The sequence below is a fragment of the Gopherus evgoodei genome, chromosome 10, assembly GCF_007399415.2.
Source record: "Gopherus evgoodei ecotype Sinaloan lineage chromosome 10, rGopEvg1_v1.p, whole genome shotgun sequence".
Taxonomy (NCBI): Eukaryota; Metazoa; Chordata; order Testudines; family Testudinidae; genus Gopherus; species Gopherus evgoodei.
The window spans coordinates 84,582,626-84,726,117 of record NC_044331.1 but is presented as its reverse complement, the minus strand read 5'-3'; the positions used below and the strand labels follow the sequence as shown (position 1 = coordinate 84,726,117).

General features: G+C 49.2%; 2 protein-coding genes and 1 pseudogene across 7 annotated transcripts; 2 read left to right on the top strand and 1 right to left on the bottom strand.

Annotated features, from left to right (window-relative positions):
• Positions 1 to 25,232: 25,232 nt before the first annotated feature.
• Positions 25,233 to 92,556, bottom strand: USP31 (ubiquitin specific peptidase 31). Of its 6 annotated transcripts, none has more exons than XM_030576921.1 (17): positions 91,984 to 92,556; positions 65,665 to 65,802; positions 63,489 to 63,577; positions 62,157 to 62,249; positions 60,521 to 60,656; positions 59,721 to 59,865; positions 51,510 to 51,690; positions 50,331 to 50,442; positions 48,259 to 48,353; positions 45,889 to 45,966; positions 45,251 to 45,380; positions 43,054 to 43,173; positions 42,331 to 42,556; positions 41,048 to 41,206; positions 38,937 to 39,089; positions 36,468 to 38,038; positions 25,233 to 26,988 (listed from the first exon to the last, which is right to left on the bottom strand). In XM_030576921.1, exons 1-16 carry the CDS (start codon positions 92,554 to 92,556, stop codon positions 36,483 to 36,485), a joined length of 3,984 nt encoding a protein of 1,327 aa, XP_030432781.1. In that variant the 3' UTR covers positions 25,233 to 26,988; positions 36,468 to 36,482. The 6 variants fall into 6 exon arrangements, with proteins under 6 accessions (XP_030432781.1, XP_030432782.1, XP_030432780.1 ...); XM_030576922.1 differs by lacking the exon at positions 25,233 to 26,988 and adding an exon at positions 27,716 to 27,733; XM_030576923.1 differs by lacking the exon at positions 25,233 to 26,988 and adding an exon at positions 31,930 to 31,947.
• Positions 53,265 to 53,408, top strand: LOC115659286 (annotated as a pseudogene).
• An 11,482-nt stretch (positions 92,557 to 104,038) lies between the features above and the next one.
• Positions 104,039 to 121,389, top strand: SCNN1G (sodium channel epithelial 1 gamma subunit). Its single transcript, XM_030577843.1, has 13 exons — positions 104,039 to 104,127; positions 107,662 to 107,986; positions 109,105 to 109,402; positions 110,174 to 110,367; positions 111,283 to 111,386; positions 111,871 to 112,034; positions 115,153 to 115,251; positions 116,256 to 116,373; positions 117,499 to 117,577; positions 117,668 to 117,725; positions 118,366 to 118,427; positions 118,627 to 118,702; positions 119,200 to 121,389. The coding sequence occupies exons 1-13, from the start codon at positions 104,097 to 104,099 to the stop codon at positions 119,575 to 119,577; spliced, it is 1,986 nt and encodes a 661-aa protein (XP_030433703.1). The 5' UTR covers positions 104,039 to 104,096; the 3' UTR covers positions 119,578 to 121,389.
• The last annotated feature ends 22,103 nt before the right edge of the window (positions 121,390 to 143,492 follow it).

Sequence of the window (143,492 nt, the reverse complement as noted above, 5' to 3'; positions counted from 1 at the left end):
CCCACCCCTCGGCCTAGCTTGGACACGGGCTGCACAGTGCTCTCTGGGCGTGAGCTGACTTGCTAAGGCAGAAGATGCAGTGCCCGGGACACCAGAGGATGGAGGACTGCTATCACTACCCTGGGTCCAGCCCTGAGGGGGTCACGCACTGCCTTGGAGCCGGCGCCACACCCATCTGGGTGCTCCCCCACGCCAGCCCTTGGCACGGCTGCCCACAGCCCCCTCAGAGCCCGGGTCTCAGCTTCGCCCCCTTCGCTGCCCACAGGCAGCTCTGCCCCTGCCACCCTAGGGAACCCCCTGGGAGGGACTCGGGGGAGAAAACGGCCATGGGCTCTTGCTGGCAAAGTCCCCTTGTTCTTTCCTTGGGGAGGGGAACTGTCCCCCCATCCCTCCCCCCGTGGACCAGCTCCCTGCGCCTGTTCCTGATCCCCACATATCCCAAGGACTAAGGACGCCGGAGGCAAGCCAGGTCCACCTGCATAGGAACTCCGTGTCTCCAGCATCAGAAGACCCGGGGCAGGGGTCCCCGTGCCCCATCTGCACCAGCACGTCCCCTGGGCCCCACAGCTGAGGAGCAGGAATGAGAAAGGCCCCACAACTGTAGGAAGTGAGAACTGCAAATATCTGACGCCATCCGGTGGAAACGGCCAGTAACAGGCCAGCTCCTGCTGGCTGCAGCACTGCAGAGAGCATGTGACGCTCCAGCCGGGAACCGAAGAAGGGATCTATCCCCACTGCCATGAAGGGGATGCTGCCCCCACTGCAGTGACCCTTGGCAGCTACATGGCTTGGCTACAGTGCGTGCAGGCCATGCCTCAGACGCCGAACTTTGCACAGCCTGCCCCAGCAGTGCAGACCTCTGCCTTGGCGTTACAGCCCGTGCCCAGAGTCATGTCCTTGGTACCTTACGCTCACGCTCAGGCCTTTAGACACCAGAGGGCAGGATCACTAGAAACACTTCAGCAGCTCCACCTGCATCCAGCAAAGGGCACCTGTACGTGCAGACACAGGACCACAGTGCAAGGTGCATGCCTATTGCAATGGTCTAGTGTGTGCGAGCATCTCCCGTCTAGCGCCTGGTCCCAGTGACTGTCCATCCTCCACCTCGCTGCTAGAGGACCACTCTTATCACTCGGCTGGTAAAGGCTTATGCTTTATGTGAGCAAGGTCCCAGGTTCAGTTCTGCCCAGTGACCTTCCCATTGGCCGCCATGGCTGCAGTAACCAGGCTCCTCGGAGACATGGATGAATTTATTCTCACAGCTCCCCTGGGAGGCAGAGAGGTTATCATCAGTGAGGCACTAAGTAACATGGCCAAGGTCACACCATAGGCGGTGGCAGAGCTAGGAATTAAACGCAGCTCATTCAGTTCCCGGGTGATGTCTTACCCACAAGGTCATCCTTCTGCTCCAGTCTTGAGAACTGTGCACCTGCGCCTATAATTCTTCACCCTCTGATGGGAGAGTAGCTGCCCTCTCAGTCACTGAGCTGAGCCAGGGGCTACCAGACTTCTCAGCCTCTCCCCAGTCGCAGTCCAGCTGGCTTATACAGCAGCCCAGCTCCCTCGCCAGCCAATTCCCATTCAGATAACACATCAGTGCTCCTCACAGGCGGCTAATGACTGAACCAAGACTCAACTCATCCCACTGAAAAATCTTCAACCATTTCCCCAGCAATGGAAAGTCACTTCATGCCCCTTCTCTCCCGGGGTCAGGTCCTGCTCTCACTTACACTGGTAAATCCCGGGCACCCCCAGTGAAAGTCAGTAGAGTGACTCCGGATTAACAGAGTAGAATTTGACCAGAAGGCCCCAGAAGGACCCAGCAAAACTAGACAAACTTGCCCCAGGGAGGCAGAATGAAATCCAGTGCTGACAAGCACAAGGTGAAGCACACTGGAAGGAACCATCTGAACCACTCAGATGCTGATGGATTCTAAATTAAACAGTCCCCTCAGACAAAGACCTCAGAATCTGTGTGGGCAGCTCGATGAAAACAGCTCCCTGTGCAGGAGTACTCTGAGAAGCAAAGGTGCATGGGGAAAAAAGGATAGAATGATACTAAAAATATGATCATGCCATTACTAAAATCAAAGGGGCATGCTGCCCTGGAGTTCCAGGCCCAGTCCTCATCACCCCATCTCAAAAAGGACATAGCAGAGAAGGAAGAGGTGCTAAGAGGAAAGCAGCCATATAAAAAGAGACTGGGACTGTCGCCTTTAGAGACGGAGGTCAACACAATAATGCATGATCCAGAGAGGGTAAATCGGACACTGCTATTTACCTCTAACAACACACGAACAAGGGACCACCTACTGGACCTGATTTACACCAGCTGGGGTCTGCTTCCCATTCCCCTCTGAATGCGTCTGTGTACACAGATCGCAGCTCCAAGTCCCTGGTATACACCTCTCTCGCCCTCTTATCCAGGGGGAAATCTCCCCAACGATCCCTGAGAAAGAGCTGAAGTTAGTTTGATGGCAAATAATCCTGAAGTGAGGTTAAAAGAATGGCTGATTTGCAGTGACTTTTATAAAGCTATATTAATGTCTTATCATACTAATAACTAATTAGAGCCGTACTGTAAATAGAACATAATTCTAAAGCATCTGATGGGAACCAGTGTTTCTCCTAGTAATTTGTGGCTGATTATCAAGCAGAACCCAATGCAGCATGTTGGGGACAAACCATCTTAAAATCCCTCCTCAAAACTCCCGTTTGCTGTGGTGCCTACAAAAAATTTGACAACAGTTAGGCTGTGAGATCAGCCTGCGAAGGCGACCAATGCTGCCTCTTTGTTTCCTCACACTCCACCGTCTGTCTGTATCCATCTGTTGTGCCTGGTCTTAAATTTACATTGTAAGCTCCTAGCGGTTGGGACCCTCTGTTTTCTCTGTATGTGTACAGCACCTGACACAATGGGCTCCTAGATGCTATGCTAATCAGCAATAATATTAATACTGCCAAAAATCAGTCCGTAGATGGGTTTTTCCCGACCACAGAAAGAAATTTTAGTTGCTGACAGCCATGGTACAATTTCAGACCCACCAAGCTCAAGAGCTGACAAAGCATCACAGTGATTGGTCCTCACATGGGAACATTCAAACAGGAACAGAGTCTTGCCAAGCTCCCTTGCTAATCTTCGGACCCTTAGCTCCTGATCACTCTGGGAGCGACGACTACCCCCCCACTCCCTGGGAAAGGAAGATTAGATCTGCAGTAAGAAAACCTCACTCCCACCAGAGTGAGGGGACCAGCTTGGCAGCAGGAAGGTTGCCTCGCCCAGGACTGGGCATTTCGGCAGGACTCTCGTCTAACCCTGCTCACATGCACGTGCCCCCATTCATCCACCAACTCCCTTTCATAGAATAAAGGACCCAGGCTGAGGGTGGAGCTTTCGTGGGTGAAGCGCTACATTTAATATCACTAACAAGTCTGGTCCCCCACAATATCCACTCTGCAGCCTGGCAGTAACATTGTATTGGAATCCCGGGAATCTTCAGCCATACCGGGGACCATGCAGCTGCCTGGCAGGTCCAGTCTAGCTGGATGCAGCCTGGAGCCAGCAAGAGAGCAAGTGCATCCTAATTACACACAAGAGGCGATTACATAATAAAAACATGGCTCTGCACAATGACTGCATTCATCCTCCATAAATGTGTGTCTAGTACAGAACGGTGAATGGCTTATTACCCTCCACTGGAATGGCTAATGCATTACCAGCCCGGTACCCTCCCTTGGATACTGGCCAATGAACAAAGCAAGAGCTAACACAGGCATTGGTTCAAAATGCAAAAGGGAGTTCCCAGCCAAAGCAGCTGTACTGGGTCTTCTTACATCCCCACCGCCCTGTTCCAGTCCCCCGGTTTGAAGAGAGAAGGGTCTGGCCAGCTCTACAGAAAGTTTAGCTTCAAGCTAAAGCCTGACCCTGCTCTCCAGGATCCGTCTGACCTGGATTGGGTGACCGGTGAGTGATGGCTTTGTGAGTGGAATTATAGACAAACCAACGAGCGTCTCTCTCCCAAACTACTCGGAGCATAACCAACGCTGGAGACGATCAGATCAGATGTCAAGGCCTAGAAACCAGCTCAGCCCTGGCCTCCTAACTCACCTCTAGAGACGCCTGCACGTGGAGTCGCCGGAGAAGCAAGCTGTCACAGCACAAAACCCAAACAGAAGAGAATATTTACCAGAGTCATTAATAGGAGAGAACGCAAAGGCAGGTTCTCTCCTGGATTAGGGCAGAAGCAGTTGACCTCTCCTGTTAAACAAAAGATAAGTTGTACTTTACTTTCCATTTCCTGTTAGCAATATGTCATCTGCAGCTGCCTTTCATGGTACCAGTTTTAATATCTAATCCATACCCTTGAAGTGGAGTGTATCATCTGCTCATTACCAATGATAAATCATTTGCAAAATATTAAAATGCTTAAAGACTGTCATCTGGTCTTCATGAATTGCTTTGCAATCCATACGCTTCTGCCTGTTAAAGGAGAAAATGTATTAATCACAGAGCCAGGCAGTGCTATCAAATTCTGCTTTATTTACTGTCTGGAGTACAAAGCTATCAGAGGTTCACAGCAGTTGAGAAGGAACCACCTCCATGCCCTACCATTACCAGCCTTCCTAGATAAATCTGACCTCAGCTATGGAAACTCATTAAGGTCATTAGGAAACGTGCCAGTTCTCCAGGGAGCCAGCTTCTTAGATTAAAAAAGAGAGAGCGAGAAAGAGGGAGTGCTGCTAACTATGCAGTTTATTCACATCTACACAAGTGCACAACCTCAGGAAGAGTATAATCTAATATATTCTCCGTCAATTTAAACTCATTTCAATAAAAAAAGAATTAGATGGCAGCAAATGGCAGCCAGAGCAGATGTTACAGTATTTGTGATACCCAGAAGAACAAGCTGATAGAAATGTACTGCGCAGAGGGTCCTGTTCACCTTAGAATGGCGGCAGGGAGGAAGTCAGTGCAAGAAGACAGGAATAAATCACTCAGGACAGAGACACAAGGGAAGCAGGAGGGAGTGGGGCACCAGCAGCCCAGGATCCAGCTGTCAGTCCTGGAATAAACAACAACGCAGCAGCAGGTAGGAATCCAACAACTTTCCCCTCTGAAACAACCCCTTCCACTCCTGCTTTCAAATTGCTCTGCCCGCCTGCCACCCTCTAGAGGGCCTTCATTGTTCAGAGCTGAGCCGTTCGGGATGGAGCTTAGGCCCAGAGAGATGGCTCATTTGCATTCTCGTCATGCTATGAGGCCCTGACTGAGATCAGACCCCCATTGTGTTGGGTGCTGCACAAACACATAGCGCGAGACAGTCCCTGGTCCAAAGTGCTCACAGGCTTAATAGACACGCGTGGGAAGGAAAACTGGAGCTTGGAGTGATGAAGAGACTTGCCCAAGGTCACCCAGCAGGTCAGTGGCAGAGTTGGGAAAAGAACCCAGGTCTCCCATGTGGAAAATCAGATGACAGTTCCTGTGGCAAACCACTGTTTCACCCTCTGGCCACTGAGTTAGGCACATTTCCTCATACATTATTGTCTGCTTTGCTGCCCTACAGTCACAGCGTGGGGAGGAAGCCAGGCCAAGCTGGTGCATGGTTACGGCAACTCTGGACGAAGCAGAGAGTAGCCTACTGAGCCTGGTCCAGGATCTGCCAGCAAGCGGGCAAGGATGCAGGTGAGTGATGGACTCCAGAATTTCCCTAATATGCTAGACTCTCTCCCATCCACCCTGCGCTGTAAGAACAGTGTTCAGTTCCCCGGTGCTGCTGATCATCTGGGCGTGGGAAAGGGCCGGTAGCGCTCTTGTCCAGAGCACATGCACGGCTGTAGCAAAAGGGTGTCAAGAAATCAGCCATGGGGTCACAACCCCGTCCGCAGGAGCAGGATTCCTCCCTGGAACATAAGCAGGCATTGGAGTTGGTGCTGCATGTTGTTCCCTGTCAGTCAACCGGAGATGTAAGGTTGGGGTCATCTGTCCGAGCTCTCTAGGCAGCCTTACCAGTCACTGCATCTCCTCACAGGTCTGGAGCAGCTATGTGCTGGCACACACGGGCCTGGAACTAGTGTATAATTCAAGCAGCCACCAAGAATACAAGAGGAGGAATTCAGCTGAGCGTGGTGGCCCCAGGCTGCAAGCACGGTTGGCTGGAGCCAATTCCAAGGCCAATGCAGAAGTATGAAGGACTGGAGGGTCTGCTACCCAGGAGGTTCCCCTCGTTTGTGCATTGAGGCAGTACAGAAAGATTCATTTTCAGGTGTCCCAGGGAGGCTGGCATGTCATGCTCCAATCACGTTCTGCTCCCAAGAACGTGACATTTGGTTGGAATGGCCGTAACTGGCTTGTACAGGGATCGAGGTGGGTTGACAGGTGTGATGCAGTAGGGACTGTCTGTGTGGGGAGTGGGAGAGCAGGGGAGGACTTTAGGGGATGGACGATACCAGAGCCTGTAACCTGAGCTAGGTAAGGGAGGGGAAAGGTCAACACCTTTGCCCGGGAAGGGGACAAAGGAAGGGAGCGGCAGGAGGGAAGCAGTTTGAGTTTGGGCTTGGGGCTGTGTGGGCGGAACTCAGGGTATCCTAGCTAGGATCCAAGCACCCTGAAAGCCCAGAAGGACTCGGTGGAGGGGTCCTGACTGTGCCTGCAAGCTCTGCTGTAACCTGTGTTCCTGTTGTCCAATAAACCTTCTGTTTTACTGGCTGGCTGAGAGTCACTGTGGGTCCCAGGAAGGGGGGTGCAGGGCCGGACTCCCCACACTCCGTGACAACAGGCAAGAAGGTTTTCCTCGATGGAAAGTCATTACCACTGTCCTGGTCTCACTGAGACTCACACTTCGGAACTGGAAATAAGTGGTCAAAAGATCTGTCTTGGCTGAGATTCCCTTCGGTACAGCTGTACTTCTCAGCCTGGATTTCAGGAAGCTCATGTGTGCGGGTGTATTGAACAAGAGGGGAGGCAAAGCACACCCTTGGGGAAAGCCATTGTGGAGCGGTTTAAGGCAATTGATTTTTCTCCCCTGCTTCTAGGCTGAATCTTCAGTTACTAACCAGACCTTGGCTGACCCGCACCATCGGCCTACGGGGAAGAGCAGTCAGTCCAATGTCCCATGCAGTGCCGTAGGCTGCCGACTGATCAATAAGGACTAGGCCAACTTCCTTTCCTGACTCCAATGTTTTGTATGCCTTGAGTCAGATCCAGCACCTGGTATTGGGTGTATAGTCCCCTCCTCAATGCAGCCTGAATGCAAGGCAGACGAGGATCTACTGCATTAATCCATGCCAACATTAGTCTCTCCTGCTATTTCCTTGACAGGTGGGAAAGGAAGAGGAATGGTTATTTCTATTTTTAAATACTCGCGGGGTACTTGCAGGAGATAGGGCCAATGTAAACAGACAGGACAATGGCAGAACATACAGGATTAATTCAGTAACATCTCCACCTGCCTGATCTTTCCCCAACTTCTCCACCCACTGAAACCCAAACGTGGGACTGATACCCAAAGATGCCAGGAAGTCTAAAGTTGCCTTGCATCAGCACATTGAGCAGGAAACATTTGTCGTAGCCTCAGTGTCCTGACTCGGCATTTCTGAAGTCAATAATTTACACGAATGAAAGCAAGAGATCAGCCGACTGGGTGCGGACAGAGGGGAATCGGGACATGAAACAAGAGACAAGTGAAAGGTTTGAAGATGTTTTCAAAGCAAACAGCAAAGTAAAATCCCACAGCTCACAGCAAGAGGGTGAAGGGATTTGTATCGAATGCTGCTGGCTAGAATTTCAAAGAGCCTTTGGTCCAACCCGCATTCCAGGCACTTCCCTGGGCCCTTTGGTCAATGGAAGAGTAGCTTGAAAGATGAAGAATGAAACACTTGGTCGGCTTCATGGAAACCCACCTTGGAGCAGCTGTTGTGATGCGTCCATGAGAGAGACGCATGGAACAGCTTCATACCAGCTGCACCAGCCTCTCCATTACCAGGATATTCGGAGGCTCCAGCAATCTCCTGCCACCTGCAACTAGCTCCACGCCGGCCTCCCCCGGAGCGCTGGGCTCTCGCAAACATAATGGCTGGAAATGATGGTGGCTCCCTCCGAGTCAGTGGTCACGGGCTGCCACATGGGCAGGGAAACAGCAGAATGGGCTCTGCCGCCCTGCGGTGCTCAATGGCTAGGTCTGTTTCACCTTCCCTTCTAGCGGCTTAATGCAGAGCTCCTACCCCAGGTGGCTCCAAACCCCCTTCTCCTCCCACCCCAAAAGAGACGCGCGCCAGTGGGAGCCGAGCCGAGGATCTACTCTTGTTTCTGTTGTGGGGATTGGGGCCCCACTGAGCCGGGTGCAGCAAGGACAGAGCTAAAGCCTGTCCCAGCCCCAGAGAGCTTGGGCTGGATGCAATGAGAGAGTGCCCCAAACCCCAGGGGTGGAAGAGCTGGGGTCAGGGAGTGAGGGGAGCAGCCATGAACCCCCATAGGGACACAGACTGGCTGCGTTTAAGATCCAGCACATTGTACAGGACCTAATTTCTTTCTCAAATGAAAACCAGCCCCTAACTGAGCAGCACAAGCCAATCACCACGGAGCACCCAACTCGTTGCAATCCTCCCCTTTGCTGAGACGCCTGCAGGGTGGGGGGCGACCTTACAGATAAACCCAGGCAAGAGAGGGAGCGGGAAGGGAGCACCAGGATGTCTGTGGCAGGAGCAGCGAAACTGATATCATCCAGGGTAAGGGAAACACCAGCTCCTCTGAATGCAGCCCCCGCCGGAGCTCCTGTACGGTCCAGAAGCCTAGGGAAGCCAGGAGTGCCTGAAAGCTGGGTCCATGATCTTTACCAACAAAGGCCAACATACAGTGGGGAGAGGGGAATAGGCCCACCCAGCTCCCAGCGCCAGCCTCACGGGCAGGGAGAGAGCTTGTCTCCCTTAGTAACGGGCTCCCTGGAGCTACCGACCCACTGACCTACCCAGCGACACGCCTGCAGAGCAGCTCCCCGGGGGCAGGGGCATCTGACCTCCTACCTGGCTGCTGAAGTCGAGGGGCAGGGAATGAGCAGGGTGGGGGGAATCGAAATGCCCCTTGCCCCTCCCCATGCCCAAGAGTACCTGGCCTGGGATGCCTGTGAACGCACAAATAATTACATTGTTCTAAATATTCTAGAAGCCCAAGAACTGCAACGCATTAAAAAATGATGAGGTCCCTGCTTTCCAAGCAGCAGCAACTATCTATTTGTGTTGGCATGCTGGGAGAGGTATTTAAAATTGGGTGTCAGCTGGGGCCGACAGCTGTATTTGTCGTGGGGCTGATGAATAGTTTAAGAAATATTCAATACATTTAGGAAGGATTAATTCATCATGGCTTGGTTCAGGCTGAGTGGAAACATACAGCCATCCGTATTCCATGTGTTTATTAAGAAATTCACGTCATTATGTTAGACACAAGGTTCCTTATTATTTTTCCACTGGATGAACCTGCTGTGAAAAGGAGACCACGCAGTGACGTGATAAATGGCTCCGGCAGCCAACAGTGTGTTAGTTATTCCTGATTTAAACGTCTTCGGGGGGGTGCAGGGGGGAACACACACTAGTTTCAAAGTAATTAGCATTTGCAGCTCCCAGCTGGGGTGGGATTGGGACTTGCCTTCAGTTACCAAATAACTGATAATTTTCACATGATTTGCTGTCATGGCAATTACCAGAAGTTCCCCTTGGGCCCCAGCAGGTCCCAGTGACCGACTGTCCCCGGATCAGGCCTCCATGACAGGAGTTTTTAGACCAAATGGCAGCTGGGTCAAAGCAAAGACCAGAGTGGCCAGCTGGGGACTCTGTGCGCCAGTGAGCAGGAAAGGAGGTCATGGCTATTGAATGTGTTTGCATGTCCCTTGTTATTGCCCCAAATACTTGGCTCCATAGAAATAAATCCTGCTGTCTGCTGAGTTCCTACATGAAAAATGAATGTTGGTGTGTCAAAGACCAAGCAGTCAGAGGCAGCGAACAGAGAGGAAGCAACATGGCACATGTTCTGCTCCACAAGGCGAGTCAGGGCGTAGTGCTCCCTCCCTACCTGTGCAATTTACCAGGCCAAAAGATCGGCACTAAGAGTGGCTCAACAAGCACGAACTCGCTCTGAACGACTAGTCCCTCTAGGGTCATTGCAACAAATGAGTAAATTGTGTTCGCCAGGAGCATTCAACCCCAGCTTCGCTATTTCCTGTCGGCGGCACATCTGGTTTATAGTCTCAGAAAGGCCACCCAGGGACCAGGGCTCCCACTACACACAGCAGCAATCGCTGGAGAACCACCATGCTGCCAAAGCTGGTGAATGAGTGCAGAGGGGAAGGCACCATGGCTCTCGCAGTCCCTGCTGGGCTCCATGCTGCTACTTGTTGGACACCATTAAGGACGTGATCCCGATAGATAAGAGACCCCGCCTCCTTCCCAGGCCTCCCCAGTAGAAAGCACTGAATAGGGAGGAGGGCAGCAGGACCTGAGCTTTGGGGAAAGGGAAGCCGGAGCCACAACATCTGCTTCCAGGGGCTGGCAGGAACTTCGAACTCCAGAGGACATGAGACCATTTCACTGACCATCTCTCCCACCCCACTACCCTGTTGGACATGCACAAACACACCACCATGTACCATCATTTTACATTCAAATACCCCATTAGCATATCCTCCTATTTCCCCCAGAGCACTTGCTGCCCTGGAAAAGGTCCCTGCTCCAGCTGCTGCACAGCCTATCTGCCCCACAACCAAAGCCATGTGTCAGTCGGGACCTAATACCATTTCCCACTAGCACAGCCAGCGGTTGCTTCCTGAAAACCACGCTAGGACCTCAGTTCCTCTAGGCAGAGAGGAGCTAGTTCTCAGGCAGAAATCCTTGTCTGCACCAGCAGCAGAACCCCACTAGGCCCTTTGAGTGGAGGGCATGTCTACACCACCATCAGGAGGAGCGCTTGCAGCCTGGTTAGACAAAGTTAGCTTGGAGCTAGCTAGTGGGGGTATCAACAGCAGTGATGATGTGACTGTGCACAGGCTGTACGAGCCCCAGTAAGGCCAACCCCAAACGTTCAAAAACGATGAATCCGGCTCACCAAAAATCATGAGATTGGCTTTAAAGTCAGGAGATTATGTAAAAATACTAGAATTAGGGGTCTCTATTTCCCTTCTACCTTTTGAGCCTTTGGAGTGCATTGGGGTCACATTTTGAAGCTTCCTCCACAGGCACGAGGGCTAGAAACTCATTTTTTCTTTAAGAATGAAGGCTGAAATCATCACAACCACCTGACTCCAGGAGCTGGGGCTTTAAGAAAACAATCATGAGACTTACGATATCATGGAAGTTGGCAACACCGAAGCCCACCCAGAACCCTGGAGATATATTCATTGCGAGCCTGTGCCAGGATCCACACTGCCACGGCAGAGGGTGGCTCCCTCCAGTGAGCCCTGAAATCAGAGTATATAAGAGTGAGGTCACCACATGGGACCCCAGAGTTGACTGCACCCACAAAGAAGCTGCTGAATCCTCACAGCAAAAGATGCCCAGACTCGCCGTGTGGAAAGGACTCACCCCCATGCCAAGACTAACAGGATAAGAAGTGGTGGGTTTCATTGCAAAGCTTATAGTAAAGAAAAGAAGGAGAAATATAAAACCAACATTTGAAATAAGTGAAATTTGATCCATTGTTTCCGACATTCTAAACTCAGTTCTTTTGGACCCACTAGCAGGGACGAGACTCTCAAACGTGCCTTAATGAAACATTCGACATCACTCCTAGGAGAAATAGTTGGGAGGTGACGCGTGTGTTAGGACTGAAGAACTGATGATCATGAGCGAGCATCATGAGAAATCTTGGTGATCTGCGTCGATCCTGGCGTAATGGCCGAGCCTTGACCCTAGTCTTTGACAACTGCCTGCAAGACAGTACCTACCTAGAACCTTGGTGGTGTCTACACTTGGCTGATGAGCTGTATTGCATATTGAGGTGGCTCTGGGTGAATTAATAAATCACTGATTGGTTAAAATAACCACATGCCCTGATCTGATAAATACTGCTCAAGTTAAAAGTTGACCTGCAAAGAACCTAGCATTAAATTAGTAAGCTAATGCTCGCTGGACTCAATACAAGGGGGCCACTCTGTTGGATTTCGTTCTCACCTTGGCTGTAAAATGCCGACTGGGAAATATAGTTTGTTTAATCAATCTTCAAAGTCTAACTGGAACCTCAGCAGATTCACATTTCGCACTCTTTCGCACTGACACCCCTCCCTGAGAGAGCTCCAGGACTTTGCTGTCACTCAGGCTAAACAGCCCACACGTGGCGACCTTTGGGGCACGCTGCAAGGGAACCTGTTCCGCAGGGGTACTTGGTCCTGAACGGGCAGCGAGGGGGTCCTGGCTGGGATCTCGTCAGAGATAATTGGTTTTGCTGCTGGGGTTTTATTGTTTCATTAATGATATGCTTGGGGACCTACCCTGTTCCCAAAATACAATGCACCCTCCACCCCACCCCCCACTGACAGACCTTCCCCATCCAGCAGGCACCGGCATGGGGAAGACGAGCACTCGCTTTCAACAGGGCCAATAGCGCCTCCTGCTCCTGGACGAAGTGCGCGGGGCTGGCTGTAGTGGTGTCACAACAACGGCCTTGTTCACATGAGGTCTGGAGAGGAACTGACTCTGCCCTAATTTACAAGGAAAGGCACCTGTTTTCCTTGGGTTCTGTCCTATCCTCCCCCATCCCTCTTTACTCCTCCCGCCTTGGGCCAGCACCCTCTCCTTCCCCTGCTTGTTCCTAGCTCTCTGTCTCTGCTGCCCCATCAGAGTTCACCACATCCCCCCAGCCAGGTCACAGCGCAGACTCTGCTCCCCACTGAGGAGGATGGCAGACAACATCTACTAGGGATCAATCTATTGAAAATCAGCAGGCCTGGATAAACTTGCACCCAAATAAGTTGCCTGAGAAGATCTTTGGCCCAGAGGTTAATTTTTAATAAATCTGGAATAACAGGGAATTCCAGAGTACTGGAAGAGGGCTAATGTAATGACAATGTTCGAAAAGAGCAAACAGGATGTCCCGGGTAACTACAGTCCAGTTAACCTGAACATCAATCCCAGGAAAAATTATGGAAAAGCTGATTCAGGATCAAAGGATAGGAATAGAGTGCCCATCAACATGGTTATACAAAAAACAGGTCTTCACACAAACCTGATTTCATTTTTTGATGACATTACATTTGGTTGATAAAAGTAACTCTGTAGATTAACACATTCTTGTAAGGTGTGTCACTTAGTACCACATAACATTCTAATTAAAAAAACAGCACTATACAATTTGAACAAACACACATTACATAGATTATAAACAGACTGGCAAATCCCAGGAAAGAGTTTTCAGTAGAAAATCACCATCTACGGGGTGTTTCTAGTGGGGTTCGGCAAGGATCAGTACCAGGTCTGACACACACACACACACACACATTCTCATCAATTACCAGGAAGGAAACATTCAATCACTGCTAATAAAATTTGTGAATGACTCAAAAATTGGCAGAATGACAAATGATGCTGAGGACAGGGCAGGCCAAACAATGGGGATTGTTTGGTAAATCAGGCCCATTCAAATCAAATACATTTTAAATACAGCAAAATACAAAGTTACACATGCAAGTACCAATAATTCTAGCCAAACCTACAGAATGGGGAACAGTACCCTGGAAAGCACAACTCTGACAAGGATTGAGGTGTCACACTGAACAAGCAACTCAGTGTAAGTTCCCAGCACGATGCTATGGCCAAAGGACTAACGTGATCCCTCCATGTATAAAACAGAAGAGCAGTGGGCACGAGTAGGGAGTTGATTCTACCTCTGGATCGGACATTGGTGAGACAGATGCTGATGAGTGGGTGCCATTCTAGTGAGCACATTTTAACAGGGTGTTGAAAAATTGGAGGCGGGGTAGAAAAGAGCAACAAAGTGATTCAAGGGCTGGAGAAAACGCCTGAGAGACTCAGGGCCAGTCTCCACGACCGCTCACCTCGATGTAACGTACATTATGCAGGGGGGTGAAAAACTCCCCTCCTCCCCCGAGCGATGCAAGTTACATCAGTCTAAGCGTTGTCCACACCAGTCCTATGTCAGCAGGAGACGCTTTCCTGCCAACACAGCTGCCGCCTATCGCGGAGGTGTCAGGAGCGGCGCCAGAGTTTCTGGTGCCCTAGGCAGAATTCGGGGGGCTGCATTTTGTGCGCTCCCCCCGGGGCGCGCAGGAGCTTCCGGTTCCACTCCCATCGTGCCACCAAAGAAGGACCCTCTGCCAAAATGCCGCAGGCAACAGCGGCAGTCATTGAGCTGCTCGATTGCCTGCCGCTGTTTTCTGCGGCACATCGGCAGAAGGTCCTTCTTCGGCGGTGCAAAGAGAGTGGAACCAGAAACTCCCATGCGCCCCGTGGTTAGCACACAAAATGCCACCCCCTGAATCCTGGCGTCTTAGGCAACCGCCTAGGATCGCCTAATGGAAGTGCCGGCCCTGGGAGGTGTGGAGTAATTCTGCCGATGGAAGAGCGCTCTCCTGTCAGCACAGAGCGCCTTCAGCAGACACTACAGCCCTGTGGCTGTGCCGATGGAGCACAGTTGGGTAGAGAGCTCCATCTGCTTAGTGCATCAAACGGACGATCTAGAGGTGACTTGATCACAGGGTACAGACACCTCCGTGGGGAGAAAACACCAGGACTAAACGGCCATCATCTAGCAGAGAAAGGCATAACAAGAGCCAATGACGGGAAGATTAAGTCAGTTCAATTTAAAACTAGAAATAAGGGATTTTGGTTTTGTTTTTGAACAGCCAAGGTGGTTAACCATTGGAGCCAACTCCCCAGGCAAGTGGTGGATTCTTCATCTCTTGACATCTTTCTGGAAGATGCTTTAGTCAAACAAGTGACTGGGCGCAGTATAGAGTAACCGGGTGAGACATAGTGGTCTGTGATATACAGGATGCCAGAGCAGATGATCTAATGGCCCCCTTGGGCCTTCAAATTTGTGAATCTGTTAATCAAAGTCTTGCTCTTCTGCTGTCTCACCTCCTTGATTAGGGAGCCAGTCGCAAATTTAAGGCACAACTGGTGACCTAGCCATAATTCCAACTGAAGCTACTTCTAAAAATACCGAGGCAGTCGCTGACTTAGCCTGAGCTCTCTGCTCACAGACACAAGGGAGCAGGAGAAAAGTGCCCCAGTGACAAGGGGCAAAGGATGCGGAGGTGCCAATCAGTGTCGGCGCTGAAGAGAGTGGGATGCAGAAACAGAGTATTTCCCCCCTGACCTGAGGGGCTGGGCTTTGGGAGCCATCAGCTCCTCCACTTCTGTTATCCAAGGAAAACAAGCCTGTCAAATGAACCCCCCTGGCTCTACTAGATGATCGCTGATCACATCTTCAGGGGACATAAAAATCCACAGTTTCCTTACTGGGGTGAAAAACTCCTTCTGGACCACATTTGGGGTCAGCCTACACTGTCCACGTAAGCAAGAACAGCCATCATAAGCCTCTAACAATCCCATCATCCAGCCTATCCCCAGGACCCCAGCAGAAGTCTGTTCACTCTGAAATCCCAGTAACACACTCAATCCAGGGAGAGAAAGTTCAAAGCTCTCGTTGTCTCTCGGCAGCTAGCCCTCCTTCAAGCAGACGATTGACAGAGCTGGTCTGTTAGACCAGCAGCAGTTCATATCTCAAGCCCCCGAGCTAGACTGGACGTCCTACTGCTTGACTATTAGCCAAGACACAGCTCGTGTCTCTAATGAGCCATTGCTGAAGGAGGGATATGATAGAGATCTATAAAATCATGACTGGTGTGGAGAAGGTGCATTAGGAAGTGACATTCACCCCTTCACATAACACAAGAACCAGGGGTTACCCAATGAAATTAATAGGCAGCAGGTTTAAAACAAACACAGGAAGTATTTCTTCACACAGCGCACAACCCATGGAACTCATCGCTGGAGGATGTTGTGAAGGCCAAACTGGGCTCAAAAAAAGAATGAGATAAATTCATGGAGGATAGGACCATCAAGAGCTATTTGCCAACCCCATGTTCTGGGTGTCCCTAAACCTCTGACTGCCAGAAGATGGGACAGATGACAGGGGATGGATCACTTGATAATGACCCTGTTCATTCCCTCTGAAGCATCTGGCATCGGCCACTACCAGAAGGGAGGATAGTGGGCTAGACCATTGGTCTGACCTTGTCTGGCTGTTCTGGTGTAGCAGAGAGTCCTGGTGGTGTGAGGGAAGCTCTGTCATCTTCTCACCCCACTGTCCTTGCTCCCAAGCAGAGGAGATTGGAGGGAATGTCTCTGAGGACAGAGTGGAAACTCAACAGCCCACGCCATTGAATCAGCCATGGAGCAGTGGATGCTAAGCCTGGCCCTGGAGAGGCCTTTCCTCATCTCCGAGTTCAGCTTCTGAGTACACATGTTCCAGAGACAGACAGAAGGGGGAAGCAATGAATCCCATAGTGAAAGGCATGGGGTGGAGCCCTACAACCTCCTCTGCAGTTCAATGAATAAAACCAACCACCAGCTTCCTTCCAGCACAGGTGCAGAGCGAGGCCTTTTTAACCCTAAATTAGAGATTTCTCCAATGCACAGATGGAGGCGATAGCATGGCAAATCTCTGTAAGAATGTACTTGTGCTCCAAACCTCAGCAACCCTAGAGGAATGCTGCTCTTCTCAGCATAGAGCTCAGCCACATTCAAATGTTAATAGAAGAGGATCCTATCTCCTGACTATGATCTGTCTCCTTTCTGTACCTAATAATAAAGCTGCACACAAATGTCTCTCTGCCGGGAGGAGACAATGATTTTATCAGGGACATGATCATACAGGCCATACTGAGGCCCCAGTTAACTGACAAGAGAAGACGTGAGCATCCTGAGCCAGTGGAGGGGCCAATAGCTCTCGCTGGTTTCCACTTGCCCCTGTAGCTTCAATTAGGTACCTAGATATTTATGCAATACTCTGACAATTGAAAGACTCGGTGTTACAATAAAAATCCCTATGTGCAAAATGCCCAGCGGCACGGGTGTGCCTTAACTGCTAAATCCATCCCATAACCAGGCCAGGCTGCCTCTAGGAGGCTGCTGGCCACGGTTTTTATTACAAGCTGTGCTTTTGCTGCAAGAGGTACTAGCTTTATGTTACCATAAATTGTCAACAGTTGGTCAGATCCCCACAGAGAACGGATCGATACCCAGCAGAGGGGAGAAGTGCTGAGACAGGGAAAGCAAAGCTCTAATTAGAACCAAATTTAAGAGTCCAGGGCTACCGCTGACAGTGCCTAATAGGTTCTAATTTATTAACGTCCCCTAAGATTAGGCTTTTGTTCTGGCTCTCGCAGTGAGGCCGCTGGGTGTTCATAAAGAATCAGAAAACCTCGTACCTAACTCCAGGGAATGGGCGACTCTTGTGCATCCATTGCCTGCTGCTTGTCTCCTACAATCAGTGTAACTAATGACGCTCCCTCCCAGAGTGGAAACACCATCGCTCGTGCTCTGCACAGCGCAGACTTGGTCTGCAGGCAGCAGTGCCCTCCGCAGAGCAGAGCCCGTCTCCCACACGTCTTTCTCTCGCTGACCTCTGTCAGTGGCCCGGGTATTCTCTGCTGGTACGGTGCCTATTAAATAGGGCTCCCTTCCTGACTGGGATCTCTCAGCCCCTACTTAAACATCATTAACAATCCTGGTACCCAGGGGAAGGCAGCTTCTTCCACTCCAAAGGCCCTTCTGTGGCATTCAAGTGAGGCTGGAAGCCAGGGTACGAGTCTCCAGAAAGTGGCGCTTTGCCAGGGCTCGGTTTGCTCACGCTACAGATCAGCCTGGACAGCACGATTTGGAGCATTGCTTTTATGCCTCCAAAGCAGAGGCAGCCACATCGACAGCTGAGCTCTGAACCCCACCCAAAGCCAGCCCCCCACAGAGCTGGTCTGCGCACACAGGAGAGAAACCCCAACAGAGTCACCACCGCCTAGGCTGGCACGGGACGGGGAAGGGCAGTTTGATTCACAGGGACACTTTATAGCCCCACCAGCCAGCACAAGACTCTGCTCAGCCACCTTTCCCGAGAGGGGCAGAGCACACTTGCTGCTCACCGGAGATATTGCAAACAGCCCACGGGCCATGCTAGCCATGGAACTCCAGGCAGCACCCTAGGGTGGCTGACTCTGCTTAAGGCCCCGGGGGTGCCAGGCCAAGCCCTGTGCATCACGTCCAAAGCCACTCCTCAGACTGGCCCAGCCAGCCCTGTCATGGAGGAGGAAACTGCCACATCTGTCACTGCTGCTTGGGTTGGTTTGGCCTGTCTAGGCCAAGGCTGGCACTGGTGCAGCTACCCCACTGGGGTCTCAGGCAGCAGCCAGTGCACACGTGCGGATGTGCCACACTCGTGATTCAGCACATCCGGGGGTGGTTACGCTCTGAGGCAGGGAAGCTGCCCACTGGCTTTGGGAGCAGCACTAGTTGCAAAGGGGCTACAACAGGAAATACATGGCAGGCACGGGAGTCTAAAGCCAACCAGCACCTCGTACCACAGCCCAGAGAGCTTGCAGGCTGGTTCAGATCATTAGCATTTGGGAGCAGGAACCGAGTCTGTGTTCTGTGTTCATGCAGCACCTCGTGCACTGCTGGGGTGGTCCACGACGGGGCTCCTCGGCATTCCCACCATACAAAACATGCTGGAGATTCTCTCGCACTAGGGAAAGGAAATGGAGGACTTGCCCTGGATTCTGCAGGCCAGGCGGGCAGCAGGAAGCCAACTGAGGCAAAGCAAAGCACGGTCGGGATGTTGAGAATCGCCTTCTCCTGACACAGAGTGTCTGGCCTAAGCAAACCCCTCAGCTCAGCCCCCACCTCATCATTAGAAATCTTAGCCTTGTTTCACAATAATCTAATCCTGGTTTAGCCCTGCAATAATCCTGACCAAGCAGTCGAACAACAGCTGGGCTCGCAGGCTCTGCTCTGGTACTTAACCTAATCTGTTGACCTAGATTTAACCACGCACGTTCTAAGCCACTGTCCGCTCATTTCAAAGACTACAAAGCACCTTGTGCAGGACCCTTCATAAAGCTAAGGAGCAATACAAGCTAATCACAGCAAGATCAACGTTCTCAAGTGTTTTCCAATTGCCTGGTCAATACCCTTCCAGCTCTATTGGGGGGGGTCTCGACTGAATAAGTGGCTGTAAAAACCTGACAGGATTGGAAAAATATTGGCCAATAAGGCTTAATATATTTTTATTGTGTATAATTCCATAAATCCTAAGGCTATATTAATATATCTTTAATATAATCCATAAATAAATGATGGGTCTATGATTTAATTTGACATCTGTCATACCCATTTCCATACAAGATATGAAGCAATTATGCTCTTTAAAATGTAATAAAAATATGGATTTCATCTGTATCTGTGACCGTACAGTGAAGTGTAGAGGCCAAAGCTGGGGGTAGCCAAGCAACAGAGAAGGAGAAATGCAAGGTATTCTGGGACGACGAAGGGTAACTGAAAACTAGCTGCTAACAGTGATTTGTACAGCACTATTGGCATGCAGGGTGTCACGGAGTCCCCAGGCGATGCTCTGGAACTGCTCCCCACCAAGCCAGGCAGGACTTTGGGGAGCCTCCTCTCCCTCGGAGCAGACTGTCTCCAGGGCAAGAAGCTCACACGGCTTCACCTCCTGGGTCTCTCCTTAGAGCATTCGGCATCCTCTGCCCCTCCGTGCGCTTCCCACAGCGAGCCTGCCCCAGTGGGGTCCTGGGGAAGCCACTGGGTCCTGCACCCCCACTTCGCAGTCAGATGCGACTCTCAGCCAGCCAGTAAAACAGAGGTTTATTTAGACAACAGGAACACAGTCCAAAACAGGTCTTGCCGGTACAGACAACAGGACCTCCTTTAGTTAGGTCGATCTGGAGCCCCCCAGGAGGCCTCAGCCCCGTTGGGAAGCCCAAGCCCCTTCGAAGCTCTCCTCTCCATTTCCCAGTCAGCTCCAAACAAACTCCCTCCAGCCTCTCACTCAGCCTCCTCCTGGCTCCTCCCCCAACTTTTGTCCTTTTTCCAGTTTCCCCCGGCAGAGGTGTTACCTGGCCTTCAACCCCCCTCCTGGGTTCTCAGGTTACATGCTCAGGCAGCCTCCCTTCCCCAGTGCAGGCACTCCCAGCACAACCCCCCTGCAACCTTCCCAGGCCAATACTCCCCACTCAGCATTCACATAACACAGCAAGAACATTCCCACTTCATCACACAGGGGCCTTCACAGTCAACAATTGCTTGGCTGCTGCTCCAGGGTCAACACACTCAGTGAGAGAAGACAAAAGGGGAGAAGGGCCTGCGGTGGTGGCAGGAGAGCAGGGCTTGGAAATAGAGGGAATTTTCCAACGACGTGGGTTTTTTTCCTATCAGAAAATGCCTATTTGTTGCCACCAAAACTCTTGGCGGAAGCGTGTCAGTTTCAAGGAAACTTTCATCTTCTGGAAGGTTTTTCAAGAGCAGGATGGAATTTCTGATTCAAACAAGAGGGATCCCCCAGACTCGTTCATACATAGCCCAGTGCTCAGGGCACACACGTGGGGTAGGGGAGACCCAGGGTCGAGTCCCTCATCTGACCAATTTGGCACACATCACAAGGGATGAGATGGGGTGGGGAAGTGTCTGAACATTTGGGCTATTGGCTAGTCTGAGTGCCCCTCCCTTTGTGAAAAACATCACAAGGGCAATGAAAACAAATTCTGAAACATCAACGTTTTTTCTTCATGGCCCAGGCAGCAATCCTCATCCTCAGCAAGTCAGTTCCTGGCTTCATCAACAGTTCCCCGCAGGACCCTCGTTTAGTTTCCCTGGACGCCAGCTCCTGCTCTGTACCCTGGGGACAACAGCCCTGCCATAAGGCTGTTAGAGGGGCGCTGGCAGGGACAGGAGCTGCAAGGGAGAGGTTTAGTGCCTGCATTGCACAGAAGAGGCCTTGCTGCTGGAACACTCAGCTACAGCCCAGCCCCACACCACGTCCCCATGGGCCAGGGTCTGAGTGACAGCTGATCCTCACAGCCACCAGGGCTGCTGTGGGGCCAGTGAGGGGCAGCCAGAGGTGCCTCCTGCCCCTTCCCTCCATTTCCCCGCCAGGAGGCAGCAGCTCCTTGATTGGGGTAGGGGCGCAAGGTGCTGATGAGCTGCAGGGGGTGCTGGCTGAAAGGGAGAGGCCAGTGGTGAGGCCCCATCTCTGCCCCCCACCTCCGCATCCCTCCTGCCCAGCAGCCGCAGCACCGTGGGCTCAGGGCGTAACCTTGTTCATTCAGGCCCCTCCCATACCCAGCTCCTAGAGCTCAGGGCGTAACCTGGCTCATTCAAGTACCTGTCCTTACCCATTTCCCCAGGCTTGGGGCATAATCTTCTGTGGGTTTGTGGGGCCTTTTACCAGTGAAAGAGCCTTACACAGTAATATTCTTAACCTCTGTTTATTAACAATCACCCAAACCAGACTGCACACGCTGAGCATTCAATGCTCACCACTCCCAGGAATCAGACAAACTCTTCCTGGTGGCCTGGCAGGATCAGGTTGTCAGGGGCTGCTCACTCTGCCGGCATATTGTGCAGAAGTTGGTCTTACAGCCTGACATTTCGTTGTCTGGATAGAATTTAGAGGGAATGCGAGGATGTGACTTTCCTAACATGGCTGCTGAAAAAGATCTTGGGCCTTACAGTCCCTCTGCCCCGTTCAGAAACTTTGCTTGGCTCGCAGGAAGTGTCAGCCACCGGACGGCGCTGCTCGCTCGCTGAGTCCCTAAGCATTTGATGGACACTGGACTCTAGTGACCGAGTGTCATTGCTCTAACAGCCTATGACAAAGCTGCCGAGCCAGAGTCTCAGATCCCAGATCAACAACTCTGGGTCAGCTTCCGAGCACCCCTCCCAGGGCCAGCTCCTTAGCAGTGCCAAGGCGGGAGGCATCACTTCTCCTTCCTTTCCCAGCATCCCCGGTATTTCTTAGCTTTCCAGCGAGGACGCTAGCCCTGCTCTGGTCATGCTCAGTCTAGAGCCTGGGCAGGCCTGCTCCTGCTGTGGAAAGTTGTGGGGCATTTAAAGCATCACCATCACTCGCCTAGCGACCTGGAGTCTCACTCAGCTGGGTCCCGTTCAGGTCCTGTTGCCCCCCAGAAGCTATTTGCCAACATGCCCACTGCACAGAGCCATGGCACACAATTCTGAACGGCTCAGAGAGCTTTGCCTTGCATCCCTCCACCCCCACCGCCCTGCAGAGAGAGGGTGCGTCCCTTGGAAACAAAACACAGGTCCAAGGGGTGGGGGGCACGCAGGCAATCTGGTCTATGGCAGCCAGCAGCTGCCTCCCCGTGCTCTCCATCTATGTATACAGTAGGCACCGCCCACTAATCTGTTGCCACAGCAGCATTCAATCCACCCCTCCATTTAATCAATACAGAGCAGCCTGGTCCTGGGGGGCTGCAAGCCCCTATTTAAGGCTCCTCAGAGCAGGCTGCTTTGAGAGAGGCAGAGACTTTCCTTATGGAGGCTACAGACTCCAAGGAAGACGCTGTCGCTGGTACCAATGCGCGGGCCCAATTAAGTTCTTGCATTATTCAGAACACGAGCTAGTAGCTTCAGAGCCAACTGTCAGGACGTCAAAGCGTGACAGGTCACCTGGCCCATCCGGACTCCAAGACTCTGTGCAGGGGAACTTCCAGAGGCAGGAACACACAGGATTGGTCTAGGGCCTATCAGCTATTGTCCCGCCTGCAAGGGAGAGGCACAGGACAGGAGCCAGCCCCCCAGTTGAGCCTGGGCTCACAGCTCATTCACACTAGTCTGGGGCAGCTCCTGCGGAGCGCTGGGCACTAAGCAAAGGGGAGCAGAGCCCATTAGTCCAGAGCCATGACCGACCTGTTAGTATGTGCTGCTGCCGCAGATGCAGCTAGGAGAGGGAGCCCAAGTTAACTAACAAACCCAGAGCTGTGCTGACACGGGCAAAGCAGAGTCCCAGAGCCAGGTGCTCAGTCAGCCACGACACATGGTTTCCTGCTCCCTGAGGAGCCCAGGAGCCAGAGCCCCCCCTTTGCCTAAGGGAAAAGGCAAGCCCAGGAGGGGAAGGAGCACCATGCCCCAGTGCAGCTAGGAGACAATTGCAGCAGCTGGGAAAGAACAGAGCACAGGGGCCCCCACCTCTGCCAGCCCCAAGCAGCCCTGTGATCTGGATGCTTCCAGATAATCACCACAATCCCATCTGAAGTCTCACCCCCATGGCTGAAGAAGCGATAGAGCGAGACTCCACTAGGGACCTGCAGCATCGGTCAGTTCATTAGCTTCTCCAGGCTCCTGTCCGCTTCCAGCTCTTCACACCAGCAGTAAATGAGATGATTAGAAGCATGGCTGGTTCCTCAGCTTGGCTAAAAGCAATGCTGTGATGCTGGCAGACCAGGTGCCAGCTCCAGCCATGGCCTCTAGGCCTCACTGGACACAGACGTGGATTGTATCACCAGCCAACAATTCCAGATAGCTGGAAACCAGTCTGGCTCACCTGTGCACTAGCACTGTTCAAACCCACGTGAAGTTGAATGTGTTCAGACTAGGGCTGTTGATTAATTGCAGTTAACTCACACAGTTAACTCAAAATTAATCGTGATTAATCGCAGTTTCAATCACACTGTTAAATAGAATACCAGTTGAAATTTATTAAATATTTTGGATGGTTTTCTGTTTTCATATATTGTATTCTGTGGTGTAATTGAAATCAAAGTGTATATTTTTACTACAAACATTTGCACTGTAAAAATGATGAAGAAATAGTATTTCTCAATTTACCTCATACAAGTAGTGTAGTGCAATCTTTGTCGTGAAAGTGCAATTTACAAATGTAGATTTTTTTTTGTTACATATGCATAAATGCAGAGGACATGCTTCCATGCTGATGACGCGCATTAAAAAAAGTGTTAAATTTGTGACTGAACTCCTCAGGGTGGGGGAGTGGAGAGTATGTCTCCTGCTCTGTTTTACTCCCATTTTGCCTTATATTTCATGTTATAGCAGTCTCAGATGATGACCCAGCACATGTTGTTCATTTTAAGAACATTTTCACTACAGATTTCACAAAACACAAAGAAGGTACCAATGTGAGATTTTTAAGGATAGCAACAGCACTCGCTCCAAGGGTTAAAAATCTGAAGTGCCTTCCAAAATCTGAGAGGGACAAGGTGTGGAGCATGCTTTCAGAAGTCTTAAAAGAGCAACACTCCAATGAAGAAACTACAGAACCCAAACTAAAAAAAGAAAAATCAACCTTCTGCTGGTGACATGACTCAGTTGCTGAAAATGAACATGCATCAGCCCGCACTGCTTTGAATCATATTTGACCAGAACCCATCATCAGCGTAGTTGCATGCCCTCTGGAATGGTGGCCAAAACATGAAGGGACATATGAATCTTTAGCAGGTCTGGTATGTAAATATCTTGTGACACCGGCTACAACAGTGCCATGCGAACACCTCTTCTCACTTTCAGGTGACATTGTAAACAAGAAGTGGGCAGCATTATCTTCTGAAGATGTGAACTTGTTTGTCTGAGCGATTGGCTGAACAAGAAGTAGGACTGAGTGGACTTACAGGCGCTAAAATTTTTACAGCGTTTTATTTTTGAATGCAGGTTTTTTGTACTTAATTCCACATTTTTAGTTCAACTTTCATAATAAAAATTGCACTACAGTGTTTGTATCAGGTGAACTGAAAAATACTATTTCTTTGGGTTTTTTACAGTGCAAATACTTAATATTAATTTTTGATTTTAAGTGAGCACTGTACATTTTGTATTGTGTAGTAATTGAAATCAATATTTGAAAAATGTAGAAAACATCAAAAACTATTTAAATAAATGGTATTCTATTATTAATTGCGTGATAATTTTTAATCGCTTGACAGCCCTAGTTTAGACTACATGAAATGCTTGTGGGATGCTGCATGTATTGATCTCGCTTATAATATCTGCAGCCCATGGTCTAAAGTTACATTGAGTGTTTGCATTGTAAACCTCTATCCCTGTGTAGCTCATCAAACAGGAAAGCAGCATGAATTATTGTGAAGTGCTGGTCCTGCACACAAGGGCCTACTGAAACCAAACGAGCCATTATGAAACAAAGGCCAAAGACTGTTGATTGTCCCCCCCCACACACACACACACGCACGCGCGCGCACACACACACACGCACACACACACACACACCATGAAGAGGAAACAGGCACTGACACTTGTCCCATCAGTCTGAACTCCAGAGGAAGGGAATAAAAATCCCTGACTAGAATAAACATGACTACGGTGCCATTTGGAATTTGGAGAGAGTGATATTTATAATCTTAAGCAAGGGACAGCAGTCTGCTTGGCACGATTTAGCCCTAAAAGGACAGACATCTTCATATTAGAGCAGCTTCTCTTATCTTGTGAAACCCAAGACTAACTCAGCTGTGTGTATACGTATGTTTACCTGCTTTAACCTTCTAAGTAACATTTCTTTTCCTTAGTTAATAAATCTTTAATTAGTTTACTTCGGGTCTGGCTACAAGTGTTGACTCTGGTGAGAGATCTGAGGTGTAATTGATTTGGGGCAAGTAACTGGTCCTTTGGGACTGGGAGTAGCCTACATATAATATCAGAACAATATTCCAAGGGACCATCTACCACAAAGACAGGCTCACCTGGCTGGCAAGACAGACTGGAGAGCCCAAGGGGACTGTCTGACTCCATGGCAAGGCCATTCTAGTGCTTGAGGAATTCACACTTGTTACTTGGTTGTGAAAGCTAAGCGTAGAACACAACCAGTTTGGGGTTTGTGCCCTGAGGTTGGCACTCTTGGCCGTGAGCCTCTCCTGACAGCATAGCAAATGCATGTTGAATTTGTTATGAAGTTTCCAGAGGCCTCCAAGACACTGGAAGCTGGGGGACACACAGACAAACCCCCTAGTAAATGGCTGAGTCTTGTTCCCCTTAATGGCTGGCCTCACATGTGCCAAGAGTCAGAGGTGCTGGCATTCATTTCAGAACTATGCCATTCACACTGCACTCACGGGCACAAACTGCACCTATTTGTACAGGTACACGGGCCCAGAGGCAGGAAAAGGCCTCAACAAGGGAAGGAATATTAAGCTTAGCAGCCTCCAGAAGCAGGCTTAGCTCTGTTTCCTATCGCAGCTGCGGGGGAGCTGGAGTCCCCGCGACAGATCTGGAGAGGAGTCCACTTTTAACCACCAGCAGGTGTCTAGCTCCTTGCTCTGCTGCACAAGGAGTTTCCATAGGAAGGGAAGGGAGGCGGCAGTGGTTCCACTTGCTCTTCCAAGCCGTGTTCCCAGAGACAGGGCATCCCTCCCAACGCATGCAGAAGCCAGGATAAACTCCCAGAGCAGAACGTGAACAGCTGTTCCTTGGCCAAAATATAAATTTCTTGCTCACACCCTTTTTCCTGCCAAAGAATGGCCACTTAACCAGGTGACTATCCCTCTGATGTTGACGACACCTGGCTCCAATGTTGGCTAGCCTTTTGTCTCTGGGGAACTTGTTTGAAGTGGTTTCCACAGACTTGGAACATGTCTTATAGAGTAGAGTCTTATAATTTTACATACAATGTTGCCACACATTTTAGCAGAACAATAATGTTCAGTGGAATATGGGTTGTGAATGATACCTCACAAGGCATTGTTTGTACAAAATCCATTGTAGTTTTGTAGAAAGGGTGAACTGGAGATTTCTCCAATCCCTTCTCCTCCAGCCCCCAAACCAGGCTGGAGCCCTCCCATCCAGCACGTTCACCAGCACAGTCTGGACCAAGCCAAGCAATGGAGCTGGAGAACTACTGTACATCCCTATTCTGACAGCACAGAATAACTCAGCAACTCATCCACATTCCAGGAGCGCTCACGTGTTCTCGTCGCTGACAGGGAACCGTCACTGCATAACCTACCAAATGAAAAACAATATTTAATTAGGACAGAGCTAGACAAGCATACAATTAAATGTTCTATTACTATCGGTCTTACAGTTTAAGCCTTGGTTCAATGAGGGGCCATTAAAAAAGGTTAATATCGAAATGTACATAGCTAAGTTGCATGTTGCACTTCAATAACTGCTCCAGCACAGGAGATCTGAGGAGAGTTCTGCCGAAACCCGTATGAAAAGAAAAGGCAAACAGGAGCAAGATGCAGGAGTCAGACAAGACCTGAATGGGAAGCCTCCCAGCTCCCTCCAGTGAGAACCACAGAGGAGACGAGAGCAGCAGCTGCTGCAGGACTTCACAGTTCCTCCTGGAGAGGCAGAAGCAAATGGCTGCAGGAGAACTGAACTAGCTGCTTTTGCTAAGCAGAGGCCTAAGCCTTCCCATCGCACTAGGGAGCTTGACAGCGAGGCTGCTTGAGAGGAGCCTGCACTCTGCATAAAGGGATTGTCCCCAGACACCAGCCTGGGGGGGATGGCAGACACATGAAGGGCTGAAGGAATCCTCCCAAGGGAGCCAAACACAGGAATCTGAGAGCGATTCAGACTGCCAGCCTGCTCCCCTCAGATCACCACTTACCAAGGTAAAGGGGCTCCTGCCTGCTTGGGGTCTCCCCTCCTCAGGGCATCACGAGGGGATTCCAGTCCAACACAGCAGCCACCATCGGCAGCACAAGAACATCCAACATTCCAAGTGTCTGAGAGAGGAGACCTGAAAAAAAACAGTGGGATGGGGCAGACCTTCTCCTTAACCTTCGCAAACAGGAACCATGTCTGGTCTTACCTGCTTCTGCTACAGAACTAAAGTGGAAGGCTTCCCAGCCCTTTGAGGAAGAGTTGTGGCGTTGTCTTTTACTGAGAGTGTGCTCCACCCCATTGTCTGTCAGGAGATGGAATTAAATAGGTGTAAAGAATGTTCTAGATCACTCTTGTCCCCTGCAGCAACGGAACCATTTGTTTTCCCAGGTTGTCTCCCTTGCCCTGCAAGGGTAAATGGACATTGAAGACAACGCACTGGATCTTTCTACCGTTGCTGAAGGGCACGTGGCAAAGCAATTCAGGGCCAGGGAGCGGCCTGGGTTACCTGAAGTTCTCAGCACTGCCTTACCAACCTACTGTGCCACCCTGGGCCCAGGCTGAGCTGAGCTGAGCTGGACTAGGGTGGATTTCTGGGAGGGACTAGTTGAAGCCCTGGTTTAGCTGCTGACACTTTTCAAAGCTGAGTAGGAAGGGACCCCGAGGAGAGGGGTCTCGGGCAGGAGGCACTGGAGTCAGGTAGGATTTGTTGTGCATCCACCAAGGGGCTCTGAGCAAACACCAGAATCAGACATTTTCTCCCTTGAGGTCTGCACTGCACCTTGGAGAGCCAATTCCATGAAAATGCCACCTCAGTGGTATATAAACCCACCGAGCCCAAGGTGTCACGGAGTCACCAGGCGATGCTCTGGAACAGCTCCCCACCAAGCCAGTCAGGACTTTGGGGAGCCTCCTCTCCCTTGGAGCAGACTTGTTCAGGGCAAGAAGCTCACACGTCTTCACCTCCTGGGTCTCTTCTTGGAGCATTCAGCATCCTCTGCCCCTCCGTGCGCTTCCCACAGCGAGCCCGCCTCAGTGGGGTCCTGGGGAAGCCACCGGGTCCTGCACCTCCACTTCGCAGTCAGACGTGACTCTCAGCCAGCCAGTAGAACAGAGGTTTATTCGATGACAGGAACAGGGTCTAAAACAGAGCTTGTAGATACAGCGAACCGGACCCCTCGGCTGGGTCCATTCTGGGGGCAGTGAGCCAGACCCCCACGTCTGCACTTCACTCCTCGACCCCAGCCAGCTCCAGACTAACACCCCCCCCAGCCCCTCCTCTCTGCTCAGCCCCTTTCCCGGGCCAGGAGGTCACCTGATCCCTTTGTCTCCAACACCTTCAGTTGGCACCTTTGCAGGGGAGGGGCCCAGGCCATCAGTTGCTAGGAGACAGAGTGTCAGGCATTTAGGTGCACTGTCCCTTTGCTCTGCCAGATACTTAAGAACTGCCATGGGGACACTGAGGCACCAGAGAAAACATTAAGAACTTTCCCAGTTCGTCACACAAGGCATCGAAACATTTCACTCCTCGATGAGTCTGCAGGCTTGAGGAGCCACAGATGAATTTCTGAAACTTGCCTCCCCATCAAGGATAACACAGGATGGTTGTGCCACCTAGTGGCCACGAAGGAGATTCTACGCTACCCACCAGCAAGATAGAAAACATGCAGTTTGACTGCTGTAAAATCTTGTCTAACTGTAAGAAGTGCCTTTGGATCTGGCTCATCTCTTGTCATTTGCTCACAGGGACAAGAGACAAACCCCCTCAGTCACTAAACTGAGATGTCAGGTGTAAAGGCTTTGTACACCACCTGTATGCGAGACACTGCGGTCCATGCATATAGTCATCCTACTCTAGAGGCCCTTCCAGAAAGAGCTCACAAGTCCAGGCAGTAAGTAGCATGCAAACATAGGAGGGAGAAGGAATGCCCGGTGAAGCCAGGGGGCTGATTGGAGGTGAGCGGCCACAGCATGACAATGCCACCTTTATGTGCATCCCTGGGCCTGGCCTGAAGGAGAGACGTGGTGTCAGACCAGGTTCGGGAAAGGGCATGGGGGTGCGTGCAGGCAGGGAGGCCAACCCAGAAATGGCAGAGATACCCCAAAGGGAGAAGCTAGTCTGTGGCCAAGGTGGAGCGAAGTGGAGAAAGGGCAAAATGGAAAGTAGTGCCGAGATGAAGAAGGGGCAGATTTATGGGGTGAATCCGAACCACGTGCCTTGGGTAGCAGGCACCAACCCTTCACCCTGAAGAAAGCTCATGCAGCCAAGATGCATGGTAATAAATTTATTGTTTTTCCCGCTTTTTCCACTTAATTCTAATTCCTTGTATTCAAAGCTCTTCTTTCTGAAAGAAAATGATCTTTTAACATAAAAATATAAATTCTGCATATTAAAAGTGCAAATACCTTGAATAATAAAACATACAAATAAATAATAAAAAGGGATCACAGTCTCATGCACTTGTCCTCAAATAATGTAAAAGTTTTTATGGTACAATGTTCAACCCCAAGTAAAGAGCCTGCTTTCCAGATTACTGTACAGTTCAAAAACATTACAATACAGAAGAGTATCAAAGGTGGGGCGATCCCCACTGCCCAGTATCAGTGTACAGTGATATGACATGCTGCTTTTAGAACTGTAGATATTCCAGTGTAAAATCTGAAATTTGGTGACCAGAAGAGAAGCTGCATTTGTAATGGGACTTAAAATTCAATTTTAACCAATGGTGAGGCACAGTTGGTGAGCAAACCTGTATACTCTCAAGGCCACAAGGAAGCATTCTAGCCATGTGCAGCCTGTATCCCCTGGTGTTCAATGCTCCCAAGGCTGTATAGCACCTAGAAACATTTCCATATTGCATTGCACAATTGCTGCATCCTAACACAAGCTTTCCTGAAAAGTGTTTGTGCTGCAGGGCCTGAGTGGAATAGAATGTGTGTTTGCACCAAATTTTAATCTGTGCCATTTAAACACTATTTACAGGTATACTGAATGTTAGTGGCTTTTTAAAAAAACCAATTAAGCTTTGAAAAACCTGAAAGGTACTGTAGGAATTTTACTTTTATTCTGCAAAATAAAGCTCCCAATGGTAGCAAATGCTTTGTGGTGCTTTTATTAAGAAAACCATGTAGTACTTTCATCTCACCACAGATTAAAACTAAATTTCAGTTGCCTCCACAGATAACATGAGATACTGCCAAATTATTTCGGATTAGTAGGCAAATGACAGCAAAGATAAAGAGGATTGCAGTAAAATGATTTGGAATGTCATTTCAAAACAAACGTTCTTTATAACTGCATCCAACTGAGAAACAAGGGTCCTGGAACAGATGCCACAAAGAAGTAGGGGTGATAAGTATGTCCTAGATGTGATCAGCGACTGACTAGATTGTTGGCTATGGAAAAGATGCCTGTATGAGAGGGAATCTCTCCTATCAGGGTCACATTCCGTTTTCCAGAAAAATTGTAAACATGTTTCATTGTAGCTCTTTAATTTTCCGTAATCAAATGCCCAATCCCTGAAGAAGTCTTGAAACCCATCTTTGAATTAAGAGGGCACAGTCCCTTAGACTAGCTGTTCTCAATCTCCTCAGGCAACTGCACCAAGCTAAGACCTCAGCCAAGCCCAGGATGCTCCCATTAGGCCGTGCACACTTCCCCACCATGGAGTCTGCACTCGCACAAGACTGAGGCTTGGAGAAAGCCAAGCTCCAGGTGGTCATAGCATGGGGTACGCAGTGGATTGTAGACAGCCAGTGAACAGCAGGGCCTAGGACAAAAGCTCATCATCCAGGGAGGAACCTCAGGTCCCAGTCACAAAAGCCTGCTGTGCCAACGTAGGCAACATGCCAATGGCTGGTAACCATTCCCTTAGACAGCACTGAAATTCTACAAAAGCTCTTTTAGATTGTCAACACTGCTACAGGTGACCTCCTTGCAGGGGCAGCTCTAGGCATTTTGTTGCCCCAAGCACAGCAGGCAGGCTACCTTCGGTGGCACGCCTGCGGGAGGTCCGCCAAAGCCGCGGGACCAGCGGACCCTCCGCAGGCACACCGTCAAAGGCAGCCTGCCTGCCGCCCTCACGACGCCAGCAGAGCACCCCCTGCGGCTTGCTGCCCCAAGCACACGCTTGGCGTGCTGGGGCCTGGAGCCGCCCCTGCCTCATCTCTCAACATGATGTACAGAATGTGTCATTAAAACCATATAGAAAGTGGCAGGCTACATACAGAACATAAGTCAGGCTATTCCAGTTTTAAAAAAATAGAAAAAACCAGTTTGTTCTCATTTCAACACTTCAGATTCCTTTCTGACTTTACTCCACACTGCGGTCTTGTCAGTAATCCAACATTCTGCAAAGGAAAGAGAATCAAAGATGTGCAAATAAAGCAAGAAATAAGACACATGCTCTTCTCTGGTGCTTGATACTTTCTGTGCTGAGTTGCAGCCGTATTGGGAAATAAAATTACAGATTCAAAAACAGAGCTCCAGAGTCTATCTAGTAGCTTCTGATACTGACAGTGCAATCTATAGTTTATATTAATGCTTGCACAGTTAAGTGCATGCAGTCAGGCTACAGCAAGAATTGCCATGCAAACACTGTCTTCGTTTCTTAGAAAAAATGGTTAAATGCTTAAATGTCTGTTGTGACAAGGAGACAGCTCTGCGTGTAGAGACCGGAGAACCTGCAGCGGGCTAAATGCACTGTAACGGAGCTGTTAATTTTCTATCTAAAGCATGTGGTTTTGAGTTGGCCATACAGATGGCCTAAGTCTGAAAGGGTTAAAAGTCTGCACATCCATCCAAAGTGAGAGACACCTATCACACTTACAAAGAATTGGAGGCACCAGTATGTTTATCAAATGCAAGTAATACAAAATACAAAGTGCCTCTATAAACACGTTTAATTGAAAATGAACTTCTAGTTCACATACTACTAAATCCTTCCCAAAAAACCTTGCCCAGAAGGGTGAAAATAATTTCTTCAAATGGCTCTAGCAAGAGTCTAGCTATGGAATGAAGGCTCCGCTCTTCTGCAATCAGAATTAGAAGCAAGTAACTAGAGACATTTTAAATTGCCACACTTTAAGAAATGAATTAATTCACACCAGGCCCATCCACAGATGGTTATAACCATCTATTAAGCCCTTCAGATGACTCACTCTTTCCCTTATCCTCCGAGGATTGTGTGGCTCTGCTGGAATTTCAAAGACAGGGCTAGCACTGGAATTCCCTACTCAAAGGACTCTTACATCTAGTACTGGAACTTTCTCTGGTCTTGCAGGATCTCACCTGTGAGCTAAACAAGCTGGAGACCAGACTTGGCCCCACTACACTGGCAATTCAACAGAAGCCCAAAGGCTGAGCCTGACTAATAAAATGGAGCAGGATTACAGCCAATTGTCTTTAATTCAGAGCTGCAGACATGAAGCCTACAGGACCCAGCATACAAACCCATGAGATCTGAATGGCATCCTGGGTTTTGCCGTTCCCCCAGGTTGCATCTCCTCCACATCAAGTATCAGCTGCTCTGGGAGCCAAAGCTAAATTAAGTTACTGTAAACCAGGTACAGGTAACTGCTTCAGGGCAGTCCAAGACCTTTATGGACTAAGACATAAATCCCTGCCAGACCTGGCTTTTAGGACTTCCAAAACTCACAGCTAAAGGGACCCTGTCCTGGGGTTACCCCTAATTTAGGGTCCAACTGTTGTGATGAACAGCACACACCAACTGCTTCCCCTTCCTCTCATCTTGTAGACAGGAGAGAAAGCGGATTGACTTTTCTAGAGTCACCACCAGGTCAAGCATCACATATCCCCGGAATTTCACATTCTATTGATATCAATAGAACCCAAAGGCAGAGGATGCAGAGAAAAGCAGCAAAGAATCATGACACTTTCCAGATAGTTTTGTGTTTGTGTTTCATCTGCCCATAAAGACACAGCTCCAGTTCTAGTTACTGTTAAGAGTCACAGCCATCATATTTTATTCACTTTGTTGTGCACTTTATGAGACCACCAACAGAAATCCACTGCCCTATATAAACTGAAGTGATTTGCTGTATGGCTGAGCCTGCCTACTCAAAAATATATCTGAAGTGCAGGCAGTCTGCCACAGGAGAACAGCGCGTCACTCACTATAAGGAGAGATTTCGTTATTATACTCTTCCCCAAGACGAAAATTAATGGGAAGAGGGTGATATTCTAAAAACTTTAGATGGGCGGGACTGACCAGACGCAAGGGTCTTGTGTATCATAGTTCCCGTTTTCAAAGGCGCTGCTATCAGCTCGCACTGGACAGTTTGCAGAAGGAGAGAGATGATTTTGGAGCTAGTAGGAATTCCCAAGGAGGGATTATCAGCAGCCTCAGCAGAAAGTTTGGGGTTACCTACCAGAACGGGGCAGTTTGGCTGTTTTTGATCTTAACTATTAGACTATTTGGCAACAATAAACTTCTTGCTCCCATTTTGGTACTGCAGCCTATGTCTACATAGCAAGCTCACCACATGGTACAAGCACACGGAATTAGCATTGGTCTACAACACAATCTCAAAGTCATTGCTGCATATTTGCTTCAATAAGGCAGTGAACACAAGTAGTAAAGCTACCACTTGGAAACCCTGAACCAACTTTCAGCTGTATGTAATACAGGAATTGCTCAATGAACGAGTGCACAAGAGGGGGAAGCTATTTCATAGGATCACTTTGCACAATGACACACTTTCTAATGAGGTGGCAAACTAGGCCCAGTCTATAGTGAGAGGTCAGACCATGTTAGCACTGTTGCAACGAAGGAGATGTCTTGAGAGCACAAACCATGTTGACAAAGCCTTAAACTAATGCTTCAATATCAGAAGTTTTAGGTAGAAATTTACGACTAGAGGAATATGCCCAGTAACTCCTGCCTGTTCAGGAAACAAGAAACAAAACAATCCAGCTTCACAAATTAAGATCAATTTTCTATGCCTCTTGTCCCCTTTTTGTTACACTAAGTGTGATATAGGAACAGGAATGACTGGAGAAAATGGCCATGTTTGGCTTTTGAAACATAATCCATGAAATGGAAGGTCAGGCAGAGTACAGAGAAGTGTTACAGGCTACTAGCACTGCTTCTGGGATGAAGAATTCTTGTCCTGCAGAGGGTATGGTCTGGACTGGATCGTGCGGGTTCATATTCACAGGTTACACAGAGCTTTGCGGTATGCACAATCACGTCTGAGGCCATATATGCAACTCTTGTGTACTACCAATTGAAGGTGCCCTGAAAGTAACTCTCTCAACAACTGGTTGCAGATGAGCTAAGTGTAAGCGACCAAGGAGCAGCCACAATCAGCGACCTGTGAGCAACTTTCCCAACAGGTTCAAGAGAGGAGATTGAACCGGATATTTAACAGTAACTATTTGTTCCGTTCCAGGGTCATTTGTTACTGTAATACTGAGCAGGAAAGGTTAATAAATAGGTCTGTCCACACACTAAGCTCACATGTGACAGGCAAAGAATGAATGTACATAATAATGTAAACTGGAGATCATTTGTGCACACAGTACAACTGAGCTGTCATACACCATTTATCACAAAACATGATTCCATACATGAAGGACGCAGTTTGTTGTTTTCTCAAAATGAGAATGCAATCAATCAGCAGCAGCTCATGAAATAAAAACAGACAATGCCATGTGTGTATCAAAGGACTTGAGGGAAGAGAAGCCACCTTTCAGAGAGGCATTGTGTGCAAAGGCGTTCCCGATGTAGTGTTTTAACCCTGACAGAATTCCTCATCTGATCAGAAACCAGACGCGTCTTGTAAGACACTGTTGCAGCTGGACCTGTCAGCAAGCATTAGACATGTAGAATGAAGAGAAGAATGTTGGTCAAAATACAACCCCACAGAGGTGCATTGAAACACTCAGAAAATGCAAAAAGGGAGCACAGATCATGTGGCACATCTATTCATATCTCCTGCAGATAGAGAGATGCCAATTAAGCATCTGAGCATGTGTGTTAGAAAATGCTTTTCAGGGGTTTAACGATAAGGGTCCTACCAGCTTCACTATTATTCAAGACTAAGAATTCCAGCTGTCTTTCTAGGCATTGTAATAATCTTTCATCTTGGACATTTCATAGCTAGTGGCTAGCAACCGACTAGTCATTTTCTCTGTTGCGTAGCGTAACACCTCAAAGGAAGAAGGAAGCTGGAGCAGACAGAGTCTCCAGATATGGCAACAAAATGCAAGTTATATTTTATAAAAATAATTAAGCCTGTTGGAATGAAAATATGAAAACTGTTCTGCACACACATGGAGGTATCTTTTGGACCTGTCCAGTCACTAATGCTAGCCCTCCTATACTGGCTGAGTATATACCTGAGAAACAACATTAGTGTTGAGATATTGTCCTTTAAAAAGCTTGAAAAATGGTGGGCTGGGGAGAACACAAAGAAGCGGCAGTCTCTCTTTTTCACAGGTCCCTTAGCATCTTCTGCAGCCAAGAACCAGGCCACCCATAACCACAGATGGCGCCTGCTTAGACAATCCAATGGAATATTAGTTCACAGTTCTAGAAAGCACGCTAATTACAGTATAACTGGGTCACAGGTTTCAAACCTGCTGTCTGAAGAAAGTTGTTGCATTTTTCTATAAAGAGACTTCTGTGTAAGTGCTATGGGACAGCTGCGTTCGTTCATGTTTTACGACTCCAGCTGGACTTCACTTGGTATCAGTGCTGGCCAGCTGTGGCTATTTGGTTTGATGGCAGAATCAAAAGGCGCTTTACCAATTTGCAGTTAAGTTCTCCTCAAACACACATTAGGCACATGAACAAAAAAACAAGAACTCAGAATAAATTAGCTCTCAGCAGAAGAAAGAAAAACACCTGGATTGCAGCATCTCAGTGAGGTTTCGGAGAAGGCCGTGCAGACATGTGCATGCTGGAAGGTAACTTTTTCAGTGACTTGTCAGCAGACTGTTTGTCACTGGAAGGAGACTGCGCTCCGGGGTCTAGCTGGGAAGACTTGGATTTGCGGCTGGACAGCAGAGAATGTTTGCTGGGCATGGCATCTTTCAGGGCAAGCTTCTCTTTCACAGCAATGCTGGGGTTTGTGAGAGAGGCTGGTGGGAGGCTGCTCTTCTCTGACTTGTCTTCTGCCACAATTTTACTGCCTGGCTTGGAGAAGCCACCTGCAGTCTTTTTTGACAGCATTGTCGTCTTTCCAAGATCAGCCGACCGTCGGGTCTCCTTCTGCCTCAGGGCTGATTTGAAGAAAGACAGCCCTTTATCTTCCGACTTGCTGTCCCTCTTTAAACCCGAACGCATGCTGATGCTTGGGGACCTCAGGCTGGCCATTGAGGAGCTCCGCACATGCTTGCTGTCCATTGCTCTGCTCTCACTTCTAGGCTGACTTATCCGAGGAGAGCTAGTTCTTGAGCTGGAAGTGACACTGGTCTTATCCGATCCAAGGCTTACCTTGGAGCCCTCCCTGCTGAGGCTTCGGTCTGAAGTCCTGCTCTTCCCAGCAGAGGGCCCCCGTGTCACTGACCCCGAAGTGGTTTTCTTGGCACCTGTGGAGGATAGGGAAGAAACTGACTTGTGTTTCTGTTGAGTCGACGACACAGACTGGCTTTCCTGGAGTTTGGTGCCAGATTCCTTTCTAGCCTGGCCAGAAGCAGGAGATGCATGTCTCCCACTGGCCCTGGAAGAATCTGTCTTGCTTCTAGAACGGGAAACCTTCTGAGAGATCTTTAAGGGAGGGGCAGAGGCAGGAGAAGGGTGAGAAATTGGGGATTCTTGGCTAGACAAGACTGTCCTTCCTTTCCTCAAATTTTTATCTGGTTCAGAAATGCCTTTGGAGCTGGGAGCCTTCTTGGGGATGCCATCTGCCTTCTCGGAGAGCAGCCCTGTCCCACTGGGGGCTTTCACCTCTTTGACTGGAGAGCTCTCCACAGAGTCACTCTGATCCACAAAAGCAATGTGATTGTTGTTATCAAAAGGGTCCAGAGCCAGATGGCTCCTGTCTGCTTGCACCAAGCTTTTCCCATATGGGTCCATGAAAGCAGAATTTGATTTCCTTGCAGCAGATTCCTCTCTGAACACCCCTTCCATGACAGCGAGAGGGGCTCTGCCCACTGTCCTGTGTTCTCGCCTGCTGCTGCTGTCACTTGGCTCTGGGTAACTACTGGAGAGGTTCCTTAAGCTGCCGAAGCAGGAGGTGGACACTTTATCATCAGCAGCCTCCCCGATCTTCTCCAGCGTCGAGGCAGAAGCACGCACAGGAGAGTCTCCAGAGAAGCGTGAAGGAGAGTTGGAGCGTATCTGCAGCTTCGCAGACAGCGCCCAGGATGGCCGAACCCCATTTTCATTTACTGCCAGAGGGCTGGTGACAGAGGATCTAGAAGACAAACTCTGACGCTGGACGCTTCTTACAAAGGGTCGAGTCGAGAACCCCCCTGCAGGGAAAGAGAGGAACACTTAGTTTTATTTTGTTTTTTAACTCAAAGCTAAGCCAAGAGCAGATGGAGAAAGCCTGGCAAAGCGGAGTGCAGCCAGCAGCTCTTGGGTTATTTGTAAAGGTGACTCTGCTAGTGTTCTCTTTGCTGGGGAAACGAGAAGATCATGTCTCATGTGTGCTTTGAGCATGGCAACAGTACACCAGCAGTTCTCAAACTGTGGGTCATGACACTATTTTAATGGGGTTGCTAGAGCTGGCTTAGACATGCTGGGGCCCAGGGCCAAAGGCCAAACCTGAGGGCTCTACCCTAGGCAGTGAGGCTCAGGTTACAAGCCTCTGCCTGGGGATGACGCCCTTGGTCTTTGGCTTTGGCCCCACCAGGATAGCAGAGTTCGAGTGGGTTCAGGCTTCACTCCCCTTTCTGGGGGCATGTAGTAATTTGTCGTCATCAGAAGGGGGCTGCGGTGCAATGAAGTTTGAGGACTGCTGCTCTACACTAAACGTACGTGGAGTGTCAGCCTGATATTGCTCCCTGCAAATATGAAAAAACTTAACGCTCAAAAAAAACCAAAACTTTTCTAGAGGGGCTGGGCATAAGCTGTGGTTTCCACTTCTCCAAGGCCCTCTGTGTTGGTTCCCACCTTCCCAAAAAGGGCAGCCCATCAGTGCCACTCAGTCTCCTGGCACTCCTTGATCATTGTTGCTCCTAGAGGTTGGGTACACTGCCTGCCTCCCCAGCACTCCCTGCTCAGCTTAGGGAGCCTGCTTCCTGTGCTGTGTGCATTCTGCTGCTATCTTAGGAGAGGGTCTGTATTGAGAGGAAACCCTGGATCCACAGACCGGTTTTGATTTTAGAACCGCCTTCTCACACAATGCATTGGAACACTCATACACACCATCATCTTCACTCCTTTCCCCAGTCAGCTCAACTGATTCTGAAAGCGAGGCCAGAGATGTGCGTCGAGAGGAAGCTGCTGAGGCGATGCTGGGCTGTTTGCTGCCAGGAAGCCGGCTCACCCAGTGTTCACAGAGAGAAGAGCTTGTAGAGCCTGCAGAGGGATAAAGGCACTGAGATCAGATCAGCAGCATGTGGCCAATTACAGATCACACACCCCCTACCAAGCAAATTACATTCCTACCACAGGGATTCAACTCTAACTCCCGGAAAGCAGAGCTGTGCCTATGTGACTGCAATATTCCGACTAGTGAAGGAATAATTCCAATCACGTCACATGATTTCACCCATAAAGTAAAACTCTTCTTCCAGCACCATGTGAACTGCAGCCAGAGTGCCACTAGAGCAGAACTCAGCGCAGGCTGCCACTCAAACATACAGCAGCTCCTCTCTAAAGGCAGAGATCCTGATCCTGCCCCAACACGCCAGCGACTTCACTTCTACCCGACCCCACAACAGATGGAGTCACTCCTCTCAACTGACCAAGGACCACTGACTTGCTGCATTTGGTTGGCTTAGAGAATTAGGGACATTCTACCAATGGCAGACCAGGTTATATTTATAGCACATCACTAATTGGATGAACAAACTAGCTTCAGACTGGCCAGCTTTAAAAAAAACATTTTCTTCATTTTTTTAATTGAAGAATAATGCTCCGGCAATCGGACTGGCTGCTACATATGCAAACATCCAAATCAAAATTGACTCCAAGACTTTCTTATCTACTCTTTCCCCTTAGCTTTCTCCCTTTCATATTCAACTTTCCCCTTACTATATTCTTCAACTCAACCCCTCTGAGGTGGTTCCCCGCCCCCAACCTTGCCCCACCCCAATGCGTGCACACGTATGATTTCCTTGAAGGAGATCTTTCTTCCTTTTGTGGGAAGGAGGGGAGACAAATCAGTCTCTCCCTTTGTGGATATTAAGTCTCCCAAGATTTCTTTAAGGCCCCGTCCATGTCACATCTTTTACCCATGATTTTGTAACCAGTCAGAGGCACAGCCACTTCAACCTGCTACCCGGAACACTTCAGTTTGTGTCCAGGGGACATGGATCAACAGTCACATTGCACTCCCCATCAGTACCCGGCCTTGGCCAGGGAAGCTTATGATGCACCTAGCAGACCAAATATGGTGATGAAACTTGGGTCCATGCCACCTGAGGCACAGTGCACCTACACTAAGATGCTTGTTTGTAGGAGTGCATTCTGGGAAGAGTCTGGGCAGCCATCCTACAGCACCTCAGCAGGGAGAGCACGCCTGGAGAACGTGCAGGTGGAGCTTCCCCAATGACACATGGAGCTATACACTTGGGCTGGCCTCCTAATCAAAGGAGGACTGACCAAAGTACTGTATACACATGATCGGAGTGCCCTAGATAAAAACAGAGCTGAACTGATTACCAGAAGGAAGCCCCAAGCCTCTGGCAGGGTGAAGGGACACAGCTGAGTGCAGTAACTGAACTGGAACCTCCTTGGGCAAGGACACTAGCCAGGCTGGTTAAAGCTCCCTCAGCACTGATGAGACTGAAGACCTCTCTCCAGGGCTGCTCTGCCAGCGGCTGTGCTAGTGTGATCTGACCAGCAATGTTATCTCTGGGTTGTTCAGAAGGGCCCTCTGGTAAAAAGGGCCTGTGCATTAGCTACAGGAGTAGGTCCCCCAGGACTAGCCCCAAGAGAACAGAGCAAGTGCCAGAACAGGAGTGGAAGAATTTCCCAGCATCTTCGGAATTGAGAAGAGGCCTCAGTGGGAGCAAACTCAGGCATATGCTCTAGGACGGGAAGAGCTTGGGCTGTAAGCTCTTTAGGAGCTGTTTCTACTCTCGCCTTGCCAACACAAGGTGAAATCACCATTAAGAACAGGCAGCCACAAGGGCTAGCGGTACCGCTAGTTAGCTACACCAGCTCCCTGACCACTCCCACAGCAGCCCTGCGCACCAGAGGCTGACGAGGAACGAGGCACAAGGCTGATTTGAACACTGAGCTAAAGCTCTTCTGTCATTTCTATAACTAAAGACTACCAAAGTTCCTTGACCAAACCAGCCTGACTTTACCTGCCACAGAGCTGTTGGCCGACCATGATGGGATTGTTGTGCGCCTCTGGTAGAAGAGGATGTAAGCCGTCTGCTTGCAGACTTCATTTTCTGCCAACTGCTGCACGTCAGTATCATCGAAGCAGTACCACAAGCCATCTACAGAATTCTTACAATATGCTGTGAGACAGAAGACTGCGTTAGAGACCTCACAGCACCAGGCACCACTCACTTCATTCCAGCCAAATCCGTTGTACGGCAAACTGCAAGCAACCTCTTCTGCTACCACGGGCTCAGTTAGACAAAGTGGAGAAGGAAGGATCACAGATTTATTATACTGGCTACCCAGACACTGAATGGCCAGTGGGAAGCTTGCTGAAGACACCAGAGATGTGCATTGTACGCACTCCAGTGCCTACGATTGCTCCATGCTGCCCATAGAGAAGGGACTCCTGCTTTGGGGCAGCTCTGTGTGGTTTATTTTTTGTTTGTGGCATTTTGCTTCTGTTGCTGTACCCTGTCTCTTAACGGAACCTATTCCGAATGATGCAGGACTATAACATCCAAAGGATACACACTGAAGGACTGGTGGAGCATACAAGCAAAGACATTGAACAGTGTTAAATTCCTGTTTCTCTCCACCTGTTCCTTAGAGCTACATGAGGCCAAGCAAGTAGGAATCTGCTGGAATATGCACATACACTCAGCTGAAGCTCATATACAATACAGGCTCTGGTGGCAGGCGAGTATTTTGGAAGCTGCAAGGAGGGTTAACGTGACCATCCGTTCTAAGGATTATGGCTTTTTAGCATTTTTATCTGCAAGAAAAGCAGTTAGGACAACTGGGAGACACTCATGTGTGTCAGATTTGATCGTAATGTCATCTAACGTGCAGCTCATTTCTAAAACCCTATTGGCACTCCAGACTCAAACTCCTGCCAAAGTCAGTGACATGAGGGAGAAGGCAGCAGCAAACAGGGCTCTAAGTAATTACCTGGCAGCCCTCAGCTATTTGACTGTGTTTCTAGAATTATCTGCACTAGAAGGAGCTGTGCACAGGCTGTTTGGTAGGATGTGTGAAGGGAGTTTGGGCCTAGAGGGCATTGTTCCAGTTCTCTGTAAGAAGGTCACAAAAACACAGCTATAAAACTGACACTAAGTGGCCCCTTTTTAGCAGGCTCAAAGGGGCCAAGCTAGACTCCTGCAGGTTTGGGAAGGCAGCACATTGGTGAGGGTACAGAGATCCACCCTGACAGTTACCATCTTCTGGAAAGTCCATCAGTCTAAAGCTGCAGAGCACTCGCCTGTATAGTGCCCTCCTTGCATAGTGCCATGGTGATTGCACACCGCATACAGGTCGTAGACATAATCCTCAGGGTCCCTTCCAAGACCGTAGGGTCGTCTCCATGGGGACCAGTGAGATGGCAGACTCCAGCTACTCTGACTGCGTTTGACAACGTGAGGGGTCATATCCAAGCCGGTTAGAGGGAACTTGACCATGTTCTGCAGTTTCATTCTTCGGTCTCCTTCCTGTTTGAAAGGAAATGTGTGTTACAATGGCAGGGAGGATCCGGAGCTTGAGGAGAAGAGGAACGCATGATGCAGAAGCACAGTCGCACTGTAAGGGACTTCTCTCTGCAACTCCTCTCTCCAGAGGCTACTAGAGAAACGGGAGCAAAGTTCCAAAGCCAAATGCAGTTATGGTAGACAGAAGAACGCATAGGAAGGCAGGCAATGTCAACATGTTCCAGTGCACAGTAAATGCAGCTTTGAACAGCAGTGTCGGTTGTGTTGAGGAACACTCCGACTTTACTGTGGTTTGCACAAGAACCACAACTCCAGGTGTCTACACAAGCCCATCTAGGATATTCATACGTCTAGTGAGCACAACTCACCACTTGGGGACAGTGTTTCATTGCAATGTAGCCAAAAAGCAAAGTGCCAATCAACTGCCTAGTCTCAGAGGGTCAGTTTGAAAGCCCATTTTTCAGGGTTCCTTTTGGAGTCTCCCACTTCAGGTTTCTTACCTGTGTAAATCTCTTTAGATGTATGATGAGAACATCAGGTAAGGTCCATAGGCTCAATGTAATACTCCCTTGTTGCAGCTGTTTGCAATGGGGGCAGCGCCATGCATCATCTGGAGCAAGCTAAGAACAAGGAGCATTAGCAGCTGTTAGCTGGCAAACATCTCAGTTATATATTTCCCTACAGCCATTGCTCACTTATGCGCTCAGACCCAGTGCATCCAGACACTTGCTCCAGACACCTTCACTGTCTGGCTGGCACCCTGGCCAACAGGGGCTTCCAGCAGCGCAGAGAAGCTCCCCACCACTCACCACATTGATGGTGCGTAATAAACATGAAGGGATGGATGCAGGAGGCACTTCAGCCAGTGCAGCTGTGCAAAGCACCTACTTCCACTTCCAAACACTCCCTTCCATGTTCTCACACACAGAGGTAAAAAACAGACAGGTCTGGCAGGATGAGAAAGCGATTTTAAAACAGGTATTGGAATTACAAGGATGTGTTTAGTATTTAAGCTTTACTCAATGCTTGTGAGCTGCTGCATGCATTAATCTCACATATAACGTCTGTATCCCATAAAGTAAGGTAATATTTGAACATTTGCATTCTAAGCCTTTGCAACTTTGCAAATCACCAGAGAGGGGAAACATTATTTAGTGTGAAATGCTGGTCTCTCACAGAAGAGGTTCTATCCTGCCTCACAAGGAAGGCCCATCAACAGTGGATGGGCTAAAGTGGAATATCAAAGGGAAAAAGGATTATTTACTCACCCCCCACATCCCCTGAGGATGAGTCTTCCAAGTGAATTCCTCCCAGCAGCTCAGTTTGCAGCTCAAAGCAGAAGGGGACTAAGGGTATAAAAGTTCCTAACAAGGAGGGGCTGTATCTCTAGGCTGCTTGGACTCTGGAGAACAAGGATTATTTGACATAAGCAAGCTCTGCATGACCTTTAGGGCTAAACCTGGGGGATCTTCTGCTTATCATAGACACTTTTATTATCTTTTAAAACTTAGACTAACTCATTTGTGCATATCTATGTTCCTGCTTTAACCTTGTAAATAACTCTTGTATCCTTTCCCAACACAATAAATCTTCAGATGGTTGTAGCCCATCCTATAATAAACTATTGTCTCTGGGGTGAGATCCAAAGTGCAAGTGACCTGGGGTAAGTGACTGGTCCTTTGAGACGGAAAGTGTCCTGAACATTGCTGTGATACTTCATGTAAGGGACGTTCGATCACAAAAGTAGGCTTACCAGGATGGCAAGACAGAATAGGGGGTACCCAAGGGGACTGTCTGAGACTCCATGGTTAGGCTGTGATAGCGCTGGAGGAGTTTACACTTGCTAGTTGGTGGGTGAAATTTATGTCTAGAACTCACAGCCCGTTTGGGGTTGGTCCCTGGTTCTGAACAGCCTGCCCTGAGGCTGGTGCTCACGCTCTTGAGCCACTGCAGGACAGCTTGAGCTTAGTTTTGGGACTACACTGCTTTCTCTAGGTAATTACAGCCCAGGCCCAAGAAATGTGGAACCCAATTTCACGTTCTGGATTGTGCCAGCCCATTTCACAGCCAGACATGTAGATCACATGTGCATGCACTACAGTGCCATTTGCACACTATCCTCCTTTACAGCCCCACGTTTACCATGCACAGAACATCCCTTCCAGAAGCCATGAAAAGGCTGCTCTCTGAAGGCACCTGATACCAAGCTAGCAATCTCTCCCTCTAACGTTCCCTAGCTTGAAGACGTTCTTCTACAAGAGGTTATGTACAGCACGATCTAGATGAGGGGAGTCTCCAGCCTTTCTAATAGCACTCCCTGCTAGATGGAGACTAAGAGAAAGGGGCAACACAGCTGGAGAGAAGGATCCGTCAGCATGTTTGCTGAGGAAGCCTGTGAGCATGGAGGCTCAGACTGAGCAGGGTAGCTCCCAAGTGTTAGAGGCAGCCTGCACTGCAAGAGAAAAAAAATCCTCTTGGTCTGCCTCCGAGACTTGGAAACACAATAGCACATTCCCATGAGAATAAAGAGAAGCTCATACTGTCTTCAGACTAAGGTAAAGCACATCTGCAGAAAGCATTACCTCTTCAAAAGGTGGACACAGCCAAGGAGGGGGAGAAGGATTTGAACTTGGGGCTCTGGCACCCCAATGAGTCCATGTCTGCAGAACAGCTACTCCAGCAAACTAGTGCATCTACCTGTTCCTCTTTGGTGTAAAGTTGGAAACACTGAGACAAAGTGCAGGACTGAGGCTGGTGATGAAGCTCCCTCTGCTGATGGACACTTTCGGAGTCTGGGACGTACTCATCCTCCATGTTCACAAACAAACTGCATCAGGGAAACAAGGCATTTACCAGTTGTACAATACACCCCGCCCCTAATGTTACAGAGGAGCCACTGCAGAGCTGGAGGTATTAGTTGCATGATCTGTCTCGTCCCATAGGGAGCCAGCCTTGGCAAGAGGTTGATCTACAACAACTAACTTAAAGCAAGAAAGGGAAGCAGTTTTCACTCAGCCTTGGGTCTAGATCAGGTAGCAGAAAAGGCACCCCATGTATTTCCCTTAAGACCCCTCTGACATGAATGGGAGCTGTGCACATGAAGCAAACGGTTTGTGATTGAGAAGCCAGCTCGGATATTACGGAATCCAGGCTCACAGAGATAGGGATCCCACCACACAGAACCCCAGTCACTAGATCCTCCTGTCTTTACAGCTACAGTCTCATCTGAACATCTCAGAAGCTGGAGAGTCTATGGGATTTAACATTTTGCTGCATTTCCTATCATGCCAGGCTGTTTGCCAATATTTCCCTGCAGTTAATGCAATCATACTTACTAATCTTTAGTCTCTTTGTCCCATTCTACCACCAATTTCACATGTGCAGTTCCACCCTGTCCACATGATTTCAGTGCCCTGGAGAGAGAAGCAGACATCATAGGGTAGAACAGCACTAAGTCTAAAAATCAAGTCATCCTGTTCTGTGTATGTGTGTATCTGTATCTATACCCACTGTGCAACCTCAGCCCCTGAGCTAACCTAGCAGGGCCCTATGAAGTAGGAACTCAGCTGGATCAGAGAAGCAAGTCCTTCAGCTTAGCTACTACTGTTGCTAACCAGCTGCATCAATACAGACAGGCTACTCAAAAAACAAAATCCAGCAAGAACAGCTCATCCATAAAGTCTCCATTCACAAGAATAACCAGATATTCTAGGGGATTTTCCTTTGTGCTATCAGCGGGAAATAGAATGCAGAAATGATACCAGAAACAAACTACTTGTCAATTCATGTGCTAGACACACCTCACTGTGCAAAACAGAGAAAGGAAAAAACTCCTCAAACAGCAAGTTCTGAAGCCAGCAACACGTGTGACCAGAGAAACATTGCACAAACCAGATTTTCTGTTAGCCAACTGGATTCCAGCTTTTTCTCCCTTGAAAAATGGCTGACTTCGTCTGTAATCAAGCCTGTCCCATGGACAAAACAGACAAGAATTTTAAAGGGTTTCTCATATCCAAAATTGGAGGCCCTAGCCACTCAATGTACTATGACACATAACAGAGAAGAGTGGTGCCCACGAAACTTTGCCCCAGTGAACTGGCCCAATTCCAATTTGGGGATCTATCTGTGGCATTTCATTATGCCTAAGGATAGATGCCATGATTTTCCAGGCTCTCTGTGACTTCTTCTGGGGCAGGGCTGAAGCAGCAGCTGGGGTTGGGTCAGCACCCCGGGTGCTGGAGAAGCGACAGTCAGCCCCTGACGCAGGAGCAGGCCCTGGGGCCAGCCAGATCAGCAGACTGCCCCCAGGGTGGTGCAGCAGCAGATAGTCCATGCTGCAGGAGGCTGGAACAACTGCAAGCCCCCAGCAGTGATCTATTTGTCCGTCCGTTTCCCCGCCCCTACAAGCAGGGTATTTTTAGTAAAACTCAGGGACAAGTCACAAGCTTCTGTGAATTTGTGTTTATTGTCCACAACCTGTCCCTGACTTTTACTAAAAATAACCGTGACAGAATCTTAACCTTAATTATGCCCATCACTTCAGTATTTTATTGCATCATATTCCTTAGCGTACAGTTCCTGCTTCATTCCCTGTTTTCAGGATAATGCAGTAATTCACACACTGCTGATATGGTTTTGCATTCTGAGCTATTCTAGGTACATATGACTCTGCTCAACACATTATCCAAGCACCTAGATGAGCGTGCATTGCAATGATGGGTGATGTAGTTCGTGAGTAAGGCTCCTGAAGGGCTGTGAGATGGGAGTAGTAGGGAAAGGCAGAATTACTATCATGTGTTCCACTCTGGGTGCAGAAATGAAATTTGAGAGAGGAGGTTTTAGAGCCCGCAGTCCCTTCCTTGGTTTCCTTCGACACAGCCGGCAAGTTGAACTCCTCTCTCCCCCAGAGATGGTCCCATCCCGGGCACAGCTGAACACAGCCCTTGCTCAGTACCTTATGCATGGCTTTCCACGGGCAGCAGGTGGAGCCCCTCTTTGAGGAGGCTAGCCCCCAACCCCACCCCTTCTGCCTGCGCCCTCCCCAGGGCCAGAGCCCCAAGACACACACACACCCCCCAGCTGGCCGAAGGCCTGAGCACCCCCAGCTCAGCTGAAGGAGCCCCGGGCTGGCCGAAGCCATGCCATGCCTCCCCTCCCGGGATCCAACCCACCAGGGAAAAGTGTCTCTTAGAAGATGCTTTTGATATACCCGATGCAGATTCTGGGGCAGCTGAAGCACCGGCATGTGCCGCCTCAGCCACCCCGGAACCTGCATGGGGCATAATAAAGCAAAAACTTCACCACCAAATCCCACAACCGGGGGTCCAGTTGCCGCGGCAAGGGAGGCAGAGCCTCCCCTGGCCATTAGACTTGCTGCCCATGAGGCTTGCAGTCATTTTACTCCCTTAGTCTTCTACCATCTCCAGCGCCACACACTTGCCTCTCAAAGCTGCTCTCATCTTCTCTCCCCATCTACTTCCAATCACTCGCTCTCCTTCTCCAAGTGGCACCAAGTAGAAGTTTTCTAACAACAAATATAAAATACACCCATGGCCATCCAGGTTTAGAAAGTCTGTCTATGCTCCCACACATAAGGTACTCGTCTCCCACGGACTAAGCAGCAATACTTTAACTGCAACACTAGAACAGGTGAGTAGTGAACTGGGAAACACCGTGCCCAACTGGGGGAAAAGGGCCGCACTTACCGTTCCACAGTGGGGTGGCAGAGGGGCCGCTCCTCCTGAGGTAATAGGTATGTTATGCCCACAACACTAACCACCCGCAAGCTGAATGGACACACCTATGACAAACAGGGAAAAAAGTGAACTGGTTAAGTGACTGAAGTTAGATTTATTCTACAGGGCTAGTTCACTCTCTGCAAGTGCCATGGCAGGATCTGCCCCTCTGAGTAAGCATTTCACAAGAGAAAAAAGTAGATTAAGTACTCGTGACTACTGTGCTAAGAGTTCATGTTCCTGCATGTGAAAGAGCTGAGGTTTGGGAGAATCACCAGGAACTCCTCCACAGCGATAGGCAACTTCTCCTCTCTCCCCTCACCTGTTTGTTCTTACACAGACTTTCCAACAGACATGTCTGCTCTAACAGCCACCTAGCATGCTTATGAGAGCCATGAAAACATCAACTAATCTTTCAAATATCAGAGGGTAGCCGTGTTAGTCTGGATCTGTAAAAGCGGCAAAGAGTTCTGTGGCACCTTATAGACAAAGTGGGTATTCACCCACAAAAGCTCATGCTCCAATACATTTGTTAGTCTATAAGGTGCCACAGAACTCTTTGCCGCTTTTAATGTTTCCAAATCTTTTCTAAGGCAGATTTCTCAATTAAGAATGTTAATGACAGAACTAGAAAACAGAGGCTGGCACATGTTTGATCTTACAAATGACTCATTACAGCTTCAAGTCTCAGATTTTTGCAATTTAAACTGTGAACAGTTTGAGGCTTATTGAGTGGGAGTATGAGGAAAATGAGCAATCCTCTCATTGAAACAATTATAAGCAAAGGACTAACTGGAGCAAAAGTTCCCCAGGAATAAAGAGATGGAAAGATCAGCATGGGTTCTAAACAGACCGCCAAAGTACTAAGGAGACAGGAAAATTCTCTGGCTTCCCATCTAACCTGATCTAAGCGCCTCCATCCACCTTGTGCGAAGACTGAAGACAAACAGTGCCTGCATCAGGCTGAAGCCAAGCACTCTAGTGCACCTACCCCCCTTGGCACTGCATTTCTCATGCTCGTCTCAGCTCAGAGTGCTTTGCAAAGGCATTTTCTCTTTTCAGTGCAGAAATTACGTCCTGATCACTAGATGTCTGACCTGAGAATGAAGTGAACATTGATATAGCATGCCAAGAACATATAAGCATTTACTGCCTACTGGAGGTGCCCAGCCCTAGGGCAATCCCTTTGGTGCTCCCCAGAATATGTCACACGTCAAATTTCAGATACCTGCTCATCCCAGTTTTGCCAAGCCCAAGCTTTTAATATCAGAGGGAAATTCCAAGTATGAGACTGGGTGGCTCTATTGCTTAGACCAGGGGCAGGCAACCTATGACACACGTGCCAAAGGCAGCACGAGAGTGGATTTTCAGTGCCAGTTACACTGCCCGGGTCCTGGCCACTGGTCCAGGAGGCTCTCCATTTTAATTTAATTTTTATGAAGTTTCTTAAACATTTTTAAAACCTTATTTACTTTACATACAACAATAGTTTAGTTATATATTATAGACTTATAGAAAGAGACCTTCTAAAAAACATTAAAATGTATTACTAGCACGCGAAACCTTAAATTAGAGTGAATAAATGAAGACGCGGCACAGCACTTATGAAAGGTTGCTGACCCCTGGTTTAGACTGAAGGGCTCTGTTCCAAGGGGTGTAAAAGATAGAGGTCTCTTCTGGCTGGTTTCAGTTATAGAAGGAAGCGTAAAGCAAGAGTTCTTACAGTGTGCTGCTCTCAGAATGGTGAACAGAGTTATTGACAGAAATCCTTTACGCAACAGCCACTGGAAGCGGACTTCATTCAGCCCCTGCCCAGGCCGAGCACCTATATGTTTTCAAGGTGGTAAATAAAAGTGGGCAATTCGGCATATGGCAGACACAGGCTGACTGTCAGGCTGTACTCTATCCCTGGGGATATATTTCACTTACGGAATATTCCATCCCCTTCACCACCTCCAAATCAACTGGATTTTCCATCACCTTTAAGCTACAAAGACAAAAGAGGTGGAAATTCCAGGATCAGAAGTATCAGTCTGTCTTACCTGAATGCAGGCTGAGGGCCGCAGAATATTCTGCATCTTCTCCAGGATTTCCTTCTGGAGGAGATCCCATACAATTGTTTTCTCCAGGTGCAACACAAAGGGCTGGCCAAACCTATCGAAGGGAGCAATGTTTTAAGAAGCAATTAGAAGATTAGTCTTTCTGAAGGGACGATCCTGATTCAGTTGATGTTATTTGCCCCCTCTCACTGCATGTCTACAGTATGACGCTGAATAGCATCAACCCTGCCAAAGCCTGGAGTTTCGAAGTCAAAGGTGGCACACTGTATGAGATTTCCAGCAATGGCCTCATTCTGCTCCCAGCAGAGTCTGTGGCAAAGCTCACCCTCTCCTCATTAAATCGTTACCATCTCCGGAAAAGGCCCAATTCTACCCTCACCCCACCTCCACAGAGTTCAGTGGGGCGCAGGCCTTGGAGACCTACTGAGATCAGAATCAAACCCAGATGGATTTTGGGGGAGGGAGGGAGAGTGAACAGGTAGGGATACACCCTGAAGCACACAGGGACAAGTTACTGTTAAGGCTGTCTCAGCAGTCACATTCAAAAGGATCTTTTCAGTTCGTTCTAACTTCCCACCAACAAGGTCCCATTTTCAGGCCGAAATTTTGGGTGTGCAGCCCCTACCGGAAAATGAGTTTTGGAACATGCGAATGTTAATGGCTCAGCCATTTATCAATACAAGACGAGGAAGGAGAATAAACTTCTCATTATAAAATATTTCCCATGCCCACTCGAGCACCTCAGCAAGAGCAGATAGAGCCTTGACATTTGGCAGGGAGGCACATCAGGTATGAGTGTGAACAGCACCACCCTCGAAGGACAGGTTGGCTCAGAGGTGATTTCAGGCCACCTGACAGGATCTAATTCCCTATCACACACAGAGCTCCCATTAGCGACCGCAGAAGTTGCACCCATTTAACTGCAGACTCAACTATTAATGGTTTCAAATGAATCCAATGGTTACATCACTGAACATATGTTTTTAGTGGGCCAACAAATCTTCACACATCACCCTAGCTCCCAACAAGAGTTCAGACTTTACACTGTGGCTCCAGAGAGGTGTCTATGCTGTCATCTCAGTACATGGATAGTTACAACTGCGAATCCTGGCTTTCCATTGAGGCCACGACCAGAGCTGTAGCCTGAAAGCTGGCGTTTACCTTTTCCCCTGCTGTCCAGTAGATGCTCTGTTGCAGACCAGCAATACAATCTTGTCACTGGCTGCTGAGCGAGTAGAGGTTTCCTGTTTCCCAGACTTCACCGACCCTTGTGTATAAGATGATGTTCTGTGGTGGTCAGTGCCATATTTCAAGTTATTTAGGTTATTGTTCACATGAATTCCTGAAATATTAGGGGAGAGAAGGCATTTTAAATGGTTTTCCTCTGCCACTGGGTCCTTGTGCCCTCCACTGACAGGGGAATGTCAACATGCTCTCAAGAAGCCGCCTTCTAATTTAGAACAGCACGTCAGTGTAAACTCAGGGCTTCTAGACTGGGTCATTTATACTAAAAAAAAGTTTTTTGACAATAAATCTAATTCAATAAGAAGTTGACATGCATGATTTTACATGTGTGATTATTTCTATACAACAGAGATACAATAGAGCGCGCACACACACCCCGCCCCTAGTATCTTACACTGGAAATCCAGTTCAATTGTTGCATATGCACCTGTAGTTTTAGATCTGCTCACTTTGTTTGTATGTAGAAGGAGAACTGTTTGAAGGAGTAAATGAAAAAACCCTTGCTCATTTTCAAACATAACATTTTGCTTTGTTTTTGTTCTCCTACATCCCACTCTCGTTGGTGAAATCTATACTCTGCCAAATTGCCAACAGAGCTCAAGCAAATCTAGCTTCTTTTGGTTTCCTTCTCTGCCTGTGCACCAGCAGCACGCAGGTCAACTGGAAAATGCCTGGACTGGCTGAAGCATGTGTTAGCACCAGCTGCTGCAAAGAGGAGAAACTCAGTGCTCTCATCCTGCAGGATCTGAGTTACTCCTAGTGACTTGAACGAGTGTTACCCAGACAGGGAGAGAACAGGGGCCCAAGGGCCCTAGAAAGAGAGGGGCACATTTTGTTTATTCCTGAAACATCACCAGCAATCTGATTTTCATAGCAAAATTTAGCTTCTTGGGTTGTGTCAGAGTTCAGGACAACCGCCACTGTCCCTTTAGCAGCCCAAAAGGTGCACCCTCTTTTGCGATTCCAGCCCCCCGGCTGGGCCACTAATGGGAAATACAGGGGCAGGTGCCCTGAACTGTGACATACACAATGACTGTCTTTCGGATCTGTAACAATCTGAATCCCACAAGTGCCAACAGCAAGTACTGAAGAAGGAAAAGCACAGACAACTGTCTCAGTCATTTGGGGGAAAGGAAGAGCAAACAGAGACGGGAAAACGGATTATGAACAGCTGAAGAACAATAGGCTAGTTGAGTTATGGTGGACAGCTCACCAGCTGGGGAAGGAGACGCTGCAGTTGAAGAGGGACAGAGTGCATCTGACCAGAAGCAGCAGTGTCTGTATGAGAGAAAAGGACAAGATGCAGCACTGCCAGCTCCAGCTAGAGAGACTGCAACAGCAGAACAGTTGTTGGAGCCAGTCCCCCGTACCTGTCCTGATGGGTGGTGAACCACGCTTTAGGGAGGGAAATGATAGGGATGTGTTCCAACATGCTTTTGAACTGGAGTGTTAGCTGAATAAAGCAGGGAAAAAGGGACATGGCAAGGTACCTTGCTCCACTGCTGTCTGGGACAAAGGCCTTGGACATTTTTACCCTTATGGGAAGTGAGAACGATAAAGATGACGAGTTAAAACGCTTTGTTATAAAAGTTTAAACTGACCCCCGAAACATATAGGAGAAGGTTTACGGGAGTTTACAACAAAAGAGACATGACTTATGCTGAGGTTTCAATACTTACCTGGCAGGGGAGATAGCATGATCACGAAGGTGGTTTTCCCAGGGTGAGGCTCATCCATTGCACTGCAAGTGTGCTGACCCCTGCGATTTCCCCAAATGTAGGAAACTCGACTGCATAATTTGTGGAACTCAAATGAGGAGTTATGTAAGGAAATGGGGAGCTGGTTGTGGGGTGACCATGGTCAATCAGACCTGCAAATTAATGAGGCTGACAGCCTGAGCTCACCATCAGCACTGGAACATAAGGAAGGGCCCAGCTGACACTCAGGTTGTCAGCAGCGCAGCAGAGAGCAGGGGAGGGCAGGGCAGGGCTGTCAGGCTCCAGCTGTCAGTGTCCCACAATGCCCCACTTCAGTTGGCGGATTGGATGTGCTTCTGGTGAGGATGTGCACCACCCACAGAAGGCACAAGAAGGAGCTTTAATTACTGTGGTGGCTGTATGTCAACTTCATTTTGTAGTGTAAATGAGTCTTCAGTTAGCCTCAAACAGGCAAAGGGCATGGGAGCAAAAATGCAAAGAGTAGCTGACAGGGGGAAGAGGCATCACATTTCCACTGCCCATGTCCAAGAGGAGTCTGGTTACATCCCCCGAGCATGCAGACAGAGGTGAGGGGATAAGAGCGCTTGTTGCTCAGGAGAAGGGACAAGACCTACTGACTTAAAAGGGAAGTTAATTGGGCCCTAAAATGTAGATCAGGAAATAAAGTTCTCTGCCAGCCCTTCCAAGGGAACCTGGGACGGGGCAGAGCAGAGCCTGATGATGGCAGTGTCGCCAGCCAAAAGTAGGGAGACTGACGCAGCTGTGGTGCACTGACACATCTACCCCAGGTTGGGAAATGCACAAGTACAGAGTAAGACAGCTGCTGGGAACATGGTGAAGGACCCTGAGCCAGATAGGAGAGGGAATTCTGCTCACCTTGACTCAGTGGGGGTGTAAGGGGTGGACAAAAGAAACCAATGGTGTGAGGGATCGCTACTCCATCGTCTGAACCCAAAGGAGCAGAGGTGGGGCCACGGAAGTCCCTGAAGCCCAGGTTCAGGGGAGATGGGTCAGAGAAAGGAATCTGGCTATGGGGGAGGTCTGAAGACACTCCCTTGGCTTGACTTTTCCTGTTAAAAGCAGTGCATTGTTGAGAGCCATTGCAGAATTATTTCTCTTCGTGATCCGAAGAATGGCTCCTGGGTGGTGGGACATGGGGAACCTCAATCCAGAACTGAAGCAACTGACCCCTTAGGGCACCACAGAACATGAAACGTGAACACATGACCCATGAGAAGTGGGAGAATCAGGTCTCAAGTTTCCATCCAAGTATTTGGGGTAACAAGGCAAAAAGGTACTTGGGAAAGTTCAGTCCCATAGGTTTAAAGAGGAAATTTATGTAGGGTGTTGGTCAGACAACACCATACGTATTTTTGAAGGATGTATGCTGGTTTGCTAGCAGCAGGTTTGTTATCTGAACAGGTGAAATGTAAAAGTGAGAGAAGTAATGGCACAGCTGCCATGCTGGGAATACTTCCACCCAGGCACTCAGTCAATGTGTTCCCCTAGAACAGTGGTCCCCAACCTTTTTGGCTGGCGGGCACCAGCCGAAGGACCACTGCGGCGGTGAAGCACCAGCCGAAATGCCGCTGAATTTCGGTGGGGACATCTCTCGATGACATCACTTGTCAGCGACAAGCATCGTCATCAAGAGGCATCCCCGCCGAAATGCTGCTGAAATTCGGCAGCATTTCGGTGGGTGCTCTCTCGGGGGCTAGGATGCGGGCGCATTAAGATGCCCCCGCAGACACCACGTTGGGGACCACTGCCCTAGAATGTGGGTTAGCACCCTCATTACACCCACTTCTGTAGGGGGAGAGATGTGACAAACTGACAATATCCTGAATGAGCTTTAATGAATTAAGTTACACCGTACTGAATTATGGTTAATACCTCTGGGGTAGACTGTATTAGAAATACAAAAGTTACTATCATGAGATTGTATGGAACTTCGTTAGCAGGAAGACAGGACTAATGCAATCTCTGAAAGGTACTAGAACCATCAAAGATCTTTTGGCAACATATGAGAAGTGGATTTTCTAGGAAGTACCTGGAGGTGAGGGGAATGCCAACCTCTAGAAGATACACCCTGAAGAGAGAGGCCCATTTTGTACCAATTACTTGCTCCTGGAAACTCCAGGTCAAAGACCCCTGAACTGTATGATGTGTGAACTGACCATGTTATGAGCGTGCTTGTTTGGAGCTGAAGCTGTGATGAACTGATAATCAAGAACTCTCCTAGGGAGGGGTACTGATGGACTTATCCTGCCACAATCCATACAAGGCTTGGGGCTCTTAGTACATTTAAAAGCATGTCTGTAGGTTCTTTTATTGTCTTTAGCAAGTTTTCTCTGCAATGCTTTTTACCAGTAGAATAAAGTAGGCTTGCTTGGGAAGTCTGTGTGGTAACAAATCTGTAGCAATTACACTTGTTATCCATCTCTAAAGAGAAAGCATGCAGTGTTCTTGAGCAACTTGTCCGTGCTGGGAAGTATACAGTGAAGGCAGGAAACTGGGCAGCCTGGAGAAACCAGGTGTCACGGGGTCACCGGGCGATGCTCTGGAACTGCTCCCCACCAAGCCAGGCAGAACTTTGGGGAGCCTCCTCTCCCTTGGAGCAGACTTGTTCAGGGCAAGAAGCTCACACGGCTTCACCTCCTGGGTCTCTCCTTGGAGCATTCAGCATCCTCTGCCCCTCCGTGTGCTTCCCACAGCGAGCCTGCCCCAGCGGGGTCCTGGGGAAGCCACCGGGTCCTGCACCCCCACTTCGCAGTCAGACATGACTCTTAGCCAGCCAGTAAAACAGAGGTTTATTCGATGACAGGAACAGGGTCTAAAACAGAGCTTGTAGATACAGCGAACCAGACCCCTCGGCTGGGTCCATTCTGGGGGGCAGTGAACCAGACCACCCACGTCTGCACTTCACTCCTCGATCCCAGCCAGCTCCAGACTAACAACACCCCCAGCCCCTCTTCTCTGCTCAGCTCCTTTCCCGGGCTAGGAGGTCACCTGATCCCTTTGTCTCCAACACCTTAAGCTGGCACCTTTGCAGAGCAGGGGCCCAGGCCATCAGTTGCTAGGAGACAGAGTGCCAGGCATTTAGGTGTACTGTCCCTTTGCTCTTCAGCAATCACATGCCCTTATCCCACCACCTAGATACTTAAGAACTGCATAGGGGACACTGAGGCACCAACACAGTATTCAGAGGAAACATCAAGAACATTCCCAATTCGTCACATCTCTCCCCCTTTCGAGACCGAACTGAGCGAGGTCACTCCAGCCAGTGACCTGGGGAAGTTCGAACCCACCAAGGTTCCCCATGGATGCACTAGCATCTCTCCCATTCCTTGGTGTGAGTTACACCAGGGCAGTACAGTCTCACGTCCTCCCTTAGGTCGAGTGTGCTTGATGGCACTTGCAGGCTGCATGTGGGAAGGTTTATGCAGCCCACACCCTTTGCCAACCCAGTACCCCTGGGTTTCAAGCTGGGATTGGGTCTTTTTCCAGCCCTCTGGTCTGTGATTCGGGCTTCCTTGGTTAAGAGCCATCAGCTTGGCCCTGGCCAGCTTTGGGCTTGGGCCGCCGCTCCCCACCTTGTGGCCCAGATAAAACACCTCTGCTGTCCCCCCTTACACTCTCCAGCTTTTACCGTCAGTCCCACCTCCTTGAGGCAGCCCAGCCCCCTCTTCACCTGGGACACCTGTTCCTCCCAGGTCTGGTTAAAGATGCACATGTTATCAGTGTCTGCCAGGGCCAAGTTCTCCACCGCCCTCTGCTTGTCTAGAATCTCCCCAGGCCTAGGCATGGGGTCGGCATTGGACACTGTGATGGCTTTAAGCTTCTGATAGCCCCCATAAAACCAGATCATCCTGTCTCCCTTGGGGATCAGCCCCACGGGTGAGGCCCATGGGCTGTAAAACGGCTGGATCCCATTTAAAGCCAGCATGTCCCTGACCTCTCTCTCTAGGATCTGGGCTGCTTTCCCAGTGACTCTGAATGGGGAACACCTGATGGGGAGATTGGCTCCCACCTCAGGGAAGAGATCTCCCCGGGGGTCTTCCCCCTTCTCCTCCAATCCTTCCTTTCCGGGTCCAGGGGTCTCCTCACTCTCCTCCCATCCAGCAGCTCGAACTGGAAGAACCCTGTGGATTCCTGGGGCACCACCAGCTGCCTTCCGATTCTCCCCAGTTCTACTGCCCCTTGGGGAGCCCATTCCCGGTACAGGAATCCCTTCTCCGGCAGGACTCTGTCTCTGCAGCCTTCCCCAAGGGGGTTTGCAGCGCTGTGGCCAGCAAGTTCCATCAGCTTCTCCAAGGAGGGATCCCTCTGCAGCTCGGTCTGGGATTCAGCGGCTGGGGCAGGGAGTGGGACCTGCTCCCTCTCGCTGGCTGGGCCTGGGGTCACAGCCCCTCTGAGCCCTGTTCCTGGTAGCTCCCTCCCTGCTGTGTAATCACTTCCCAGCAGCAAGTCTGGACCAGGCAAACCTGTTTGGCAGCTGACCTGCCCTGCCTGGGTGTCCCCCAACTCAGCTGGGGTCTCAGCTCCCGCAGGCGCGTTTCCCCACTGACCCCTGGGCAGCCCCCTGTCTCTCTGCTCCACCATCACCCGTCCACGCTGCTGCTGCTTCTCCTGCAGCTTTTCCCCGGGCTCTTGCTCTCTCTCACGGTCCTCTCGCTCTCTCGGACTCTGCTCCCATCCCATCCGTCTCCAATCTCCTGATGGGGAACCCAATCGTGAAGACCCTAGTCCGATTGGGGACCAGACTCCCGGGGATGCCTGGCTGATGCTCCAGCTGCTCCCAGATCCTCTTGTAGCCCCATCTGGGACAGGAGTCTGCTCCTCAGAGTGGTCCTCCTCCTCCAACTGCATGATTAACTGTGCCTTGGTAAACGTCCCCATGCGTAACCCTCTCTTTGTGCACAGGATCACAATGTCCTTCTTAAGGAGATGGTGATAGGCCATCACTTCACCGTTCCCAAGTGGCTCTGGACTCACAGGCCTGTGTGCTCTTGGCTCCCCCATGGTTTCCAGGAAGTACCCCTGGTGTGCCAGCCCTTCTCGTGATCACCACCTCTTTGCCAGGGTCGAGCGGCAAGCTCCTCTGCCCCTGAGACTGCTCGCTGCAGTCCTCAGGGGGACCCCGTTACTCCAACAGTCCTTCTCGCTGGTCACACACTCCCAGAGGTTAACCGCCCCCTGAAACCATCCCTCTCTGAGCCTTCAGCACGCCTGGTCCTCATTATTTCCCCCTTTGTTTTACTGCTCCCCAGTCACTTACTGCAAGCAGTGCCATTCACGGGGTGCAGTACATCCCACCTCTGCCACCAGTTGTCACGGAGTCACCGGGCGATGCTCTGGAACTGCTTCCCACCAAGCCAGGCAGGACTTTGGGGAGCCTCCTCTCCCTTGGAGCAGACTTGTTCAGGGCAAGAAGCTCACACGGCTTCACCTCCTGGGTCTCTCCTTGGAGCATTCAGCATCCTCTGCCCCTCCGTGCGCTTCCCACAGCAAGCCCACCCAGGCGGGGTCCTGCGGAAGCCACCGAGTCCTGCACCCCCACTTTGCAGTCAGACGTGACTCTTAGCCAGCCAGTAACACAGAGGTTTATTCGATGACAGGAACAGGGTCTAAAACAGAGCTTGTAGATACAGCGAACCGGACCCCTCAGCCGGGTCCATTCTGGGGGGCAGTGAACCAGACCCCCCACGCCTGCACTTCACTCCTCGACCCCAGCCAGCTCCAAACTAATAACACTCCTCTCTACTCAGCTCCTTTCCCCGTGCTAGGAGGTCACCTGATCCCTTTGTCTCCAACACCTTAAGCTGGCATCTTTGCAGAGCAGGGGCCCAGGCCATCAGTTGCTAGGAGACAGAGTGCCAGGCATTTAGGTGTACTGTCCCTTTGCTCTTCTGCAATCACATGCCCTTATCCCACCACCTAGATACTTAAGAACTGCATAGGGGACACTGAGGCACCAACACAGTATTCAGAAGAAACATCAAGAACATTCCCAGTTCGTCACACCAGGTCAGAAGGAGAAGGACACACATCTCCACCCAACAGAAGCAACAGCTGGGGAGCTGGAAGCTTGAGTGAGTGCCCTTGCTGGACCACTAAGGAGAAATGCAAGTGCAGTTGCCCTGTACTGTAACAGGTTGCTCTGCACCACTCCTCCCACCGCAAGGTCTGGTGATGCCAGGTTCGAAGCTAAGCCATCTACGTCTGGAATGCCAGCCCATAGAAGCAGAGCTCGATTCAGAGTCAGCAGACCAGGAAACACTCCACGTTCTTCTCTAGGCCTAGGACGTATATAACCAAATGCCCCTTTTTCAAACAGATTCCCCACAGCCAATACTCCAGTAGGGGTGGAGTTTGGGGGAAGGAGTGTTTAGAAGACCTACCCACTTACCTCTCTGACTAATGATCCCCTCAGGCCTATATATCTCAGGGGTCTCAAAGGCAAAAATGCAGTCACTGTCCTGAACCGTGTCCAGGTCATCAGTGTCACAGAAGGAGCGATGGAACCCATCATAGTACATCTCCGTCAGCACAATCTACAAGGCAGAAATGGAACAGCAGCCATTAGACCACTGCTGAGCTGCCAAGCTCCCAGGATGGGGAGAGAAGTTAACAAATGGACTTTCGGTGAAGTGTTCTTGACAGAGGATGGGAATTCTCCAGTCTTATAGTACCAGCCCATAAGGAGAAATGGGGGAGGGTCTGGCCATGAGGGAGCAGCTGGGATCAAGGGAACACATGCAGGGGTTTTCATGGGGCCCTTCAAGTGTCATCTTAGTAGTTTTCCCCTAAGAGTCTCAAAACTCCAGGACATTTCCCATGAGCCCCTGCTGATTTCTCAATAGTGAGCAGAGTACACACGTGCGCACACAGTCACTGTAGAGCTGTTAGGCAGAAGCACAGGCTTTCCCTTTCTCAAGTAATAGAGCAAAATGCAGCAATGCAGCCTGGAGGCCTGAGCAAGGAGCTGGTATAACCTACAGGCAGCCAAACCGATTCATGTGAGAGTTACACGCAAGAGACAATGCATTCAGGCTAGTTTCTGCAGTCACCTATATCCTCCACAAATTTATGTCCACTGATCTGAACCCCGAGTATCCATTGTTACCTGTCATATCAACTACCAAAAAAAACATCAGAACTCCTGCAGGACGCCAGTGGCACCACGGTGACCAAAGACCAGCCCATTACCTGCTCAGTGGGTATCTTGGTTTCCATGGATACTGCTTCACGCAACTTCGCCACTGTTCCAGACAGAGGCACTGCCACACCGATGCGCATGCAATGCGAACACTTCCCTTGATACACCACAGTGATATACAGAGGTCTGCATAGAGTACAGGGAACAACTGGGATGGCTGAACATTTCTATACAGTACCCAGAAAAACTCAGCCTGAGCTAAGCTTGGTCAGATCAACAAAGCAGGCTGCAGAACCCTGAATGGGGACTTTTCCATTGCATACACCATAAGAATACAGACCATTTCTGATCTGGTTGTTATGACTTAACCTCCAGGACATTTAGGGGTGGAAAAATGGTGTAAGGATCTCACTCAGTCCTTGGGCCATGATCCAAGCCTAGTTCCCACACAGAGCTCCTAAAGAGGCTGGTTGCATCATCAGTAACGAAGTCATACATGACTATTCTGGGCCATGTTACCCTGGAGCTATTCAGGCAACCAGGCCCACCCAGAAGATGCTTTGGAGTCCCAAATATCTACCAGACTCTTAAATAAAGGAAGGATGGACACCTATCTTGCTCCAAGTTAGAGGTATGTTCCCTATGGTGCTAGCCTCTACTCTATGCACTAACTGGGGAGTCCTACCAAGGAAGTAGAATCACAAAATACAGTTCCTGAATGAGGCTGCCCTAGATTGAAGGGTAATCCTAATTTTACCTCAAGGATCCTTGTAACATGGCCCAGATCAATCAAAACTGACATTCTAAAGTCACACTCAAAGAGGTGCTGCTGGGAAAACCCACTGAGTTAAAGAGAAGGGGAAGAGTGAAAGCATTTTTGCAGCCTCTTTTCTACAGCTGGCTGGAAATTTTCCCACAGAACATTCTCCCATTGGCAAAAGCCAAATTTGTCAATAGCAAAATAGCCTTTCTGCAACGAAATATTTCCAATTTTCTCTTCACATTTTTTTTTAATTTTTATATTCTAGAATCAAAGAAACGTAGGGCTGGAAAGGACGTTGAGAGGTCATCTAGTCCATCCCATGCACTGAAGCAGGACCAAGTCAATCTAGGCTCTCTCTGGCAGGTGTTTGTCCAACCTGGTTTTAAAAACCTCCAATGACCGGGATTCTACAGCTGCCCTAGGTAACCTATTCCAATGCTTAACTAGCCTTATAGTTAGAAAAGTTTTCTTAATATCCAACCTAAATCTCTCTCTTGTTGCAAACTCAGCTGCTACTTCTCCTATACTTGGTGAACCTGGAGAACAATTTAAAAACAAAAAACAAAAAAAAAAAAAAAAAAAGGCAAAATCGGAACAAAAAACCCAAAATGAAATTTTGAAATTAAGTTTTGTAGGAAATTTCAATCTTTGTTTTCATTCTGCTTTGTATAGGAAAAACTTTTAGATTTATGGAATCCTCTGGGAAATAAGAAATCTAGTTTCCACACAGCTCATCTTTTCAACGCTGTTTGGGCTTTCCCTTCAGAATACAGCTCTGCTGGCCTATTCAATTCAATCCTAATCCTAATCTGCCACAAATCTTGTTGCCGTCTCAATCTCTTCTATATTAAGATTTGCAATGCTACCAAGCATTGGGAAAGACACCCAGAATTTTAACTTCAAGGCACAGATTAGCACATTACCGTGTATGAGGCAGAGGAATTGGCAGAGAGATGCAGAGGAAAGGATCAAAGGTGTTACTCTGCTTCTGACAATGAGGGCACGTCAGAGAGGACCTATTAAAAATATCAATGGGGTAAAGTTACATCTCTCGTTTAACGAGGGACAAGCAAACCATCAAGAACACAAACAGCGACCCTGCTCTTCCCTCCTGATCAAACCCCTTTCCCCACACACTCCAGCAAGGTTCTGCACAGCGTTTTTGCAGACAAATCCTTGCTGTAAATGAAAGATGCCTAATTCTCAGATGCTCACAAAGTAATTGGTCTCTGAGTTCATTTATTACAGGGCATGCCAGGAAAACAGGCTCCTCTCTATTATTCCACTTCGCCTCCACTAAGACATTTGTGAAATTAACAGTTTGCCCATATTTGATTCTAATCTAAAGAGACTGACAAGGACTATTCTCCCCCAGACAAGTGGGCAAGGGGATGGCTATGCAGACAGCACAGCATGGGCCTCAATCTCGTTCACACAGAAAGAAAAGGAGACTCCTCTCATATACGCAGGGTGTGTGCGCGTATGTGTTTCATATCCCAAAGTAATGGTCACTCAAAGGGTACGTCTTCACTACCCGCTGTATCGGCGGGTAGCAATCGATTATTCTCGTAGCTGAAGTTGCGTATCTAAGATCGATTTTCCCTCGTAGTGTAGACCAGCCCTAAGTCTTGCTCAGGATTCTGTAATATCCCAAAGTTTAATTTCTTTGCCACTGGGGAGCCTACAGTGACATACTGGGAAGACTGTTTGACCACACAATCTCCTACACCAGACCAGCTGCAGTGCTGCTGGGTGAGTTTGGAAGTTGGCTACTTTTTTTCAACTTCAGCACCCAAGTGGAAAGCAAGGGCAGTTCCCATGAACAAAGGAGCAGTGAAGGACTAAGCACAGAATTTCTTTTCTGCTAGAGGGTTCCTCATTAGCTTAATGATAATTACTACAAGCTTGCATGGGATTCTAAACTCAAGTGGCCACCACATGCCTCTAGTTCAAGCCACAGGCTCCTGACTTGGCACAACCCAGGTAGATCTCCCACATGCGAAATCATGTCCCACATCTTTGCTCCCTGACCAATTGGGCTGGAAACACCATGAGGGCTCAAGTTGGGGGTGAAGGCTGAAACAAACACTCCAGATTTATTGGCAAGAAGGAAACAAATGTACATTTTCCACTGAAGTGACAAAGAACTTTAGTGTCCCTTCACCACACACAGCCCTGCTGCATTTCACTGGGCTCTGCCACCAGGGATTAAAGAATAACCCCCCATAATCAGAGTGTGCTGAAAGTTACTGTACCTGTACTGGGCTTGAAAGAGTTCCTGTACGAAAGTGCTACTGATTGGAAAGCCTGGTGCCTCGAGCAGCGCAGCATCTTCCAACGGTGGCTGAAAAAGAAAGGCAATTCCAAAGTGAGGCATACCAGGATACGCAGGAGTGCCACACCAATCACATACAACTAAACAGGGAAGAGCCAAGTTAGGTTCTACTGAGCTAAACACACCAGGACAAAGCCAAGTATTTGAAACGGGATATAGCTGGCACATCATTAAGCTGCCAAACTCAACGGGTGGCAGTCAGGGGTCACCATTCACACTAGGCTGTGCTGGTGCACACTTGCCATGCATTGACTGAGAAGCTCTTTGCAGCCACAGGGGCCAGGAACAGCCCTCTGGCCCCAATCGCACTGTTAAACAGAACACCAATTGAAATGTATTAAATAAATATTTGTGGATGTTTTTCTACATTTTCAAATATATTGATTTCAATTACAACATAGAATACTAAATGTACAGTGCTCACTTTATATAATTTTCATTACAAATATTTGCACTAAAAATAAAATAGTATTTTTCAATTTAGCTCATACAAATACTGTAGTGCAATTTCTATTATGAAAGTGCAACTTACAAATGTAGATTTTTGTTCATAACTGCCCTCAAAAACAAAACACTGTAAAACTTTAGAGCCTACAAGTCCACTCAGTCCTACTTCTTCTTCAGCTAATTACTAAGACAAACGTTTGTTTATGCTTACAGTAGATACTGCTGCTTCCATGTTATTTACAATGTTACCTGAAAGTGAGAACAGGCATTTGCATGGCACTTTTGTAGCAGGCATTGCAAGATATTTACGTGCCAGATGTGCTAAACATTCATATGCTCCTTCATGCTTCAGCCACCATTCCAGAGGACATGCTTCCATGCTGATGCTCTTTAAAAAAAATAATGCATTCATTTTTGTGACTGAACTCCACAGGGAGAGAATTGTGTCTTCTGCTCGGTTTCACTTCCATTCTGCCGTACACTTCATGTTCTAGCAGTCTCGGATGATGACCCAGCACATGTATGGTTTGAGCATTGGCCTGCTAAACTCAGCATTGTGAGTTCAATTCTTGAGAAGCCCATTTAGGGAACTGGTGTAAAAATCTGTCTGGGGATTGGTCTTGCTTTGAGCAGGGAGTTGGACTAGACCTCCTGAGGTCCCTTCCAACCCTATGATTCTATGTTGTTCATTTTAACAACACTTTCACTGCAGATTTGACAAAATACAAAGAAGGTACCAATGTGAGCTTCCTAGGCCTAGCTACAGTACTTGACCCAAGATTTAAAAATCTGAAGCGCCAACCAAAATCTGAGAAGGATGAGGTGTGGAGAACGCTTTCAGAAGTCTTAAAAGAGCAACACTATGATGCAGAAACTACAGAATCCGAACTACCGAAAAAAATAAAATCAACTTTCTGCTAGAAGCATCTCACTCAGATGATGAAAATGAACATGCATCGATCGGTCTGCATTGCTTTGGATCGTTATCGAGCAGAACCCGTCATCAGCACTGAGGCACGTCCTCTGGAATGGTCATAACATCAGAAGACATGTAAATATCTTGCGACACCAGTTACAATAGTGCCATGCGAACACCTCTTCTCACTTTTAGGTGACATTGTAAATAAGAAGAGGGCAGCATTATCTCCTGCAAATGTAAACAAATTTGTCTTAGCAACTGGCTGAACAAGAAGTAGGACTGAGTGGACTTGAAGGCACTAAAGTTTTACATTGTTTTATATTTGAATGCAGGGGTTTTTCGTACATAATTCTACATTTGTAAGTTCAACTTTCCTGATAAAGAGATTGCACTACAGTACTTAGTGTTTTTCAATTCACCTACCATATTTCTTTTGGTTTTTACAGTGCAAATATTTGTAATTAAAAATAAATATAAAGTGAGCACTGTACACTTTGTATTCTGTGTTGTTTGAAATCAATATATTTGAAAATGTAGAAAACAACCAAAAATATTTAAATAAATAGTACTCTTATTGTTTAACAGCACAATTAATTGCAACTGATTTTTTTAATCACTTTACAGACATCCTGGGAAGCTAATACAGAGATATTTTGTTTCAAACATAAAGCTTCCACGGAACCAATTAAAAAAAAAATGCCCCTGTTGGCCTGTGCTGGATTTGCCTTACCTTCAATGGAGGTCTGCCACTGTATTTCACTAAATTGTTCAGGTCTTCATGAACTCTGTCTAAGAGCCAGAGCAGAAATTCCTGTGCATCATGCTGCGAGTTCCCTCGGTACTGCATGGAGTTCTTCGAGACAATGCTCTGCAAAGGAACAGCAAAGATGCCCTCAGAACACAGTACAAGCCTGAGGACAGAACATCTGCCTTCAAGAATGGTCCTGTGATCAGAAATAGGCTCAGCAAACCACTGCATGCAGAAACACACAGCTTCCCTGTTGCCCAGGCGGAGCATTTATAGGTGGAAGGGGCAGTGGGTTCTGTGCCAAGCTTGAAGTAAGCCGAAAGCTGCATGAGATGTGGAAGATGCTATCTGAACTGAAAACTGGACAGTGGGGCTAAAGCAGAGGCTACCAAGGGACCTGTTTCTATTTTAGATAGACATGTAAGTGATGCACTGACTGATTTAAACAGATGAGCACCAAAGTGATCAGTCTGTAGAACTAGTACTAGCCAAAAATCAGGCAAGTGCATTTTGGATCCACTACAGTGGAGCAGAGGCACTTGCAGGGAGGCTGGCCTAGAGGTCTTTTGGAGAAGGTGTAAAATGCACCTGACAATTCCCTCCAAGAGGAAAAATCCAGCTCCATCATTAATAGTCTGTCTTGAGGGAGTATCTACGTTCCTAGTCTAGCCAGGCCAGCAATACTTATCTGGCACGGATGGGGCACCTACATTGTAACATGGTTTTGGCAGTTCTAAGCCCATGCTAGAAATCAGGGTCGAACATCCTGCAAGGCAGATGCTACTAAGCACACACTAGAACAGTTAGATTCATAGTACACCTGGGCCATGTGGGCTCAAGCTTGTGTCAAAGAGCCAGAAGTCAGATGAATCACATAATCCTCTGCTGAGGACACTCAACCCTTGAAGATAGCTACATAAATCCAAAATTTATCTGGACTAGCAAACAGAAATTCCAGCCACTCCTACAATCCTGGCTGCGGGCCTGCTTGCCCGAAAGCACATTTACTAAGTGTTTTATCAGTGAAGCAAGTGCAACTATCAGTGACCTAGTGCCCAAACCTAGAACAACGAGCACTGTTTGCCTTCATATCAGCTATGTCATTACACACAGGGCTTCGCCCTCAGCCTGGATACAGCTGCCTAGCCTCTACTTTATGGGACAAGCAAGGAACTGGGAAGTTTGCCAGAGAACTGTACATTTATTTATCAGAAAAGTACTATTTATTGTAATACTACTGTCCTAGACTGAAGCCATTAAAGACAGGCTGGCAGCCATCAAGAACTACATTTTCCAAAGGAACAGCCCCAGCGCACAGCACTACCTGATTGCATCCCTTCACCACCTTCGTAGAGCAGCAGTGGATTTCAAAAGCTGGTTGTTAGACTTTAATCTCAAAACCAAGCATTTGGGGTGGGGGAGGCAGACCTCTGGTCTTTTACCATTGTCTATGCCTAGGAACATCATGGCTCTGGAGCTTAGCCTTGTGACTGAAAGGGTCTAAGATCTAAAGAGACCCTAGTATTGACAAACTAAACTAAGAAATTGATTTTTCACAGCCAACACATTGAAACGCGCTTTCTCCAGCTGAACACATTGTCTTTACAAGCATGCAGCAGAGAGCTCCTCAGACCCATGCCATCTAGCCTGGATTCTACCTCCAATATACCCAACTACACAAAAGACTCCTGTCCTGTCTTAAGTGCTCCAAAGCCATCTCCCTGCTCCGCCACCCATCTTCAGTAAATTCTGACAAGGTCACTCTGCCCCCAAGCAGACTGTGCCATGCACCCAGGAATGCTCACACTCCACGTTATTAATCATGTTTATAATGCTCGTGCTTAAGGACCAGCCAGGAACGAAGCCCCATTGTGTCAGGGACTGTACAAATACACAGTTGCAGACAGTTCTTCTCCTGAAGAGCACACAATCTAAACAGACCAGACAGACAGGGTCAGGGAAGGGACAGAATATAGAAGCAGAGTAAACAATCTGATGGTAGCAAAGGGCATGACCACCACTAACCCAACAAATACTCCCCAAAGAGACTGTGGGTGGTGTGGATGGCTGAGAGAGGGAGGGAGAGAGAAAAACACACACACAGCACTGCTGGAGCAGGTATTGAAAGAGACTGTGCTGTCTGTGAAGGAATTTCCACACCAGGGAAAGCTTAACATACAAGCTACATTGGCTCCTTATTGGGAGCCAGAGGGATCCACCTAATTTACATCTGAGTTCCCAGAAATGTATTAGAAGCATGGGCACGTGCCCAGGATATCTGCCCAGACTTGATTCTTCCTGGACACAAACAGGAACTGCTTGTTGTAGTTTACTAGCTGTGAAAACCTGCAGTTCAGCTTCAACACCACCAGCAGTTTCAGGGATGGTACTGGCCAGATGGCTGCTTACAACGCTGCTGCCTGTTTAGCCATCCTGTCACACAACACGCACCCCTGCTTTCAGATTTCCCACGGAATCAATCATTCTCCCTACTTGTTTCTTCCCTCCGCTCCTCCTTTAAGTCACCCTTAGCACATTGATTTATCAAAGATTGCGTGTTTAGTCTATAGCAGTGATTCTCAACCAGGGATACACAGCGGTACACAGAGGTCTTCCAGGGGCACAGCAATTCATCTAGATGTTTGCCTTGTTTTGCAACAGGCTACATAAAAAATACTAGCAAAGTCAGTACAAACTAAAATTTCGTACAATTACTTGTTTATACTGCTCTATATACTGAAATGTAAGCACAATATTTATATTCCAATTGATTTATTTTGTAATTATATGGTAAAAATGAGAGCCAGCATTTTTTCAGTAATAGTGTGCAGTGACACTTTTGTATTCTTATGTTTGATTTTGTAAGTAAATTTTAAGTGAGGTGAAACTTCGGGGTATGCAACACAAATCAGACCCCTGAAAGGGGTACAGTAGTCTGGAAAGGCTGAGAGCCCTGGGTCTATACTCTATAGCATCCCTTTGGCAACTGATCCACCACAGCAGGTTATTTCACCTCCAGCTCTCAGCACCTGATTGTCAAACAGGATCAGGGTTCCACTGTTCTTTGCACTACACTGAGGTGATGTGACTCCTGCCCTGAAAAGCTTACCAGAAAGCCGCCACTAGGATCCTCCTCACCAATAGCTGCAGCGCTATTAATCAGTGAGGCTCTTTGGCCTATGTTATGCAGAAGGTCAGACCAGCTGATCATAAAGATCTAAGAATTTCTGTACAACCAGCATATTCAGGCCCAAAACCAAACTGCCTAGAGATAGAGAAGCCTGAAAATGCAAAATATTGCTGAAGCAGCTTTGCCCAGCTTTTGATGACGACTCCTGCCCAATGATGGGAGATTTGACACAGAGTGACAGGTGGAGAGATCGCCCATGTTGACAGAGGACTTACTGAGCAACAGGAACCACATTTCCTCTGAGTCCTCGGCATGTTAACTGAGGGCAGGTCTTCTACCCGCCGATCTGGCGAGTAGTGATCGAGTTATCGGGGGTCGATTTATCACATCTAGTGTAGACACGATAAAACGGATCCCTGATCATGCTCCCCATCGACTCCAGAACTCCAGCTTGCGAGAGGTGGAAGCAGAGATGACAGGGGAGTGGCAGCAGTTGACTCGTCGCCGTCCTCACGGCCAGGTAAGTCGACCTAAGATACACTGACTTCAGCTATGCTATTCGACCCCCTCCCTCCCCCCATCAGTGTAGACCTGACCTAAGTCACCTGCGAAAGAGGCCCAGCACCTTCCTTCTGACTTTCACTAGCCAGGAGGGACACACATCTAACTCAAATGGTCACAGGGCAGAACACTTCCTATGTCTTAGTCTCAGCAATTATATCCAGAAAATAATTTTCAGACTCCTCATTGAGCAAGGCTCAACTGCTAGGGGATGCCAGTTGCAGGTGATCTGAAAACTACAGTGAAGAAATTGAAAAATAGTTCTCTTTCCATACCAGGCATGTGACAGGACAAGCTGTCCCAATACAAGAGTTGCCAGTCCAGTAAGGAAGTATTTCTGCAGGACCGGGAACAAGAAAATGGGGCTGTAAGAGCAACACAATCAGCAATAACGGCACGACCAACACAGGGGATTGCTGGAAGAGACCAGATATTCTGCACAGATGCTCATGTTATCAAGCCCCCTCTCCTCCCTTCTCTAATCGGACTTCACAACAGATTGAGAAAGGAGGTTGGGCTACTTGTTTTATCCCTCTAGGAAATGGGGTCACCGCCGGGGAGGGGAACGGGCCAGTCAATATTTATTCTAGTTCCTCAGTAATCTGCCCACTTGCCCCAAAGCAGCAAATGAGAGGAAGTGGAAGCTAAGGCATGTAATCTGCTCTCAATACAGATGTGCAATTTCCATTGACATTAGTGGATTTACTGCTCATGCCTGCACAGGGACTACTGTCCTCCCACCTGCAAAGTCTTGTATGCACCAGAAACCCACTATTCCTCCTCCTCCTCCACCACCACTCAGAGCCCCCACAAACCAAGGGGTTGCCATACAGAGGGTCATAGCTTGCAGACATTTTAAACCTAGTTACTCTGTCAGGAATGGCAGGGGAACTGGTGGGTCTACAGTGCCAGAAAGCCTCATGGAAAGGACAGTGTCCTGACAGAGAACATACAGTATTAACAGAGCCCTTTGCATACTGCATCAGATACAGGTGATGTACTAGCATTCACAAGCAGGCAGCACTGAACTGGGCCTGAGGTATTTGCAGAACATTGTAGTTTTAAACCTCACCTGGGGTACATGCACAACACAGCTGGAGAAGGACGGCAGTAAGGGTTCAGACGACCTGATGGATCTGTGCACTCTAAACTCGATTACCCAGAATTAGCGGAATAACTATGTATTTTAAAGTTTTAAGAGTAAGCTCTATCCTACGTATTAGAACAAATGTATGAGGTTTAATGCTCCAAGAAACTGTGGCTGAAGTTGGATTAGCTAGAAAAACTCAAAGAAATGTGGGAAAACCAGGATAATTTTTTTTAAAGGAGCATTTTTACCTTTCCTCAGCATTCATTAGCACATATTTTGCTAAAAAGGTTGCACAGAAAATTCAATTGGTTCTTAAATTATTGGGCCAACATTGTTGACCAAATTAAACTCATTCAAATGTGAAAGAGGGATTTCAGTCCCAGTTTAAGTGCTATCTCAATACAACCTTACCTCTGCAATTGCTACCAATGCCTCCACAACAATAAATTTGCACTTTACAGCCTTGTCAGAGCATTCACCCTTCCCGCCAGACAGAACTTCACTCATTGAGAAACTGCCTAGGCTTTTATCCCCAACAGACAGAAAGTCTACATCACACACCAGCCCCACAACCATCCTTCTCAGTGGCCAGAGGGCTAGGAGGAGGAGAGGTACAAGCAAGAAGTAGTTACACAGCCTTGTCTTGATTAGGTGTGATGTTAGCCTGTTAGCTTTAACTTCACCAGTTTAGTGTGCCTTGCATATACTAGATTTTAAAACATATTAGTTATATGCTAACACGTGCTATCACCACACCTTAAAAGCCTAGTCTAGACAAAGTCTCAGAGGAAAGTGTCTGCAGAACCCCTCTGAGGTATACAAGGTAAAAGCGAGCTTTCTACACAGAAACAGTCTACAGAAATCTAGGCCCAAGTTGCCCCATTTTCCCTTCCCCATTATTGTCTGCACATCACTCCAGTCAAAAACCTAGAGGCATCTGACCAAAACCGTCGCTGATGGGCTTTCACGCCACAAAGAAGCCAGCCAATCCCATAGAAATGGAAGTCTCTGTTCATAATGGAGAGAAAAGCCAGGCAACAAGCAGCAAACAGCACATCTTGGGTGGTATCATCTTCCTTCCCTGCCTCATAGGTGTCTCCATGATAATTATCCTGGCCAATTCCAGAACACTGAGAAGTGAAGTGAGCAGGCAGAGAATAAAGAGTTGCCTGTGGAGATGGATTGCTAGTCACTGGAGGTGAATCAGGAAGTACTACAGAACATCAGCAGCAGTTCCCTCATGAGTTACTTTGCTCTGGAGACTCCACCGACAGTAGCAGCATGTTCCCAATTCTATTCACGCCCCTTCTGCCGTCGCTGCTCTGGAGTGGATTTGTTGTTACTGAAACCTTTATATTTGCTGCTCTGTGAAATGTTCCATGCCTCTCTTCTAATAAGATGCTGTGGCAGCAAAGTAATCAACAAGGGACAATCAAGATAGAAAGGAAGCAACAGACATATAACAAAACACACAGTACAATCTGGCTGGACTAACTAAGGAGCACAATCAAACCTAAACAGAAGATCAAAAGTAGACTCTTAATTACAAGTGCAATTTAGTAAGACAAAAAAAAAAGATGTCCTTTAAATTTGCACTCCGTGGCTTAGTAATGGGATAGGGTCCTTCTCACTGCCAGGTCAACAGTTCAAGCCCAGCCCACTCTCAGCCTGCTGCCCAGTCACTAGATGAGACCACACACTACACTGATTTCTGGGCAGTTCAAAACGGGCACAAGAAAACCCGTCATAATTAGCATTACATTGTTTCAGTAGACAGGTAAGAAAGACTGCATGGGCCACAGACACAGAATAAGGAAGCCCCCCTTGCACTCAAGTGGTGCCCACACTGAGACTTTCCTGCAGTTTTCCCCACTGTTAGCCTAGCACCTGTGCAGTTCTACTAGGGTACACCAGCCACCTGCCTTCCTTTGCTCAAGCAGCTCCAGATGACAGTGCAAAAATGCCTGTGCTGATTCACAGTAGTAGAACTGCACAGATACTTACCAGGCATCAAATTCTCAGTGTAGACAAGGCCCTAAAGATAGCACCTCTACATCAGGAAACAGGAAGTCTGGCAGGACAGTGTGCAGAAGCTTGCTGTCCTGCCCATGCTATTCCAGTTCTGTGAACAGCCTATTTCACTGTACAGTAACTCCAGCACTTACCACCAACTACAGTCTCACAAAATTAGAGGGCAGAAATGGGAAACAGGGTCACTAGGAGGAAAAAAGGGAAGTTTCCAAATTCCACACTCAGATCTTGTCTACACTGAAGGAACTACATGGACACAACCCCCTAGTGGGGGAACCTTATCCAGACACAAGTTGCTGTTCACACCAGTGCAATGTGTCTAAACATTGGTGCAGCTACATCAGTGCAGAACACCACACACAAGACCAAACAACCAGTCTAATTTACTGCTCTAATCACATACAGTAAATAAAACTACATGGAACAGAATTATTAGCCTTTCATTTGCTGTTTCTGTTCCCTGGAACACACAAGATTTTAATGGGAAAAATATGGGTCTGCTATTTTCCAGTACATCTCTGGTAGGAAACAGCTGTGGAAAGGATTGTGCATGTAAACCGATGGGGCTAGCTCATTAGAGGTCTGAAAACATAATGGCACAGATGTGCACAGGAAAGATATCTATTCTTTATCTTTCAATACAGAACACCCAGTGACGTTAAGACAGATTTTTAATCACACACAAACCTCATTCCACATTCGGGAAATGATGTTAAAGGCAGATCTCTGAGCACGGGACGTTATCTGAATAGGACCAGCGTTTCCACCTCCACCCTCCTCCCGAGCCAGCTATTCTTCTCTATAAAGGTGAAATCGAAATCTGGAAAGTGCAGAGTTTGTTTCGCCAAGAGCAAACACCATGAAACTAAGAGAGGTTGGACAGTCTAGATCTTCCATTTGTCCCCAAAACAGGACACACTATCCCTGAAACAGTGGTGACTGCAACCAAAAAGCTACCTAGACTTGCAATGACTGGTGTGGGGCCCACACGTGTTCCTTCCTGGCCTGCCAGCCACTGAGCTGACTCCTCCATCAAGGGACCAGTATGGCCTCCAGATACAGAGGACAGTACAGAGCAGGAGCTGATTTAGCTGTAGGCAGGGAACCAGTGCAAAGGATGCAGAAACAGACGAAACAGTCTCCCTTCCCCACACCTTTAACAGTAGCAGAATCAACTGGGGTGAGTGGGTGGGAAGAGGCAGAGATAGAATAGGTAATACAGCAAGAAAGGAAAGGTTTGTCTAGTCAGAATTGGCTTTTTCCCCTACTCTAATCTCAGCCTAACACATCAGCCAACTCTGAGCAAACATCAAGCTTTTTCCCCCAAACCAGATGTATCCAAAGAGGAGACTGAATCCCAGGGGAGGCTGCAACAGGAAGAAGGATTCCATGTTCATCTTCCCGCCCCACCACTGCAGTGCGTCCTTGGGGACAGAGAAGGAAAGTGCATCTCTGTGAGGGAGCAAACAGAAAATGTTTGGGGGGAGGGGGAGAATACAACAAAAATGGAGCACAAATACAAAATGGGGAAAGGAGATGCTGATGCTTCCCAATAGAGAGATAAGAGAACATAAAGAGGAAACAGTGAGGAAAAAGTGTGCCCAACACTTCTGTCATATTCCAGGGTGCAATGCATTCCAGCAAGGGGTTCCATCCCACCTGCCCTGAAACACTGGGTGCTCACAAAGTTTTGCTGTTATATCTCCCAACCTGGGTCACTCTCCAACAGCATGCAGGGCATACCCTAGCTGTCTGTGTATGGCTGCAGCCCTGGTCCAGTAATTCTGACAACAAGAGTCTGTCAGCTACACACCAGCCACATTCTGGCTTCCACCAACCTCGGTTACTATGTGCAGGGTGACCCCAACACACTCCCAGTCCCACATTTTTCCCAAATTGTGTGTTCTGCACTGTCCAGCCCTCTCCTGGGCAGTTCAGTTAAAGTACCAAACTACTGGAGATCTGTTCCCTTACAGGGACAACAGACGTAATATCTAGAGTTACCCAAACAGTACAGTTTAAACACAACACTAGATTAGTTTATTTAACTACAAAGAGACGCAGCTATACTCACTCAAGGCATTAAAGTCAGAAATGGTTACAAAATAAATGCCTTCTAGTAGCTAAAACTTAAACTAAATTTGATTCAAAGTAAAATCCTCACCACGTTACCGGCTACACTGCTGACCACATTTTCAGGTCAGAATCACACCCAAAGTCAAAAGGCTGGTTCCTTGGTCTTCTTAGATAAGAGAGAGAGAGATGGAGGGAGAGAAAGATACCCTGGGGTGTTTTTTCCCTCCTTTTTACAGTCCAGTCACCTTTGAAATGCGTTGTCCTGAGGGTTACCCCTAGACAAAGGTCCTTCCCACTGACAGGCCAGAGCCATGGAGTGTCCTGGTGAAAGAGGCCCTGTGTTGTTCTAAAATGCAGATCGATCTGTTCCTGTCCCTCCTTCTTTGCCAAAAACGGCCACCAGAACAGTGATTGCCAATCAACTTTGATGACAGTTCGCTAGAGGCATCAGCTTGTCCTTTGTCTCTGACTAACTGGTTTACCCTTCTCGCTGTTCCAAGAACCCTCTTTCCTGCTTACATATTAACTGCAATAAATACGTTTCTTTGTCTGGTATACACGTTTAACTACTTCTGCTTAGTCAGGGCTACGTGGGTTTGAACATGTGCTAACATCCTCCTAGGGGGGAATTCATAACTTTATACATAATGTTGCTACACCCATTGCACCATGATATTATTGACCAGTGAGTTGTTAGTTTTCAAATGATACCTCCCAAGGCATATTCTGTACAAAGATAATGACACTGGTTTGAAGGGTGTGAATACAGGAGTGCATTTGGTCACAACCCTCCCCCAAACAGATGGAGGCCCCTCAGATTTCCAGCTGATCTGGAGAGTCATTCCTCAAACAAGTGTTAGATAGTGGGAACTATGCACGGGCTCAAACACAAGCGCCACTTCTCCTGCAGCAGAGGATGCAGGAGACCTTAGGTCACCATCAGCTTGCCCGTCATTTTAAGAAGGATCAGATATGGTGGTGGGATTTGGGGAAAGGAGAGGAGGATAGCCCAAAAATATTCTCACTGACCCTACCAAGTCCTAATCCTGGCCCTAAGAAGTGGCAAGGGCAGGTTAGCGCAGTCACATGGCTACTAAAGCCACTGGGAGAAAGATGTCTCTCCACAGGGCTTTTTGGCTTCATGGGGTGAACATTCTGCAACCTGGGGACTAACAATAAAGATCAGCCAGTCGGAAGACCGTGGCCCAAATTCACTTCACCATGATTTCTACTCTAGTTTAAGATGGGTCAGAGGACTGTCCTTTGAAACAGCACATTTGTATTTCAAAACAGTACCTCCCAATGACTGTTGTATCCTAGTGAATATAAAAAGCCTTCTCCTACCTCAGAAGGTAGACATTTCAAGAAAGCTTATGTATTCTTAGTCCACACAGAAATAGCCAGTTTTATGGCTCCTGGTGAAGCTTTGCTCCAGGTTTGATAAGGCACCCTCACTGCTGGTTATGTCTGTATGTACTACAGCTAACCTTCCTAGCCTTAGCACATACAGTAATGCCATCTGGTCAGACAAACAGCGGGCTAGCCATCATTATTGTGTGGATGGAGAGGAATAAGCCACATGCAGATAATATCTCTATGGCTGTTTAAAAGCTCCCTACTCTGCCTCAGATGGACACTGAGCTCACCACTAGCCTCCCAAGCGTGTTTGACTGTCATGCTGCCCTGGTACTAAAAATAAGGTGCTTATAACTTTGATTAACTGAACCCTTTTCCTTTGTAATTAAATTTACTATGAGGCTGTAAAATCTGCCTTTCAGAATGTAATAAGGAAATACAGCCATCAATCGGCCATCATGAAGAGAAATCAGGCTTTACTGCCTATGAAATTGCTAGGAGAAGCGTTAAGGCTCTTTATCCTTACCCAAAATTGCTTCATGAGTCTTGTTGCCAAACACAGCTAAGAGGAAAGCAGAAGCCTCTCTGGCAGCGTGCCACCCCCAGAAGCTGCTATGTTCTGTTCTACACCAGAGCACTCGTCTTCTTCAGAGAGAAGTGTGGTAATTTGCTTTTCCCTAAAGAAAGGGACAGACTCAAGAGAAACTAGAATATTAAGAAGCAGCACAGTGGATTCCTAGCCCATGTTTGATACAAATTCATAGATCAATGAACACTGCCCAGCTCTCCCTAAGCCAGCAGTCTGGCAAAACACTAGCAATCAGCCTCATTCCTCTAGTTTTAACCTTTAATAATCCTATTTCTAGTTTTCTCTAATTTTGCTGAAGAAAAAACAGTTTATCAGGGACATAGTCATAAGCCTTCCAGTGAAATAACCCACTCCTTTGGTCACACAGCAACTGGGGATGGTACTGTGCAGACAACCCTGCTGTTAAAAATATAAACAAATATTCAGTGAAACAACCGATATAGCTAGACCTGGGTCTCAATGCTACTGGGCAAAATACCAAGGAAGGGATGCTGTTTTCACACGAACAGGATTCAAAATGTAGTTAAAATGCAGAGATAGGGAACAGGACTGGGATTCAGGAGACCTTAGTTCCCCGCCACTGACCTGTTGTGCAATCTCAGGCAAGTCACTTCCCTTTGCAGTTTTCCTTCCCATCTTTTTGCCTCATTTGTTGCCTCATATCTCAAATTAAGGTTGTAAACCCACTGGGGCAGGGACTTGCTTTTATTTCTTATGTAAAGCTCCCAACACATTCCATGTGCTATAAAATAAATAATGAGAAGTTAACTGTCATGTCAGTCACATCTAAAATGATCAGATGTCACTAATTATTCTTAAAGGCCCAATTTTCAAATGGGTCTCTGAACAGGCTCACTTCAGTGGCAAGCACACACCTATAAATGCAAGTCTGCAGATGAGGAGGTTAGGACATACGGATTAATTTCAGTCTCATTGGAACAAGTCACTCACTTATCATGTACCAGTGGGCAATCAAAAGGGTCAGTTTGATGATTTTGCTGCTTAACTTTTATCACACAGCCAAAGCATATGACATCAGTTACAGTGCCCAGCAACCTCTGAGATCACATACCTAATTAGAAAAAGCTTTTAGGGCTATCTGGCAAAGCAGCGCACAACTACAACTGTACAGCTGCTTCCCCCTGCTTGTGTGTGTTTCCTTTGCCTTCTAGAAATGTCAGGCCTCACTGTAACTATTCTTCCTTACTAGAGACCTGGCTCTGCAAACAATTGAGTCAGCATCTCCTGTCTGGTTCAACATTGAAATTTGCTTTCAGTTTCCACCTCCTTCTTTACCATTCACAGATCAAACTCACAGTCTAACCCATTTAACTTAAATCGCCAGCAAGCCACTGAACTTGACAAATCAAAGCAGCCGCCTGAGGAGGACCTGCTCTCAGTGAGCCCTCCTCCTCAGGGTCATCAGAGCAAGGAGGCAGTGAACACTGACTAGCATTTTGAAAGATGTGTGAAGTCTTCTAGTAGCAGCTGCAGACAAGTAGTAAAAGCAAAGCTCAGATTTTACTGATGATTAAACAAAAAAATTTTAACTCGGCAAGACTACCAGAGACTTTAGTGAATAGCAGGTCACATTTACTCTAGATAACATGCCAGAAGTGCTGCAATTGTTTTACAGTAGGTTTTTAAACTTTACTTTTCACTTTTATTAAGAAAAGGCACCTGAGAATGATACCGACTAACAGAGCAGCTGTGGGATTAGCACTCAATTCACCACATCTGTACTAACCCTTTTTTGGAAGTCTTCCACCATGACATCATTATCAGTGGTAGCACAGAGAGGGCCCAGGCATTTCACTCACAATGTCACCTTGCCTAGATATAAGACAGTCTAGACAAGCACAGTGCCAGACACACCAGCAGTCTATACTAGCACTAGCAACACGTGAAACTGCTTGAAAAGGGCAAACATGAGGTGACTGGGTTCAAGCCTGTATCCAATCCCCTGGCACTGAAGAGGACCGGACAGGCAGGAGTGATTACTCGCTGAGTGGAGCACACTCCGTATAATATTACTGCCTCCCTGCAAACTCCACTTCACATTAACAACCGGGAAATACTCCCTAAACAAGTTTTAAACGGTGCGTTGAGTTGCTTCTTTCACAAGGAGAACTATTCATAGAACAGGAGAAACGTGGGCCTGGAGTAAAGGTTAGAACCACATACTGTTTCATATACAACTATTTTAACAACAACAAACATGCAATTGACCCTTTGGCATGGTCCACACTACAGCGTTAAATCGCTTTAAACAGCATTAAATCGATTTAACGCTGTACCCGTCCACACTACAAGGCACTTAAAATCGATTTTAAGGGGTCTTAAAATTGATTTCTGTACTCCTGCTCAACGAGAGGAGTAACCCTAAAATCGATATTACTATATCGATTTAGGGTTAGTGTGGACAGAAATCGAAGTTATTGGTCCCATTCTTTTACTGAGTGTCACGGAGTCACCGGGCGATGCTCTGGAACTGCTCCCCACCAAGCCAGGCAGGACTTTGGGGAGCCTCCTCTCCCTTGGAGCAGACTTGTTCAGGGCAAGCTTACACGTCTTCACCTCCTGGGTTTCTCCTTGGAGCATTCAGCATCCTCTGCCCCTCCGTGCGCTTTCCCCAGCGAGTCCACCCCAGCGGGGTCCTGGGGAAGCCACCGGGTCCTGCACCCCCACTTTGCAGTCAGACATGACTCTTAGCCAGCCAGTAAAACAGAGGTTTATTCGATGACAGGAACAGGGTCTAAAACAGAGCTTGTAGATACAGCGAACCGGACCCCTCGGCTGGGTCCATTCTGGGGGGCAGTGAGCCAGACCCCCAGGTCTGCCCTCCACCCTTGACCCCAGCCAGCTCCAGACTAACAACCCCTCCCTCAGCCCCTCCTCTCTGCTCAGCCCCTTTCCCGGGCCAGGAGGTCACCTGATTCCTTTGTCTCCAACACCTTCAGCTGGCACCTTTGCAGGGGAGGGGCCCAGGCCATCAGTTGCTAGGAGACAGAGTGTCAGGCATTTAGGTGCACTGGCCATTGCTCTGCCAGATACTTAAGAACTGCCATGGGGACACTGAGGCACCAACGCAGTATTTAGAGAAAACATTAAGAACATTCCCAGTTCGTCACACTGAGCTACCCAGAGTGCACTGCTCCGGAAATCGATGGTAGCCTGGGACCATGGACGCACACCACTGAAGTAATGTGCCCTAGTGTGGACGCGTAAAATCGATTTTATAAAACCTGTTTTAAAAAATCGATTTTATTAATTTCGATTTTACTCTGTAGTGTGGACGTGGCCTTTGTATAGAATAAAAAGAACGGACAGCTGTGCTGAATGTGCAGAAAACAAGATATTAAACTCTGACCTGAAGGGGGATCCCATTGTCCCTATAAATAATGAATCAGTTTCCTAAAAGGACTGTCTTTTAGTCAAATGCATGGGATGGAAGCGGAGAAGCTCATGGTCCAAATGACTGCATGCGCAGGAAAAAAAGTCCTGCCCAGAAGGTCAGCATGGGCCAGGCAGCCCAGGCCAGGCACCAGACTGGGAATTTCTAATCTCTCACCATTTACCAGGAAAGTAGGATCAATAGCCATGGACTTAAGCATTCATTAAGAGTCACCTTTTTAAAGGTCAGAAGCAGAACTAACAGATGAATGACCAGAGTCCAATGTTTATCCAACTGACAAGGAAATTGAGCTTTACTGTCCCTATAAAAGTCAGTGACCACAAGGCAGCAAGTGTTATTGTTTCAATAAAAGATACATAACCAATCTCTACTAAAAGAACAGCCTTTATGTGGGACGCAGTTTAATTGTCTATTGCAGAGGGTCTCAAACTCTCTTTTTCATGGACCACTTGAAAATTACTAAGGGTCTCGGTGGACCACTTAATGATCTTTCCAAATGTTTTACCATTAGCTAACTAGCATAAGGGCTTGTCTACATCAGAAAGTTGCAGCGCTGGTGAGGGAGTTACAGCGCTGCAACTTTGAAGGTGTACACATCTGCAGGGCACCACCAGCGCTGCAACTCCCTGTTTGCAGCGCTGGCCGTACTCCCGTTTTGTCTCGGGTGTAGAGGATCCAGCGCTGGTGATCCAGCGCTGGTAATCCAATGTAGACAGTTACCAGCACTTTTCTTGACCTCCGTGGAAGGAGGAAGCCTCTGGTAATCAAGCTGGTTTCCTTTCCCGGTTTGCTCTCTCGGTCCCGGAGCCACCCAGCAAACCGCAGGGAAGGAGACCTGCTTGCTCGGGGTTCCGGGACCGAGAGAGCAAACCGGGAAAGGAAACCAGCTTCGCCGCGGTTTGCTCTCTCGGTCCCGGAACCCCGAGCAAGCAGGTCTCCTTCCCTGCGGTTTGCTGGCTGGCTCCGGGACCGAGAGAGCAAACCGCGGCGTTCCCGGTTTGCTCTCTCGGTCCCGGAACCCCGAGCAAGCAGGTCTCCTTCCCTGCGGTTTGCTGGCTGGCTCCGGGACCGAGAGAGCAAACCGCGGCGAAGCTGGTTTCCTTTCCCGGTTTGCTCTCTCGTCCCGGAACCCCCCTTGAAGCCGCCCAACAGCGCTGCAGTGTGGCCACATCTAACACCACTTGCAGCGCTGGTTGCTGTAAGTGTGGCCACTCTGCAGCGCTGGCCCTATACAGCTGTACTAATACAGCTGTAACAACCAGCGCTGCAAAATTTTAGATGTAGACATGGCCTAAAGCTCTTTGGATAAAAGTGCTACATAAAAAGATTTAACTCTTTTGTTCTACAAATAAAAGCACCCAACAACTCATTAAAATATCAGTAGTCTTACCTTTCTAATGTGATGGCAGCCCCCCCCCCGAGCTCGGGCTGGGAAGGGAGTGGGGTCTCTCCCTTACCACAGCAGCCCCTTGAGCTGGGACTGGGAAGAAAGGAGGGTCTCTCCCTGGCAGCTGCACCCCTGGAGCTAGGAAAGTCGCCTCTTTCTCTGGCCACTGCAGCCTTGCACCTCCCAAATTCCTCCCCACCTTCTCTTCTCACTCCACTGCCCCCCTCTCACCTACTCCCAATTCTCCCCCAAGGCCACCACCTCATCTTACACATGCGTCTTTTCCAGGGTCCAGGCACCTAATTAGTGGAGCCATGCCTGTGCAGCTCCACTAAATAGGTGGGTAGCCCTTCATTGTCTTGTGTGCAGCCACCCAGGTGCGCACCATAGACGGAACCATCCACAGACCACAGTCTGAGAACCTCTGATCTATTGTAACACAGCTAGCTCTTATTTAAGCTGATAGAAACCAGAACTATTTTATTCTTTCTACTAAGATTTCACATAGCTAGCTCATACACAGTAGCGGGAGTTGTCAACAGTCAGCAAGGGAAGGCAATAACCAATTCCTGGAAACAAGTCAGTGGTCTTAGGAAAGCACTGCCTCCTGCCAAAGTGATTATATTCAAATACGTATATTGGATCAATTTATTCCTTCATCCCTAGATTTGCTCAACATTTCACCATTTGTACAGACTTGACCTAAACTGATACAGAACATAATGCTTTACCGTACTTGTACTAACTGGTAAGAAATTTTCCTGTTACACAAGCAGCATTCCTCTCTCCAAGGTTTTATTTATATAAGGATTTCACTGTTCATACCAGATGCACTTTGAATACATTTGTCCACAGAACATTTTGCTTTGCTGTCTTCAGATTGCACACAAGTGCTGTTGTGGGGTAAGGGCAACTCTCCCAGCAGTAAAATTCCTATGTTTCTATTCCCCCACCCCCACAGAAGCAAAGCCTCTGAGAATGGAGATGCTCTTTCCCCCATATGGCTGGCTTAGATTCTCCACCTTTTCAAACATGACACTTACCATATCTAAAACAGTCAGTCATTGTGAGCGAACTCCATCCAGTGTGAGATGTTACCTCTGTCCAAGGTGTAGAAGCAGTACATTAATTAAAGCGCTTGAGAGTCTAAATATTCAACACTCATCCTGACCTACTGTACTAACACCCCTAATTTGTGCAGTCAGTTCCACAGTGATGTCTGTGTATGGTATTTCTAATGCACCCAACACTACCCTGCACTTGGTTTTCCCAGGACTGTAGATTGCTACTAAGTTTTGCAGAGCAATGAACTATACTCCATTCTAGGACTTCAGCACCTTCACAATATTTACAAGATCGTTCCTCACGGTACTGTGCTTACATCCAGCATGTCTCCAAAGCATTTGCATCTTGAAACTCTATGATTTATTTTTATACAAATACTAAGTATAATAAATTACACAAACAGAATGGGTGCAGTTTTGTCAATATAGCATAGTGATAACATTTATAGCACCCCGGCAGTGTTTCATCAGCTCTGATAAGAATCCAGCTCAATATCAGGTGTCTTAAACTTATAGTGCTCCTTGAAATCAAAGTTACCAAAAAAAAAAAAAAGAAAAAAAGTAAAGTATCACCATGCTCTAGCCAATTAAGGATGCTTTATATTATAGCCTATGTACTCAGGTCCTGCGTTGACGGGCAGTTAGTATGTAAAGTTCAAAAGATATAATATATAATACAATATATAATACTGGTCCCAGGAGAAGCCCCACCAGAAAGGAGAAAAAGAGCCGAAGAAATGCCAATTAATGGAGTTTGGAGAGTGCTGAAAGTGGGATTTTCAAAACCTAATTCTCACTGTTTTTAATGGAAACTGGACACCAAGATCCTTCAAGCAGCTTTAAAAATCTCTACGGCAAAAAGATTGTTCCATGCATGTCATGAGAGTCCAAAAGCCATTCAGAGAAAGAAATGGCAAGTTTCCTGTGAAAAACAAGTCTGAGACAGAACACTGCTTAGCCAGCAGTTGCTTGTTGCCAATTCCACAGCATTACAAAGAGGAGAAAGGAAGCACAGGCTGCGAAATTGGCACCAGTTAGAGCAGCTGCTCTCATTAGGCAGAAAAAATGCTGAGCAGCCAGGAGAAGCTGGTTGTTACATTCTGTAAGGGCAGGAGAAGCATAGTAATCAGACAGAGGGAACACACTTCACCACTACATTCAACAGTGCTTCCTCAGAATCTCTGGGAAACTTTCCCCTCCAACCCTGCCCAGCTCCATTACATAGTGCTATGCTCCCGAAGCTAGTGCTGAGAAGCTACTGTACAAACAAACAGATGCAAGTAGCTAGATTTCAGAAGAGAGGAAGAGCTGCCATCAAGTTGTTTTTCTAAAAAGCCAGAGACCATGCGAAAACTGGAAAGCAGAAGTAGTTGTGACAGAAGAGTTCGTATTGGTCTGTCACACCATACCCTGGCCAGTCATGAAATTGGCTTTCAAAGCTTCTCTGCTACACTCTTCTAATCGCCCTGCTGTCTGGCAGTGTGAAATTGGCCACCAGGTGAGTTGCCTCAACCTCTCACCCTACCATATGTGTCTACCCCTTACTCTCAGATATTGTGGAGCAGACAACAAGCAGCAATTACAATTGGAATATTGGTTGTGCTGAGATCTAACCAAGTCAGTAAACTGTGCCAGCGCACTTTCAAAAGTCCAAAAGCACATTATACCACCATTCTGCACTTGCTCAGTCTATAGTTGAACTGCTCCTGCTCCTTACTACTGTCCAGGGTGCCTGTGCACAGCTTCATGAGCCATGGCCTTAGGAGGTAGGCTGGGTCCCCGAGAATAACTATAGGCATTTCAACATCCCCAAAAGTACTCTTCTGGTCTGGGAAGTAAGTCCCTTCCTGCAGCTGCTCAAACAGACCAGAGTTCCTGAAGATGCGAGCATCATGCACCTTTCCCAGCCATCCCATGTTGATGTCAGTGAAACGTCCCTTGTGATCCACCAGTAGAAAAGTATCCCTTGAGGTTTATGTACTGGCCGCCCTGGTGTGCCAGGGCCAAGATAGATGGAACGCCTATCCCTACCACCCCGCCGCAGATAGGGAACCCCAGCCATTAAAGCCATCCACAATGGTCTGCACACTCCCAAAGTCACTACCCTTGATAGCAGCTGGTCAATGGCTGCATTGGCTACTTGCAGCACAGCAGCCCCTACAGTAGATTTGCCCACTCCAAACTGATTCCCAACTGATCGGTAGTTGTCAGGCGTTGCAAGCTTCCACACTGCTATGGCCACTCGCTTCTCAACTGTGAGGGCTGCTCTCATTTTGGTGTCTTTGCACGTCAGAGCAGGGGACAGCAAGTCACACAGTTCCATGAAAGTGGCCCTACACATACGAAAGTTTCGCAGCCACTGGGAATCATCCCAGACCTGCAATACTATGCAGTCCCACCAGTCTGTGCTTGTTTCCCGGGCCCAGAATCAGCATTCCACAGCATGAACCTGGCTAACAGTTACAGGAACTTTACCTTTGGGTAATTATTTTCTGGTAACTAGCTTTTAGGGCTTCCAGAAAGTTTGCCCAAGAAGTTGTTGTTAGGATGGGGTGCAATATTGCTCTCCTCTAGATATCTTCAAACTTCAATAAACGTATTAAAGACTGACTGAGGAAAGAACAGAACTAGGAAACACGGTGTTGCTTCTGATAACAGGATAACATTCATTTAGCTCCCGCTTTTAAATTGAAAAATTCAAGTTCTACTTATCCCCTACTTTACAGTCTCTGCCTTAGCCACACAAGAGTATTTACTATCAAGTATCAGAGGGTAGCCGTGTTAGTCTGGATCTGTAAAAGCAGCAAAGAATCCTGTGGCACCTTATAGACTAACAGACGTTTTGGAGCATGAGCTTTCGTGGGTGAATACCCACTTCCTCAGATGCATGTATTTACTTACACCTTTAAGAAGCATTGTGCAAATCAGTCTGTTAGCAAATAACAATCCCATAAACATAGGATTTAACAGCAGGCTCAGGATGGTTACACTTCAGGACAGAGAATGCAAAAAGTCAATTCACTAGAAACCACTTGTCCCTTGTAAAGGGGCAACTAAGCACCTGACAGAGTAATCGTCAAATCGCTTTGTATCTGGTATAAGCCAGCTTGCTCACTCTTTGCAGATGTGAAGATGGATCTTACTCAATGCCAGTCTAAACAAACAGTGCACAGTAAGCTAGGGTGTGAATCTACTGTCTGTGTGGCCTCTCTGAATAGGATAAACAGGAGTATATCAAAGCATGCTAGGGAACTTTCAGTGCATGGCAGCAGGGTTCACACAGACAGCTAATGAGCAGCAGACTATTGCAAGGTAGATTTACACCCCAGCTTACTGACTGTCCATTCAGACAATCCCTCAACAGCATTCCCCATGATATGTTGCTTTTAAGATCATCCAGAAGGCTCCTCAGGTGACTCAAAAGATTGTATGCTAGAGAAACATACAACAAATGTCTAGAATGAGGAGTTCACCTAGCGGTTGTGGGGATTTTGAGAGGGATGGGAATGCATAAAAGAGTTCTACTAAAATCTTTTGAAGGCTGCAGTTATTTCTATCTAGGTATTATTGTTCTTATTAGTCATATTCATAATGGTAGTGCTTAAAGACTAACCAAGTGACGCCTCGTGGAGGCACTGTACAATGTGCTCAAGAGTAGTAGATGGTCCCTGCAGCAAAGAGCTTACAATGTTCCCTTCCCCACCTTTCATCACCATTTTGTCACTGCAATGTAAACTCCTCTGCAATCTGAAGTCATTTATAAATTTCCAAATGCAAGCTCAACTGATTATTTGATCATGGCAGCTGAAGGAGTAAGGGGTAATAGTTTGTATGACCCATTCAAAAACAAGTTTTTTAGATTGTGGACTCCTTGGGACAGGACCATCCTTTCTCTATTCAGGAAGCACTTTGCTCACTCCAGGCACGATCAGAAAAATAATGGATTTGATGTGTCAGCGTCCTCAAGCACTTCCGGAAATAATTTTATTATTCCTGCAGTTCAAGGGGGCTGTTCTTCCAGTGCTTATACTGCCCAGCATGATACTCAGTACTGAAAACAGAAATGTCCACTCACATGAGGACCCTACACTGCAACTATGCACAATGTAATCAATAAACATGCAGTTAGCTGTGACATACACATGACAGGGACAGCAGCTAGTGGGGCCCAGCTCACAAGTGAATTAACATACCTCCACACCAAAAAAACATGGAAATAGCAGGACTGCAAAGGAAAGACATCAGAGGAGTTCCTGGGTGTTAGACCGGATTGCTGGCCATTGTCCCAAATTCAGAAGATTAGGAAGCTCAAATTGTGTCAGTGCAGCCCCCAAATGGGCAATTGAACAGGAATCAAAAGGGCACATCTAGTATATACATAGGGTGGGTCAGGATATTTATCTTTATCTTTAGTAAGAAAGTGAAGCATTTGAAGATTACATAGTCTGGAATTTCATGGGACCCAGTTGCTCAGATCAAGGTAGAGCACTGCATGCTGGGACCTGCAGTTTCCAATGGTCGCATCACCATTTGGATAGGGGAGCCCTACGGTGCCTTCAAGAGCCACATCAGACCCACAAACCACATTTCCAGCTGCTCTTGCTATAATACGGTACATCGTCTCTTCATCCCACCATGCAGGAAAAGAATTCACCGTTTAGATAAGCAAAACGAAGTCTCCACTGTCTCTTAATCCTCCATGGGAGTGCAGAATTTTGATACTCCAAAGAGTCATTGTTACAAAGAAGGTAATTTAGTAGTACTGTACTCTCACTACGCTAGGAGTAAAGTTAGCCCAGGAATAACTTTACTGTACCTTTGTCTGGTGCCTTTCATCCCAAAGGCTATACAGTACTTTAAAAAGACTACAGACACAAGATCACTTTCCCCCCACCACAGAAGTGACCTGACTTCTGGGGCAAACAGCATAGCTATTTAACAGCACAATACTTTACAGTAGCTTAGGGCAGAAACTAAAACTGCAGAAGAAATGTTGAAGTAGGCAGAATACACCCAAGTAAAACAGGAGTTGGCACAGATGTGGAGATTAAAATCCTCCACTCTTGCAAAAAGTGAAATTGGATATTTTCACATAGTCAGAAACTTGGTTTGAGTGTAAGAGTCTACTCTTTAAAACGGCTGACTCTGTAAGAATGGCATGTTGCTATTCAACAGTCCTACTTTCTGCATGTAATTAGAGTCAGACTTGCTCACTTGAGTGACAAAAACAAGTTTTAGTTTTAACACATTAGCACTGCAGAGTCCAGACCGCAAGGTGGATGCTTTTCAGGCTCTCACAAAACCAACAGAATTGTTTATTAAGTTTCAATAAAACACTGAGAATGAAAATACTGGAGTTACTAAGGATAGAATTTGATCTGCAGAATATTTATTACTGGTGACCACACGAGCCAGAAAGAACCTCATTTGATTTATAGCTTGAGTTTGTGGCACTATCATGTAAAATGCAAGTTTGCTTTTTTGAAGACACTTAGAAGCTAAGTTAGGTCTCTGGAGCTGCTGAAACACAAATGTTGAATTCCACAAGGCCCCTTATGGAGAGACATGTTTCAAATTAGAACCACCCTTTGCATTCCTCCTGAAACAGCATCAATACAGTACTCCCTAGCATCATGCTGCGAAGTCGTGCCCACTGAATCACTAACACCAGGTCCTACAGCACCTGCAGCTAGACTACAAAAATTGTAAGTCATATTACATCAACAGTGCAGTGGTCCTCAACCTGTGGCCCAATCAGCACACAGCTTCAGCCCATGTGACATGCTCAGGGCTGAATATAGTATATATATTGTGTGGATGTGGTCCACATAACAGAGAGAGCTGCATATGCAGCTCTCAATGGTAAATAGGTTGAAAACCACTGCATTAGTGGTAAGCTGCTAGGGCAGTCATGCAAACCTGCTCTGTTCTGTCATGGTGCCATGACTACATCAGTGCCTGCAATATTGGTAAAAAGAAAAGGAGTACTTGTGGCACCTTAGAGACTAACAAATTTATTTCAGCATGAGCTTTCGTGAGCTACAGCCCACTTCTTCAGATGCATAGAATGGAACACACAGACAGGAGATATTTATACATACAGAGAACATGAAAAGGTGGAAGTATGGACACCAACAGGAAGAGTCTAATCTCAATCTTCTTGCTCACGAAAGCTCATGCTGAAATAAATTTGTTAGTCTCTAAAGTGCCACAAGTACTCCTGTTCTTTTTGCAGATACAGACTAACAGCTGCTACCCTGAAACCAGCAATATTGGTGGCAGTTGTAGTACAGGCAATAATTTTTCTTGTGTAGACCAAAACTAGGGTGAGATCTCCCCTAGGAACACCAAGAAGTAACCCAGCCCAATAATGCTTATGATCAGACCACAAGTTAAAATAAACAATCCCCTTTTCACATCCACAAATAGAAATGCCAAAGAAAGAGTGTGGCCTGAGGCAAAGGCAAGCAGTTGTTACAGAAGACACCTTGAGAGAGTACTATTTACACAATACGAACTGTTGCGAATCAGATGACTGAAGTATACTTTATGCTCACAGCCACAAGTTGGTTCCACCAGGCAGCTTTCAATTAGCAACACAAGGGCCACACTTCTAGAAATATTATTTCAAACATGTCAAGAACCCCAAAATTCTGTTCCAAGGGACTTTGGAATAAAGTTTAAGATAGGAAAAGACCACCAAAACAAAGTCTGGTACACACTTAACTTGCTACATGCCTGGTTTGGTATTGATGTTAATAAGTTATAAACTTATTCAGAGAAAGGTTCTCAGGAAAACTAGTCCCAAGGGCAAAGTTAGCCACTGGCACTTGAGACCGCATCTGAGTAAAGAGCAGGGGGCTAACTTAAAAAGTAAACTAGTTAAAGACGGTAAGCAGGGTATTGCTAGCATAGCCAGGTTAACAAGCAACTGCTGCTCTACAGACAAGAAACAAGTTGATTACAAACACTGCTAAGTTTACCTTCACACTCAATTTCACCAATTAGTTTTTTGCTTTGCATTACGGAAGTTTCAAACTTTGAAAACTCCAATCTGCTGTCTGTTTACAGCCAGCTAGCATCTTTGCTTACTCAGAACTGTGAGAAACAGCATTCAGTGAAATCCATGAGTCACTCAAAAAGCTACAGAGGTATTGGTTATGCCAGAGTCATTAGTGACTGCCAACGTATAACACAACATGCCTTATGAATCTGCTTATACTTTAGCTAGTGGGCCACATCTGGTCCCAGCTTCTTAATAGACCAAGATAAACATTTGCGGTCAAGAATAAAAAGATAAATATCCACTAAAAAGAGTTCCTTTCTCCTGAAAACACTTAATTGAAACAATAAAGGAATCTCCCTAGTACACTGGTATTCAAACTTTTTTTCTAGAGACTCAACTGAAGAAATTTGTTGATGCCTGTGACCTAATGGAGCTAGGGATAAGGAGTTTGGGGTGTGGGAGGGGCTCAGGGCTGGGGCAGAGGATTGCGGTGCAGGGGTGAGGACTGGGAGGGTGGGGCTGGGAATGGAATGCTTGGGGGCATGGAGGGATGTGGGAGTGGGGACAGGCTCTGGGGTGGGACCAGCGATGAGGGGTTTGGGGTACAGAAAGGAGCTCCAGGTTCCAGGAGGCTCAGGGCTGGGCCAGGGGTTTGGGGTGCAGGGCTGGAGCCAAAGGCGCCAACTCCGTGGGTGCTCTGGGACTGGAGCACCCACAGGGAAAAATTGGTGGGTGCTCTGCACCCATCAGCAGCTCCCCGACCCATCCCCCAGCCCCAGTTCACCTCCATCTCCGCTGAGCCTCCTCCCCTGAGCACGCTGCTGATTCCTGCTTCTTCCCCCTCCCTCACAGCACTTGCACCATGAAACAGCTGTTTCGCACAGCAAGTGGTGGGAGGGAGGCAGAGGATTCGGGGGAAGAGGCGGGGCCGGGGATTTGGGGAGGGGTCCAATAGGGGCAGAGTAGGGAGGGGCCAGGGGCACACAAGCATCCACTGGGGCCAAGAAAAGTTGGTGCCTGTGGTTGGGGCAGGTCCCAGTCAGCAGCACAGTGTGGATGCTGAATAAGGCTTCCTGCCTGCCCTAGCACCGTGGACTGTGCTGTGCCCCAGAACCAGGCAGCAGCAGGTCTGGCGCCTAGGCAGAGGCACACAAGCGGCTCCATCTGGCTCTTGCCTGCAGGCACCACCAGCACCCCCAGCTCCCACTGGCTGGTTCATAGCCACTGGGAGTGCGGAGCCGGTGCTTGGGACGGGGGCACTACACAGAACCCCATTGGCCCCCCACCTAGGAGCCAGACCTGCTGCTGGCCGCTTCCAAGGCACAGTACGGTGTCAGAACAGGTAGGCATGAGCCTGCCTTAGCCAGGCAGCACCATCAACAGGACTTTTAACGACCTAGTTGGTGGTGCTGACCAGGGCCGCCGTGACCCAGTGCCTTACATTCCGTGACCCACTACTGTGACCTGCAGTTTGAAAACCACTGCACTAGTGTATACCAAAGCTCTCACGCTTGTAAATAAAAAGGCTGACCTAATGGTTAGCTGATGTCAGAGGTGGGCAAACTATGGCCCACAGGCCACATCCAGCCTGGCCCCTGAGCTCCTGGCCCAGGAGGCTAGCCCCCTGCCCCTCCCCTGCTGTTCCCCCCACCCACAGCCTTAGCTCACTGTGTCACAGGCGCAATGCTCTGGATGCTGGGGCTGCGAACTCTTGACGGGCAGCACAGGTGCACAGCCACAGCCTGTCCCAGTGCTCTGTGCTGTACAGTGCTGTGGCTAGCTCCAGTCGGGCGGCACGGACCGCCTGTCCTAGTGCTCTGAGCAGCATGGCTGTAGCGCCACCAGCCACCGTGGTATGGGGACAGGGAGCAGGGGGGTTGTATAGAGGGCTGGGGAGTTAAGGATGGTGGTCAGGGGGCAGGGCTGTGGATATAGGGCAGGGCAGTCAGAGGGTGGGGAACAGGGGAGTTGAATAGTGGCAGAGGTCCCAGAGGGGGGCAGTCAGGAGCAGGGGATCTGGGGGTGGTCAGGGAGAAGGGTTGGTTGGATGGGGCAGCCAAGGGCAGGGGCTCCGGGGGCAGTCAGGGAACAAGGGGGGTTGGTGAGGCAGGAGTCCCGGGGGGCCATCAGGGGGAAAGAAACAGGGTGGGTCAGATAGGGGGCTGGGTCTAGGCCACGCCTAGCTGTTTGGGAAGGCACAGCCTCCCCTAAGTAGCCCTCCATTCAATTTCAGAAACCCGGTGTAGCCTTTAGGCCAAAAAGTTTACCCGCCCCGGCCTATGTACTACTAAGCTATGATCTCAAATAACCTGCCTTTCCTCTTGTTTTTGTAGTTACATGTTCTCCTCTTAGTTCTTATCAAGGGTGGAAGATTTCCACATACCCCAGGTCAAGCTAGCCGGGGTGAACCAGCAAGGCCCGAGCGCGGGACCACAGCCCCAAGTGCTGCCAGAGGGAAGAGCAGAGTCCGAGCAGGGCAGGCCCCGAGCCGTCTGTCCACGCCCAGCCCCTCGCTCGGCGGCTGAGGGCCGGGGGTGGCAGCGAGCAGCGGTTACACCAGCTGCCGGAGCCAGGCCTCGGGCCCGCCCCGCCTCACCTTGAACTCGCGGCTGTGCTGCGGGGTGTACTCCAGCGTCCAGAGCGCCCGCACCAGGTGCGCCAGCTGCTCGGTGACCTCGCCCTTGGGCGGCGGCGGGGCGGCGCTGGCGGGGGGGGGCCGCTCCCCGGCGCAGGGCGCCTCGCCCCCGCCGCGGTACTGCCCCAGCGCCAGGTACTCGGCGAAGAGCTCGGTGTTGCTGAGGCACTGCAGCACGGCGTTCATGAAGCACGTGTTCCCGTGGTTCTTCAGCCCGGCCACCCCGGGCACGGGCACCGGCTCCGGCGCCTCGGGCGGCGGCTCCGGCTCGGGGCTCTGCGGCGGGCGGGCCGGCTGGAAGCAGCTGCCCAGGCCGCTAGGCGGCGGGGGCAGGCGCGGGGGCGGCGGGCCGCGGGCCGCCTCGGGCTCGGAGCTGTAGTGCGACAGGGTGGAAAGGGTCTTGAGCACCCGGCTCATGAAGCCGCTGAGCGAGCGGGCCGAGCCCGCGCCGGCCCGGCCCCGGAAGAGCCGCTTGCTGAAGGAGCGCTTCTCCTTGGGGCCGCCGGCCGGCCCGGGGCCGCTCACCCTGGACATGGCTCCCGAGCCCAGGGCACATCCCCGGCGGGGGCTGCGATCGGCCGCTCAGCCCGCCGGCCGCTGCATGCCCGGCCCCGGCCGCGGCCTCCCCTAGCGGCTGCAGCCCGGCTCCCCTCCCCGCTGGGGGGCTCGCCGGGACTCCACGGAGCGCCTGGGGGCGGAGTCCGGGCAGGTCACGTACCCGCCGCGAGGCCGCCGGCGCCATGTTGAGGGCGGGCAGCCCGGGCGCCATCTTTACTAGGGCGGCGCGTTCCAGCCCGCTCTGGGGGCGCCGCTGAGACTCCGCCCCCCCCTCCCCTGGGGGGCGGCCCGTGGACTAGCCCGGCCCCAGTGTAGCACCGGGCCCGTCCGCAGGACCTGTGCCTCCTCTGTCACCAAGTGCCATGTTCTGTGACCAACTGCCCTGCCTGTCCCTCTTCTGTCACCATCTGCCCTGCCTGTCATCAACTGCCATGTTCTGTGACCATCTGCCCCGCCTGTCACCAACTGCGCTGCCTGTGCCTCCTCTCTCACCATCTGCCCTGCCTGTCACCAACTGCCATGTTCTGTGACCATCTGCCCTGCCTGTCACCAACTGCGCTGCCTGTTCCTCCTCTGTCACCATCTGCCCTGCCTGTCACCAACTGCCATGTTCTGTCACCATCTGCCCCGCCTGTCACCAACTGCGCTGCCTGTTCCTCCTCTGTCACCATCTGCCCTGCCTGTCACCAACTGCCATGTTCTGTGACCATCTGCCCCGCCTGTCACCAACTGCGCTGCCTGTGCCTCCTCTGTCACCATCTGCCCTGCCTGTCACCAACTGCCATGTTCTGTCACCAACTGCGCCGCCTGTCCCTCCTCTGTCACCAACTGCCCTGCCTGTCACCAACTGCCATGTTCTGTGACCATCTGCCCTGCCTGTCACCAACTGCGCTGCCTGTTCCTCCTCTGTCACCATCTGCCCTGCCTGTCACCAACTGCCATGTTCTGTCACCAACTGCTCCGCCTGTCACCAACTGCCCCGCCTGTCCCTCCTCTGTCACCAACTGCCATGTTCTGTCACCATCTGCCCTGCCTGTCACCAACTGCGCTGCCTGTGCCTCCTCTGTCACCAACTGCCATGTTCTGTCACCAACTGCGCTGCCTGTGCCTCCTCTGTCACCAACTGCCATGTTCTGTGACCATCTGCCCTGCCTGTCACCAACTGCGCTGCCTGTTCCTCCTCTGTCACCATCTGCCCTGCCTGTCACCAACTGCCATGTTCTGTCACCAACTGCTCCGCCTGTCACCAACTGCCCCGCCTGTCCCTCCTCTGTCACCAACTGCCATGTTCTGTCACCAACTGCCCCGCCTGTCCCTCCTCTGTCACCAACTGCCATGTTCTGTCACCATCTGCCCTGCCTGTCACCAACTGCGCTGCCTGTGCCTCCTCTGTCACCAACTGCCATGTTCTGTCACCAACTGCGCTGCCTGTGCCTCCTCTGTCACCATCTGCCATGTTCTGTCACCATCTGCCCCGCCTGTCCCTCCTCTGTCACCAACTGCCCTGCCTGTCACCAACTGCCATGTTCTGTCACCATCTGCCCCGCCTGTCACCGACTGCGCTGCCTGTTCCTCCTCTGTCACCATCTGCCCTGCCTATCACCAACTGCCATGTTCTGTCACCATCTGCCCCGCCTGTCCCTCCTCTGTCACCAACTGCGCTGCCTGACCCTCCTCTGTCACCAACTGCCATGTTCTGTCACCATCTGCCCCGCCTGTCACCATCTGCCCTGCCTGTCACCAACTGCGCTGCCTGTTCCTCCTCTGTCACCATCTGCCCTGCCTGTCACCAACTGCCATGTTCTGTCACCATCTGCCCCGCCTGTCCCTCCTCTGTCACCAACTGCGCTGCCTGACCCTCCTCTGTTACCAACTGCCATGTTCTGTCACCATCTGCCCCGCCTGTCACCATCTGCCCTGCCTGTCACCAACTGCGCTGCCTGTGCCTCCTCTGTCACCATCTGCCCTGCCTGTCACCAACTGCGCTGCCTGTTCCTCCTCTGTCACCATCTGCCCTGCCTGTTCCTCCTCTGTCACCAACTGCCATGTTCTGTGACCATCTGCCCTGCCTGTCACCAACTGCGCTGCCTGTTCCTCCTCTGTCACCATCTGCCCTGCCTGTCACCATCTGCCATGTTCTGTGACCATCTGCCCTGCCTGTCACCATCTGCCCTGCCTGTCACCAAGTGCCATGTTCTGTCACCATCTGCCCCGCCTGTCACCAACTGCGCTGCCTGTTCCTCCTCTGTCACCATCTGCCCTGCCTGTCACCAACTGCCATGTTCTGTCACCAACTGCGCTGCCTGTTCCTCCTCTGTCACCATCTGCCCCACCTGTCACCATCTGCCCCGCCTGTCCCTCCTCTGTCACCAACTGCCCTGCCTGTCACCAACTGCCATGTTCTGTGACCATCTGCCCTGCCTGTCACCAACTGCCCCGCCTGTCCCTCCTCTGTCACCATCTGCCCTGCCTGTCACCAACTGCCCTGCCTGTTCCTCCTCTGTCACCAACTGCCATGTTCTGTGACCATCTGCCCTGCCTGTCACCAACTGCGCTGCCTGTTCCTCCTCTGTCACCAACTGCCCTGCCTGTCACCAACTGCCCTGCCTGTTCTTCCTCTGTCACCAACTGCCCTGCCTGTCACCAACTGCCCTGCCTGTTCCTCCTCTGTCACCAACTGCCCTGCCTGTCACCAACTGCCCTGCCTGTTCCTCCTCTGTCACCAACTGCCCTGCCTGTCACCAACTGCGCTGCCTGTTCCTCCTCTGTCACCATCTGCCATGTTCTGTCACCATCTGCCCCGCCTGTCACCATCTGCCCTGCCTGTCACCAACTGCGCTGCCTGTGCCTCCTCTGTCACCATCTGCCCTGCCTGTCACCAACTGCGCTGCCTGTTCCTCCTCTGTCACCATCTGCCCTGCCTGTTCCTCCTCTGTCACCAACTGCCATGTTCTGTGACCATCTGCCCTGCCTGTCACCAACTGCGCTGCCTGTTCCTCCTCTGTCACCATCTGCCCTGCCTGTCACCATCTGCCATGTTCTGTGACCATCTGCCCTGCCTGTCACCATCTGCCCTGCCTGTCACCAAGTGCCATGTTCTGTCACCATCTGCCCCGCCTGTCACCAACTGCGCTGCCTGTTCCTCCTCTGTCACCATCTGCCCTGCCTGTCACCAACTGCCATGTTCTGTCACCAACTGCGCTGCCTGTTCCTCCTCTGTCACCATCTGCCCCGCCTGTCACCATCTGCCCCGCCTGTCCCTCCTCTGTCACCAACTGCCCTGCCTGTCACCAACTGCCATGTTCTGTGACCATCTGCCCTGCCTGTCACCAACTGCCCCGCCTGTCCCTCCTCTGTCACCATCTGCCCTGCCTGTCACCAACTGCCCTGCCTGTTCCTCCTCTGTCACCAACTGCCATGTTCTGTGACCATCTGCCCTGCCTGTCACCAACTGCGCTGCCTGTTCCTCCTCTGTCACCAACTGCCCTGCCTGTCACCAACTGCCCTGCCTGTTCTTCCTCTGTCACCAACTGCCCTGCCTGTCACCAACTGCCCTGCCTGTTCCTCCTCTGTCACCAACTGCCCTGCCTGTCACCAACTGCCCTGCCTGTTCCTCCTCTGTCACCAACTGCCCTGCCTGTCACCAACTGCGCTGCCTGTTCCTCCTCTGTCACCATCTGCCATGTTCTGTCACCATCTGCCCCGCCTGTCACCAACTGCGCTGCCTGTGCCTCCTCTGTCACCATCTGCCCTGCCTGTCACCAACTGCCATGTTCTGTGACCATCTGCCCTGCCTGTCACCAACTGCCCTGCCTGTCCCTCCTCTGTCACCATCTGCCATGTTCTGTGACCATCTGCCCCGCCTGTCCCTCCTCTGTCACGAACTGCCATGTTCTGTCACCAACTGCGCTGCCTGTCCCTCCTCTGTCACCATCTGCCATGTTCTGTCACCATCTGCCCCGCCTGTCACCAACTGCGCTGCCTGTGCCTCCTCTGTCACCATCTGCCATGTTCTGTCACCAACTGCCCCGCCTGTCCCTCCTCTGTCACCATCTGCCCTGCCTGTCACCAACTGCCATGTTCTGTCACCAACTGCCCCGCCTGTCCCTCCTCTGTCACCAACTGCCCTGCCTGTCACCAACTGCCATGTTCTGTCACCATCTGCCCTGCCTGTCACCAACTGCCCCGCCTGTCCCTCCTCTGTCACCAACTGCCCTGCCTGTCACCAACTGCCATGTTCTGTCACCAACTCCCCCGCCTGTCCCTCCTCTGTCACCATCTGCCCTGCCTGTCACCAACTGCCATGTTCTGTCACCATCTGCTCCGCCTGTCCCTCCTCTGTCACCATCTGCCCTGCCTGTCACCAACTGCGCTGCCTGTTCCTCCTCTGTCACCATCTGCCCTGCCTGTCACCAACTGCCATGTTCTGTGACCATCTGCCCTGCCTGTCACCAACTGCGCTGCCTGTTCCTCCTCTGTCACCATCTGCCCTGCCTGTCACCAACTGCCATGTTCTGTCACCAACTGCCCCGCCTGTCCCTCCTCTGTCACCATCTGCCATGTTCTGTCACCATCTGCCCCGCCTGTCACCAACTGCCATGTTCTGTCCCTCCTCTGTCACCATCTGCCCCGCCTGTCACCAACTGCCATGTTCTGTCCCTCCTCTGTCACCATCTGCCCCGCCTGTCACCAACTGCCATGTTCTGTCCCTCCTCTGTCACCAACTGCCCTGCCTGTCACCAACTGCCATGTTCTGTCACCAACTGACCCGCCTGTCCCTCCTCTGTCACCAACTGCCCTGCCTGTCACCAACTGCCATGTTCTGTCACCATCTGCCCCGCCTGTCCCTCCTCTGTCACCAACTGCCCTGCTTGTCACCAAGTGCCATGTTCTGTCACCAACTGACCCGCCTGTCCCTCCTCTGTCACCAACTGCCCTGCCTGTCACCAACTGCCATGTTCTGTCACCATCTGCCCCGCCTGTCACCAACTGCGCTGCCTGTTCCTCCTCTGTCACCATCTGCCCTGCCTATCACCAACTGCCATGTTCTGTCACCATCTGCCCCGCCTGTCACCAACTGCCCCGCCTGTCCCTCCTCTGTCACCAACTGCCCTGCCTGTCACCAAGTGCCCTGCCTGTCCCTCCTCTGTCACCAACTGCCATGTTCTGTCACCAACTGACCTGCCTGTCACCAACTGCCCCGCCTGTCCCTCCTCTGTCACCATCTGCCCTGCCTGTCACCAACTGCCATGCTCTGTCACCAACTGCGCTGCCTGTCACCAACTGCGCTGCCTGTCCCTCCTCTGTCACCAACTGCCCTGCCTGTCATCAACTGCCGTGTTCTGTCACCAACTGCCCCACCTGTCCCTCTTCTGTCACCAACTGCCCTGTCTGTCACCAACTGCCATGTTCTGTCACCATCTGCCCTGCCTGTTCCTCCTCTGTCACGAACTGCCCTGCCTGTCACCAACTGCCATGTTCTGTCACCAACTGCGCTGCCTGTCCCTCCTCTGTCACCAACTGCCCTGCCTGTCACCAACTGCCATGTTCTGTCACCAATTGCCCCGCCTGTCCTTGGTCTGTCACCATCTACCCTGCCTGTCACCAGCTGCCCTGCCTGTCCCTCCTCTGTCACCAACTGCCTTGCCTGTCCCTGATCTGTCACCAATTGCCATGTTCTGTCACCAACTGCCTTGCCTGTCCTTGATCTGTCACCAACTGCCATGTTCTGTCACCAATTGCCCTGCCTGTCCTTGGTCTGTCACTATCTACCCTGCCTGTCACAACTGCCCTGCCTGTCGCTCCTCTGTTACCAACTGCCTTGCCTGTCCTTGATCTGTCACCAATTGCCATGTTCTGTCACCAACTGCCTTGCCTGTCCTTGATCTGTCACCAACTGCCATGTTCTGTCACCAACTGCCCCGCCTGTCACCAACTGCCATGTTCTGTCACCATCTGCCCCCCCGTCCTGGTCTGTCACCAGCTGCCCCACCTATCCCTCCTCTGTCACCAACTGCCTGATTTGTATTTGGGCTTCAGGCGTGGGCCTTTAATGGACCCATTGCAGCTGTGATAATGTGTGGTTCTAATTCCATGCACAAAATTATAGTAACTTTAATGAACAAAATACATGGAGCTGGTTACGAAAAAGGGGAAAGGGGAGGGAAAGAATCATGAAAACCCTTGTGAAATGTCTTTATTTTTTTAATTACCCTTTTTGACTATTTTGCTGCCAGCTCTAGCATCCTGTAACAAATAAAACCTGAACATAGCATAATACATCTGTCAAAAGAAGAACTATGCCTGTTTTGGCCTTGCAGTGAAAATGAGCATGTGACAGAGCAGGAGAGCAAGGGACAGAGGGAGGGGGGATAGAGTGAGCAGGGAGGGAGTGCTCAGGAAGGGGCGGAGCCTCTGGGAAGGGGCGGGGCAAGGGTGTTCAGTTTTCTGGAACTAGAAGGTTGGCAACTTTAGCATGACCTCACCCCCAATCCTTTCCAAGCCCAACCTCTAATACCCGATGTGGCAGGCCTCAGTCTGCTCCAAGCCCCACTCCCAAAATGTCCCCTATGCCAAGTTCCATGGAGGGGGCAGTGTAGAGCCATTTATATCAGTCCTACAATGCTGCTGCACTGGGAGAATTCTCCTGGGCCCATTGTGGCTCATTTTACAACCCCTGTGTGTTACTATAGCAGCGTACAAGAGGCAGGCCAGGGCCAGAATCACCTCCTGCAAATCTACCAGGAACTTCTGAAATGAAGGCCCATTCTGTGTGAAGCGTGCCATAAACTGACTCACTCAAGACACTTTCCACATCACCCGGGTCTTCCTTGGCAGATTCCCATTCAAATAATGACTATGCCCAACGCTTCTCAGCTTGTGACATCTGCAGAGACCAGGACCTGGGTGGTGGCTTCACGCACATTTCCCACACTTTCATAGAAAAGAAAGTAGTGCACAACAGGATTTGTGGCAAGCAGGACCCTTGTTATGAAAATGGGAGGAATTATTGTGGTAACTATAACTGTTGCCCTACTGAGGTTATATTTTTTACTTACAGTGCATAGATTTTATATTGTGTGCATCCTCTTTACTATTTTTATTATTGTTATTTATTATTTCTACTGTAAGAACACTAGAGGCCCTGATCCAGGTCCTTTTGCACCAGGCCCTGTCCAAGGGCTGAAGGCTAGGCCAAGAATTTGGGCAGCTGTAAAAGTGGCATAAAATGACCATGAGCTTCTCCTCCTCTGGAGCTGTGCCTGCTCACTCAGAGGCAAGGCCAACATTTTATCAGAAACAATAAAATGGCCTTTCTTTGCAAGGTTCTATCCCCACACACTGGCCCAGCAATGGAGCCCAGCATAAATCAGTTCTGTATCGGTCAGCATCCTATATTATCTGGTATCATATTGCCCTCAGATGTGCCGTTTGGTAATTTACTGCTGCAAACCGTATCCAGCAGTCTTTCCAGTCAGCTTGGCTTTGCCTAAGCTTATGGTTTGCAGACATGCCTCACTGCTCCAATGTTGTGGTTTGCACACAAATCCTCACATATAGTCATTTTCATTCCTAAAAGTGCTTTGGTTAGTTGACATTTGTGGTAGAAGGTATTTTACCACATCTCACTCATGGCAGTATTTTTGTGACTTCCCGTAAGCCACCTCTTTGTTATGTTTTACTATGCCCTGAAGTTCTGAATGCCTGTGTGTGCACATCACAGCTGGTGTTTGTCTGCTCAGGGTGACCAGATGTCCTGATTTTATGGGGACAGTCCCGATTTTTGGGCCTTTTTCTTATATAGACCCCTATTACCCCCCACATGCTGTCCCGATTTTTCACACTTGCTGTCCTGTCACCCTATTCTTTCCAGAGCTCCAGCTTACCCTTCTGCAGAGGGGTAAATTATCAACACATTGCAATGAGCCAGCTAGTGTCTGCCCTCTACTGGTTAGAATCAAAACTGCTCAATTTTTCTATTAAATTACGGTTATAATTACAGTATCATTCAGAGGCCCCAATCTGGACTTGGAGCCACAGAAACGTATAGTAAGAGAGAGTCTGAGTCAAAGAGCAAACCTCCGTACTGCTACTAACTAGTGGAGATTCTCCTTAACTCAGTGGTAGGAGCCTGTGGTTTGAAACAAGAGGAGCTGGGACTTGAATTTGGGTTTCTTACATCCCAGGTGAGTCACCTTACTGCCCGCCATGCTAGGGAATTCTGCTGAAGCTGGGCCAGGCTCAGGCCTGGGTGAAGGAGACAAGCTGTTCAGTACGAGGACGTAGGTGGTTTGTGCATACCAACTGGCAGACACCTTGGCCACTTCAGGGCCGCCCAGAGGATTCAGGGAGCCTGGGGCAAAGCAATTTCGGGGGGCCCTTCCATAAACAAAAGTTGCAATACTATAGAATACTATATTCTTGTGGGGGCCTGGGGCAAGTTGCCCCACTTGCCCCCCCCCCCAGGCAGCCATGGGCAACTTTGCCAGAGAAACAGCACCTACAGAGTTAGGCAACAACTTGAGTGGGGGTTGGAGGATTTCAGTTAGCACCAAAGCTCTTTTGTGGATCTAACCCTCTGCCATTATCTCTGGCCCTTTGTTTCCCTCATAGCAGCACTTATGTCTGACAAAGAACCAGGATGATTAGCCATATGGCCTGTTTCCTGGCTGGCACCAGCCTCGCACCTCTTCAGCAGACAGACTGGTGGTCAAGGTGGCGTTCCAGTACACCAGTGCTTTACACACACAGCTGGCTGCAGAGGGAAACTGACCAGTGCACAATTCACTGCTTCTCTTCACGTTTCCCCACTGAGAATTATGTGAATCCACAATGTGCAGGGATGAGCAACCAAAACATCTGTCTAACCCTCAGGATCGCTGTCCAATGGAGGCATTTGTTCCTCCTTGCTAATACACTAGGAAGAAAAGCTATGGGGCGGTAACAGGGGAGCAATACTATAAAAAAAAATCATGGGGAATAACCCCCTCCCCACATGTGTACAAAATCCCCTAATAGCCTCACATACCTCATCCCCCCATCCACATCCACATCCATACTCTGCCTTCCAAGAGATTTCATAGTGCTCAGAAGGCATTTCTCTCCACCATCACCCAAGATCTGGGAGAAGCCTGCACTCACATTGGGGTCTCCCACATGTTGTACCTGTGTGATACACCCCCCACCAGGCAGCAGAAGGGACATCCAGAGCCAGTGATCATCCAGAACAGTGGTTTTCAACCTTTTTTCAGGTGCAGACCCCTTTGGAAATCTTAGACAGTCTGTGGACCCCCAGGGGGTCCATGGACCACAGGTTGAGAAACCCTGATCTAGAACACCAGCAAAGTACTGACTGGCCTTGGAGTGAGTGACTAAAGAGCAAGGAGGGCAGGCAGGCTCTTGGGCCCAGGGCACAATAGGCCTGGAGCTGACACTAGGGAGACAGGAAACTCCTTCTGGGAATCCTGACAGTATCGTTGTAACTTGTTCTCCTTTGGGGCAGGTTTTGTGTGTCTGGTGTTTGTGTCAACATTGAAAATGTGCCTTGTTCCTTTGAAAGCAATGTTCAGAAAAGCCAATGTGCCCACCGCAAGCGCATATTCCCTCGGAGGAGAGCCACCAACCTAGGGAACCGTCTCTTCATGTCTGACTTTAAATCAATGCTGCTCTGTCAACAACCAAACACGCAGCCCAGTTCCTGCCCAAACCTCCTTCAGAGACACCCAGACACCTCCGCTGACTCAGGAGGGTGAGTTAACAAAAAGCAGCGGGGAATCAGAGAACATCCTCAAATACAATAGCAGCTTTTGTTATTTACTGGTATCACAGTAGTGCCCACGGTCACCTGCACAAATAGTTCACAGCCTGAGAAGACAAGTGACGCTGGAAAGTGGTGGGGGGGAGAGAGGCCTCCAACAGAGGCACTTTCCATAGACACAGACACTGCTGAATCTTTTTCTGAAGGAACAGTATAAATATGGAAAGTGTGTCAGCTCTCCGTCTGCTCACATATTTCTACACACAGAGAACCAATCTCCAAGTTACTGCCTGCCCACTCCTCCTCCAATCTACTGCACCCCCCTCACAACACACAGCACACCCCACCCCCTCCAACCCACTGCACACATTCCTCACCACACTGCACACCCAACCCCTCCAACCCACTGCACACTCCCCTGAACAAACTGCAAATCCCACCCCCTCCAACCCACTGCACACTCCTCTCACAACACTGCACATCCCACTCCTCCTCGAAACCACTGCACATTCCCCTCACCACACTGCACAGCCCACCCCCTCCAATCCACTGCACACTCCTCTCACCACACTGAACACCCCACCCCTCCTCCAAACCACTGCACACTCCCCTCACCACACTGTGCACCCCACTCCTCCTCCTCCAATCCACTGCACATTCCCCTCACCAGAGTGCACACCCCACCCCCTCCAACCCACTGCACACATTCCTCACCACACTGCACACCCAACCCCTCCAACCCACTGCACACTCCCCTGAACAAACTGCAAATCCCACCCCCTCCAACCCACTGCACACTCCTCTCACCACACTGCACATCCCACTCCTCCTCCAAACCACTGCACATTCCCCTCACCACACTGCACAGCCCACCCCCTCCAATCCACTGCACACTCCTCTCACCACACTGAACACCCCACCCCTCCTCCAAACCACTGCACACTCCCCTTACCACACTGTGCACCCCACTCCTCCTCCTCCAATCCACTGCACATTCCCCTCACCACACTGCACAGCCCACCCCCTCCAATCCACTGCACACTCCTCTCACCACACTGAACACCCCACCCCTCCTCCAAACCACTGCACACTCCCCTTACCACACTGTGCACCCCACTCCTCCTCCTCCAAACCACTGCACATTCCCCTCACCAGACTGCACAGCCCACCCCCTCCAACCCACTGCACACTCCCCTGAACACACTGTGCACCCCACCCCCTGCAATACACTGCACACTCCCTACTCACTGCACCTCCTCTATCTAGACTCTCAGCTGTGGGTGCCAGTCAAGAGGGTGCAGTGGGGAGCGCTGCCCCCCACCCACAGACAGGAGGGGACGCTCCCCAGGATTTAACCCCTTCTCCTGCCCCATCCCCTCATCCAGGGTTTTCACCTGCCCCCCGATGGCCCCTGTCCCCAGGCAGCTGTCCTGGGCATGGGAACCCCGGGCTGTGCTCAGCCCTGCTCTGCAGCCAGCCGGTCCTGTGTCCCACGGGGGGGGGCAGCCCCCCACGGCCCCCTGCCTGCAGCCCGGCCGCCCCTCTCCCCGCAGCTGCCGCCCCGCCGGCTCCGCAGGGACCGGCCGACGCCTTGCCAAGGCCTGTGCTCAGGCCTGCCGGCAGGGGGCGCCGGGGGGCGCTGTGGGCCGGGCAGAGGCGGGGCAGCAACCTGAGACTGGGCGGCCGCGGGGGTCGGTCGGAGCGCGCCGCTCGCCTCCCGCACTGACACCTGCCGCCTCCTGCCCGCAGCACCCGCCGCATGGCGTCCCCCCGGCCGGGAGACACGCGAGGTGAGAGCGCCTGGGGGCCCGGAGCAGAGCTGGGTCCCGGGGAGGGACCCGGGGGGGCCCGGTGCAGAGCGGGGTCCGGGGGGCGGGATCCGGGGGGGCCCGGAGCAGAGCGGGGTCCGGGGGGCGGGATCCGGGGGGGCCCGGAGCAGAGCGGGGGCTGGGGGAGGGACCCGGGGGGCCCCGGAGCAGAGCGGGGTCCGGGGGGAGGGACCCGGGGGGCTCCGAGGGGGACAGGATCCGGGGGGGCCCGGAGCAGAGCGGGGTCCGGGGGAGGGACCCGGGGGGCTCCGAGGGGAAGGGACCCGGGGGGCTCCCGGAGCAGAGCGGGGTCCGGGGGGCGGGATCCGGGGGGCTCCGAGGGGGACGGGATCCGGGGGGGCCCGGAGCAGAGCGGGGTCCGGGGGGAGGAATCCGGGGGGCTCCGAGGGGGAGGGAGCAGCGGGCCCCGGAGCAGAGCGGGGTCCGGGGGAGGGATCCGGGGGGCTCCGAGGGGGAGGGGGCAGCGGGCCCCGGAGCAGAGCGGGGCCCGGGGAGTGCGCACCTGTCCGCCCTTGGGCGCTCAGGGTCCACCTGCATCTCCTCCGCCCTGTGGCTCCCGGCCCGGCGCTGGCTCCCTCCCGTCTCTGCGCTGGGATGAGCCGGGCAGCCTGCACCAGACGCTGCGATGCCCCCTCCCGTGTCCGGGCAGCCAGAGCCGCCCCCCGGTCACAGGGTCCCGTGTCCCCAGCTCCCCTCCCCGCTCTAGAGCCACCAGGAAACACCGGTGCGTTTTAAAAGCGAGTCTGTCTCTGCAGCTACCGCAGCCTCCGAGCAGCTGGGGGCGGAGAGCGCCTGGCTGGAGAGCTGGCGGCGCCCCTGGGGCATGGCAGAGCTTTCCAGCCTGTCATTCTGTCCCTGAGCCAAGGGTCCCAGCACCGACTGGGGGACGGCGCCCAGTTACCGCTGGCTCCCAGCAGGAGCCTTGGTTCTTCCCTCCTTGCATAGGCAAAACCCACTGCCAGGAGGAGTGCAGGATAATCCTGCAGGTCTGGCCCACCCCAGTTCTGCACAAGGGTTTGTGCCCAAGGAGGCCAGCTGAGCCCCAGGCAGGGGGTGATAAAGGAGAGCCCCAGTTAGCAGAGAGGTGAGGCTGGTGCCTCCCACAGCTGCTTCAGCTCCACTTCCTAGAAATACCTGGGTAGAAGATAAGTGTAAATCTTTCACCTTAAAATCAGCAAACGCTTGCAATAATGAGTAACTTAAACCACAGGGGAAAGGCACCTGCCTGGCTCTCGCTTTCAAATGCCAAGGGACTGTTCCTTTGCTACAAATCATGGCCCTGATCCTGGGAAAACTCATGCACCTGAGTAACTTTACTCATCTGAGTAGCCCCATTAACTCAAATGGGACTGACTGCTCCAGTAAAGTTGCTCACTTGATTAAATCTTTTGCAATTGGCCCCCATGTCCGTATGTACAAAATGATGGTTTCCTATTTCTTGAGTAAACTTCATTTTTCTAACATTTTGTACATTACTGGAGATTTGCACGTGTGCGTGTATTTAAGTCTGGTTTTAAATCCTGTGGTTTTCCTTTTTAAGATTTATGAATTCAAGAGACTTGGGCAAATCGGCAATAAGAACAAATTGTAGAATGTGTCATTTGTGGGAAAGTGTTTTGCTATTTTTTGCACAAATATATTTTACAGTGACACTTCCTAGCTGGGAAATATTTAGCAAAATGATCAGTGCCCCAGGACACTTTCTAGATGCTCACGTTCCCTGGCTAGTACCAGTAATTCTGAGTTCCCATCTCTGTAACTGCAGCAGTTTCTATTGCAAGCTGAGGTCTGTGCTTCCCAGCCTGGCAGCGTAAGCTGCTATGTCCGTGTCACTATGCTGTTTGCAACTGCTTGTTGTCTGTTGCCCTGGAAATGCACTTAGGACCCAATCCTGCAAACATTTCTGCGTAAGAGTAATTTTACTCATGTCAGTAAACCCCAACACTGAGATCAACAGTATTTGCAGGATTGAGCCTGTAGTGAATTTGGTGCAGGGCAAGCGGATGACCTCTAAGGTTGGGGGCCCTAGTTTAACACTGATCACCTGGAGAATTAGCAAAGGGAGCAAGCAAGAAATACCAGAGATAAACGAGCTTGCATTTGCCTCTGCTAGATTTGTGAGTGCCCTCCAGAGACCGCTGTCTGCCTAGGGAAGTGCCCTTGTAAAATACAGAGTACCTTTCCCAGATGGGGTTGCCAACCCTCCAGGATTGGCCTGGAGTCTCCTGGAATTGGTGTTGATCTCCTGGTGACTGCTGAAAGCAATCTGGAAGATTTTAATAGGATATTTTAAGAAAATGACATTATACCATGTTGAGGGGGAGGGGAATCTCACAGGATAGCTTCAGTCAGAGTTGGAAACCCTATTCCTATACCTGAAGAAGAGCTCTGTAATGCAAAATCATAGAATCATAGAAAATTAGGGTTGGAAGGGACCTCAGGAGGTATCTAACCAATCCCCAACTAAATCATCCCAGCCAGGGCTTTGTCAAGCCTGACCTTAAAAACCTCTAAGGAAGGGGATTCTACCACCTCCCTAGGTAACCCATTCCAGTGCTTTACCACCCTCCTAGTGAAATAGTGTTTCCTAATATCCAACCTAAGCCTCCCCCACTGCTACTTGAGACCATTGCTCCTTGTTCTGTCATCTGCCACCACTGAGAACAGCTGAGCTCCATCCTCTTTGGAACCCCCTTCAGGTAGTTGAAGGCTGCTATCAAATCTCCCCCTCAGTCTTCTCTTCTGCAGACTAAATAAGCACAGTTCCCTCAGCCTCTCCTTGTAAGTCATGTGCCCCAGCCCCCAAATCATTTTTGTTGCCCTCCGCTGGACTCTCCCCAATTTGTCTACATCCCTTCTGTAGTGGGGGGGCCCAAAACTGGACATAATACTCCAGATGAGGCCTCACCAGTGCCAAATAGAGAGGAATAATCACTTTGCTCGATCTGCTGGCAATGTTCCTACTAATACAGCCCAATATGTCGTTAGTCTTCTTGGCAACAAGGGCACACTGCTGACTCTCATCCAGCTTCTCGTCCTCTGTAATCCCCAGATCCTTTTCTGCAGAACTGCAGCTTAGCCAGTTGGTCCCCAGCCTGTAGTGGTGCATGGGATTCTTCAGTCCTAAGTGCAGGACCCTGCACTTGTCCTTGTTGAACCTCATCAGATTTCTTTTGGCTCAATCCTCCAATTTGTCTAGATCACTCTGGACCCTATCTCTATCCTCCATTGTATCTACCTCTCCCCCCAGATTAATGTCACCTGTGAACTTGCTGAGGGTGCACTCCATCCCATCCTCCAGATCATTAATGAAGATGTTGAACAAAACCGGCCCGAGGGTTGACCCTTGGGGCACTCCACTTGGTATCGGCTGCCAACTAGACATGGAGCTGTTGATCACAAAAGCTTGTCTCTCTCACTCATTGCTGGTACAACAAAAGATATTACCTCACCCACTTTGTTTCTTTACAATATTTTGTCATCCTCCATGTGTAGAGTTAAACATGGCTCCTGGGAAGACGATCAAAGCCAAGATCAAGAAGACTTTGCCGGTGACAGGCCCTCAGGCTCCAACAGTCAGTGAGCTGATGCACTGGTACTGCATGAACACCAATACGCATGGCTGCCGGCGTATTGTGGTATCAAGAGGACGCTTGCGCAGGTTCGTCTGGATTCTGCTCACCTTGAGCGCCGTGGGGCTGATCCTGTGGCAGTGTGCTGAGCTCATCATGTCCTATTACACAGCCTCTGTCTCAGTCACTGTGCAATTCCAGAAGCTGCCTTTCCCCGCTGTCACCATCTGCAACATCAACCCTTACAAGTAAGCCATGAGGGGTCTGGGGGTGGCTAATTGCTGTATAAATGGCAGTCACACCGTTGCAGCCAGGGTGTTTTCAGAGGGCACAAGGAAAGTGTTTCTCAGACATTTGTTAAATAATTTTTCCTCAAAACTCTTTCCAGCACTAAGCCCCTCAGGAAGCTTATCCTGCTGCTCTGACACCACTGCTCTTTAATTCCACCTCCTTACTGTTATCTCTTCCCCCTTCCCACAGCACCCTCAAATGCTGCACCTCTACTTCCTGGCTGGTTACACTCGGCAGACATCTGTAGCCATATTTGACTTACCAGTGCTGAACCAAGCTAGATGCATTTAGCTCGTTTTATCTTTCTGCACAAGTCAGCCCCCCGGTCCCCTGATCGTTCCTGGGGCTCTCTCTGAACGCCGTTCTTCCAGTAATGGAGAATTCAGGCCTAACTAATATTCCAGGCACACACTCTCCAACGGGGGGCAGAGAGTTTGCCATCTCCTCTCTCTTGGATGGGACGCCTTGGCGTATGCTGTCCAAAATCGCGTTGGGTTCTTTTTCCTACCAAACTGTATAATCTGCTGTCCCTCTCCCTATCCCAGTCCCTCTGCCATTCCTGCTCTCTGGTCTCTCCTGCCCATGGAAGATCTGCACTTCAGATTGCATTGTCCCCAGGATAAATCTTCTCCATTTCCTATCCATCTTTCTGCTCTCTCTAGTTTTGGAAATTCCTCTTCAATGTATTACCATATGTCACTGCCTTCTCTAGCCTCTCCAGCTCATTAATTAAGATATTAAAGAAGCTCAGACCTTACAGTGACCTCTTCACAGTTCAGTCTGTTGCTGTTTATAATGGCCTGTTGTTCATAGTCCTTCAGTCAATGGGCAATCTCCACTTTTACCCAGGCCAATTCAAATTAATTGTGTGAATAAAAGTTCCAGACAGTATATGAAGTGAAGCCTCAGTACTAAGTCAGTCTAGGGAGGAGAGTGAGGAAGAGCTGGCTGTTCCCTATAATAAGCTATTCATTGTACAATGCATAGGACAGGATAGGACTGCATGGAGTAGTCCAGCAGGGTGACACGGGGAGAATATGGCCTGTTATTTCCTATTACCGTCTCTCCAATGTAGGTATAGTGCAATGAAAGAGCACTTGTCTGAACTGGACAAAGAGACAAAAAATGCTTTGGAGACTTTATACGGATTTTCAGAGGGCAAATCCAAAGTACGTCGGGACGCAGATGACTGGAATGCTACAGAGAGCAAATTTCTTGAAAGAATCCCTCTGCTAAAGTTCGAAGACCTCTCTAAGAAGACTGTGACTGAGATTCCAAGTGGAAATAAGCGGAAAATTGAGACCAGTGTCTTTCACCAAGGTTCCAGCATGGTGAATTCTGGGGATCCACAGGATGTCGTGGGCTTTCAATTGGTGAGTTCCATTCCCACGTGGTGACTGGGCGAGGTGTTGGCAGAGGGAGTGGATGTGCTAGGGCAGGCACCGCTGTTTGAGGAGATGACAAGTGTAGCACTGGAGGGAAATGATAAACTTTCAATAGTTAATTGAGGCTTTAGTGAGGAAGAGATACAAAGAACCTTCAAGGATGGAGAGACCCATTTACTATAGATTTTCCAAATCCAGCCCCCTGACATGGGGTGCAATTTTCAGCAGGTAAACATTCATCCACCAGTTCCTTAAATATGTCCATCCGCTGCTTCCCACAGATTATTCCACATGCCCGCAACTCTCTAGAAGAAAAAGTCCTTTTTGAAATCCAGCCTAAAATGCTTCCTCTTTATTGCCAACCATGACACTGGAGAGGACATTTCTTAGATCCCCCATGATGAGCCTCCACCAGCCATGCTTCTTTAAGGTTACACACATTCAGTTCCTGGTGTCCATGCTCCCAGGGAAGGCCACTTTGTTTCCTCTGTATCTTTTCCAGACTGATCTGCCTTCAGAACGCACACAGTTCTCAGCACGAGGTCTACCAAGGACCTTTTGAAGAGGAACCATTTTCTTCCTTGGTTTATGTATCCCATCATACCTCATTTTTCTTCCCTTTTTTTTATTTCTCCTGCAACTAGAAACTTCCTGCTTGAGTAGCATTTTTCAGTAGAAATCATATTGCAAACCCTTCAATGGAAAATTACACCACGTCTTCCTCAGCTGAAACTCATTTTCCTCCTTTATTATTATTAGTGTGATCCAAACAACAGCAGTGACTGTGCAGTTTACACATTCAGCTCTGGGGTAAATGCTATTCAAGAATGGTACAAGCTGCATTATATGAACATCATGGCACAAATACCCTTGGAGACGAAAGTGAATATGGGCTACTCCGCTGAGGATCTTCTGCTGACATGTTTCTTTGATGGCATATCTTGTGACACAAGGTAAGTGCACAAAAACTACTCACCAGCCTAACTTAGTGTGCTCTTAGGGAGAAATTCTGGACCAGGATTTCATTTAGTGACTGCCAAAAGAACAAGGAGTCCTTGTGGCACCTTAGAGACTAACAAATTTATTTGGGCATAAGCTTTTGTGAGCTGAAATCCACTTAATCAGATGCATGGAGTGAAAAATACAGTAGGAAGATATAGAATATCAAGGTTGGAAGGGACCTCAGGAGGTCATCTAGTCCAACCCCCTGCTTAAAGCAGGACCAATCCCCAGACAGATTTTTGCCCCAGATCCCTAAGTGGCCCCCTCAAGGATTGAAGTCACAACCCTGGGTTTAGCAGGCCAATGCTCAAACCACTGAACTATCCCTCCCCCCAAACACGAAAAGATGGGAGTCGCCATACCAACTAGCGAGACAAGTCAATTAATTTCTTCTGCTGCTAACAGCCCACCTTAATTGATTACTCTTGTTATAGTTGTATGGCAACACCCCTTTTTTCATTTTGTCTGTGTATATATATCTTCCTACTGTATTTTCCACTCCATACATCCGATGGAGTGGGTTTTAGCCCACGAAAGCTTATGCCCAAATAAATGTGTTAGTCTCTCAGGTGCCACAAGGCTACCTCCACTCTGAAGTTAGTGACTGAATACCCTAATAGTGCACACACTTCTCTTCCTGGGACTGTAACATGTTTGTTGGCTGTTTTATGTAGCGATATGGCATGAATATGTACATTGAGCCTCATCACTTAAGTAACAAACAGTCTAATTTAGGACCCTTAACACCCGTTAAACCCACTTGCTATCTCTCCTGTCAGGCTGATGGGAGATCCAGTGAGTAATTTACATTGCCACAGGCAGTTAGACCAGAGCCTAGGATGAAAAAAATGTTTGCTCTCTTTTAGAAACTTCACCCCTTTCCATCATCCACTGTTTGGCAACTGCTACACCTTCAATAGTGGAGAAAACGGAAAAGTCCTGACCACCTCTACAGGAGGCAGCGAGTACGGTAGGGAACCAAGTTAGTAGAGACACTGGAAAGCAGATTGTTCAGGGAACTGGACCCTAAGGGGGTTGACTGACAACTAGACATGTTATCTGATTGTGTTGGTTCAAATGAACATTTCCCCAATCTGTTGCCAAATCACATGAATCGAATGTTGTTGCATCTCTAGAGTTTTTCCACCTGAAATTATTCCTCCCCAGTTATGTAACTTGGTTTTTAATAGGTTTTCAGTTACATTCTAAGTTATCACAACTAGTTTTTATTAGTTGTGCTGGATGCTAAAGATTAGCTGCAGCAGTGCTTGGACAGGCATTGATGCACCCACATGATATCCTGACAATTCCACTTGAAGCCAGATGTTCAGTCCAAACAGCTGATGACAGTTAAAACTGAAGAAGATTGTACAGTGACCATAGACTGATCAACGCTCCCTGAGATAGGGCTAAAGCTTTTTTAACCCCGTCAATGCTATTTCTTTGTTCTGCAGGATTGCAGGTTGTTCTTTACATAGAGGAAGCTGATTACAATCCCTTCCTGGTGACCTCGACCGGGGCCAAAATCATTGTCCACGACCAGCATGAATATCCCTTTATTGAAGATATTGGGACTGAGATTGAGACTGCAACGGCCACCTCCATTGGGATGCACTTTGTGAGTGGCAGAGATCTTTCTCCTCAGGCTCACAGTAGTGCTTACAAACACTGTATTAACTGTGTTAAATAGATCCCGCTGCTGCCTCTCAGCATCATGGAAAGCTGGGAGGGTACAGTTATGTCCCAGGCCTGGCTCTCTAAAGCGCATTTGAAAGCATGAGGCCAGAGAGAGAGCCACTGTAATTGACCTGTGCTAGAGCACTCTTCGGAGCCACGTTTCATTGCTCAGGGGTGAGAGCTGTTGGAAACCAGGCCTGTGGGAATCCCACACCTACGGGTGACCCTGGTTTTATTCCGTGGATTTCTTGAGGATTTTGTTGTTTCCTACAACGTTTGAGGCACTATCCACACCATCAAACCCCTGGTTTAACTCACGTGCTGTAGCATAGTACAGACGTGGCTGTGGTCAGATCAGGTTCTGATGTGGTTTGGCTGCCAGAGCAGACGAGCTAAAGCACAACTCTGACATCTGGCTATTCTGATTGGCTAGCTGGGTTCTGTGCTCCCTGCCCTGCTGGGCTGGCTGTGAAGAGACCCTGCCAAGGGGAATCTCCCACCATTGCTATCACTGGGGGCAGGGTGGAGGCTGAAATAAGGTGCTGGGAGTTTCCCAAAGTAGTTCAGTGTAGAGTAGGTGATAGTGTCCTAAGGGGCCTTTGCCTGTTGCAGAGAAGCTAAAGTTGTGCCATCAGAAGAGACAAACTTCTCCATTAATCTCGAGGACCAGTTAAGTAATTGTTTGGGCTTTTCTTTTCTCTGCTGTTCACTGTACCACAAACACCCAGCAAAGCTGCTTATATGGAGCGGCTGGGCGTGCTCTGCCCTGATAGTCCATGCATTAGAAAGGACAGTAGGATAAAGTCTGAAAGGTTCAAATGTGCATCGAGATGACTATCTTCCAGGTGTCTGGATAAGCATTAGGGACAAGTGACTTTACAGTGTCTAAAAATATGACACTGAGCCTTCTCAAAGAGACTGGTAGGTTTCTATAAAAGCAGGCATGAGTAAGCAGCAGCAGAGGGTTAGATCTATAGAAGCCTAAAATATCTCCCAGTCCTACCTATCCCCCGTGTCCTTTGTCCTGTGCCTATAAAATAAGAACAACTCCACATATCACATTAGCAAAACTCTACTGGAACAACTGTAGTTATTGAAAAACATGGTTTGCGTTGGCATTCCTCAACTATCTCATACACCACCTTAAAGTCCCAGAGCCATGTCTTGGAGCAGTAGATTTCTGGCATCAGCTGGTCACAGGACAAGACTTGGTGCACAGTGAATAAGAGAGTCACTCAAACAGAAAAGATTGACACACAAACTCTGACATGGAAGAAGTGCCCTCTCATAATCAATACATTGGTTAGCAGGAAGCCGTGGTAAATATTCTGAATGTGTAGGTGGTTAGACTTTGAGTACCCTGAAATATGGTAGTTTTTGCAATACACAAAAATAAGATTCAATAAATTTCCTTGGAATTGGGTTTAAGAGCTTACAGACAGGCTGCTTGCATTGGGATGTATCAGAGAAGGTAGAATCCCGCTTCCAGTTTCTTCGTCTCAGAATAAAAACTATATCTTGGTGCCATATTAGCAGTGACTATCAGAGGAGGAAGAATCTGAGCCTGACATTTTCTGAGAGCCTTTATAGAGAGCGATCTGTGGTTGTCACAGACTGGCTGCTTCACATGCAACCCCCACAACACTGTCTCCTCGGGGCACCCTGATCAGTCCTGCACATGCATCCAGTTATGCAAAGGAGAGCCCAGTGCACACATCCCCACTGAAATGCTCATGCCACTACACAGCTGCATGTGTGTGCACAGATGGGCTTGTACACGGGAACTTGGTATTTTGCAAATGTGGGTGTCTGGATACATAATGGATGTACATGCATTTTTGTAGATGCACCAAGACCCTCCACCCTCTAAATATACTGCCCACAATGTCCTAAACCAGACATGGGTAATATTTCCCGCCCCTCGTCCACACACAGAGCAATGTTATTTCAGTGCAGGAATGACAGAAAAGGAGCACATGCCACAGCAGAAATTCTACCAAAAGCAGCTCTCAGAAGCCAAAGACAAGACAAGCAAAGGGACCCAGTAGTAGATCCTGCGAGGCAGGATTCCTGGCATTAGATCTCTTCCAGGAACTGAAACAGCGACACTTAAAAGCCATTTCACATGAATTTTCAAAAGCAACCAGTCTTTTCTTGCTCTCTCCAGACTGAATCAGTGTCTTTCCTTGCCCCTTCCGGGTGTAATTTCAGTCTTTGATTGAAGCAATGGAGCTGGACTGCACAAGTGACTACAGCCAGGGTTGCTGGGGTCTGGAATTTCTACAGCCCCGTAGCTGTGCATAGTGCTTTACAGACAGATCCTGCCCCAAGGAATTTACCCTCAGGGGCCCTGGTCCTACAGTCAGATCTACTAGCACAGACCCCTGTACCCACATGAAGCCCCTTTGCCGGGTTTGTGCTCCTGGAGCTGGCTGCAGGATCTATGGCCAAGTCAGACACAGTATGGGCAGAGAGTATGGATGTACAGACATTTGAATGAGTATTCCTGAGATCTGGTGCACGTCTCCAGGCATTCTTTTAGGACTGTCGGGTGGGCGAGTGGGAGAGGCTAGGCAGAAGCAAGGAAGTTGGAAGAAGGTAAGAGAGGTAGCCAAGTGCACTAGTGGCCTGAACCTCTGAGTTGCTGAGTGCTCTTAACTCCCATTGGCTTCAGGAGAGGTTGAAGATACTCAACACCTATCAGTATTGAGCCCTCAAATCAGGAGGCCCCTTATTCCAGGCACAGGAGACAGAATGGGGAAAGATGAACCCCCGGAAAAGATTATGGCTTTGAGGCAGGAGGCATCTCATGGAGGTGTCAAATATAATTAAGAAAGAATCTAAGAACAATTCTAGCCACATAATCTCCTCCACAAAAGCAGGCTAATTCACATAAGCTATACGGTGGGGGCACAGCCCAGAAGTAGCTTCAATCCTGCATCATCATTGTTATTGTTTAGGACTCTGATCCCAGGGTGTCCAATAAGCAGCACTGAATGGTGTCTTTCCTTCAGCTCTGCTGGGGTATCTCAAATGAACATTCGGTTTCTGGTTTTCAGACTCAGTCTCACAAGCTAAGCAAACCGTACAGCGACTGCACCGAGACTGGCACGGACATTCCAGTAGCGAACCTCTACAACAAGAGCTACTCGCTCCAGGTAAAGCTCCGTTAAATTTGCTTTGTCAGAGGCAAGGTGGGGGATGTAATAATTCCCTGATAATCAGAAACTTCCGTGTATAAACTATGTACTGTTCCCTTAAACAGTATCTTAATAAAATTTGTAAATCTGCTCTTGGATCAACTTCTGTTGGTGAGAGAGACGCGCTTTCTAGCCCCATCGAGATTCTTCCTCGGGTTTTTCAGTCGTTCGGGCGATCCCCATATACAAACAGTGCCGTATTCTGCAGTGCTAGCCCCCAACCCTGCAGAAGCTCTGCTCCAGTTGAAATGCTTTGGAGCACAGCTGTAAAATACCGTAGTGCTTTTAAAATTAGGGTTTTGTTCCAAAGGGATTGAATCTTGAAGTTGCCTTGGGGATTTTGTCATATAGCAGGAACATTGGCTCATTATGAAATTCTCTGGCACTGCTGGACTGGAAAATATTTGCCAAACAAATGTTGCTGCTTAGTGTAACCCTTGAAGCCCGAAATTGTGACCCCTGTCAGATAAGACTCCATGAATAACTGATACGATCTAACCTGTGTCCAACCAGCAGAACGCTTACAAAGAAAGTTTCCACTAGGTTTGCATGACTCCTGTAATAGGTTCCGCCTTGAAAGCATCAGGCCTCCTGGTTTCCTCCATGATAATTCCCATTGCGCTTATATTAATTGCTACTTTTTGCAAATCTGGCACCTGGGCTTGATTCTTCTTTTATCAAATATAAAAATGCAGCCCCCTGTGATGTGATGCCAGCTGAGGTCACACAGACCTCCAGTAGGATTAATTCATTAAAGCACAGAGCCTTGCACTGCAGTTGGTAGGGACTGAAGATGGGCCCCACCTACTGCAAATTCCAGCTTGAAATGTTAGCTCCTGCTGGTTCCAACTGACAACCCATTCTGGAATAGAGCACTAAGTAGCAGAACCTAGAAGCAACCCAGGCATCCTTGCGCATTTGTTGGCTCAAAGAAACCCAACTCTTGGTTTATTTCCCTGCAGATTTGCCTGCATTCCTGTTTCCAGAGGGCCATGGTGGATACCTGTGGCTGTGCCCAGTATGCCCAGCCCTTACCTCCTGGTGCAGAGTACTGCAACTACAAGAAATACCCCAACTGGAGTAAGTTCTTCACAGCACGAGTAAAGTCCCCACACAGCCTCCTTTACCGCCTAGTTATAACCACCAAATGTGCTCCTGACAGACACGCCCAGCTCAGCCCCTGGCATTAGATCATTACCACACGCACTATTCGCCATGAAATCTCCACCCACACAAGCCCAGCCGGGCTGGAGGAAAGGTGAATCTGTCTTGGAGTAATGCGGGCACCCTTGCCAGCTTTTATTGCTCAGCCTAGAGATTAGCTCTCTGCTAGCAAGAGCTCCTGTGTCTCTGAAATCCCAGCTACACACTTCGGAACGCTACTGGATTGTGCTCTGGCAGCATCTGGAGGCCCCGCCTGAGTCCAGGGCTCTGTTGTGCTAGGGTTTCTCAGGACACATGTTTTGGTGGCCAATCAGAGTGTGGCCACCAACTCTTGCTTTTGGTCACTCTCACACTTTTTCCTAAAATACTTAATTAGCGTTAGGAAAAACAAACAAATACGCACATAGATACGTCCAAATCATCGTAACTTATTCACTGCTAGCTAGTAAGGGGGCACTGAGGGTGGTTGGCCAGAGGAGGTAGCGGGGGCCCGGAGCATGAAGCTTTGTGGCTGGAGGACGGGCCTGGGATTGGAGCACAAAGCCCCAGGGCTGGAGCCCAAGGCCTGAGCCCCACCGCCCCTGGGAAGGTGGGGAACTCACCAGCTGCCTGCTCCTCCAGCATTGCCCAGGTGTCTCCAGGGGCCCAAACCCTTGCTGGTACCCCAGGAACCAGCCCCAGGGCATGCATCCAAGAGCAACAGGGAGGAGGAGGGGCCGCTGCTTTCCCCTCCCCCCCAAATCACAGTGAAGGAGGCTATGGCCACAAGAAAAGCCTCTGGTGGCTGCATTTGTGAAACACTGTGCTAGACTCTGTGCGGACGCTTAGCAAGAGCCTGTCCCTGCCCCGAGGAGCGTGTCTTTCCAGGGGAAGTATTTATCCCCACTTTGTAGCGGGGGAAATGAGACCCTCAGAAGAGAGGGGACTTGCCCAAGGCACAAAGGGAGTCTGTTCCGGAGCCAGGAATTGAACACAGGTCTCCCAAGCCCAGACTCTCTCTCTGGCTTCCCCAGCCAGTTACCCTGTGCTCTCTTTCTGCAGTGTACTGCTACTACAAGCTGCATGAGAAGTTTGTGAAGGAGCAGCTGGGTTGTCAGCAGATTTGTAAAGAAGCCTGCAGGTAAGTCCTGCTGCCAGATAGGCAAGAAATGAAACATTCCTCCTGCAGGAATTCAGACCTACAGCTAACACCAGGCCTCTTTTCCCACAGCTTTAAGGAATGGACGCTGACCACCAGCTTAGCCCAGTGGCCGTCTTCAGTTTCTGAGGTGAGCTGCCAGTTCTGCTCTGCTTACTCAGCGAGCCTAGACACACAATGAGGGTAGCAGGCGCTGCGTCCGGCTGGCTTGGTTCCCTTGTGCCTCGGACCACAGGATCATTGTCAGGCTGGGGCTTTCCTGCTCCTGCTGCTGTGTCACATCCTCCAGGGGTTCCCTGCAGCCTCAGTGAGGGCTGCCTTCCCCCCAAAGGGAGGGGTGAGCCCAGATTTCTCAGCGATGGGGAGATGAGGTTACACGGGCAAACAAAATGGGGAGGGGAAGCTTCCCAGCTCCAACAGGAACCAGATAAATCCAGAGGTGCAGCTTTGGAAGTGAGAGGCCCCTCCTGTATTTGTGAGCATAGGCCTAGTGCTCCTGACCAGGGGATGTGAACACTTGCAATGCGTGAGTCTCCCATACCCAGATACAAGGACACAGCCTGGCCAAGGAGCTCACCAGCTAACCTGGAAACTTGTCCCCTGGGGGTCAGTCTCTCTGGGTCTGCGAGATCCCCCCCTGGCGGTAGCGTGAGATCCCCTACCACACAATCATGGCATTCTAGAATGAAACCTGGGCCAAATAAGCTGTCGCGTCCCGGGCTCCCTGGGCTTGTGCTCATGGCAGTTGCATTGTTTTCTTGTTTTCCAAGGACTGGATGCTTCGAATCCTCTCCTGGGACAAAGGGCAGAAAATCAACAAAATGCTGAACAAGTAAGTTTCCCCCTGTGTATTTCCAGCCTGTGTACTGAGTTCAGATACAATTGCTGCAACCCTAACAATGGCAATAGAAAAGAACGCTCCCTTCGAGGGGCCTGGCCCTACCCGTCCAACTGGTTCTTTAAATCACTCTTCAGTGAGCCTCACACTGGCGTCTGACTAAAGCCAGGACCTGTTCTCTCTCTCTTCCCAGAACGGACCTCGCAAACCTCATGGTGTTCTACAAAGACCTGAACGAGAGATTTATTTCCGAGAATCCCGCCAACAACGTAAGCTCTAACGTCTGCAAGCGCCTGTTTAGACCCAGAATGGGTCCAGTGCAGGTAGCAACAGGACAAGCTTCCCCAAACAGTGCCCTGCAATGTGCCCCAGTTCTGTCCTGTCCCTACCCTCTCCAGGGGCATGCGGGGAGCTCAGGTTCCTTGGCCCATTCAGTCCTTGTCCTCTGTCACGTAGGCACCTCTCCTCTAGGAACGGCCCTGAGACAAGTGTCAGCGACTTTTCTGTTTCTGTGTTAGCTGATATTTCTAAAGCATAAATGAGAGAGGAGCCAGCAGGAAGCTTAGAGACGTGCCCATTACAGTTCACCTTCACTTTAGCGCCCAGACTCCTCTGTATTGTGTCCCTTTAATGGTGTCTAGTTACCCTGCCCCTGGGCACCTTGTGACAGACGCCGATTGCTTGTCTCCTCTCTTGCTGCTGCTGTCCCGGCCCCCAGGGAAGCCTGGCTGGGTCCGGCGTAACCTTGCACTCTCTTCTCCTCCAGATTGTCATTCTTCTTTCCAACTTCGGGGGCCAGCTGGGCCTTTGGATGAGCTGCTCCGTGGTTTGTGTCATTGAGATCATCGAAGTTTTCTTCATCGACTCATTCTTCATCATCATGCGGCGCTACTGCCAGAAGGCGAAGAAATGGTGGAATGACCGAAAGGCAGCACCTCCTCAGGTTAACGCTCCAGCCAAAGAGGGCCACGACAACCCCGTGTGCATCGACGAGGACCTGCCCACCTTTAACACTGCCCTTCGCTTACCACTGCCCCAGGAAAATCACAGGCCCAGGACTCCGCCGCCCAACTACAGCACTTTGCAGCTAGACGCTGCATTCACAGACCCGCTGCCCGACACGCTGGAGGGCAGGAGCCATTGACAGTATTTATGTCCTCCTCCAGAGGCCAAAGTAGGCAATGAACCAAACGTGTAATCCGGGTGTCCAGGAGCGAGAGGTGTGTGTCTGGGGGTGAGCACTGAGGGACTCTTGGGTAGGGTTCAGAGCCCTGGGAGGAGTGCAGGCAGGAAGACTCAGCCCCCCCAGCACAGAGCAGTGGTTGGTAACGCCAGGTCCCAGTCCCTGGTGTTTTCCAGTGAAAGGTTGCTGACGCTGGTTTGTGCAGGATGTGGAACTGAGCCGTGATGGGCCTTGCCAAACAGAGACAAGCCACCACCCTCCCCATTTCATCTGGGTAGGAATCACGCCTCAGGAGAAGCGGGCGTATCCAGCATAACCCCACAGCTGCTCCAGGCCTGATATGTGGGAACAATCCAGGCCTTTGGGATGGCTTGTGCTACTTGGCTAGGGGCAGGCAGAGAGGGAGCTCTGGGGAAAGCGTTAAAACCATGCAGGTACTAGATGGTGGGGAGAGGAAAGGAAAATGCCACTGTAGGGTCAGATTCTAACCGGTTCAGCTAAACACGGAGCAGGCAGGATTCTGCCAGCCGCGCCTCAAGAGAGAAATTCCTTAGCCTGGGGGAGAACCTTGAAAGCCAGTCGAACTCCTCCTGGAGTAAGGCACTACTCAGCCTGAGTAAAAGGGAGCTAGACTCAGCCCAGCCCTTCCTTTAAAATGCCCGAAGTCTAATTTTGAGCAGGATAATGACCAGAGACAGCAATTAGTGCGCTCCTTAAGCAGCAGTCAGACCCACTCTTACACTAGCCCCAAAGTATCCCACTTACAGTTCAGGTGCCCTTGGCACACTCAGGTTCCGGCACTCAAAGGGCAACTGAATCCTCTTCATGCTACAGTCATTTGACTCATGGGCCGGGCCCTTCTGCTGGGAAGTACCATTCAAATGCCAGCCCCATTGGCTGGCACCCTTAGCCCGCACACAGCCCAAAGAACTGGCCTGTGCTCTGGGGAGCATCTCAAGAGCCAGGAAGGAAGAGGAATCCCACTCCCGGGCACAGTGACAGCAGAGCCCCCTGGAATTCCTGTACCCAGACCCAGCCTCAGTGGGGAATAGTGAGCAGAAGATATACTGACCCCATCCCCAGGCGTGTTGCCCTCAAACTCCCCTTGTCCATTAGCATGCAGCGAGTTCCCTATGGAACTGCCCTCTCTGATGCCAAGCCTCTGTGCACAGGCTCCTTGGGTCCTACCACTAGTTCCGTCCTGGCCAGGGGGCACTGTACCTGCAGCTGTGACCCACTGAATTGAGATGAAAATAGTCGCTGGGTTTCAAACATTGGTTCTAAAAAGGTCACTGCTCATGCCCGTTCTCTCAGAATGGGTTAGCCCGAATCACTGGCGTTTCCCTGCCTCGAGAACATGAAAACAGGAACATTCACAGCCCAATTCTGCCAGCCTTGAAGTCAACAGCAAAACTCACATTGCGACCCCAGAGTGAAGGCTGCAGCTCATTGTCTTCTCTGGTGTTCCCAGTTTATTGCAGGTGAGCACACTCCTGGCAAGTGCATTCTGTATGGAAGGGTGCGCGCCCAGCCATGACTCAATCTCCCTCTTCCTAGTCAGTTCCTGCCACGGCCTCCTGGGAGCTGAGTAGGGTGGGCTGTGGGAGTGTTAGGAGGGATGTGTGCTGGGCCAGCATCACCTCCTGGGCTTTCAGAGTACTGTGTTGTCAAATGAATCAGGCATTTTAACAGTGAGAACAAAGATGTTTCCAGGTGTGCAATACAAGACTCTTTTTTAACTGAATTATTTACCAGCAGAGAGGCTGGGAAACAAAGAACAGGGAAAGATATATTTTTTAATAAACTGGTTTTTTTTAGTTAATGGATGTGTGTGTTGTTCTGCTTGCCTGTCCGAAGTCATTGCTGAGAACAAGGGAGCTGTGTCTCGCTCTCCCTGGCCTGCTCTATACCAGCCCGTTACATCTGTAACAAGGGATCAGCTCAGAACTGCTCAGCAACTGGGAGTGACTCTTCGGGCTTGTCTACACGGTGGCTAATGTAAAGTGCACCATGCAGCTATAATTTCTAAAGCGCGTTGTGATGCACATTAATTGATCCATGTGGTCCCTATTGGTGCGTACTGCACATTCCCTGGAGTGCTTTAACTACCAGCAGGGTCTACATCAGGGGTCAGCAACCTTTCAGAAGTGGTGTGCTGAGTCTTCATTTATTCACTCGAATTTAAGGTTTCATGTGCCAGTAATACATTTTAATGTTTTTAGAAGGTCTCTTTCTATATGTCTATAATATATAACTAAACTATTGTTGTATGCAAAGTAAATAAGGCTTTAAAATGTTTAAGAAACTTCATTTAAAATTAAATTAAGATGTGCAGCCCCCCGGTCTGGTGGCCAGGACCTGGGCAGTGTGAGTGCCACTGAAAATCAGTTTGCGTGCCGCCTTCGGCACCCATGCCATAGGTTGCCTACCCCTGGTCTACATGGACCAATTAACACACTTTAGAAATCACATCCCCCAGAGCACATTACCCCACCGTACAGACAAGCCCAAAGCTACTATCGTGGAATTGATTTACCTTGTGCAAGGTAGAGGCTCTGCTTTGAAGGGATGAAGTGCTGAGGGCAAAGGGTTGGCTGCCTGGGTCCTCTTTATAAATAACTATGTCTTGTTATTTGAAGAGGCACCTTCTCCCACAAGGCATATCTTCTGCCACCTTCCTGATTAAATTCTGTGCCAAATCCAAACAAAAACTCCCCTCCACCTTCCGGGGCTTTGCCAAAGGTGTATGCTGCAATCAGGTGACTATTTCCCAGAAGTTACACCTCATTAACACTGTAAATGTGCTGTGATTTATAGCGAGAAAGGCAGGGCTCCTTGGACAGCGGACTCTCTGGGGTTCTGCCTGCAATGCTTCTCCACTGGCGCCAGAACAAAACTCAGGAACTGAAACATGCTTTTCTTTTGTGGGGTGACATTCTAAATGAAACATGTCAAGGGCTTTTCCACTTTCCTATGCAGCCAGGGTGGTACCATTCGCCCCCTCCTCCCCCCCGGCTCACTACCTGCCATGCTCTTAAGGTGGGGCCTTTCCCAGCCTCTCCTCCATTTAGTTGGATGAAACCAAGAGTATGACCTCAGTCAGCCCCCCCGGCTCACTACCTGCCATGCTCTTAAGGTGGGGCCTTTCCCAGCCTCTCCTCCATTTAGTTGGATGAAACCAAGAGTATGACCTCAGTCAGCCCCCCCTCTGCTCCATGACGAAGTTTAACGTCCAGAAGGGAGGAAGGATGCCAGGCCTCATGTGCACAATGGCACCTGGAGAGCCGTGATGTACATATACACAGCCTGGCTTCTCACCAGGCCATGCTGCATGACCTCTGGGCATTGTTCCCCGCGGAAGCCGTGAGCCTGGCACTGCCAGTGTGTAGCAGGATATGGTGAAGCTGGTATGTTCTCAGCCCATCATGGCCATTGAGATAGGTCACCAATTATGCTTCACATTTTTGGTAGCAGTGAGAAGTCACTCCCATCAGAAAATTGTCACCCCTGCCCCAGTTAGAAGTTACTTTTGTAACTAAGCGAGAGCCAGCTCGGGAATAAGCCATTACATGTTACATACTTTAGAAGGCTGCACTCCATCATCAATGCAGCTGCATCACACCTATCCTTGCTGATGTGACTTGAAGGGCAGAAAACCCTGGCATGGCTGTACAAGCATGGATATAGGGGTGGGGGGTTAATCCAAGTTTTAGTTACTGTATACATGCAGACTCTTAAATGCCAGAAAGGCAGAGAAAAGGGGCAGAAAACAGCTGTTCGATACACCCCAGCCTTCGTGTGCTCAAAGAGTCCAAGACAATTTTTGTACTAGCTTACACAGCTCCATCCTGTGTAACACCAACATCTCTTCCTCCTGGTCACCAATCACTTATTGGTGGAGTAGGTGAGAATATCAATTATCTTAAAATCGATTTATTTGCCACTAGGGAAGCAGTCTCAGCTAGTGAAGACTCAGGGTGATTTTGTAAGTCTCCCAGGCTAAGGAGACAGAGAAAGGGTACTACGTTGCTTCTACATCAGTTAGTTACTGGATGTGGCTGATTTAGTTTGGGGTACTCTGACGCCCTAGGCAACTGGCTAGCCTCTGTTAGCATCACATCACCGGTGTGTATTGCCAGTCTGCTGAGCTTGTGTTGCTGGATTAAATGCCTACATGGCCTGGAGTTCTGATACTGGGAAATATGTGGTTCCCCAATGTCAGGTTTAAGTCTGTGCTGGCTCCTGATTCTGAAGGCTTCTGGGGCCATCTCGGCTGACAGGACCTTTGGAGATTAATCTTTGGAGGGTGCATCTTTTGGCAGTAACAGACTATAAACAGCATGTGGTGCTGAGGAATTTTCTTGCTTGAGAAGGGTCACTTTGCATAACATCCATTCTATGCTTGGCCAGAAGCCACCACCTCAGGCCAAGATTTTATCTGTCAGCAACTGCACAACACTGGGTCTGGGTCAATACTTTGGCCCTGTCTGCACTAGGAGCACGTTACCAGTTTATGAATACCAGTGTACTGCAGGCTTATAGACGTTTATGATTGGAAGGGACTGTAACAGGTCAGCTAAGCAGGCCCCTGCACTCAAGACAAAGCACTCCTAGCGTGGAGGCAGCTAACTCCCCATTTAACCAAAACCCCGTTGTCCAAATCCCTTCTTGTCCTCCAGCATGAGACACATGCCCTGTGCAGAAATTAAATGCTGGAGACAAGGAAGGGGTTTGGATAATGCAGTGGTGCACAAATAATAGGAGGGAGGGATAGCTCAGTGGTTTGAGCACTGCCCTGCTAAACCCAGGGTTGTGAGTTCAATCCTTGAGAGGGCCATTTAGGGATCTGGGGCAAAAATCTGTCTGGGGATTGGTCCTGCTTTGAGCAGGGAGTGGGACTAGATACCCCCTGTGGTCCCTTCCAATCCTGATATTCTATGAAGAGAGAAGAGACCTCCCTCCCATCAGGACTGTGAGGAGGAAGAGCACTTAGCCATGGGGAAGGCCACTCTGTTGCTGTATGGCTTCTGCCTTGTAGATTATCCAACCTCCCAATTATCTGAATAAAGTCTGTGACCCACTTGCTACTTGGATGGTCAGGAGTGTATGGTACAGCTCATTCCACACACACACGGCAGCAGAACCAGCTATACTGCTACAGCAACGTTCTGCTGGTGTGTGCACTCAGGCTCTTGCTGGCACAGCCATGGATCACAGCTCTTCACGCCCCAGACTGACATAGCTCTGCTGGCAGACATGGCCGTCGACAGGAAAACCCAGGTGTTGCAACATGGACATGCTCTTCCCTGTTAGCCAGCAGTGCTCAGCTAATGGCTCAGGGTGGTGTCCTGCAGCCCCAGGATGGCAGACGTGGCACTGATGTCCTGACCATAACCAGTAATTAAAGATCCTATGGACAAGACTTGGTGCTCCACTTCAGATAATTACATTCTATCTACAAAAAATTCCCCATTGCAGCTTCAGTTTCACAGGGGATTCTTCACCTCCTGTCAAAGCTGTTGTGTAATGCTGCAGAACAGCTGTGAAGGTTCACATCAGAGGAAGGTGTGAAGTGGTCTGTACATCCAGCCTTTACTCAGCGTTTCTACAGCACCGCAAAGAGGGCCCAGAGCCAGGGCCGGCGCTACCATTTAGGCAGCCTAGGCAATCGCCTAGGGCGCCAGAATAAATGGTGGGCGCCGTTTTGCCAGAGGGGGCGGCAGGTGGCTCCGGTGGAGCTGCCACGGTGGCGCCTGCGCAGGGTTCGCTGGTACCACGGCTCTGGTGGAGCTGCGCGCAGTCGTGCCTGCGGGCGGGTGGACGGTCGGCTCCTCGCGCGGCTCCGGTGGACCATCCGCAGGCACCACTGCAGCAGCTCCATGGAGCCGCAGAGCACCAGACCCTCCGCAGGCACGATTGTGGCAGCTCCACCGGTGCCGCGGGACCAGCGTGCGGGGCGGCAAAATTGCCGTGCGCCTAGGGCACTCAAACCCCTAGCGCCGGTCCTGCCCAGAGCTTTACCGCACACAGTAGAAGTCCCTGTCCAGAAGAGTTCACAGTCTCACACCCTGATCCTGCAGTTGGATCCACTAGCAAGGAGGCCCAACTGGCCTTCTTGGGGGCGCAGGGCTCCATGCTAGAAGGCTGGATTGAAGGATCAGGACCTAAGTTAGATCATGAGGTGAGGATGGCATTAGGACAGTTTGTGTTTGACAGCTTCTTGCTGGTGGGTTGTTTGCTGTGATTTTTAATATTAAGGAACTGGAGCTTTTGGGTGCTGGCAGGCAGCAGCCAGAGGGGCCTGGAAGTTGCCAGCATAAGACACAGTAGAAGTAAGATTTTCGGAAGGCCGTGGAGAGCAGAAGGCTCAGGGTGCTGGAGTGGGAGAGGGGTCTAAGCATGGGAGACATGCACTGCAGGCTGCTCTGCACTTACACATCTGACCGAAATAAGCATGTCAGTGAGGGGTGTGAATTTTTGCTGACATTCCAACCCAGGACAAGCCCATGAGCAGGGGCATTTACAGCAGCCTGAAGGTCTCTTGGAGCAGGATGGATTATTTCAGTTCCTAACCTGGAACAAGGTATTGTGGGATACGGACCTTTAACATGTACAGTATGTAACTGCTCCTCCATAGGACAGGCTTGTCAGTCTAGGCCTGCATAAGTAAAGTGGCTCAACTTTTACATGTGGGCAAGCAGCCCCTAGAGCAGAGGGATGCAGCCGGGGAGCTCCCGCCGCTCTATCCAGGCTCAGCGGGCAGGGCAAAGGTGCTGCCTGTATGCGTGAGTCACCCATATTTAGCGTTTCATTCAGTAGAACACAAAATCCATGATGGTCAGCATCCACTTCTTGTAGCCCCAGAGGAGACACTAACAGACACTAACAGAGCAATCCTTTAGCCACAAGGATAAGATTTAACTCAGAACTTCGGGGATTCTGGCAAAAACCACAAACACTTTCCTGTTCATTGTATCATCATATTCTGCAGATGACGTGCAAATCTTCTTGCTCACTTGCCGTAATGCACATTTCCAGGAGAAAGGGCCTGCACTGAGTATGGGGCTCTATGTCTGCTCCGGGGGGAAGTAACTCTCCTGGGTTTATTTTGATTTGGCTTTTGAGCTGTGACTTCCTATTGACGCTGGACTTATGACTTATTACAACCTGTAACCCACTAACACACCTGTCTCAGCTGCTCCTCCCCCCATTTCCTCCCTAGGACAGGAGGGGTGTTCATGGGCCACTTCACCATTAGTGGTCTTTTGAAACAGTGTGTTAACGACATATGCTGAACAATCTGTTCACAGCCCGTAGTTAGCAGCGACACAGTGAGTGTCCCAGACCTGAGGAAGGACTCTGTGTTGAAAGCTGGTCTCTCTCACGTACAGAAGTTGGTCCAATAACAGATATTACCTCACCCCTCTTGTCTCTCTAATATCCTGGGACCAACACGGCTACAACCCCACATGCAATTCCTAGTGTTGGCGATCCAGTCATTAGCCAACCGGAGATCATCCATGTCCCGTGTAGCTCCAGCTGCCACTAACCACCTGTCTATCTGTCACTCTGTATCTGACCTTTCAGTCCTCAGCCTCCACGGAAACCTGCACAACACTTTCAAAAGACGAGCCCAGGAGCTAACACTCATAACTCTGCCAGCCAGACGCTAAAACTCATGGACTGACCAGAGACTCTGGATTTACAGCTTATTACAAGGATCCATAACCCACTAACTCCCATTTTTGTCCTATAACTGCAGAGGTGTTAATGGGTCTCTCTACCTTCAATAGTCCCTTACATCATGTGCTAACTACCTATGCTGAACAATCTGTCCCACCTGGCATTTTGCTGTGATGCTGAGTGTTCCTTTCCTGTGACTCTGAGAGTCCTGAAGAAGAGCTTGCTGTGGCTCCAAACAGGACCGGCACTAGGGGTTTGAGCGCCCTAGGCGGCTGGCAATTTCGGCGCCCCGTGCGCTGGTCCTGCAGCTCCAGTGGAGCTGCCGCAGTGTTGCCTGTGGAGGGTCCGGTGCTCCGCGGATCCGGTGGAGCTGCCACAGTCGTGCCTGCGGGCGGTCCACCGGAGCCGCGTGAGGAGCCGACCGTCCGCAGGCACCACTGCTGCAGTTCCACTGGAGCCGCCTGCCGCCCCCTCCGGCAAAACGAAGCCCATCAATTATTCTGGCGCCCTAGGCAATTGCCTAGGCTGCCTAAATGGTAGCGCCAGCCCTGGCTCCAAAGCTTCTGTGTCTCACCAGCAGAAGTTGGTCCAATAAAAGCTATTCCCTTTGTCTCACTAACCACACTATCATTCTGAGCCGCTTGCTGCCCAACATCTCCCAGGGCTATGCAGCTACACAGCAACCCTGGAATGTCAAGCTTGGCCTATTTAGCCCAGAGTGTCCACGAATCCTGCCCTCTTTCCCACCCTCTCCAACTGAACACTCCCACTCACTAATTCCTCAAACAACTACGCTGCCTGTCCAAATGCATGAGGTTCCATCCCTGGGCAGACACACGGCGCACCTCTGAGACTGTAAGCCAGGAAACTCCCTACTGAAGCCATGAGCCAGGCTGTCACACTCTGGGGACCATGTTTGGCCCATGGCCACACCTTTGTGTTAAGTGAAGATGTTTCCAGCTGGAGGCAGACTGGAAAGTGATATAGAAATTCCTCCCTGCTTAGGCCACCCACCAGGAGTGCCTCACCTTGGAGGCTGAAGGGAAGAGGAAGAGCTCAACCTCCTGGTAAATTAGGGGTGAACACAATGGCTTGCTAGGCTTTCCCACTGAATAGTCATGTCAAGGACACCTGAGAACATGGGTTTGTGGAGACATTCTGATATCCCAATGGTTTGAATGGACTTTCCATTGAAAGCTGCTCCCAAGAAGCATATCCAGCACATTCCACCAGCACCGATGGGGTTAAAAACTCCACCACTCCAGAAGGTAACACTTACATTTCAACGGTCCCCAAACAAGTTTTGAAGTTAAATGCCTCATTAAGGTAAGTGGGGCCAAACATCTTAAGAAACATGCCTAGGGAAAAGAGGACTGTTCAGAGCACAGACAGGAGTCCTGGGAGCCTGCAGACCGAGCCATGAAGCAATAGGGCATCATTTGAATTTTTCCCTTTCATCTCAAGGGGGTTTTAAACCTGAACCTTAATTATCACCATTTAAATATCAGCATAGTTAAAGGTTAGATTCCCGACACTCTTAAATATCAGAAACACCAAGCCAATATTTGTCCAGTCGGGCAAGATAGTTCCTCATGTTCTGTTCATATCCAACGGGACATATTGTGAAGACCAAGCCACATGATCTGACCATGCAAACAGAATATTTTGCTCTCAGATATTCTTTTGATTATTCGCACAGCTAAGGTGCCGCTATCTAAAGGGCTTTATCCATACTAATTAATACCGGCGCAATTGACACAAAGTCTAATTGGCACAACATTGACAGCAGCTGCTGAAGCCTGACAGCTGCCTACCCTAGGCTCCTAAAATTGCATATACCAGGAGCAGAGGGGGAATATTGTTGTGAAAACACCCTACTGCAGACACAGTTCAACGGTGAGCAATAAAGTGGCCTTTACAGTCAGAGCTCAGTGCAAAGAGTTGGACTCTGAGGTGTTTTCTTAAAAACTTGGTCTGCAGCAAAGGCCATTTGGTTTAGTAAAACTGTAAATATGTATGACTCACTTTCCTTGTCACTAGCAATAAGAACTGGTACTTGAATCTGTAGAACAGGTCACCCACCAAGCCAGTGCCTACACACCAGAGCGACAGGACCTGGAGAAATGCAGATGGATTGGATTACACAAAGCGGGCCCCTCCTCTGCCTGCAGAATTGGCCAACAAATCCTAAACTTCAGTTGGCCCCAGATGGTTAACAGATGCATCAATGAATGCTTGTAATGTGCTTTAAAATAGAAAATGCTATGTAAGTGTTAAGGAGGATTAATTATCACAACCAGTTCATTCACACTTCAGCTGCTGTTCTCTGACCGGCTTGAGTCTGGCTGAGGTAGATGTACGAGCAGCAGGGCATGGCTGTGTGGGCGAAGCCACCCGAATTTCACTGAATAACAACCTTAGCTCAGGTGCCAGAGAACACCGGGACAATCAGATCCTCAGCTGCAAAGCCCAGCAAATAACTGAGTTTTCTAACCGCAAGATTAATTTTTCCACAAATCAAAAAAGTAAAACTAAAAATTGATTTAGTGTTTAACAGAATGTTTGATTTGATCTAAAATGAAACATTTGGTTTTTGAGGGCTTTAAACCGTTTTTTAGTTGAAGTAAAATTAAAAATTGAACAATTGAAACATTTCAATTTAAAATGTGGAAACTGAATGTTGAGATTTTTTCAGATTTTTTTTTCCCAAACCGAACCAATTTAGTGAATTTGATGCAAATTCACAAAACGTTTCGATCAATCCAAATCTGCACTTTTCAGGGAAAAACAATTTCAGCCAAATAATTTTGCCCAGCTTTATTCTAGAGCCACAAGTTGTTTCCTTGCATCATCTCCCTGCCATTGAGGGTCCTCTAGGTGGGTGACCGTCCTACCCCGGGACCTGAGCCCCAGCCCTGGTGGAAGGAGGGAGACACCACAGCTGGCACAGAGCCAAGGACAAGACAGTTTTGCCTTTTTTTGTTGTTGTTTTGTTCCTCTAAAAATTGCAGCAACGGAATTGCTCCAAATATCTGGAGATATACTTGTAGCTCTGCTACAGTCTTTGAAATGGGATGTACTCAATGCAGGAATATTGGAGAGACAGACAGCCACTAAAACCACTAATTCCTGTTTCAAATGATCCTTCCTAGCTCCCTCAACATCTCATACAGAAAAGATGGCTCCGCTCATCGGAATACCACATGGAAGTCACACCATCCATCTCCAGCAGGCCACCTGAGCCCAGCCCCCAGTGCCCTGCATTGAGGGCTGTAGCAGCTGGTATAGAACGCTCTTGTTTCCTGAGAATGGATCTTGGATGACACCTGGAAGAGCAGTATCATATGAGAAGAGGCAGGAATTTTGCTAGAAGCAAACCAAGATGAATGAGCTGTACCCTATAGAACTGGACAAGACACTACAAGACATAAGAATATTTCAACGCCATACTGGGTCAGATCATGGGTCCATCCAGCCCAGTGTCCTATCTTCTGACAGTGGCCAATGCCAGGTGCCCCAGAGGGAATGAACAGAACAGGCAGTCATTGAGTGATCCATCCCTGTCGCCCATTCCCAGCTTCTGGCAAACAGAGGCTAGGGGCACCATCCCTGCCCATCCTGGCTAATAGCCATTGATGGACCTATTCTCCAAGAACTTATCTAGCTCTTTTTTGAACCCTGTTATAGTCTTGGCCTTCACAACATCCTCTGGAAAATTGTTTCACAGGTTGACTGTGCGTTGTGTGAAGAAATACTTCCTTTTGTTTGTTTTAAACCTGCTGCCTATTAATTTCATTTGGTGGCTCCTAGTTCTTGTATTATGAGAAGGAATAAATAACACTTCCTTATCTACTTTCTCTATACCAGTCATGATTTTATAGACCTAAATCATATCTCCCCTTAGCCGTCTCTTTTCCAAGCTGAAAAGTCCCATCTTATTAACCTCTCCTCATACGGCAGCCATTCCATACCTCTAATCATTTTTGTTGCCCTTTTCTGAATATTTCCAAATCCAATATATCTTTTTTTAGATGGGGCTGGTCGCACGCAGTATTCAAGGTGTGGGCGTACCATGGATTTATATAGAGGCAATATGATATTTTCTGTCTTATTATCAATCCCTTTCTTAATGATTCCCAACATTCTGTTCGCTGTTCTGACTGCCGCTGCACAGCGAGCGGATGTATTCAGAGAACTGTCCGCAACGACTCCAGGATCTCTCTCTAGTGGTAACAGCTAATTTAGACCCCATCACCTTATACATATCGTATAAAAGACAAAGTTCTGGATCAGAGAGGAGTCTCAGCCTTCTGATTGCAAGAGATACCTAGAGCCTCCCAGAGGGAATAAAGCGGGGAAATCCCAACCATTGACTAGTTGGTCTCAAAGCTGAGCTTGAGTCCCAGATATGACCCGTTTATATCGACCTCCACTCCAAAATCCTGGAAGAGTCGGAGTCCTGCAGCTCTTACCCACCTCAGGTACGAGGGCTCATCTGTGCACATGCTGCACAGCACGGCCCTGCGCCCGACTCCAGGCCTGACTGACACTGATATCACAGTGACAGTGATGTATTTGGGCTTCCATTAACAACTACGATTGATGTCTCTAAATCCTGCCAAAGCAGTGTGCCGCCCACTGTTAGTGCAATACCATTCCCTTACAGGGGTAAGTGCTAACATGAAGCAGAATTGCTAGTTGACATTCATTCCATGCCTTTCTGTCAGGGTTTTCCATAAAATCTTAAACCTTGTTATTCCCAGAATGTACTAAATCCTGTATGGGTCTCATAGGCTTCGAGGCACAGTGTGCTGTTACTTGAATTCCTTGGGCAGCTGTCATTTGATTTATCATGTCATAAAAGAGTTGCTTTTACTATCAGAGAGGGCAGCTGCATTCACATGATATTCTGGTGCTTTGAAAGGTGATTTCTCCACTGCTATCTAGGGCCATGGATCACACGGCCTATTCAAGACCAGATTATAAACTCAAAGTACCTGAAGCCCCAACTCAGGTTAGTGAATAACACAGGATTAAAACCATTCTCTAATGTATTGTATTCGCTTCCCTGTAACTCACACAGCCATTGCAGCTCTCATTCAGACACATGCTGAAATCAGGCCCTGGGCAATGTTGCTGTTTTACTGTAAGGTTTGCAATATTCAGAGCTTTTCTTAAAGCCCCAGCTCCTGAGAATCTCGGCTTCCTTCCCCCATTTCCTCCCCCAAGTAAGTTTCCATCTCTCAGACTTGTGGAGAACAGCTTGAGAACAAGAACTCCAAAGGCTCCAAAAACAGAAGGCAAATACACAAGAATGCAAAATTAATTATCTTTAAAAGCTCATGGTTTTTAAGTGTCTGACTCCTTTTTGATTTTGGAACACTTGTTGCTCTGCTGTGGATCTGTGCTCTTTCCCATTGCGTGTACTGGGCTCAGATATTACATGGAAGTCTGTAGGGGGATTATATTCTTCAAAGTACAAAAGGAATAGAACAATATTAAAAAACAGAATGATCAGGCCACCCCCACAACCTCCAGTACCAAATAGTTGCCTTATGACAGCAAGTTACGAGAGGAAGGGCCACTACACACAGCCCAGGGAGGTAAAGAGAAACTGGACGCATGCGCGCGCGCACACACACACACACACACTCCAGATTCTGTGAAAAAAGAGAAAGACATTCATTGGGAACACTGTGTTGAGAACGTCAGCCAGCTGCTGTGGGCAGCGTCATAACTACTGAATTGCTGCCTGACTGCAAAATGCCCCCTCCCTAGAAGACAATTCAGACAGTTCCTTTCCCAACCTACTGATACAAGGGACTGTAGTGCGGCTCGGCCGCAGTTTGTCCCTCGACGGGGCTGTGGGGTATCCCACCGCCCCGCTCTAGTTCGCCGGCCGGTGGCTCTGCTGCTGTGGGGAATAACGCCTCAGGGGGGTTCAGACCCCGGGGTGGGGCTGAGTCAATAGTCCGAAACCGGCCCAGGCCCTAGGTCAGGGTGTGGCAACAAACACTGAGTCAGAATGCCCAGGCCCTCAGGCAGGGCTGAGCAGTAACAACAGGCTTCAGCCTTCTCAGGCCAGGGAGAGGGGGAGTCTGACACCCCAGAGTGGGGTGGCGGGGGGACGCAGACCCTCCCACTGCGTCCTGGCCCGGGGCCATAGCAGCGGCAGAAAGTCGCTGCTGTTAGTGGGGATCCTGGCCGCAACACACTGACATTGGCTCTGGCTGTGCTGCAGCCAGACTGGGGTCGGCTGCCCCGGGCTACTTCCACACTCCCCCTCGTAGGGTACCTGAGTCCTCGTAGCGTCACCAGCGGTCTCCAACACCATCGGCTCCTCTGGGTAAGTGTGCCAGGGTGGGCTCAGCGGCTCCTCGGGGTAGCTGGAGCGGCGTGGTCCCAGCCAGTCCTCCTCGGGGTAGCTGGAGCGGGGTGGTCCCAGCCAGTCCTCCTCGGGGTAGCTGGAGCGGGGTAGTCTCGGCCAGTCATCCTCAGGGTAGCAGGCGCAAGGCAGGCTCAGCTCTTCCTCGGGATAGCTGGAGCAGGGTGGTCCCAGCCAGTCCTCCTCGGGATAGCTGGAGCGGGGTGGTCCCGGCCAGTCCTCCTCGGGATAGCTGGAGCGGGGTGGTCCCAGCCAGTCCTCCTCGGGGTAGCTGGTGCAGGGCAGGCTCAGCTCTTCCTAGGGGTAGCTGGAGTGGGGTGGTCCCAGCCAGTCATCCTTGGGGTAGCTGGAGCTGGGTAGTCTCGGCCAGTCGTCCTCGGGGTAGCTGGAGCGGGGTGGTCCCAGCCAGTCCTCCTCGGGGTAGCTGGCACGAGGCAGGCTCAGCTCTTCCTCGGGGTAGCTGGAGCGGGGTGGTCCCAGCCAGTCGTCCTCGGGGTAGCTGGAGCTGGGTAATCTCGGCCAGTCGTCCTCGGGGTAGCAGGCGCAAGGCAGGCTCGGCCAGTACTCCTCAGGGTCTCGAGCACGAGGCAGGCTCGGCTGGCGGGTGTGAGCTCCAGCTGGCAGCAGCCGCAGACGTCTGGTCCCTGTGGTGGCTGGGCCTCGACTGAGCTCTGCGGGTCAGCTTTTATAATTCCGGGTCTGCGCCATCACCTCTGAGAGGCGGGCACAGGACCCAGCGGCTCCGCCCACGGTGGTGGTAGGGGAGGTTCGTCCCTCAGCGGGGCTGTGGGGTATCCCACTGCCTCGCTACAGGGACATTAACAGACAGATCCCAGGATCCAACTCTATAGAGATTTCTTATAGGGATAAAATCACTTTGACCCCAGTCCTCCAACTGCCAGCGCATGGGCACAGTCACTCTGCTCAGCACCTTGAACACATTGGCCTTTCTAACTGCAGATCCCACCCCCCTGCAATTCCTACTGCATCAAGAGGGTTCCAGATTTTCTGAAAACACTACAAGTGTTGTTCAAAAAAAAGGAAAATGCTTCAACAGGTTCCTTTACTGTTTCTGTCAGATGAGTATCTCCAACAGGCAGGCCAAGTGCAGTAACTTAGCCTTACTTAACGCTACCCCTTAGCAACATGGGAATGCCAGACTGAATCAGACCAATGTTCCAGCTAGTCCAATATCCTTTCTCTGACACTGACCTGCAGCAGGCCATACAGAGGAAGGGGATAACAAGACTTATTATGGGGAGAATGATGGGCCAAACAAACAGAGAAAGGCTCCACATTTCACTCACAGCCTCAGATTAAAGATACAAACAGCAAGAGGGTTCAACTAATCAGACTTCAGGGAAAGGACAGTGTATGTGTGTGTGGACGTATCACTTCCTTGCAGGAAAAGAAGAAAACAACATAAGAGCAGCTGAGTACTTACCAACTAGAAAGGAAGATGCTGGAGTCTGGAGTAAATGAAGACAACATGGCCACCTTAGGACTGCACCTGCTTCTCTCCCCCAGACTTAAAGGACCAGCTATCAACAGAGTATGTTGGGAAAGCCTTTATTAAAGGGCAAACCAAACAACGGGGCCCTGTGACTGCCCAGAATTTAGGAAGCACGGAGCTCTGGGATGAGAATTTCTCATCCTTTCTGTAGGCCACTGATCTGGGGCAGGAACAACCTGAGATGTCCAGAACAGGAGCCTCATGTGCTATGGAGGCTGGGCGGGTTGTATCTTTCCTTTGTTTGTTCTGTAACATAAGAGAAATCCAGCTCCCTTTGGGGCACCAGTCACTTCCTTTGCTCAAGGCTTATCAGCACCTGGTCACAATGTGCTCCTGGTCTGAAATGAAAGGAGGATCAACTTCAGCTCCAGCTCAAAAGGACCTTTGCCTCCCATATGGCTGTAGTATGAGGAGTGGAACTAGAGAAAGAGGGTCAAGCTTCAGGATGGACCTAGAACAGTGTGACACCATGGGCTCAGGACTGCAAGATGAGTCCAGGCTGCGAGTTCTCCAGTGCAGAGCCCCAGGTGTAGCAATGGCCACTTTCCCCCAGCTTTGCCTGTGTGATATTTCTCTTATTGCTAATGAACTGGCTGTGAAACAATCCCTCATGAGAAAAGTAATATTGAACAAAAGGATGGAGAGATGTTCTAACAAACACACTTTGAAAGCCATGTGCCCCAGCTGTGCCCACAAAGTCTGGGTAACAGGTACTTAATTAATTTGAATTCCTGTCTCTTCTTGGAGGTTTTGAGTCTCAGCTCCTAGCATAAAAGAGTTAAGTGCTCAGATACCCGAGTGATGGGCACAATAAAAGAACCTGAAGAGAACAGGATAATGTTCTTTGATCTCTCTAACTCTCAGCCCCCAATAAAAATGTTTAAATTGAATTATCTCAGTCAGCAGTTCTCACACCCACTGCTTCTCAGGAGTGTCTTTAAATGCCTTCTCCTTCCTGCATAGTTCAGACACAGCTCCCGAAACAATCAGGGTATGGCTACACTTGGAGATGTGCAGCACTGGGAGTTACAGCTGTGTAGGGAAAGCGCTGCAGTGTGGCAGCATTTGCAGCACTGTTGGGAGTGGTGCATTGTGGGCAGCTATCCCAGCATTCAAGTGGCTGCAACGCGCTTTTCAAAAGAGGGGGGTGGGGTGGAGTGTGACAGGGAGCGTGGGGGGGACAGAGAGAGTGGATTTTTGGAGCTGACACTGTTCTCAGCTCCCTGCCTTGCAAGTTCTAAGGACTGGAAGATACACAGTGCCTACCTTCAATTATTTTAAAAGTTTTGACCTTTCCCCCACCTGTCTCTTATTCAGTAAATACAACTTATGCACTCCTAAATAGCCGTCAGACCAGATAAGCATCTGCTCAACACGGACTCCCCCCTCCCCTCTCTCCTCAAGCAAACAGCTGTGAACATTCCAAAGCAATTCCCCTGCCTCCGCTAGCTCGCTGGAGCAAAGAGCAGCTGTGTTTGTTTTTTAGCTAAGTAGCTACGGGGAGATCGGAGTTCAGCCATTCTTCCGGTTTGTTGTGAACAGGAATTCTGGGATATCTCCTAATACCCTGGAGGCCAATAACAGCGCTTTTGGTGGCTACACTTGATGATCAGCGCTGCATCACCAGCGCTGGAATCGCTACACCCCAAGCAAACCAGGTGTACAGCCAGTGCTGAAACCAGGGAGTTGCAGCGCTGGCCGTGCTTTGCAAGTGTGGACACAGAGTGAGTTGCAGCGCTGAAACCCCATCACCAGCTCTGCAACTCTCCAGTGTAGCCAAGCCCTCAGACTGTGTCTCTGTCAAGCTGTGAGGATTCAGCTGAGAGAGTGACAGATTTTGAATAACACAGCGCAAAACTCTTCCTCTGGAAAGTGAGATACTTTAGACATGGCTCTAACCAGAGCTCAAATTATGGGTAAAAAGTAGGAAGCACCTGAGGGTCAAGTGACTGTCCTTAATTTAAACAGTAGGGTGAAGTAAGGAGGTCATAGACAGAAACGAGGTAGCCTCTGAAAATAGTAAGCACCCCCCAAACGCCTCAATAATTTGAGCACCAGCTTTAAGGTTAATCCAAAATAAGGGGCTCTCCTTGCTGATGAGCCAGACTTGGCAGGTGTGAAGTCCCTGCCATCTCCACACCACACCCACAGCATGAACAGGTCCTTGTAGTCACCATTGCTTATTTACTGGAAAATTAAGGCAGGAAAAACTGATCACACGTTTTTAAAAAATTCAGAGGAGTTTGGGTCCAGCTGAGATGGTGTGTGAGGAAACAGCACAATCACAGAGCACAGTGGACAATTCTCATGGAAAATATGCTTCATTCCCTTTGTAGACCTCTTTAGAGTTTCCCCTTTTTGCTGTGTGCCAGTGTGCTCCCCAAGCTTTCCCTACTGGTCTGCATAGTCACCCCCTCCTGCTTCTGCAACAGTACCTGCTTTGCATTCATAGAATCATAGAATATCAGGGTTGGGAGGGACCTCAGGAGGTATCTAGTCCAACCCCCTGCTCAAAGCAGGACCAACCTCAACTAAATCATCCCAGCCAGGGCTTTGTCAAGCCGGGCCTTAAAAACTGCTAAGGATAGAGATTCCGCCACCACCCTAGGGAACCCATTCCAGGAGTGAGGGCTTGTAAGCCACATGGCTATTTGGTATTTATGAGCATTTCATGTGCATGCGGTAGGTTGCTACATTGTATCTCAAGCTATTTTTGTCATTGGTTTAACTTCTTCCAGAGTTTTTCTCTATTTTAATTCCTCACTTTCTGGCGGAGAATCTTTCATTGTCGCTGAGCTTTGAAGAAATCTCTTTCTCGTGTGTCCCCCTCCTCTTGTAGCTTTGTGTCCCAACCTTTGTGTGAGCAGCACCTGCCTAGATAGGAGAACTCCGTTTGCAGAGGTTGTGTTAGGGACCTATGACAGTCCAAAGCCTGAACAATCATTGAGGAAGCGGGTTACAATTTGAATACAGTTCTTAACCTATGTGAAAACTGGCTTCCAATCACAATCTGTTCCACTGAAAATATCCTATTTTAATATCAAGCTTGTGCCACTCTTTTCCCAGGCTGAGACTCCCCATGGCAGCCTTCCTATTAACAAAGCTTATACCTGCCCTTTCAACAGTCATTGCTTTCTTATTTACCAGCTGGGAAAGCTCCTCCCATGTGAGTAAGAAGAAGCCACAAATGAGATCACCGTAACATGGGGCCCGATTTTCAGAGGTGCTCAGCATTCACGATTCCAGTTAAAATAAATAGGAGCAGCCGATGCTCAGCACCTTGAGAAATCAGACCCAGGATCTATAGTGGAGGGTAATCTAGTGCATGGTTCATGAAAGAGTTTAAAAAATGGAAGCACGGGACTCATATCTCTTTCTCTCGTATGTTGCAATCAGTTCTGTAGACATAATCCTGATACCTCATCTGTACCCAGAATTCTGTACGTGGAATTCTGAGATCTCTTCTTTACACTGCAATAAACCACTGCACTGGTTCCTGTCTTCTATTTCTTTACATTTAGCTAATCCACTCATCCACAGCCCTGAGTTTACAAATAACTCACAAATAGCCACAAAATGCCTTCAAACCCCATCCAAAGGAAATTCTGTGCTGAGCCACTCCCTACAGCCACACCTTGAACTGAACCTCCTAGAAAAACTAGGAAAACAGACTGGCTGGAACAGGCAGATAGTAAGTAGTAATATTGTGGAGTTCATAGGTAGGGCGCAACACTCACTAATCAAACCCCGTGACACCCAGGTGAGTAAGAAAGTATTGTCCCCATTATACAGGTGAGGTCATTGAGGAAGCAAGGTAAAGGGACTTGCCCAGCACCACAGGAGGAGGCCATGTTAGGGCTGGGATTGGAACTTGGGAGTTTCTAATTCCCATTCCTGAGCTCACTCGCCACTCAGCCTGAATGCCTGGGCAGAGCCTTGACTGACACACAGGTTGGCACGAGCGCTGGAATGCAAGGCTACAACTTTATTGCAAAATAACTTAATGTACTTAATGCAGTTCTTCCCTTTAGCTTGCAACATGAGCAGGCTTCAGAGATCCCCAGGAGTTGGAACTGAAGTCTCATGAGTCCCCCCTGCCTGTGAGCATGGTTGCAGTGTACTTTGAAAGAGCAAAAGGAGAACATACATCTCTATCCCATTATAATGCTACCCGATATAACTCACATTTCGATATAAGGCGGTAAAGCAGCGCTCCGGGCCCGGGGCTGCGCACTCCAGCAGATCAAATCAAGTTCAATATAATGCAGTTTCACCTATAATGCGGTAAGATTTTTTGGCTCCCAAGGACAGCATTGTATGGAGGTAGAGGTGTACTTAATTGTAGGGTCTGGACTAACATTACACTGTTCTCCTATTTTTAAATCATCGCCAGGGATCCTAGTTTTCTGTGATAAAAACTGAAAATTCTCCAGTGAAAAGAACATAAAAATCCATGTTTTCCACAATTACCATGAAACACTGAACTTCAGTTTCCCTATCCACAATATTTATAAGTATCAGTTGAACATGATGTTTTATTGATATATTTACATTTAAGCAAGTTCAAAGCCTACCAGTGTCATCAATCACTATAATAAAATAAAATTAATAGAATTGCAACTTGTTTAGATTTCCCCAGTACTTATGTCTGTATTCTTTATTTTCAGAAAATTGGGAGGGGGTGCATTAAATGCACAAAAAATAATGCAAAAATTACTTTTCTATTAACATTACAGACTTGCTTAGTTAGTCCTGGAGGCTGAAGTGAAATTTGAGATGCATTAAAACATGAACCCCTATACGTCACTGAGGAACCTCTATACGCTGGAAGCACTTTACTGGAATATGTTTAGCTATGTCCCGTAGAACCCCATTTCTCCGAGCTCTCCGTATTAAGCCGCTCCAGTGGCTGGGGCTCAGGCAGTAGGTGCATTCAAAAATGAATGACAAGAAGGGGAGGATGAGCAAATTGAATAAGTGACACTGGTACTTTCCATAAAATTTAATTAATATAATGTTTATTTTTTCACAAAATATAAAAACTAAAGATTCTCTGTAAAAACGCAAATTCAGCATTTTTGTGCGTTTTTCTGTGACAGATGGATTTCTAGAATTCCTGGTCACCACCTGTATTTGATTGGAATTCTCTGCCAGTTCTTTTCTCTCCTGCTGTCCTGTCTCACACATTCCCCCTGGGGGAGCCCGGCTTGCAAACGACAGCCGGTGAGAAAGAGAGGGGAGGATAAATTAGTGAGTTTCCTCTCTTGTTAGCTGTGCAGTGCATGTTTATCTGGGCCCTAAGAATCACGGTGGAGCTGACTTTCTGGGTGCTGTTATTCCCATTCTGCTGGCTCATATATAAAGGAAAACTCAGGGACATATCAATGAAATTCTATGCACCACTCTGAACTGCATACAAGAAACAACTAGGAAAAAATAAATGTTTCTTAAACAAGCTAATTAAAATAAATATCAAATAAGAGGAAGCCACCACCTGGACATGTCGAGAATGCAAAGCAGGAGTGGAGGGATCAGCTGTCATGCTAACAAAGATACTTTTTCCATTATAGCAAAAACATGGAAGCTACCTAATTGTCAATATTTTCTCATTTACACTAAAGTCCCTTTTCTCTGCTTCTTAAAGGTCACAGAAATGTAACTGTAAAATGTCCTTTATTCCCACTTGAAGGTCCCTTGGCACCGACATTGCAGTGTAAAGGAACTGAGGGTCAGACCCTCTATTATGACTGTTGTTCTTATTTATTATTTGTCTGGCAGGATCAGGGCCCCTTGGAGTTAGGTGCTGGGCAAACACAGGACACTGGCCTGGGGAGCTTACCTATCATTTGAAACAAGCTGTAACAAGTGGATATGACAATTAGGAAGGGAAGTGAAGGTAGCCATACTGAGACCATAGCGTTACAGTGGGCACAACTAGATGGTTCTGAGTCATTTTAAAGATACTTTACAACTAAAATAAATAAAATCAGCCATTATTATTATTTATAATATAAAATCTCCTAGAGGCCCCAACAAGACAAGGGCCCCATTCTATTAGGTTCTGTACACGTATGTAACAAGAAAAAGTCCTTTACCCAAAGACCCTATAGCCTAAATAGACAAAATAGAGAAAGAGTGAGAGGGAAACAGAGGTCTAGAGAAAAGAAGCGATTTGCCCAAGGGCTCGCAGCAGATCACTGTGTGTAGACATATTACACCTGTAAAAGAGGTTATTCCATCCAGCTCTCTGAGAGGCAGTAGCTAGGTCAACACAAAAATTCTTCCGTTGGCCTAGAGGGACTTGCATGACCAATTCACACTAACCCTTCAGAGTCAGATTTGTAGGTGGGAACAGTAACAGCAAGCAACATCTAAATTCAAACCTAGTGAGGGAGTTTTTCAATCTCTCCTTCAAGGAGTGTAAGCACACATGTTCCTCACCTTCTTATGGGAGAACGTTACCCAGCAAAAGTAAGAGTGGGGTGGTCATTATGGCTGATATGGAAACCAGCTGCCCCCTCCCTGGCCGAAGGATATCATGGCTGCTAGGTTGCACTTAGTCCTTCATTCCTCCTCTTCCTCCATGTGGAAAAACAGCAAGGAAGGAAAATATATCCAGCATCAGATAAAATGGAATCCTTAGGCACCGAGTGCTGGCTGCATTGTCCCCGGTATCCCTGTGAGTGTGGAACTCACATTTTAACAAGGGAGTCGCATTTTCACTTTCCATTTCATTGCTGTAATAAACCCAAAGGGAAATCCTTTTCTTATCCTCCGAATCTGAGTAATTCCCAAGCCATCAGACATTGCTTAGGGCATGGAAAAGGCTCCATCATTCTGGTCTATCCAGGCCTGCTCTTTGCATGTCCTCTATGTTGTTAAGTCCTACAAGTTTTCCCTCTCCGAGTACTGCTTGAAGGAGAGGATGGTTCCTTTTGCGTTTCTCCAGCTGCCCAGCGACGCACTTGCCATGGAAGACACACTTGCTTCTTTCTTCATACATCTCAAATATTTTAATCTTCTCTTTTGGATAACATTATAGATATGGGGTTGTTGAACTCCAACAAACTGTGGTATTTGTCATAAAGTAATTCAGTTTAATAGCTAGAATATTTCTAAGGCAATTGCTTTTGAAGGCATTTAAACATCTGCCTATAACTTTGGTGGACTTCCATCTTTCACATCCATATGTTAATATGGAAATAACTGTTGAGTTGAAGATCAAACTATGAACCTTTAAGTTGTAGATTTTCAATGGCCAAATCTTATTTAAGCTGGTAAATGCAGCTGCTGCCTTGTGACCTTATTCCCGTCTGGATGTCCTCAGTGGCTTTCACATTGTTGCAACATGGGCATTTTTTTCTTAGTGACTGTAATTGCCTTTTAGTGCCAGTGCAACGTAACTATTCACAGACTAGTATGATAATGCAATCTCTGTAGAGATACACCTGACTTAAAATAGAACTTCAGCTCTAACTCAGGGTATGTCTACATCTACAATTTTGCAGCGCGGGTTGTTACAGCTGTATTAGTACAGCTGTATAGGGCCAGCGCTGCAGAGTGGCCACACTTACAGCAACCAGCGCTGCAAGTGGTGTTAGATGTGGCCACACTGCAGCGCTGTTGGGCGGCTTCAAGGGGGGTTCGGGGAACACGAGAGCAAACCGGGGAAGGAGACCAGCTTCGCCACGGTTTGCTCTCGCGTTCCCCAAACCCCCCTGCAAACCGCAGGGAAGGAGACCTGCTTGCTCGGGGATTCGGGGAACGCGAGAGCAAACCGCAGGGAAGGAGACCTGCTTGCTTGGGGATTCGGGGAACGCGAGAGCAAACCGCAGGGAAGGAGACCTGCTTGCACGGGGGTTCGGGGAACACGAGAGCAAACCGGGGAAGGAGACCAGCTTCGCCGCGGTTTGCTCTCGCGTTCCCCGAACCCCCCTGCAAACCACAGGGAAGGAGACCTGCTTGCACGGGGGTTCGGGGAACGCGAGAGCAAACCGGGGAAGGAGACCAGCTTCGCCGCGGTTTGCTCTCGCGTTCCACGAACCCCCCTGCAAACCGCAGGGAAGGAGACCTGCTTGCTCGGGGATTCGGGGAACGCGAGAGCAAACTGCAGGGAAGGAGACCTGCTTGCACGGGGGTTCGGGGAACGTGAGAGCAAACCGCAGGGAAGGAGACCTGCTTGCTCGGGGGTTCGGGGAACGCGAGAGCAAACCGGGGAAGGAGACCTGCTTGATTACCAGAGGCTTCCTCAGGTATGCTGGGATACCTGCTTATTCCACGGAGGTCAAGAAAAGC

What these genes read in the sequence shown, in the direction of transcription:
- USP31 (XM_030576921.1), bottom strand. Translation starts at nt 92,556, where the DNA reads ATGTCCAGGGTGAGCGGCCCCGGGCCGGCCGGCGGCCCCAAGGAGAAG. An exon ending in AGCACAGCCGCGAGTTCAAG is followed by an intron (nt 65,803 to 91,983) that starts GTGAGGCGGGGC and finishes GTTCCTTTGCAG; the next exon opens with AGCATTGTCTCGAAGAACTC. An exon ending in ATTCCTCTGCCTCATACACG is followed by an intron (nt 60,657 to 62,156) that starts GTAATGTGCTAA and finishes TACTCTATGCAG; the next exon opens with ACCTCTGTATATCACTGTGG.
- SCNN1G (XM_030577843.1), top strand. Translation starts at nt 104,097, where the DNA reads ATGGCGTCCCCCCGGCCGGGAGACACGCGAG. An exon ending in TACAGGAGGCAGCGAGTACG is followed by an intron (nt 111,387 to 111,870) that starts GTAGGGAACCAA and finishes TTTGTTCTGCAG; the next exon opens with GATTGCAGGTTGTTCTTTAC. An exon ending in GGCCGTCTTCAGTTTCTGAG is followed by an intron (nt 117,726 to 118,365) that starts GTGAGCTGCCAG and finishes TTGTTTTCCAAG; the next exon opens with GACTGGATGCTTCGAATCCT.